General features: G+C 40.9%; 5 protein-coding genes across 7 annotated transcripts in view; 4 read left to right on the top strand and 1 right to left on the bottom strand.

The window, feature by feature from the left end:
- Nucleotides 1-41909, top strand: part of GLS2 (glutaminase 2) — a 46662-nt gene extending 4753 nt beyond the window's left edge. Inside the window, exons 2-18 of one of the 3 annotated variants that reach the window (XM_075265588.1) lie at nucleotides 6207-6303; nucleotides 9784-9905; nucleotides 11634-11763; nucleotides 18590-18669; nucleotides 20459-20622; nucleotides 25827-25885; nucleotides 27162-27194; nucleotides 28735-28793; nucleotides 31587-31653; nucleotides 32060-32110; nucleotides 32988-33164; nucleotides 34139-34270; nucleotides 34776-34868; nucleotides 35364-35425; nucleotides 36321-36397; nucleotides 36488-36551; nucleotides 38658-41909. In XM_075265588.1, the coding sequence (XP_075121689.1) occupies nucleotides 6207-6303; nucleotides 9784-9905; nucleotides 11634-11763; nucleotides 18590-18669; nucleotides 20459-20622; nucleotides 25827-25885; nucleotides 27162-27194; nucleotides 28735-28793; nucleotides 31587-31653; nucleotides 32060-32110; nucleotides 32988-33164; nucleotides 34139-34270; nucleotides 34776-34868; nucleotides 35364-35425; nucleotides 36321-36397; nucleotides 36488-36551; nucleotides 38658-38814 (1624 nt within the window). In that variant the 3' untranslated portion in view covers nucleotides 38815-41909. Of the gene's footprint in view, nucleotides 1-6206; nucleotides 6304-9783; nucleotides 9906-11633; nucleotides 11764-13800; nucleotides 14190-15974; nucleotides 16102-18589; nucleotides 18670-20458; nucleotides 20623-25826; nucleotides 25886-27161; nucleotides 27195-28734; nucleotides 28794-31586; nucleotides 31654-32059; nucleotides 32111-32987; nucleotides 33165-34138; nucleotides 34271-34775; nucleotides 34869-35363; nucleotides 35426-36320; nucleotides 36398-36487; nucleotides 36552-38657 lie in introns of those variants that run through there. The other 2 variants (XM_075265590.1, XM_075265589.1) reach the window with 2 other exon arrangements.
- Nucleotides 41910-47305: 5396 nt separating this feature from the next.
- On the bottom strand, nucleotides 47306-54258 carry SPRYD4 (SPRY domain containing 4). Its single transcript, XM_075265591.1, has 2 exons — nucleotides 53903-54258; nucleotides 47306-51035 (listed from the first exon to the last, which is right to left on the bottom strand). Exons 1-2 carry the CDS (start codon nucleotides 54003-54005, stop codon nucleotides 50497-50499), a joined length of 642 nt encoding a protein of 213 aa, XP_075121692.1. The 5' UTR covers nucleotides 54006-54258; the 3' UTR covers nucleotides 47306-50496.
- Nucleotides 54259-63814: 9556 nt separating this feature from the next.
- LOC142193849 (aquaporin-4-like) lies at nucleotides 63815-67664 on the top strand. Its single transcript, XM_075262860.1, has 5 exons — nucleotides 63815-63834; nucleotides 64212-64559; nucleotides 65573-65737; nucleotides 66360-66440; nucleotides 67350-67664. The coding sequence occupies exons 1-5, from the start codon at nucleotides 63820-63822 to the stop codon at nucleotides 67566-67568; spliced, it is 828 nt and encodes a 275-aa protein (XP_075118961.1). The 5' UTR covers nucleotides 63815-63819; the 3' UTR covers nucleotides 67569-67664.
- A 3612-nt stretch (nucleotides 67665-71276) lies between these two features.
- On the top strand, nucleotides 71277-84130 carry MIP (major intrinsic protein of lens fiber). Its single transcript, XM_075265587.1, has 4 exons — nucleotides 71277-71926; nucleotides 77011-77175; nucleotides 79754-79834; nucleotides 82477-84130. The coding sequence occupies exons 1-4, from the start codon at nucleotides 71567-71569 to the stop codon at nucleotides 82660-82662; spliced, it is 792 nt and encodes a 263-aa protein (XP_075121688.1). The 5' UTR covers nucleotides 71277-71566; the 3' UTR covers nucleotides 82663-84130.
- Nucleotides 84131-96447: 12317 nt separating this feature from the next.
- On the top strand, nucleotides 96448-141559 carry TIMELESS (timeless circadian regulator). Its single transcript, XM_075265600.1, has 34 exons — nucleotides 96448-96511; nucleotides 101425-101478; nucleotides 102370-102505; nucleotides 103234-103387; nucleotides 103477-103591; nucleotides 107632-107694; nucleotides 109634-109735; nucleotides 109916-110071; nucleotides 111272-111405; nucleotides 112286-112373; nucleotides 113096-113272; nucleotides 118103-118320; nucleotides 120402-120505; nucleotides 120647-120816; nucleotides 120991-121113; nucleotides 121194-121345; nucleotides 121426-121523; nucleotides 121707-121830; nucleotides 124296-124497; nucleotides 125524-125675; nucleotides 125753-125838; nucleotides 127034-127157; nucleotides 127452-127534; nucleotides 127781-127923; nucleotides 128005-128218; nucleotides 130410-130478; nucleotides 132452-132570; nucleotides 133565-133769; nucleotides 135382-135436; nucleotides 136674-136744; nucleotides 136911-136959; nucleotides 138310-138380; nucleotides 138461-138493; nucleotides 141237-141559. The coding sequence occupies exons 3-34, from the start codon at nucleotides 102409-102411 to the stop codon at nucleotides 141338-141340; spliced, it is 3855 nt and encodes a 1284-aa protein (XP_075121701.1). The 5' UTR covers nucleotides 96448-96511; nucleotides 101425-101478; nucleotides 102370-102408; the 3' UTR covers nucleotides 141341-141559.
- Nucleotides 141560-144179: the final 2620 nt, after the last annotated feature.

Raw genomic sequence — 144179 nt, 5'->3', positions numbered from 1 at the left:
TACAAAAACATACCTTGATCTGACTTTATGACACAATATGTAAAGGATCTGTAGACAATAGGGAAATCAAATCAATATTTGACCACAAAGACTCCCAATGACCCCATCGATCAGATAAATAAGGGGGCACGTTCTCTTCAATGTGCACTACGCAAGGCGGACTATGCTGCTATGAGCTGCAATACAGTCTCAGCCAGTGTATGGCACCATGATGACAACAATTATGATGTCTAGGTCTACATAAAAGAAAGGCCAAAAATTGGATCTGAGCATTCCTGCAAACACTCATTCAGCCAATTTTTAATTCTTGCAAAAGGTCCTTATTATGTTCCTATACCCTGAAAACCCCTTTAAGAATTGACTAATAATAACCTGTAATAGAACCTCCATAATAATATATAACTAAAAATAATATTTCCTGACTATTGGCCCCTTCAAAGTTTATATATTTTAAAACCAAACTTTAAAGTATTTATGGTCATTCTATAAATCCTTCCCACATAAGGGTTAAAGTTGAAAAATAGGGAAATATTTCCACTTAAAAGACGAGAAAAACCAGAACCAGTGAAGCTGTTTACTTTACACATTCCTTGAAGGATATGTCAGTATTCACCAGACAAATCATTGGCAGTGCAGTAAAAAGAAAAATGTACCTGTTGACCTATTGATTTATACAGTATGTACTAGTAGAGGGTACGCGCTATGTACGAAAGTATAAAAATGTACATTAAAAAATCATGAATATGGCGGCCAATAATTTCTAAAAAGCAAAATGTAAATTGATGACATGTATATTTTAAAGGGGTATTCCCATGTTGGAATTCACATACGAAATCTAGTAACCAAGCGATGTATTGATCCAATGACCTTATTACCTTGAATCATAGACCACAGCTATTCCTTTAGCCCCATTAGATGCAGGGCTTTTGGGATTTGTGTACCCTTGGTCTAAATCTAATGACTGACTATATACTAGCTATAACCTGCCATCTGGTTAGTCTGTAAGGCATAAACTAAGACTAGGGAAGCTTTTACTGTAAATAAAGAAAATTATTAACTATCTTTGGTGACATACGTGACTTAATAATTAACTTTTAGAGCCATATGGAGAGAAGAATGGATTATTGTGTAATATTCCCCAGGTACAGACATGACACAGTTAGGAGCACTAAAAACAGGATGTGAGATATATGCTCTACTGAACAAGTGAATACATTAGTAGTTGCCAAACCAAGATGCAGGGCTCTAAACTATTGTACTGGGTCGTAGAAAACCAGCGTGAATTCGCCTTCATTCCGGCGTATCTATAACAAATATTTGTCACAATTTGTCCATGTCGCTCTATCTCCTTGAGATAAAGATGCTGCGTGGGTTTCATTGAATCTTATCGTGCTTTGGTTTCAAATCAGGTTTTATTAAAAATTGTTTTGTCTTTTTATTCTGATAGTCTTCAGTTTTCACATTTGTCATTCGCGCACACAATAGGCTGACATTTCCTGTTTCTAGCCGCAGTTTTTTGAGGTTTTCTGTTCAGACTGGAACAGGGTCAATAGGGTCACGCTGGTATCATTAGAGGGGAGGGTTACAGAGATAGGATGACAGATTTATTGCAGTCCGAAAGAACTACAGTAGCTAGGCAGGATTGCACAATATGGAGTGTGAAAAATATAGATTTAAGCTTATACTACTATTTTGTTCCAAGTCTACTTATTCCTTAATGTTATTTTGGCATGGTCTAAAGTGTTTGTGTCACTTTATTTGGACCATACCATGAGAGTGGGACATTTCTGATATTGCACATACTGTATTTCATAGTAGACCATATTCTGTGAATGTAAGAATTTCCACATTGTCTTACTACCACCACCACTTGGTGGCAGCATAGCACCTACACATCATCGGCATATAAAGGCAGCAAACCCGGGTATCTTGCCAGATATAGAAATCATTGCTGGCTTTTTGTTGGATGCCTTAATGTTGGGTGCACACAGTGCAATGGGTACTACCAACAATTATGGAAAACTAGGAATGAGCCCCAAACAAGAAAATCATAAATATTTCTTTTAGGCTTTGTTCACATGGGGAACTTAAAAAAAAAAAAAAAAAGTTGAACATGGATCCAAAATAGAGGAGTAATGGTTTCTTCTTTCTAGAATCTACTCCTGTCTGGCTACAAAAGAAAATGTAATTTTTCTAGCTTTTTAGCATATGTACATCATGTAGATATAGTAATACTGTCTAATATTTAGACAGAGTAAGTTTTAAGGGGAATTTTTTAAGACCAGCATTTCATTTGCCAGTCGAATTTAATTCCCATTGGAATCAGCAGCACCATAATTATTAGGGTCCATTCACTCAGAGGAAAATGGTGAGGAATTTGAATTTCAGCGCTGAAAAAAAAGCCTCCCATTGACTTCAATGGGTTCCTTTTTCAGCTACAGGAAAAAGGAACCCATTGAAGTCAATGAGAGGCTTTTTTTTTTCAGCGCTGAAATTCCACATCAAATTCCTCACCATTTTCCTCCATGTGAATGGCCCCTTAAAGGGGTTATATGACAAAAAGAATGGGGGGGGGGGGTCCTTTTGCCCCACTGCACATTCAAACTGAACACAGCCCGGCTGAATGTAGGTTTTTGACAGCGTTCCCATTCACTTCAGTGGGAGCATTGTACAAAGTACAGCAGTCAGCTATTTCCCATACTCCCACTGAAGTAAATGGAAGTGCCATCTACCAGCAGACACGTCTACACGTCCAGGGGAATATGTTCCCGTTCTCAGTATTGATGGACATTTCAGCAGCCAAACCTCCACTATTCAGGTATTTGTCTTCTATCCCAGGTGCATGGGACCATAAAAACAACGCATTCAAATAAATGGGGATGAAAAAACAGATAAAGAGAGCACATAATGGGGGCCACACAGTGGCTCAGTGGTTAGCACTGCAGCCTTGCAGCGCTGGAGTCCTGGTGTTCAAATCCCGCCAAGGGCATGAAACCATCTGCAAGGAGTTTGTATGTTCTCCCCGTGTTTGCATGGATTTCCATCCCATATTCCAAAAAAGACATACTGATAGGGAAAAATGTACATTGTGAGCTCTATGTAGGGCTCACAATCTACATTAAAAAAAAAAAAAAAAAAAAAAGAGAGAGCACATAATGGAAACAGCAATGAGGAGGACACATAAGGGAGGGGGACTCAGGACAACCAGTAACCTCGTAGAGGAAGGGGAAAAAAGAATAGCAAGGAATTCTGAATCAGGAAAAGAAAGCGAAGAACTTCACCCAAGGACACCAGAGAGCATCAAATTTGGAAGGATCAGGGGAATCCTCCGCCACCAGAGCCTCCATTCTACTTATTAAGAGAAACTCCTGGAAAAATTCAACCAGGGAGGGCGCAATAGTGCAATAGTGCTCTGGGAATGACAGAATATGCATTTTTTTAGCTTGGAAATTTGCATAAAACACTTTACAAATTCCCCCATTAGACTAGATGGTGACCATGTGCTGGTTTTACCGCAGTGGCTCAGTGTGATACATGTGGCACATCTTTAGGCTAAGTTCACATGGTGAAAGATAAACAGAAATTCCTCGTCATTCTCGTATTCAGCTGTGGGATTGCCGTGATGGACTGCTGATGTAAGTCAGGGTATTGGCATTACATGGCGGCTTTCCCCTGCTGATTAGACCTGGATAAATGGGCCTGGTCAACATGGACTCCTGAGCCACGGAAACCACAGCAAAATAATTTTTTCTTTTTTCCACATCCAGCTGCAATCTCTTCCTAGGAGGCAGATTTGGGACAGATCTGCCCCCAAATCTGCAAGAAATTCTTGGATTCCTGTGTGTGAACGTACCCTTAGGGTACGTTCAGAATAAGCGGCGTCTAAAGCAGCTCCATTCATTTCTATGGGAGCGGGGATACGAGCGCTCCCCATAGAAATGAATGGGCTGCTTCTTTCACTCCGTGCAGTCCCATTGAAGTGAATGGGGAGTGCCAGCGTGTACGCTCCGGCATGAGCAGAGCTTGCCGTATACGCCGGCACTCCCCATTCACTTCAATGGGACTGCACGGAGTGAAAGAAGCAGCCCATTCATTTCTATGGGGAGCGCTCGTATCCCCGCTCCCATAGAAATGAATGGAGCTGCTTTAGACGCCGCTTATTCTGAACGTGTTTTACGTTCAGAATAAGCTAGCGTTTACTCAGTGTGAATGCACCCTTAGACACTTTTGTCTAACTTTACATCATGTTGGCCTACTTTGCTTCACTATTTTGGGCCCATAAGTTGGCACGATATAGGTGCACACTGTCACACTTCACTACACTTCTATGTGCCTTTGTCAGCAATGTAGAAAATAGTTTTATAAATTATTTATTCCTCCAACCTGCTTGTACAGTCTGAGAGTCGCCAACACTTCAGCCATAGAATGGATGGACCGGGAAGTCAATGACCCCAACGTAATGTCTGTACACAATTACTACAGCTCAGCTACCAATACGTCATCAATATTGAATGCCCAAGAAGCCATTGTAAGATACACTATGGCCCCGTAATCTTTTGTTGTTGCCATATTACATCCTGCACACTTGCAGCTTGTGTATAGCAGTAGTATAGTTAAGGCATGAGGCCTTAGGTCACCAATCCATAATTCTCATGACTAATGTGTACTCTCTGAACATCTACAGTGAACAGGTTGTTCTCCGTCATCTGTTATATTGCCCCCTCCCCTAGATGTAGACTCTCTATCCTGTACACCTGCCAACTAGAAAAATGTTTTTACAGTGAGTACAACATCCAAGGTAAAGTCTCTGTTGTGTTGTAAGTTATTGCAAAATAAAATAGTAAAATAGATCTAAGGCCGTAATAAATACAACAATAAAGTGCAGGGCAAATAAAAGACAAAGTCAAGGATCATTGTTGTGAGCACACAATGTCTCATGTAAACAGCCTATTATAAGATTTTGCTGCATATTGGAATAACAACGGAAACAACAACATTTTTGCCAATTTCCAGTTAGATAACATTTTGCATAAGGTGACATTTTCTGTTTGTAAAGCCATAGACATAAAATTCTTAAAGGGGTTGTCCCATCACAAGGATCCTATCTATACTGCTTGTTAATGTGAATGTAAGACTTTTCCTAAATACATTGCTTCAGCAAAACTGCTTTGTTTGTCCACTATATTACTTTATTCATTTTTTTGTGGCCACAGCCCTGACCTAGCTGCTCATGAGTCAAGTGATGTATCAGCCTGCTCTCGGGGAGGGAGGAGGGGCTAGATTACACTTTGGGGGGAAGGGGCCGCCAATACAGGGTTAGACGCCGGCACAGGTGAAGCCAGCAACATCGCTATGCTTCTGCCCTGCATGAAGCCAGCAGCGGCAGAAGCGATGCTGCTATTCCGGGGGGGGGGAGGGGGGAGCAATTAACAGCATCGCTTCTGCCGCTGCTGGCTTCAGGGCAGAAGCATAGCGTTGTTGCTGGCTTCACCTGTGCCGGCATTTAACACTCCCCGGCATCCGCTGTAATAGAGAGGCGGATGCTGGGGAGTTAGATGCCGGCACAGGTGAAGCTAGCAACATCGCTATGCATCTGCCCTGCATGAAGCCAGCAGCGGCAGAAGCGATGCTGTTATTCCTCTCCGCGGTCACATATGCAAAGCCAAGCGGCGAGATGCCGCCGGCCCTGCGTGCGCGCTCATAGCCCAGTCTAGCCTTGAAGGCTAGACTGGGCTATGAGCGCGCAGGTAGGGCCGGCGGCATCTCGCCGCTTGGCTTTGCATATGTGACCCCGCCCACCAATGACGCAACAAAGCCGGAAGACAGAAGATTTCACAGAAACGAAGACGAGTAAGTATGCGACGTGGGAATACCCCTTTAATAAAGGTTGATTTAGGACTTTATTGCCTGTAAGTATTTCTAGCTTTTGTATGCTTTATTGGAGATGTCATATTGTTATGTTTATATATTTATATGTGTATTTTATGTGTTTTTGTGTAACACTGCTATACAATGGGACAAGAACCCTGTGACCTGGTGTAAAATAGACGTTAACCTCCAATTTCACATAACACACATTGTTTTTAGAATAATAAAATGCAGACAATTTTTATGATGTGCAATGTCCTTGATCTAGAAGAGCGCTGGTGGATGTGTATAGTAAAATCAGCAAATAAGTTTGGTTTTTTTGGTCTTTTTTATTTCAGATCTGCAAGTAGCAATGTGGTACATCGCCTGACTGACCTTCTCTTCTACACAATTTCTGAAGGACAGGACCATCTTCCCGTAAACAAGTTTATCAATGTAAGATAAGACAAGAAACAGATTCTCATACCTCCAAGATCATGCAGGCTTCTAAAAGCAAGATGTGACCCTCTTATAGACCTACAAAACTCTTAACAAGTGTATAGTGAGTCTGTCGCCAGAAACCAGCACATCAACCTAACCTGAATATATAGGCCAATGCACAAATGAGCTCTTTGGTGCAACATTGTCATTGCCGCTTACCTCTTTGGAGCAATAGCCATATCTCAGCTGCTCCAAAGAACTCATTTATATATTGACAAAAACAACAAAACCATGACAACCGAGACATTGATTCACACAGAGAATACACATTGAGGTTACACTAACCTATATACCTGCAGGGCTGTGTTGATATGTTGGGTTTTGTTGGCAGACCCTTTTAGGAATGGTGCTTGTAGACTTGTTCACTGAGGGCTTTGACCCATTATGTCCATTATTGGTGATTATTGAATGTGAGGTCTCATAAGATTCCATCCTGACCTCTGCCAATATGTTTGGATAGGGCAGAATTGCTAATGGACATTCAGGAGACTCCACTTTTATCCATAGGGAATGCCATAGATGTTTGATTATTTTGGGTACTTACTATTAGAGCACCCAAATCATTAAAAAAGATGGACCCATGTCACCTGATGTGTATATTACTGCTGAGAGGAGGGTGAAGGAAAGAGCTAGATTCAGAAACATTGTACAGGGACTATTATAGGCTAAAATAGATTTTTAAAAATTCAGCTATTTTTTTTTTTTATCTAACCATGTTTGGCCAAATTTGCAGTCCTCTTCTATCAGTTGTAATGTATGTACTCCAAGACAAGGGACACATGTGATATTGGCCCTCACCGATGAAACATTTATGACAAGCTGTAATATTTATGGTTGAGTACCCCCATAAGAAAATGTAATGCTGTTAGTTGATATTAACAGGAGGTCCCATGCCTTCACGCAAATAGAGGCCGAGTATGCACAGTACTGACCCATTCATTCTCAGCGGCACTGCCAGAGGTGGTCAAGCAATGCTGAGTTTGGCTCAAAAAACTGCAGCAAAATCTGCAACAAAAAATGCCGTGTTTCTGTAATTTGGGGCCTTAGTCTTAGAGTTAGTTCTTTGCTAGGGATGTACTTAGCTAAATAGAATAAAGAATCATGTAGTACTATATAACAACCTTATTCATTGGATAGAAGTTTAGTAATATCTTACTCTTTAGTATCACTTATAAATTGGGTATGGCCACTTACATCTACTGCCTAAAGTGTTCTACATGGAAGTGATATATGTGTCAGTGTTTCTGATATGATATGCCAACTGTGGCCTCTGTGACAGGTGGTATCAAGAAAAACAGATGAGTATTGTACCAGATCACTGCTGGTACAATACTCATGGGAAAGGTTCAGATGCCTCTATTACAACATTCACCTTGTAAAAATGTATTCTGACATATTTCCAAAAAAGATCAGTGATCTGCCGACGGACTCCTGCCTCCTCCTGTTTAATGTGAAGTGCTTCAGCAAACTCCAGCACTGTGGCTCAGGGAGGTTTAGTATTTAGTCATTATTAGTTACTTCTTATTACTAGAATTGCTGTTTCGGCTGGAATCACAGTGTTGGCCAAAAGTATTGGCACTCCTGCAATTCTGTCAGATAATACAGAGGCAGCAAAGCAACCCCAAAACATCAGGGAACCTCCGCCATGTTTGACTGTAGGGACCGTGTTCTTTTCTTTCAAGGCCTCTTTTTTTTTTCCTGTAAACTCTTATGTCGATGCCTTTTTCCAAAAAGCTCTACTTTTGTCTCATCTGACCAGAGAACATTCTTCCAAAACGTTTTTGGCTTTCTCGGATAAGTTTTGGCAAACTCCAGCCTGGTTTTTTGTATGTCTCTGGGTAAGAAGCAGGGTCTTCCTGGGTATCCTACCATACAGTCCCTTTTCATTCAGACGCCGACGGATAGTACGGGTGGACACCGTTGTACTTGTTTGGATGTTAGTCGAGGTTCTTTATCCACCATCCGCAGAATCTGGCGTTGAAATCTCTCGTCAATTTTTCTTTTCCATCCACATCTAGGGAGGTTAGCCACAGTGCCATGGGCTTTAAACTTCTTGATGACACTGCGCACGGTAGACACAGGAACATTCAGGTCTTTGGAGATGGACTTGTAGCCTTGAGATTGCTCATGCTTCCTCACAATTTTGTTTCTCAAGTCCTCAGACAGTTCTTTGGTCTTCTTTCTTTTCTCCATGCTCAATGTGGTACACACAAGGACACATGACAGAGGTTGAGTCAACTTTAATCCATTTCAACTGGCTGCAAGTGTGATTTAGTTATTGCCACCACCTGTTAGGTGCCTCAGGTAAGTAACAGGTGCTGTTAATTACACAAATTAGAGAAGCATCACATGAGTTTTCAAACAGTGCCAATACTTTTGTCCATCCTTTTTTATGTTTGATGTGGAATTATATCCAATTTGGCTTTTTGACAATTCTTTTTTTGGTTTTCCATTGAAGACAAATTAAATGACGATAATAATACCAAAGAATTTGTGATTGCAATCATTTTCTGGAAGAAAATGAGTATTATCTGACAGAATTGCAGGGGTGCCAATACATTTGGCCAACACTATGCAATTTTTGTAGCATATTGGTACAGTTTTTAGAAGTCAAATTTTTCAGCCAAAACCAGGAGTGGAGTAAAAAAGAATGGGAAATATATAGGGGATATTTATTCTTCTCTTGCTTATTGGATCCACTTTAGGTGTGGGCTCATAGAACTGCATAAAACTGCACCCCAAACCACAGCAAACACTGCACTGTGCTTATAGACTTCCTAAAGATCAGTGCTCACTAAGTAGCAAAATCAAAGGGTAAATGTATCTAAAATGTTGTCATCTACAAGCCTAATGGTACAGCACAGACTATAGGGCTTTTTTCCCTACCATAATCCTTGATGTCCATCAATGAAAAAAAATTGCAAATGGGATAGATGCCTAAGAAAGTACAGGAGATATGAGGTTCAATACCAGACTAACAGGCCTGAGTATGATCAGCTCAGCTTAGGTACCTATGATCAGCTTAGGTGTCTAACAAACCTGACTATGATCAGCTTAGGTGCCTAACAGACCTGAGTATGATTAGCTTAGGTGCCTAACAGACCTGAGTATGATCAGCTTAGGTGCCTAACAGACCTGAGTATGATCAGCTTAGGTGCCTAACAGACCTGAGTATGATCAGCTTAGGTGCCTAACAGACCTGAGTATGGTCAGCTTAGGTGCCTAGGACAACAGCCATGTATTAGTTTTTGATTATTATTCACCTCTATTAACTATCAAGACCAATCACACATTGAGTTACCATTAAATAACAAAATGTTTCATGACAAGAGGCATAAACTTATCCTTTGCTGCAAAATATGAATGGCACAGGAATATTGAAACCATGATGTATAGTCTTCATGTAAATATCTGACTTGATGTTATTCTTTATAGACATTGAAAGCGAATGGCCTGCTTGCAACAGACCCCCGACTGAAGGACTGTATGGACATGTTGCACAATACAATACAGGAGTCAATGATAGGAGCAACGATGGACTTAGAAATCTTTCAAAAGTAATCTTCTTCTAATATTGCAATATTAACTAATATTCTTACATAGATTATATTATCTTACCCTTAAAAAAAAAATTGTATAAAGGGAATTCAAGAGCAAGCTATGAGACCTATGTTATACCAAGTTGGTGTCAGTTCAAAATAGCGAAATATAAAAGTAACGTAAAAGTTTTTCAAGCTTCTGTTATAATGTCTTCTTCTTTATATGGTCCTCAGAGGATTGTCCCCCCTCCCAGGATACAGCTTGTAGGCTATTTTGTGATTTTGGTCGCACATGCACAGTCAATTAAGTTCTCTTTGCCTTTCTGAGGATGCTGAGATATTAGATGGAGAAGGAGATATTAGATCATAAGTCTCTCCGCTCCCTACCAATTAGGGAAAGCAGACATAGAATAAGCAAAGCTCCGGGGGAACATGGGAAGTGTAGGCAACGGCGCTTAGCAGAGGTCATGTGAGATCTCTGACAGTGCCAAGATAATTGCTTTGGAAAGAAGATTGCTGCCTGAGGAATAAGGAGGAAAAATAGGAAGGAGGAGCCGAATAAACATGATATTGGAGTGAGAGCAATGCTCATAGGTATGTAAGGACAATAGTTGTTGGTGTTGAAACAAGCAACCAGAATACCCCTTTAAACTCTCCATAGACATAATTGTTGAAAATAATCTAAATGTAGCTGTTTCCATGTTGTCAGATGGATTTCTGCATGCTTGATTTTGATGAATTTGCAGAAATATGTGCAAAAAAATATGACATTAGTTCAAAACACAGAGTTTTTTGGTCAGGGAACTGACTCAATTTCCTCCTCCAAAAAAAACGCCTCACCATACAGTCCTATGGTGAGTTGTTTTTAGAGGAGGAATTTGAGTCAGTTTCTTGACCAAATTCCTGACCAAAAAACTCAGTGTGAACTCAGCCTATACTTCACACATCAACATTTGTCTTGGTCTTTAGCAGTAAGAACAGCTCTTAGTCATATGAGTGTCTGCAATGTAATACTACGTTACGTCCCTTGCAGCAGCTGTTGCCCGCCTGGCCTTGGATTTCAAAGAACTGATTTTTCTAGGGTGTAGAGAACTAGACCCAGAAGGAGACAACCTCATGAATGTCATCCCTTCCAAGGTGACAATGACAATAGCTATAAATGGGGCCTCACCCTCTGCTGAATGATTATGAGCTCTCATAAGGATTCGTGCACATGCCATATACTATTTACAGGGCTGTAACACAGCAGTCACAGCACTCTGGGGCCATACCGTAGTCTATCGGACATTGAATGATGTAGGTATTCTCCCCTAGGCACAATGGGCAAGATTTAATTAAAATTTAGGCAGCCTAAAGGTATATCAGATTTATCACTGATACTGGCTGATACTAGATAAAAGTCGGTATGTCTAGTATAAATTTATACAATTTAGTGGCTGAAGTCCTCTTGTTACACAAGACCAGTATTTGGCCCCAGATGCAATTTTCATGCTGACGACCTATCCGCAGTATAAGTCATCAATGCCTGGTCTGTAGGGATCTGACAAACAACCCCTGCACAGATCAACTGTTTCAGGTGCCTCCAGGTGCTTGACAATACTGCACAGAGGATGCAGAGCACATAAGGACTTGTACCTTGACGTCAGGTCAGCTTTTGATCATTTCTCCCCAATTTGTTCCATGTATAAATTACCAGTACATGGTTATATAAGACTAAAGTATTTCTCCTCTCTATTACTCCTACAGGTGTGTTCAGAGCAACATTGTTCTATTGACTCAGGTGGTGTGTAAGAAGTTTGTTATTCCAGACTTTGAGCAGTTCACATTAAACATAAACCAGCTGTATGACAATGCCAGAAATATAAAGGAAGGGGAGGTGAGCACTTATTATTCCAACAACAAAAGCAACAAAAATAAAATCTATAAAAGATAGAAATTGTAAAACTGCAAGTTGTGTGTTCTTACTTTTAACAGCCTTTCATAACTAACTTTCACAATCTTGGCAAGCCTGCACACGGGGTTATGCTCCGCTCATTCTGAACGTAAAACTTGTTCAGAATGAGCGCGCAAAAACCAGATCCCATTGATTTCTATGGGTGCCGGCATACACGAGTATCACATTGAAAGCAATAGGGAAAAAAGCCTCCCATTGATTTCAATGGGCAGCACACGTATGCCAGCACCCATGGAAATCAATGGGAGCTGGTTTTTACGGGCTCGTTCTGAACAAATTTTACGTTCAGAATGAGCGGAGCGTAACTCCATGTGCAGGCTCCCTTAGGCCGATTGCACATGACCATGTGCTAGCTGCCAGCCATGATGATGTCACCAGCGTGCTGTCCGTGCAGAGGCCGAGCTTCTGCAGCCCCCTTCATTTAATGAATAGGAGCCGCATAAGCTGGATAGGAAAAGTACCTGTCCTGAGTTTTGTGGCCTGGACTGTAGACCTACACACGGGACCATGTAATTCACAGTCGTGTGTGTAGGCCCACATAACTGAATGGAAAAACCCAGATAGCCCACTGATCCATGCACAATCGTCTGCAAGGGGCCTTAAACGGACTCTGTCACCAGAAATCAAATCAGCCACAGGGAAAATTATGACCACCATCATACCTTTTAGTCCAATGGATTCAATATTAACTTGAAAAGTTGTTTTTAGACATAAAAAAATAAGCTAAAGTGCAAATGGGGGCATGCCAAAGTTTCCAAGGACTTTGTATTAAAGGGGCTCTATCATTGGGAAAAGTAATTTTTAGATAAGCACATCCTTGCATAGCCTTTAGAAAGGCTATTTCACACATACCTTTTGTTTGTTTGTAAATTGCCTCAGTAGATTTTGAATAAGTCAGTTTTTATTTATATGCTAATGAGCTTCCACCATGCAGCGGAAGTGTCTCTGTGCACTGTCTGCTCTATGTGTATGTATAGCAGAGGCTGCTGTGCTGATGACTCATCTCTGCTGTACATACACATAGAGCAGACTGTGATCACAGACACTTCCGGTGCACGGTCGAAGCTGATTAACATATGAATAATAACGGACTTATTCCAAATCTACTGAGGCAATTTACATACAAAAGGTAGGTGTGAAATAGACTTTCTATAGGCTATGGAAGGATGTGCTTATCTAAAAATGACTTTTCCCAATGATAGAGCCCCTTTAAGGTATGAAAACCTGAGTTTATAGCACACCCATTGCACTTGCACCCTACATACATATATTAAGGCTAAGGTCCCAAAAAGCGCTGAGGGGAAAAAAACGGAGTGAAACACATCTTGGGTTTTCCTGCAGTGCTTTTCACAGAGAGTTCTCCTCAGCAGACTTGCTGCTCCAATTATACCTATAGAGAAAATGTCCTCTGTGAATATTTTTCTGCAATGTGTGGATGGGATTAGCTTATATCTAGAGATGAGCGAACACTGTTTGGATCAGCCGATCCGAACAGCACGCTCCCATAGAAATGAATGGAAGCACCTGTGACGCCAGCCGGCCGCCAGCAAAGTCAGCGTCACGGGTGCTTCCATTAATTTCTATGGGAGCGTGCTGTTCGGATCGGCTGATCCAAACAGTGTTCGCTCATATCTACTTATATCCCATCCACTTTGCAGAGACTATAAAACGCTTTTCAAGGAAATCGTGCCTACCCAAAGGTATGTTGGTGCTTAGCCTAACGTTCCCTACAATGCACTATGGCTGGTTTGATATTACGTTTTTTGGTGATAGACTTCCTTTAAACATTAGAACTTCTTAGAAACAAAAAAACTTGCATATATCTATGTATAATTCTAGATCTAATATGGAGAATATTTGAATGAATATCACAGTGCATATTACTTATTTTTCTAATTAAATGGTCAAAAGGAAATTATTAAAGGAATTTATTGATTCTTCCTACAATTAAAATGAGAACATATTTGCTTGTTGATTATATGGTGCCAAACATGGTTGTCAGCTGATAAGATTACATTCTTCTCCTACACGTGAACAACAATCCTGTGTGATACACAATCCTCATGTATTAATGCTCTATCACACAGCATGCATCAGTAAACCCAATAGTGCAAATGAATGCAAGACACTATGTAATGAGATAAAAGAGAAAATACATTCACCTACCCCACCCTAAAGTGACTTTCACTGAAATCTTGGCTGAATTATTTCTTGCGAGAGCAAGATGAATGGAAAATTGTGTCATGTTACAGCTCACAACAGAAGTCAATGGAGGGTATCAGGGGGAGGAGTAAGCAGGAGTGAGAGAGGCAAGAGAGACAAAGACACAGAGACTGCTGCAGATAACAGTAAGCTTTGTATCTTTATTCCAATGAATCCAGGTCAGTACTTCTCTATAATGTGCTACATGACCATACTGATGTTTCTGAGTGTGAGAGAGTTAGATAAGCAGATTCTCCTCTGCTTTCTGTTTGCAGTATATGGCAGATAATATTGCAGCTAGTCCACACCCGCCTCTCTGAGACATCTGGAAATTAGAGATAGCACTGCTAAATAAAAGTTATATAATGGCCGGCAATAGTGATACTTCTTATGTACACACACTCTACTACCGATTTCTACAAACTGTGTCATGTACACTTTAATAATCTGAGGCTCTGTATACATTGTGTTCCTCCCTGCATTCGGTATATTTGCCCATGACATATTTTCAATGAAGGCTTATGACCAATATTATAGAGCACCATTCTATAGTGTAACATTGTAAAAAAAAATAAAATTGTATATTGTAAAATGTGCTTTTTTGTGTTTTCCCTGTGTATGAGAAAGCGCGCTCTGCTGTACTATCTTATACAATAAAAAATGGTATGTTGATGGACACCAGCCAGACAGAGGACACTCTTCTGACCTCTGTCTAGTGAATGCAGGCCTATAGGAATGTCAAAGTAAATGCCGGAAGCTTTTACTACATATATATTAAACCGTGTGCAATGCATGGCATCACAAGCCTCCACCTGACATATATAGCTGATGGCAGACTTACTGCAATGCATACAGAGCCTTAGGGATAGCAAATACTTCTCTGGGCAGGACGCTGCCATATCATAGGCCAATATTTTTAATGAAAACGTATCCAGTAAGTGAGAGTTCACACTTGCGCCCATGTCCACCCGCCAGGTCTTTGTCCTATTCCCCAGAGAAACTAGATAGGGGTCCACTTCCCAGCGGTCAGTTTTAAAACCCATTAATTTGAATAGGTTTTAAAAGCAAACCACCGGTGTCCATATGCAGCCTCTCCGCAGAGAAACTGGGTTTTTTTGGCCGGACACAAAGTCCTACATGTCCGACTTTGTATCCGGACAAAAAAAATAGTTTCCCCGCAGAGAGGCTGCATATGGACACCGGCGGTTTGCTTTAAAAACTTATTCAAATGAATGGGTTTTAAAACTGACCGCAGGGAAGTCGTCTCCTGTCCAGTTTTCCCAGGGAATAGGATGGATACCAGATGGAATGACACATAGCGCACAGGCGTGCAAGTGTGAACACCCCCACACTAAACCTAAAAGTCTAATGCGTGGATGTAAAGTAGAGTTACTGTGTAGATAGCTTTGCTGGAAATGGATGATATGGCATGACCTTTACAAGACCAGCACTCTGGTAGGCGACAAGTACAGGACAACTAGGCCACATTAACCCTACCGTTTCTCTACTGAGAAGTTTATTATAACTCATACTGCAAATCCATGCCGGTTTCAGGAGTACTCCTACATTATTTAGAGGCAGGTGCAGGTAATGCCAGTCAGGGAATTCACAAAGACTGGAGTAAAGAGCACCAGTCTTTAATAAATTCCTCCTTTTGTGTAAAGAAAGTGATACTTTGCAGAATCCCAGTTCTTTCTATGGGATGTAAACCAATATAGTAAGAGGTAAAGTGATATGAAGTGTATTGGCTTACATGACATTGTATCACTACAGTGAGGATCTCTTTTACTGTAATTAGATTAGGTAACGCAAAAAGAGAAATTGACAAAATACAGACCAAGAACGTGCTCTTTGGCAATGTTTGTGTGTTTTTATTTGTATTCCTCTATAGGCCTCTTACATGGCTCCTGATTTTCCAATACCATAACAAATAAGCTTCTCGGTTTCTATCAAGCTTGTGGAGCACTGCAAACCTATCCTGGAACATGACATGAATAATAGATCACTTTTACTTCTGCTGGTCTCTGACCGTAGATAATGGCACAGGAGAGCGAAAAAGTGAGAGCAAGAGAAAGAGAGAAGACAAAAGCGTTGTCTTTGCTATTGTAAAAGCATTCCTATAGCACAGCTTTAAAGGGGTTATCCGCCTCTTAAAAACTGATGACCTAGCCTAAAGATAGGCTATCAATTTAAAATTGGCAGGGGTCCAGCAGTCAGGTCCCCACAGATCAGTAGTTACCAGGGGCATGCAGTTTCCAGCATTGTTAAAGGGATTCTATCATTGGCTTTAGTGATTTTTAACTAAGCATATATTTGTATATCCTTTAGAAAGGCTATTCCAGACATACCTTTTATTAATTAATCCTCACAGCCATTTTTAAAAATTAGCCCGCTTTTATTGATATGCTAATTAGCTACCATGGAGCACCAGAAGTCCCTGAAGTCTCTGTGATGCTCCCTGAGAACTCCTTGTGTGATATGTGTAAACAGGGGGAGGTTAGAGCAGCAAAGGCTGATGACGATGATGATGATGACTCATCAGCCTTCCTTGCTCTCTCCTTTCCCTTGTTTACACATATCACACAAGCAGTGCTCATGGAGCATCACAAAGACTTCAGAGACTTCTGGTGCTCCGTAGTGGATTATTAGCATGCCAATAAAAGCAGGCTAATTCAAAAACGGCTGAGAGGATTAATGAATGCAAGGTATGTCTAGAATAACTTTTCTAAAGGCTATGCAAATATATGATTAGTTAAAAGTCCCTAGAGCCAATGCTAGAATCCCTTTAACATGTTGGGCAATGTGCTGCTCACGCGCCATAGCAGAGATTATGGGTGCTGCGTCCTGTTAAAGTCTATGGGACACCACTGAAGTACCCAAAACTTCTAAAAGCATGGCAAGTGTGCAGATCAGCATAGGATAGGCTATCATTTTTTTTAAAGGCACATAAAACCTTTAAGGGGTGGAATAACCATAAAATGGCACCATTGTATAGGTAATAGGTAGTATCTTAATATAAAACACTCTGTAGTAAGTGCTACAATGTAAATGGTTATTTTGTATTGCATAAATTAGTTGCATTAATAATAAACTTTATTGAAGAATTGCCTGCTTTACTCATTTCCTGCTCATACAAAGTCTATTCAGCTTTAAAGAAGACATTTCACCACCCCAAGGCTGTGCAACATTCTGCACCATGTTATATGTGCTGCACAAACTCTGGGGCACTTTAAATTTTGTCTCTAGCCCCCCTTGTTGCGGAGTTCTGAGCCCCGTTATTTCTGGCGCCCTTTATGTTAATGAAGCCCTTCACTGTCAGAAGGGTGTTTCTGACAGTGAAAGGGAACAGCACTGTCCACTGCTAGTTGGACAGTGCAAGAGCAGCTTCAGCAGCGTGATCTCGCGACTTCTCTCTTCATGGAACTGAGAAGAAGAGCCAGAGGGGCGATGTCACTGTAGGGTGTCACTGTAGTGACATCGCTCCTCCGGCTCTTCTTCTCAGTCCCGTAAAGAAAGAAGTCGCGAGATCACGCTGCTGAAGCTGCTCTGACTCTGCTCTCTGCTAATTGGACAGTGTCATACTGACGAGAATGACGTCGCTGCTTCCTTCACTGTCAGAAATGCCCTTCTGACAGTGAAAGGTTTAATTAACATACAGGGCGGCAGAAATAACGGGGCTCAGAACTTCGCAACGAGGGGAGCTAGAGACAAAATTCAAAGTGCCCCAGAGTCTGTGCAGCAGCGCCTATAACATGGTGTAGAAAGATGCACAGGCTTGGGGTGGTGAAAGGTCCTCTTTAAAGGGAATTTGTCATCTCCAACAGTCCCCCTAAACCTATAATAGTGCCATGTAGGGGTCTTTTTAATGGCAACAAAAAACATACCCTTGTGGCCATAAACAGATGAAGCAATGCAGAGATCAACACCTTTTTATGGATATACAAATCAGTCTGCAAGTGCACCAGGGGCGGGGCCTGATTCCCAGGTTTGTCTACAGATAACTGTGATCCTCATAGAGGCTAAAAATGTCAATTCTCGCTAAAAAGAAAGACATTAAGCAGAGAATTTTTAACTGTCTATAGCAAATCTGACAAGCCAGTCCCTACCCCCGATGCACTTACGGGCAGACTTGTATATCCATAGAAAGATGATTGTCTCCTCATTGGTTTATTGGGTTTTGGCCACAAACATATGTTTCTACTGATATTAATGACCCCTACAATTTACTGTTATTGGTGGTGGTGGTGGGGGGGGGGGCATTTTGGACCAGAATTCCTTTAAGTTGCATGCAATAGCATTCTTTGGAGAAGGGAGGTGAAAGAGGAGAACTGACCCTGGAGGCAGAGAGATAGCAGACAGAGGATTGCCTGGGTACGCTCATGGTTGATTTTGTAGGTGTGGTCAGAATGGAAAGGGTGGGGTTTACCTTAAAAAATGTTGCATTCATGTGCACCTATGCTTCTATAACTGAAGCTTCCGCACAGCAGTCAGCTATTGCTATTAAATGTTCTTTAACTTTTCTTTTCTAATTCTGGCTTTTATTTAGGTTGCAAACTATATTCCACAACTTGCCAAAATGAGCCCTGACCACTGGGGTGTGTCTCTCTGCACAGTGGATGGACAGAGGTAAGAGGCCAACTATTTAATATTATTATTAATATCACACTATACAAAAGTAATATGTGAGTTGGAGCTATATGAATAATTTCTTATTACAGATACTTATATAGGCCCTTAAGTCACAATTTGAATCAGATTACAAAAATATTGTAGAACTCAAGATCTCAAATGAGAATTATCTGAGCGTAGGGTAAATTGCACACTAGAGGTAGAATAGCAATAGTCAAGGAGGCGGTCCTATCAGTGACTATGTCTGTATTCTCAGCTCCTCCTGCTCTAGGCTTTTAATAATTCAGATGTGTTCCCATGCTCCATAATGGAAATATACTGTACACAAGTCAAGAACCAGTGCAGATTTCCTATATAAATTGTGCCCGTTTTTTGGTTTGAGTTACAGTAAATTTGTTGGGCAAAGGTGTACCCACCCTTGCCTGCCTTGAATATTGCCCACTTTCATAAAAATGATGAACAGAGCGCTACTCAATTCTTACTGTATGTTTCACGACATGTGCTTAGGGTCTGTCGACTTTATAGCACTGTTCGACGTTTATTTAAGAATGATGGCCCTATGACTCCTATCTCGGGCAACCCAGACTTCCCCGCAGCCCTACGCTCTGCCTTCCTTTCTCACACCCCAGGCTCACTGCCACTCCGCTTCCATCAGGCACTTTCAACATTCTCTCTCCTTCCTCTTTCTGACCTGCTCCCTCCTTCAACCATCACTGCCGCCTCCCATTGGCAATATACTCAACTGACCCACTTCTACACCTCCATTAAGCAATCACACAACCTACATAAGGCTCTGTTACCATTTGACCATCTGTCTCTCCTCCGTATCTCCGTCACATGCTATTTCCCTGGTCTATGGCATGTTTTTGGAGGTGCCCTCTGACCAACTACCAGCTTATACGGGGGGTTTCATTCCCGACAGACGCGTGGTCATCTGCCTTTCGGGTGTGCCAAAAATTCTCCATCTGTTGTAGGGCACAAGACTCTAATTTTAAGATTCTCTCATGCTGGTACAGAGTGCCTTCTGTCCTCCACAGAATATATCCCTCCACCTTGGATCGATGTTGGAGATGTAATGCTCATCGAGGTACGATGGTGCACGTCTGGTGGGAGTGCTCTCTCTTGCGCCCGTTATGGACGGAGGTGAGACGTATAATTGAAGTGGTAACTGGTATTGCCATGGATGACCCGGCCCCTCTTCTCCTTTCCATCTTCCCCTGGAAGTTTAAGAGACTTACACATAGGATGTTTGGTTTTATGCTAGTTGCTGCTCGATCAGTCATTCCTAGATTGTGGAAATCATTGTCCCCACCCTCACTGATGTCCTGGCTGGAAGAACTTCTCCGCATCCACAGGATGGAAAGTCTGCTTGCTGAAAAGTGATGATAGAACACACTGACAAACGTGGCTCCTCTGGGACGCTTTCTATCACTCCACTGATTTCCAGTCCATTTTTGCTCCCCCAACCTCATGATACACTCGGCAGTCTTCCCTTTCTTCCCTCACATGCCTTTCTTCCCTACTCCTTCTGCTCCTCATTCCCATTGTTTCTTCCCTGTTTCCCCGCTGTCATCCTGGCTCTTGGGAGGGCGACTATGCCCTCTTTTCCTTTTCCCTTTTTTACCTAGTTGGGTTGTGCGCCCTTGGTTTGTTCTTTGTTTTGACCGTTAATTATTTCTCTTGGTGTAATGTTTACTCAGTCAACACAGAAGAGCTAACTTCAGTTTTAGACTGGTGTACAAAATGCCATCCTTAATAAATCTCCTCCGATGTGTTCTGCTTCTAGGTACTCAGTAGGAGACACGGATGTCCCATTATGTCTGCAGTCATGTGTAAAGCCACTAAAGTATGCCATAGCTGTGAATGACTTAGGAACAAGCTATGTCCATCAGTATGTGGGCAAAGAACCCAGTGGCCTTCGCTTTAACAAGATGTCACTGAACCTCCAAGGTAAGAGATCTGCCTTGTATGGAAATCATGATCAGTCTAGATAGTACGGATTTTGTAAGTGCTTTATAAAAAGATATTCCAAAAAACATTATAAATGGGTCCTGTCTTAAGTCACCAAACTGTTCAGAATTTTCCAGTCTGGTCAAGGAAAAGAGAGAAAAAGTGTTTTATAAATTGCTTCTGCAAGAATCACATACAGTCCTATGAAAAAGTTTGGGCACCCCTATTAATCTTAATCATTTTTAGTTCTAAATATTTTGGTGTTTGCAACAGCCATTTCAGTTTGATATATCTAATAACTGATGGACACAGTAATATTTCAGGATTGAAATGAGGTTTATTGTACTAACAGAAAATGCGCAATATGCATTAAACCAAAATTTGACCGGTGCAAAAATATGGGCACCTCAACAGAAAAGTGACATTAATATTTAGTACATTCTCCTTTTGCAAAGATAACAGCCTCTAGTTGCTTCCTGTAGCTTTTAATCAGTTCCTGGATCCTGGATGAAGGGATTTTGGACCATTTCTTTCTACAAAACAATTCAAGTTCAGTTAAGTTTGATGGTCGCCGAACATGGACAGCCCGCTCTCAAATGATCTGAAAACAAAGATTGTTCAACATAGTTGTTCAGGGGAAGGATACAAAACGTTGTCTCAAAGATTTAACCTGTCAGTTTCCACTGTGAGGAACATAGTAAGGAAATGGAAGACCACAGGGACAGTTCTTGTTAAGCCCAGAAGTGGCAGGCCAAGAAAAATATCAGAAAGGCAGAGAAGAAGAATGGTGAGAACAGTCAAGGACAATCCACAGACCACCTCCAAAGAGCTGCAGCATCATCTTGCTGCAGATGGTGTCACTGTGCATCAGTCAGCAATACAGCGCACTTTGCACAAGGAGAAGCTGTATGGGAGAGTGATGAGAAAGAAGCCGTTCTGCACGTACGCCACAAATAGAGTTGCCTGAGGTATGCAAAAGCACATTTGGAGAAGCCAACTTCATTTTGGAAACAAAGATTGAGTTGTTTGGTTATAAAAAAAGGCGTTATGCATGGCGTCCAAAAAGAAACAGCATTCCAAGAAAAACACTTGCTACCCACTGTAAAATTTGGTGGAGGTTCCATCATGCTTTGGGGCTGTGTGGCCAATGCCGGCATCGGGAATCTTGTTAAAGTTGAGGGTCGCATGGATTCCACTCAGTATCAGCAGATTCTTGAGAATAATGTTCAAGAATCAGTGACGAAGTTGAAGTTACGCCGGGGATGGATATTTCAGCAAGACAATGATCCAAAACACTGCTCCAAATCGACTCAGGCATTCATGCAGAGGAACAATTACAATGTTCTGGAATGGCCATCCCAGTCCCCAGACCTGAATATCATTGAACATCTGTGGGATGATTTGAAGCGGGCTGTCCATGCTCGGCGACCATCTAACTTAACTGAACTTGAATTGTTTGTCCAAAATACCTTTATCCAGGATCCAGGAACTGATTAAAAGCTACAGGAAGCGACTAGAGGCTGTTATCTTTGCAAAAGGAGGATCTACTAAATATTAATGTCACTTTTCTGTTGAGGTGCCCATACTTTTGCACCGGTCAAATTTTGGTTTAACGCATATTGCACATTTTCTGTTAGTACAATAAACCTCATTTCAATCCTGAAATATTACTGTGTCCATCAGTTATTAGATATATCAAATTGAAATGGCTGTTGCAAACACCAAAATATTTAGAACTAAAAATGATTAAGATTAATAGGGGTGCCCAAACTTTTTCATAGGACTGTAAGTGATAAAACCAAACTAGCCCTGCGATATGTGACTTAAATTGCCACTTTGACTCCATACAATATCTTGCACAAAGTTCAAATTTAAATCTATATATTTGGAGAAATATAAATTTTTAGAATATTTTAATTCTCTCCAAATGTACATCCAAAAAAACCTCTTCCATCAGAAGGGTCACATATTTTATTGCAAGTTGCTTTACTGAAATTGGCTACAAAGCCATGTGTAAAATTAAGAATGAAGACGGAGGTGAGCTATATTTGCTTGTCCCTTGAAATCTGAATGGGACACGTGACTCCTTTTTCTATGGCTGCCATGGCTTCTGCTGTGTATTTCTATAGCCCTGATATGGCCACTTTTGGAGGGTCTTGTGACCCATTCTGTCTATCAGCAGTATATCAGGACTATAGTGCTGTGTATATATGTGAGTATCTCGCAACCTGCCTGCATGTTGGGAAACTGAGTACTGAAGTATTGGAATAGATCATCCTACATCAGTGATTTATTTGGCACGTCAGCTTACACAAATAGTATTTTAGGAGAAATATTAGACATCTGTAATTACACGGCTATTAGAAGTAAAATGAGTGCATTCAGTAATGTCTGTACAACACATATTGTATACTTGTTATGGTAATGGCGCAGTGAATTTACATGGCTATCTTCCACTTAGGCACTCTATAGATGGTGCGTATCAGGGACGTAACTACCGTAGAGGCAGCAGAGGCGGCTGCCACAGGGCCCGGGCCATTAGGGGGCCTGGTGACAGCCACTACCGCTGCGTTTTTTTTTTTTTTTTAATAGGCCGTTACGGGCCCTATTCACTTGCCGATCCTGGCTGGGACGCGATTGGTAAGTGACACCGCGGGCCCCACAAATACTATCATTATACTGATACCGAATATAATGATCGGCGGACCGGGAGAGATAAGGGAACATAACAAACACTGTTACTTACGTCTCCACAATCCTTCCAGGCCTCCTTCCTGACGTCCTTTCTGATGTCTCTGACGTCACATGAACCCGGCCTGTGTCCCGGGTCATGTGATGTCTGATGTCCTTGCAGAAGGATGGCAGCGGAGAAGACAGCGTAGGAGCCGGGGGACAGGTAAGAAACAGTAATTTTTTATGTTTTTATTCCCCCGGGTCTCCGATTATTATACTCTGGGGTCTGAAAAGACCCCAGAGTATAATAATTGTTTATGGGTGTCCACTATGGGCTATAATACTGTGTGCAGGGGCCACTAGGGGATAATACTGTGTGCAGGGGCCACTAAGGGACATAATACTGTGTGTAGGGGCCACTATGGGCTATAATACTGTGTGCAGGGGCTACTATGGGACATAATACTGTGTACAGGGGACACTATGAGGGATAATACTGGGTGATAGGGCCACTATGGGGCATAATACTGTGTGCAGGGGCCACTATGGGGGATAATACTGTGTGCAGGGGCCACTATTGGGGATGATACTGTGTGCAGGGGCCAGTAAGGGACATAATACTGTGTGCAGGGCTTACTAAGGAACATAATAGAGTGCGGAGGAGGGGGTCGGTGGAGGTCTTCGACGTCGGTGTCGGATGAGGGGGGGGGCCCCGTGTCAAAAGTTCGCCACGGGGCCCCGCCATTCCTAGTTACGCTACTGGGTGCGTTGCACTTATTTTTACATAAAGAGTGAGTTGTCTGCTTTGCACCTAAACCTACAGGTTTTTGTCTTCATTATACTCTCTTACCCGGGCTCGTACTGGCCCACAGGCGAACAGTTGGGGCAATGTGTCCTGGAGGTTAAACACTGCCAGGAGGGAAGCATAAAAGACACAACCTTGTACATCATTGTACAAAGTTTAACCTTAAAAAGGCAGCGCGCCACTGACTGAAGAACGCATATATTGGGCAATGCTATCCTACACATCAATTAAAGCATTTTAATAGCTTAAACTAGCTGCAGGGAGCTCTAACCAAGAGAAGTTGTAGGAAAAATACCGACCTTGTCTGACCAAAACCGGCTCATTGTGCACGAGTGACAAGCTCAGAAATTTATGGTATATAGCACTTTCACATGACATGTTAGCTGACAAGGTGTATCCAGGTAATCCAGTTCATAACATTGGAGCATGACATGACTGGAAAATCTCTCTGCCGATTCACTATAGATCTTTGTAGCTACGGTTGCTTTATATGCTATTATTATGCTCTATTATTTAACTTTTACTCATGTCAAATATTCACTGGAATTCTTGCGAACTAAAGGGTAACATAAAATCCGTCAGATTATCTGCCCATAAACAAATAGTTCTACATCTAGATGTGAATGTTCGATCTTCAGAACAAATAAAAAAATCAAGTATTGGCAAAAAGAGAGACGCACACAGGGTAGCGAGAGGGAGGAAGGGTCCACAATTCCACAATGGTGGGACCTCAGAAAGAGAAGACTTTATTGCAGTGCAATGAAATATTCAAGGGACTCCATTAAGATCTTCTACAATTAAAACATGGAATCCACATTTGTTAAAGATATGTGGCATACTGAGGCAAAATTTAGACATAATTAATATATCTAAAGTAAGCCAAGCAGGTTATATAAACATGTCCAAATTTATCATACGACATGAGTCACTGTGATGAATGACGAGCATCTAGTCCTGTCCTAAGCTGTCTAAATGTAAGACACTATTAATAAATCTGCCCTATCAAGAGAAAAAAATTGCATTTTGTACTATTTAAAAATACTTTGGATTCAATCTGTAGAAGAAAAACAACAAAAACCAAGATGAAGTTTTCTGTTGTGTATTGATTGGAAGTTCATTAGAGAAGACGCAGCTGCTGCTCCTGTAGGACTGATGTGGGAAAACTAATTACACATTTATAACAGTCACTGAAAACAGCATATGAGGATATGTCATCGATATGAGATCAGCAGGGATCAGACCTCCGGCACCCCTCCCAGGGGTCAGACCTCCAGCATCGCTCCCAGGGGTCAGACTTCCAGCACCCCTCCCAGGGGTCAGACCTCTAGCACCCTTCCCAGGGGTCAGACCTCCTGCACCCCTCTCAGGGGTCAGACCTCCAGCACCCCTCCCAGGGGTCAGACCTCCAGCACCTCTCCCAGGTGTCAGACCTCCAGCACCCCTACCAGGGGTCAGACCTCCAGTACCGCTCCCAGGGTTCAGACCTCCAGCACCCCTCCCAGGGTTCAGACCTCCAGTACCCCACCCAGGGGTCAGCACTCCAGCACCTCTCCCTACCGATTAGCTGATATTATTGCATCTCGGCACTTATCCACATTGTAGTTTTAATTCATTTACAAAAAAAATGTAAAAATGACCAGTTATTAACTAAGATAAAGAACCTAAGATGATGGCCTAGTCTTCTGTTTACCTGTAATTAAAAACTAATATATATTCTTTTTATTAGGGAAACCACATAACCCAATGGTGAACGCAGGAGCGATTGTCAATTGTTCATTGATTAAAGTGAGTATGGAAGTTTCCCTTTCACAGCTTACATAATAGGGCATCAGCATAGTTTTCTGAGCCCGTCGGGCATTTTCAATTATTCACAGAATAGGTAATCAGACAGTCTAATGTTTAAGTGGTGGTCATGGCGCGGCCAACCAATATCTTGTAGGGGGCTGTTAATGACATAGTAAACATACCTTTCTTGCCGCAAATCAGCTCTTTGGTACATCTAGGATGTGGCCTCGTTGACTAGACCACTCATGTTTGCCGTGTCACCACTGCACATTGGGACCGTCAATATTTGCCAGGGGTGGAGCTTGGTGATGACCATAGGTTTTGGTTGCCAAGACCTTTGATAGGGCTCAGCACGCCAGATGTCCTTAGATGTGTATAGCCGCATCCAGTCCTTGGCAGCCAGTGCTTCAGCTGAAATTTGTCAGTGTTTTACTTACACAGATGTAAAAGCATTGGCGGCCTGGATACAGTATGTCTCCCCAACCTAAAGGTTGACTTGCTTAGCAGCAAGATTGCACCTGGTAGACTATAATACTTAGTTAAGTGTATAATGCATGTTACATATGTTTAAGTACATCTGTCACAAAATTTTAAGGGTATAATTAATACTAAATTACTATATACTTCTTTATTATATATTTTATGTTTTTTGTGTCTGATTGTTGCATTTTCAATAACTTTCACTTTCAAGTCAATGTGTCTAAAGGGTTAGCTTGCCAACTCTCCTGAAAGTGCGGGAGGCTCCCAGATCCACCAGACTGCTAGTCATAACATACATGACGTGGGTACTTTATGTGATGGTCACAATAAAGGGAAGTGACTAGTACATTTTGTGTCAATGTCATGAAAAAGGCATGTGGCAGGAAAAAAGGAGGTGTATCTCGCCCCCATCTGTGTCACGGCCACACCAAGACTTTTGTGTTTTGTATTGAGTCTCCCAAAGGCCATCATGTAATACTTGCCAGGTATGCCGATATTTGAACGAGTCTAAAGGCTGGAGCTGCAGTGAGGGCCCTGACCTATCAGATATAGCCATGTTTGTAAGGTCATATGACGGACACATGGATCATAGAGATACAAGTATGGGTTAATTCAGCTCATAGAAGAAAATAATGGTGACATTCAGCTGAATATATTCATCATATGAATTTGTAATGATTATTCCAAAAACAGTAAAAAACAGCATTGCGGCGACAGATGCCTTTTATTGCAGGTAGCATTGCTTGTCATACTTTGCTTTGATATACAGTAATGTATTTTTTATCGTCTTATTTAGCAAGGAGCTAACAAGGCTGAAAAGTTTGATTATGTAAGTATCTTGCATTATTCATCAGTCAGTATATTATGAGGATATTTTGTCATTTGCAGTTGCTACAGATACAGATGACTACACACATTCATATTATACTGGCAGAGCCAAGATATTGATTTCCACCTAGGAAGTATCCCTGACTGATTATATATCTTTAGTATACTCACTTGTCAATACACTCCAGGTTTTAGGAATACTCTCTCACTGTGGCCATGTTGTCCTATCAATGAGGAGTGTACAGTAAGTCAGTGGCAGATCCCGTGATCATGTTGTTTGTTTGTTTTTTTGAGATTTGCATTCCATTCACAAGGAGGCTTTAGGGGAACTTTCAGTCCTCCATATTCGTGAGCACTGGGAATTGGACACCTATTCCCTGTACTGTGTATATGGGCTAAGTTTCCATATCGACATATGCCTTTTAATTCCCAGCTGTACTGTTTTGTACCCAGCTCAAGGAGAAGAGTTCACTTGGCAGCTCCCCTCTAGCTTCACCTCCACCATCTGATGATTGACAGGTGTCTCTCTCTTTCCACATAGGAAAATACTTGTCAATTATATTGTGCCCCATAAATCCTTCCCACCTTTAAAGAGGATTTTCACCACATCAAACATTTCCAACTCTTTACATCAGTTAATAGGTGCTGCTCCACCGATTGGAACATTTTCTCTAGCCCCCACTGTTTCTGAGAAATCATTACTATTAGTTTTGTTGCCTTATATACTATTTAGACTCTGTACTGTCAGGAGGGCGGTGTCAGGCAGGAGCAGACAAGGGGTGTGATTCTGAGCTCTGACACTGGCTGCCTCTGATTGGAGCTCTGAGTCACACCCCCTGTCTGACACTGCCCTTCGGACATTACAGAGCTTAAATAATACATCAGACACCAAAATTAACTGTACTTGTTGCTCAGGAATGGCGGAGACAAGAGAGAAAATTCCAACTGTGCTGGAATCAGTGGAGCAGCAGCTATCCATAGATGCTAAGAACTAGAATTGGTGGATGTGGTGAAAGGTTCATGTTATTTCTACTTCAGCACGTTTGTTAGTGACATATTGAGTTGAGTTGTCCTATTGTTCTTGCTTTATGCACTGATCAGTTACGAGTCTGCTGCCTGACTTGTAACATCTCCATACAAGGAAAAGATGAATGTCCCCATCCATTATAATTACAAGACATGTAAACCTGTCCTTACAGCACCCAGTCTACATTATACCAGACAGCATCCAGCTCAGCACAACCACAATACAGAAGTTGACAATAGCCAGTTACTGGCTATTTTCTTAGTTGCTACAGACACAGGTTACTCCACACATTATTAAGATATTGGCAAAGCCAAGATATGAATTTTCACATTAGAAGTATCCATCATTGACTACACTCATTTGTCAAACCAGTCTATGTTTTATGTATACGATTAACTATAATCTTCATTGCTGTTACAGACATAATGCCGCACACCACTATTCTTCAGCAGCCTAAATAATAATAGTGTAGACTTTTGCAAATTCTTGAGTTTTCCTTCTTTTTGTTCCTAAGGTCATGCAGTTTTTGAAAAGGATGGCAGGAAACGAATTCATTGGCTTCAGCAATGCAACGTAAGGACAACTGATGTATCAGTCTGGGCGCCAAAGTCAAGTGTGGAGGGCTCGCATGTCCTACTGTAATTATCCTGTCGCAAATCTTAGTCTTACACAGACATATTGCCATGCTGTTGTTTTCTTATCTGTGTATCCTTCTGTGTGTTCTGTATAAGTTCCCTTTAAAGTGAATGTCCATATTTTAATGCCATGTCATTTTAGGTTCAAAATTCCAGGCTGAAAAGTTTCTTAACCCCTTAATAATCATTAATAAGCCTTTTTGTATTGATCATTTAGGAGTTTTATTCCACAGTGGCATGTCTATATGGCATTGCAGAGGGTGCTGTAGCGAGGTCCTGTCCCACACTAGAGCAGATGCTCGGGTGTTTAATGGCAGCTTAGGCTGTGACGAGACTGCCAGGCATTATACAGTAGCACTTTGCTTTACCAATGCACACAAGCTATCTCACAATAACACACCTCATAATGTGAAAACCAGTGGCCCTACTCATAGTATTACTGCTCTTTCACTGCTATTGGACTGTTCTTCTCTGGTCACCATACTAGAAAAAAAACTGATTCTGAATACAGATACTGAGGCACAATGATGACTAGTCACCATGCAAAAGCCTTGTGAATCACAGTAACATAGCAATATAATTGATAAGGTTGGAAATATAATCCATCAACTTCAACATATAAACCCTACTGTACCATTCTGATACAGAGGAAGGCAACTACAAACTATGCTATGGATGCCAATATCCCCAATGCAATCAGAATAAATCCCTGAACCAAAATCCCGTCCAAAAATACTAGTTCCCTTCACGTGCCGTGATATTTGAACTGTGAAGTATTACATTCAGTCCCCTCTTGAACTTGTATTTGTAAGTTATCAACTATCAGAAAATTCCATAGTTTCACGTCAAAGAACGTCCATGTATGACTATGGTAAATTCTGTTCCTCTGGGTGCAAATGATACCACCTTCTGATGGTGTAAGACCTAGCTGTGAAGCTTAGAAGCATATTGCATTGCAATTTTTTTAGGACCATCTCTCTAGAGGACTATTTTTCACAGTTTTACAATTGTCTGAAATAGGCTTCACTGTATTTCTCATTACCTCTCCTTCCCAATTCACACAGCAGAGTTAGATGTAGGCACACTCATTGTATTGTTACATGCCCTTATATCACCTTAAGGCAAAGGCCCCACATAGGGAAACACAGCAAAAAAAACCAAAAACATTCCGCACTGTTTCTCATTGCATTTTTTACACAGTTTTCCTCTGCAGAATTTCTGCACCTATCATATCTATATGGAAAACACCAGTGTTTCTGCAGGTATAATTGACATTCTGTGGTATTCGAAAACACAGCTTTTCCGCCGCAGATTTTTTCTGTAATGTGTGGATGGGATTAGACAGAACCCCATTTGAGAAAATGCATCGTAGAGTAGTACCTGCAAAGTGCAGCCCCAGCCTAAAGGACGTCTGGCTATTTCTTTGTGTGGTAAACTGTTGACAAGGCATAGGCCTTCTAGAGACCGAGTGTCTAAACTGCAACCCAAAACGCACTAAATTATCACAAAGTGCCAACACGGCTATTTAACATTAATACTGTGCGGATCCACAATCTTGGTCAATTACAGATGGTCTGTAATAATATGATTTGTCTGCTATAATACAGATACTGTGTGATAAAAGTAGTGAAGCCCCCCCCCCCACAGTACAATCTATCCTACTGTGGCCCTGACACAGTACTTTCTGTCCCACAGTGGCTTCCACATAGTACAATCTGCTCCATAGTGGCCCATACACAGTACAATTTGCTCCACAGTGGCCCATACACAATACAATTTGCTCCACAGTGGGCCATATACAGTACAATTTGGTCTACAGATGGGTGCGTACAGAGAGTGCTCTGAGTGCCACCACTGGCATGAATGCCATAGGTTCGCATCACAGGCATAGGCCATTGCCTGGAACTGGCATGATGTCACAAAATGCATGCCAATTTTCGACAGATCAACAACGACAGATTGTACTGAATCTATAACAATACACCACAGCCAGTGACATTCAGTCTATATCTCTTTATTTAGCCAACAAGATTACATGTATGGCACACTTCGGCTTACAAGCTGAAACCTTTTTCACTGCAGTGTATGTGAAGGGTAAACAGGCTTTCCATAGACTTAAAGTGTACCTAAACTTTCAAACAACATTTAGTTACCTTTTTTTGGCAGCATTTGTGATATTAATAAATATTGTAATATACTTTATTAATAAAATGTGGAGTATGAGTGTACTCTAGGAAAGCTGAAGCTGGGTGATCCCTTAAAATAGCTATATCTAGGGCACTATAAAATGCAGAACAATGCTTTTGGTGCCATATGAAAGAGGAGATTCTCTTGTTTCATATATATATATATATATATATATATATATATATATATATATATATATATATATATATATATAATATAAGTGATGATAGCAAGATGTCTTAAGATAGATAAAATTCTCATCTTTCATATGACACCATGACACCAGAATTACTATCCTACACTTCATAATGCCTGAGCTATAGCCCAGTTGCCCTACTATATCCATATAGATTTCAGCTGACAACATAGAAATGGGAAATAATAAAGATATTCAGGGTTTTATAGAAAGGAGCCAAATTCATTAATAAAGTATATTACAACATTTATTAATGACAAAACTTCTGCCTGAAAACCAAAATGTGTTTAAAAGTTTAGGTACATTCTGACAGGTTTTCTTAATGCTTTGTGTTTTTATCTTCTGCAGCTTTCAATCAGAAAAAGAGACCGGAGATCGGAACTATGCTATAGGATATTACCTCAAAGAGAAAAAGGTGAAAAATCAAAAAATAACATAATAGAAAACCATTCTGGTACAAAAAGAAGTTATAGCTTAGGGCGCATTCACACGGAGTAACGTGCCGTGTGACCTGGCACGTATACGCCGTGTGAGATTTTGAGCGCTGTATACGCTCCCATTGATTTCAATGGGAGTTAGTCTCGTATATGCAAAATCATGACCACAAAATAACGCGGCGTATACGATCCAGGCTCCCATTGAAATCAATGGGAGCATATACGGCGCTCAAAATCTCACACGGCGTATACGTGCCAGGTCACGCGGCACGTTACTCCATGTGAATGCACCCTCACATTGTAATCACTTTTTTTGTCAATACCTGTACATTCTTGTAGTAACTTATATGTTTTACAATGACTTCTCTGTTTTTACCCTTCTAGTGTTTTCCAGAAGGAGCGGACATGGTATCTGCGCTGGATCTTTACTTCCAGGTGAGAAAACATCATTCCTATTAGTAGCGGTGTTGTCACAGCTCACAAATAGGTTGTGGTTTAGATCATTGCAAATCTTTGTTCACATGGAAAATCACTTAAAGGCAGCCATACAATGTAGTGTAATGCTGCACAAAATGGATCAATTCAACCAAAACTATGGTTCATTGTGTAATATTTGCCAAACAATCATTCTAGCCGGCAGACATTCTAGACGTCTCCATCTGGAAAGAAATTTGTTGTCATTGTCTGATAGTCAATAGTCCACAAAAAATATCCCTGTGAAACAGCATTCCAAGAAAGACTGGTTGTCTTTTACCGGTGTTTCTGAAGATATACAACGAGCCTGAATGGCTACAGAGGCCATCATGGACTGAAGTGTGTATGTCGGCATTGACAGAAGGGTTGTGCAGCCATCAGCCTACATCTATGAAATGTGTATCAATGACTTTTTGTGTATGTCCTGACCTTAAGGGCTCGAAAAACATGGAGAAAGAGGGAGCGGATTTTGGCACTGAATCCTCCTCAAAATCCGCCCCCTCACAATAGAGGTCTATGCAGACCGCTAGCGTTCTGTTTTCCACTAGCGGTTTGTTCCCGCTAGCGGAAAAAAAGAAGCGAGCTGCCCTTTCTTCAGGTGGATTCCGTGGTTGATTCAGTCGCGCCGTCTGCCTCACGGCAGCACCCTCCGGACTAAGGCCATTCATTTGGGCCTACTCCAGAAGCCGCGACAGTCGCATTTTGGTCCTATTCTGAAGCGGCTTCCCGCGTCAAAATCAGGACCAAAATACGCCATCCTGTGCCCCATGTGAACAGGGTCTTACAGTATACTCCCTACCTGAAATATCTCCTGTATATATATTTTTTCTCTTTCTAGTTGTGCTCCATTGAGGTGACCTGCCAGTCGGGGAGTGTACTAGCTGCCACTCTGGCTAATGGTGGCATCTGTCCCATCACAGGAGAGCGGGTCCTGAGTGCAGAGGCAGTAAGAAACACTCTGAGTCTGATGCATTCGTGTGGCATGTATGACTTCTCCGGACAATTTGCCTTTCATGTGAGTATACAGATAGAACATTCAAAGTAACATACCGTATATCAAAAAAATAGTATTTTGTTGTCACTCACCATATGAAACCGAGAAGTCTTCAGGGTGTGCAATCCGTGCCCCGGGACTCATCGGAGCTTGGTAATATACATCAATACAATACTTTTTTGTATGTGTTTTCTATCTTTTTGCACATTATATTTTTTAAAAAATTCTATGGATTAAAAGTTAAATTTTAAAGAAGCCGGTTTGTGGAATACGTACTTCCTTTTGTATTAACATACCGTATATACTCAAGTATAAGCCGACCCGAATATAAGCCGAGGCCCCTAATTTTACCACAAAAAATCTGTAAAAATCTTTAATAAACTTTGATTAAACATAATGGAAGACATTCAGAAGGGAGATCTCACAGTTTGGCAGCCCTGGTGTCTGGAGAGTGACATCCAAACAGTGCAGATGCTGGCGGAGAGCAAAAAGCCATAAATAATAAATCTGTTCTTATAAATCTATCAACTAATAAATGAATACATGGTACACTACAGTACATCTCTGGTGACAGAACTGTTCTCCAATGAAAAAGAAAAAACTTTTTCTGAACAAGATATAGGAGAAAACAAAACAATAAAATAAAGCATTGCATTGCTGGTGAACAAGACAGTTGTCGGTTTATACTGTTACTCCCATCTAGTGGCCAGATGATGCAATTACAATAAATACTTTTCCAAAACTAAATTATACCATTACATTTGTATATCGGTCATTGTTCATATTATAAAGGATTAAAATATTGTCGAGAGCAGAAAAGTACTGAAGTTTGTGAATATGTAAAATCAGTGAATATTAAATACACTTGCAGTTAAACCTAGCATAGTACATATACCTGTAATCCAATAGGACCAGTCCATTGTATCCATATGTTCATGATGTTAGTATGTGTCTAGCTCTATCAGATGTTCAGTGAAGTTGTTTTTTTCTTCTAGGTTGGAATTCCAGCTAAGTCCGGTGTGTCTGGAGCCATATTACTGATCGTTCCTAACATTATGGGAGTTTTCTGCTGGTCCCCACCTCTTGACAGAATTGGGAATAGTGTACGAGGGATTCATTTTTGCCATGTAAGAGACTTTTTTTTCTGCAATTCTTAATAGTATTCACATGAACGATAACAATGATGCATATTACAGGGACTAACATAACATCCTTTTAAGGTAAAGTAAGTAATTCAGAGAAGAATAAATGAATGAATGAAAACCATGACAATAGAGCCAGATTCATGACTATACAAACACCAATGGCTCCAGAGGTTTTGGTGGCATGGGCAGCCGACTGGGCCCCATAGTCACCCAAGGGTTTAGCATCAGCCCCCTGTGATCAGTCTGGCATATTCTCTGACTGTCTGTCTAAATTTGCACTGTTTGACTATTTTTGGCCATTGAATTTAGATTAGACTGTAGTGGATACACCTATATCCTTACCTGTAATCTTATTTAGTCTGATAACTGCTTCATATCCAAGTAAAACCACACACTTCAAGCCCTTATCCACTGTAACGTATACTCAGCTCTTTGGATATGGCCATCCGGTGTATTAGTCAGTAACATAGAATTGCTCTCTTTGTAGGAACTGGTCTCGCTCTTCAATTTCCATCATTATGACGACTTGCGGCATTGTGCAAAGAAGCTGGATCCCCGCAAAGAAACAAGAGAAATCCAGGTATTCTATGCATATGCAGTAAATATACAGAAAGGCAAATGTTTAGCTATATGTGAGGTCTATAAAGGTTGTGATTCCAATGCTCTCAAATATTTTAGTGGGGTTTCCACGGTCCATGTAGTTGTACACAGTATAAATCACGCCAAGCAAAGTGACGAGACTTGTGGGAAAGTTAAGAATAGGCACAAAAGAAATCTACAGCATAAAGCATTCACAAAAGGAATAAGAAAAAAAAAGGGTCAAGTGGCTTGTATGGGATACAGGACAGGCATTATATCAGTGAAGGTCCCAGCTGTAGTGTCTGAAGTAATCAGATATTTAGGAACTGGAACACCCCCTTTAAGTAATCTCCTAATATATATATATATATATATATATATATATATATATATATATATATATATATATATATATATATAGTTGTGTTGTATTGCTTTGTAACAACCTTTTATGTCTGTCTGAAGCTTTGTTGCTACTGTTTGTCCTTCTCTGCAGCACAAGACTGTGGTGAACCTTCTGTTTGCAGCTTATAGTGGTGATGTTTCTGCTCTGAGAAGGTAAGATGTCCTCATAGTATGTTATATATACAGGAAGTCACTGGCATTATGAGTGTCAAGATACATAACACTCCATTCACATGGGGCATACAAGACACCCATTCTTGTGATCAGTATGAACCCCAGCAAACAGACCCCCAATGATCAGAAAAATGTAGAATCAAGAAATCAGAATATATGAACATTTCTCACAAATTGTACAAAGACAATGACCCAGATTTTCTATTGTGGTTACGACAATACTGGTGTAAATGTGATGCATCTAGGTTGAGACAGCATAACTAAGCTTACACTGTACAAAAATTAGTAAATCTGGGTCAATGAGAGAAATGGCAGAGCTAGATGTGAACTCGCTCACATATACAGAAGCAAACCAGGGGAATTATAGCAAAAAGCATCTAAATAAAGACCTCGGCATAAGACACCTTGAGCTGTCTGTATTTAGACTCAGCAAGTTCACAGATTTAATGGTGTATTCCTCCTTGTTATCTGATCAATTGATAGCACTTCAGTAATTGCCTGTATGACTTTATTATGGTTTGTTTATTTATATAGTACAATTAATTCCATGGTGCTGTACATTATTATATTAATTTCATGGTGCTGTACATTATTATATTAATTCCATGGTGCTGTACATTATTATATTAATTTCATGGTGCTGTACATTATTATATTAATTCCATGGTGCTGTACATTATTATATTAATTCCATGGTGCTGTATATTATTATATTAATTCCACGGTACTGTACATTATTATATTGGAGTGCCGAAGGTTGCTGACCCCTAGAATAGACAATCGCTTGTGATCACTGGACTACCCCTTCAAGTAAAACTATCTTGTTTTTGGATATACTGTATAACAGACAATAAATATTCCCTTTTTTTTCCAGATTTGCACTTTCTGCTATGAACATGGAGCAAAAAGACTATGACTCCAGAACAGCTCTACACGTCGCAGCAGCAGAAGGTTTGCTATCACATAATGGCAATTTAAAGCCGATTTCAAAGAAAACCCCACAAATCTCCATTAGTAATATTTTATTTTTATCTCTGGTAGGACATGTGGATGCGGTCAAATTCCTCATAGAAGGTTGTAAAGTTGACCCATTTGTAGAGGACAGGTAAGCCATTAGTGTTGTATGAGCTCAGTAAATGTAGCATACATATTATTTGTGAACTATGGACTAAGAGAAAATAAATACACATAGGACCTTCACAGTATGGTCAATGGCTGCATTCTGCAGACCTTTAAGAAGGAAGACCCACCAGATAACCCTCAAATTGCCCTAAACAACCTTGCAATAGAAGTGTAGCCTCCTTGTAGCTGATGGGACAAGTGATATCTAGCGAATGCACAAATTGCAATATTTGTAAACTGAATTTTCACTATTAAAGATATTACAAACCACAAACCTTGGTATGCAGACCTTCAAACACTTATAACAAACACTAAAGAATACTGGCTTCCAAAAGAGAATACAGACGATTATTCAGCAGTAACTATATCGGCATCCTATACTTCAGACCCAACTCTTAACATCTGTATTTTCCCCCGTGAGAGGACTCAGACCTCTATTACCTCAAGTTTATTGGTAATAGACCCAAGTTTCTTTAAGAGTTTCCATTTAATACCATTCAGTAAGCGCTAAAGAGGTCATTCAATGTGAAATCTCTGCCTTAGTCAGATATTGAATGATAATAGCTTTCCATTTAGTGAAGAACTTCTTGATGCCAGGATTTTTCATGTGCCCCATTACTAAGCACTCCAGATGTAAGCAGTATTTCATGTGAGCAATGGCTTATTATGGCATTTGTATATAGTACAGTGCTGCTGAAGTGGCCATGTGCTCCTCTCTGGGATCAGACAGCTTTGCTAGGAGCAAGTGTGCAGATGCTGGAGAATCTCCTGATTGATTTTACTTACATCCTCTAGATACTGTTATCTAATGGGGTCTAGCACAGTGACATATCTATTTTACAGTCTGACCAAGATAAGCAACTTTAAAACTGGAAGCTAAACTGTGAACCACATTAACATCAATCCACTATATGCCTGTTGACTCTAGAATAAAGGGGTTGTCTCAAGATAACTTCCATTGTCCATGTTCCCTATTTAAACATATCAGTGTCATTGAGGAAGGGATACAATTGTATGCAGCCTAGTCATTCATGACCAAGGACATAATTTAATATATCCACAATCCAATCTTAATTTCTTCAAAATATCTAATTTATTTCATATATATATATATATCTCGCATTTAAAAAAAAAAAAAACGCAGTAAAAATTGTGACGTGTTTTTTTGCGGCCCGTTCTCTTAAAGAATGGGAAAACTGCCTGGAAGCGTTTTTTACAAAAAAACGCTCCACAAAAAGCGTGCCAAGGTCAATAAAACGCTTCCTAATTGGGAAGCGTTTTTTTCCGGTGCCAAAATAGGACGTTATTTAAGTGTGAACTAAGCCTAAAGATAGTGGTTACTGTTATGTAAACTTGTTTAAAAATGTAATAAAAAATGTTGTTAAAATAATAATAATAATAATAATAATAATAATAATGATAATAATACAATTACCAATAGCTGCCATAAAATGATTCTCTGTGTTCCATAGGTGGGGTAATACTCCTCTGCAAGATGCCATTATATATATATATATAATTTCTCACTCTCTATATTCTATTGTAAAGTAAGGGCTAGTTCACACGGGGACATGGAAAAGGATTTTGACAGCAGAATCCACGTCATAATCCCCCTCCATACAATGTTAGTCTATGGAGACTGCTAGCTTTTTTTTCTGCTAGCAGAGAAAAGGAAGCGACATGACCTTCAGGCGTTTTCCACCTGACCAAAGCAATAGAAGTGAATGGGAAGCGTTTTTTACCATGCGTTTTTTTGCAAAAAAAAACGTGTCGCATTTTTTTTTTTTTTTTACAAAAAAACACGCAGTAAAAATTGTGACGTGTTTTTTGCGGCCCGTTCTCTTAAAGGATGGGAAAACTGCCGGGAAGCAAAGCGTGCCAAGGTCAATAAAACGCTATCTAATTGGGAAGCGTTTTTTCCGGTGCCAAAATAGGACGTTATTTAAGTGTGAACTAAGCCTAAAGATAGTGGTTACTATTATGTAAACTTGTTTAAAAATGTAATAAAAAATGTTGTTAAAATAATAATAATAATAATAATAATAATATGACCAATAGCTGCCATAAAATGATTGTCTATGTTCCATAGGTGGGGTAATACTCCTCTGCAAGATGCCATAAAGTTTGAGAGACATGATGTGGTGAAATTACTGACTGAATATCAAGAAACCTATGTGAAAAGACATATGGGGGTTGAAAGTTCAGAAGAACATTTGTCTTTGGAGAATTTGAAGAGTATGGTGTAGCTGATCTTCTTCATTGCAGACCTGCAGCACATCTGGTTACACAAGCCAGTACAATTAGCACTAAGCTTTTATACAAGGATCAGCAAAATCTACGCAGCATCATCGTACAGCGCTGAAACATCTGCAAGACCTTCGAAAAGTCCTATAGTACAACGTGAGAATCCCTCTACAAACACCCTCTGTGATCCATCTGCCACATCCTTAGATAGTCCAGGCTGTGAGCTATGAATTCTCTGTGACCCCAGGATGATTGTGTTCTAACTACACCAATACATTGTAGCAAATCCTCAGAATACAAGAGATTTGTGTTGCTGACATGTTTAGCTTAAATGGGTTTTCCAGGCTCAAAATTTTGATGCCCTATCTTATAGGCCACTAATACAAGATTGCTGAAGGACAGACACCCGGAACATCAATCGGCTTTCTCAGTAACTGATACACAGAGAATTGAGAAGGAAGCAGATAGTGCTGTTCTCTGTGTAGTGGTCAGACCAGGTACTGCAGATCAGCTCCTCTTTACTTGAATGGGGGCTCAGCTGCAGTAACTCAGTTCAGCCACTATACAGATAACAGAGCTGTCTGCTTCCAGCTCCATTCTGGGAGCAGCTGATTCATGGGGGTGTTGGGCTTTAGACCCCCACATATCTGATATTAGTGAACTATCTTCAGAATAGGCCATCAATAGTTTTAGCCAGGAATACCTCTCTAAAGGGCAAGAAGTTATCTTTAAAATATGACAATATAAAAACTATATACATTTCACAGTACATTGTTTAAAGGACTCCATCACAATGGCAGACCTCTCATTAATAAGAAGGAATGAAGAATGTAGAGAGCTAGTTTATTGGAAGCAACACAAACACTTGTCATAATAAAAAGGGGTTCTCCTGGAGGGTTTCAGTACTTAGATCCTCTGTCTTCTATTGCAGACCAGGTTGGTCCTAATCTTGGGTCACATGATTAAAACAGGCTCAGCATCAGAGCCAGCTTGGAAACCCTAATGTTCATCTGCAATGGAACCCAGAGAAACTAAGTACTGAAACCCTTTCTAGAGAACCTCTCGAAAAAATGCAAGAAATGAAAATTCACTGCAGTGCATTGTAAGGGTATGTTCACACGGCGGAAAATGAAGAGGAATTCATCTTCATTTTTGCCTTGGTCTAGCTGCAATGGGATACCGATGCAGTGCATCAGCATTCAGTCATGGCATCCCATTCCTGATTAGGCCCGGATGAATGGGTCTAATCAGGAGGACGTCTTGAGTCGCAGAATCAGTGGCAGGATCGACCAGGATGTTTCTTCTTTCCGCGTCCTGCTGCGTTCTTTGCCTCCCATTGAAAACAATGGGAGACGGCTTTGCTCTGGTTTCTAGGGCGAAATCTGCCCCCAAATCCATGGCAAATTCCAACATCTGAACACACCCAGAGCAAGGAAATTTGCAGGTTTTTGCAACAGGTTTTACACAATATATTGTTGATTGATTTCCAGGCTGGTTGCAGGGTATATTTTTATGCCATGTGTGAACTTAGCTGGAGGTTAGATTTATGTAAGGGAGCGTTCACACTACTGTCGGTGTCAAACAGCTAGTGTCCACTGCTAATGGCCATTCAAAATCTTGCGCGGACACTAGCTGTGTCTGTGATATCTTGCATTGATTTAATGGGACATTGGGTGCGTTCTTTTACAGTCCGTGCCTGTCCTTAACTGTCCGTTCCCAAAGATGTATGACTTTTCAAGCGGACAGCAAAAACGTACATGTCGGGTTTTGCTGTCCGCTTGAAAGGTCGGACATCTTTGGGAACGGACAGTTAAGGACAGACACGGACTGTAAAAGAACACTCCCCATGTCCATTTAAATGAATGCAAGATATCACGGACACAGTTAGTGTCCGCTGCTAATGTCCGCACAATATTTTGAACGGACATTAGCTGTCGGACACCGACGGTAGTGTGAACGCCCCCTAAGACTAGACAACCATGTTCATAAATACTAGAAGCATTGGTGACTGTAAATTTTCTTGATGCTTATTACAGTCTGATTGTATGTCACAATAAGATATATATGTATTATATATATAATTATATATTTATGTATGCATAATTATATATGAAAATATCATCTACAAAAGGCAAATTTTAGATATTATGTAACACTCTTTCCAGGTTAGAACTAGTCATGTTCGTAACATGTTCCATTGTGCAATGACTACTTATTGAACTTAGATTTGCCATGTATATGTGAAAGGGTTCATTTAATTAGGGGTTTTTTTTCTTGTTTTTTTTTTTTTTTGCTGTCTACCGGTGTTAACATTTCAGTGTGAACCCTACTAAATACTCATGTAATTGCAGATTCCTCAGAACCTTTGAAGGATCCTATACCAATGAATTGCTGTCCAGTCTACCTGCATCATGGTATAGAGTAGGAGAAACTAAGCAGATTTATACATAGTTTTGCGTAATAATGTATTGACATCTTTGTTGTGGATTTTAGAGTCCAGTGGGCGGAGTGTCTCAAGGACTGACAGCCTTCCCTGTATGAGCATACATACAAAGATAGCTGCCAGTCACTGACAGGACCATCCTGTGGACCCCCAGAGATATAAATGACAAGTTATAGGGAATCTTTACCTATAGAACTATCTATCATTCCGCCCAGCTGCTCCTGCTCTATAGCTTAAGGGTAAGTTCACACAGAGTTTTTGGTCAGGATTTTGAGGCCGTATCCACCTCAAAATCCTGACCAAAAAGACGGCTCCCATTGAAATCAATGGGAACCGGACAGTTCTTTTCTCTGGGAGCTGGAGCTGATTCTTTCAGGCGGATTCGCCTCATGACATCCGCCTGAAGACACTCCTTCCTCCCGACTAGGCTCATCCATTTGGGCCTAATCCAAACTGGAGTGCGCGACTGGATGCCAGTGCACTGCACTGGCATCCAGTCGCAGCAACCTGTATTTTGGACCGGTACCTGAGGCGATCTCTGCCTCAGGTTCTGGTCCAGAAAACCCTGTGTGAACTTGCCCTTATTCTTACAGATTAGACTGTTCAACATGACAGGATCCCTTTAAAGAGAATGTATCATCTAGATTTTTTGAACTAATTAGAACTAGATACAGATTCATTTTGTAACCTGCAATGTTTTTGTTTTCTGATGGTAGATTTTTTTTTTATAGTATTTTCTGTACATGATTATGGGAGCAGCCATCTTGTCTGAGCTTTTGTTGTACATTGTTAACAGCATTCAGAAATATGCTTTACAGGAACCACAAGGAACTGTATAATCCTAGCAGCATAACTCTTAACGTAAAGTAGGATGGGTGCATATTCAGAGGGGTGGACTGACCACTTTCCCATCCAATTGCAATACAATTTCTATATCACACACTTGTTTCTTACAGTTCCAAGCATAGTCACTAGATTCCTTCTGAATAGTACAATGTCAGGAGGGCCTTTATCCTCCACTGGATCTCCACCATAAGCCTGATGAAGGGTATTAACATGAACCACTGCATATGTAAAAATACCCAAGCGTGTCTTATGGATCTAACCATATAAAACTGTAGTCATGAGACGTGAATCTTTGGGAAAGATATATCATGGGAGAATTTTTAAATTCAGTTTTGCTCGATGTGCTGTCCCCATAACTTTCGCAAAATGGGGAATGTGTCGCATGTTTGGCATAAAAGAGGGATTTTTCCTCTTTTCAGAAAACTGGCATAGATGTGTTAATAAATTCAGCCCAACAATGTTAAGAGGTGTTATTGTCACAAGTTGCCCCATCTACAGTATATTTACTACAGTATATCTGGTCAAATGCTGATCAGTGGAGGTCTGAACACAGGGACCCCAGCAATAATGAGAAATGGTGTGTTTTGCACCCACAGTTTGAATTGAGTGGAGGATGAAAGGCGCACCGACGTTTCATTGCTTTCATTGGGAGCCACCAGAGATAACCGAGCGCTGTACTTTAGCTATCTCCAGTGGTTCCCCTGGCTGCTTTCTTTCAGAATGAACTCCATGTCCTCATCTTAGGCAGTGACGTTACGCCTGTTGGTCACATGACTATGCTGCAACACTGCAGTACGGCCATATGGCCAACGGATAGGATGTCACTTCTTGAAAACAGGAAGCGGAGCCCTTTCTGAAATAGGGCAGCCGTGTTTTCTTTTCCTGGATAACCCCTTTTACATAAATGCTTGATTTAAACAATAGGTCATAAAACAACTTATCAATTGGAATCACTTTAACAAATCTTCCTGTCTAGAGTTTGCTGTTACATTCTTGCTGTTCTTTGGAGCAAACATGATTCCCTCTCAAAATGTGCATCCAAAACGTCCAATAGTTAAACATGAAGTGAAGAATGCTGGACCATTCACCCATTCCATCTTCAACCCTAGTGCAGGAGTGGTGAATTCATTTCAATGGGAACCCCAAAGATAGCCGAAGTACAATACTCTATCTTTTATCAGTCCTGGCCATAGTCAAGCTGACTGTGATGAGGTTGAATGCGAGGTGGGAGAAAGGTCCTGCAATCTTCACTTCGTTGGACAACCCCTTTAAGTCCCACTGTCTAAGTATTGTACACCTCTTCTTGCTGTTGTATAGACCAGCCGATAAGGGCTAATTCACACGACCAGATTTTCGATCCATGCGCTGTCCTTGTCTATAACATATGAAACCTGGACAGCACACGCACCAATAGTAATCTGTATTAAAGTTACATGACCATGGAAAAGAAAGAAGAAAAAAAAACAACGCAGCATGCACCATTTCAGTGTGTGGTGGGAACAGACCTAGAGACAGTTGTCTCCAGCAGTCTCAAAGTCCGATTCCTCTGTAGGCATTCGGTCACACTTACAGATGCAAAGCAGTCAATGTCACATGGGTAGGGAATCAAAAGAACATTAGGAGGAGCCATAACAGGTCCGTAACAGCAATATCTAGACAAGGGAGCAAAGAGCAGAGAGATGGAATATCGATCTGTGGAACAAACATTTCAATTGCACATAAAGGTTAGTTCACACTGGAGATAAGCTCATACAAAACAAAAAAAAAGTGTTCACATTCTGTCTGGTAAAAACATATGCTATCTGTATACTTCAGTGTAAGCCTAGTATGAGCATGGATCCACTGCTGCAGAATGCTAAATACTAAGGAGGAATTTATTTCATGTAACAAAGGACCACTGTGTCTACATTAGGCCTCATTCACACCTCAGTATTTCATCAGTATTTTTTTTTTTTGTTAAAGCCAATCAGTAATGGATTCAAGAAAGAAAACAATAACTCTTTCTTTACATATGTTCCGTACCCATGCTGGTTTTGGCTTTAAAAAAAACCCTCTGTAAAATATTGATCCCGTACTGAAGTGTGAATGAGGGTTAGCAGACATAGAGCACAAGTGCATCTTTCATGGAATAGTCTACTGAGATTAGACAAATAGGTCATGTTCTCTTTTTATTAAGGATCTTTGTGAGATGTTGTCTTGCTTTACTTCCAAAGCTTCACCAGCAAGGTGACCGACCGTTAGAGACAGAATGAATGTACTTGATATCTGACAAGTGCAGCTTCTCTGCATTGCTGCTATGAAATATTGGCCAAAAATATCCAGATTTGTGTGGTGTGGTTTTATAAAGTGTATTGAATATGGTTGTGCTCATTTTGTATGCTTATTAAAATCTTTATAACTGAAAATACGCCTAGAATTGTATTTATGTATTCACATTTTCTAATAAAGTGCTAGAATACTCACCTGTATTGTTACAGTGAAATCTGAATGCTTTTCTATGATTGATGTGACTGTATAACTGCATGGAGCAAGCTCCTTCCCTCCCCCTAGTGGTGGCTGCGGGCAGTACATTATAAAGCAAGAGAAGCTGAGAAGTTGATACGCATTTGTGGGAAAATATCCAGTAGAACTTTTAATGTATTCATATAAACTTGTCTTCATTCTGGGCGTAGGAGTCCAGTAGGTGGCTTATTCTGTAACTGATAGCTGTCCCTCTGAGGGCTTGTTCACACGGGGCAAGAGGGGGCGGATTTTGGCGCTGAATCCACGTCAAAATCCACTCCCTCACAATAGAGGTCTATGTAGACCGCTAGCTTACTTTTTCCCATGAGCGGCATCACAGAAAAAAGAAGCGAGCTGCCCTTTCTTCAGGCGGATTCCCCGGCTGATTCAGCCCCGGCATCTGCCTCGCGACAGCACCCTCCGGACTAGGCTCATTCCCTTGAGCCTACTCCGGAGGGGGAAGCTGCGACAGTTGTGGCAGGTGCATTTTGGTCCAATTCTGATGCGGCTTCCTGCATCAGAATCAGGACCAAAATACGCCATCCCGCTCCCCGAGTGAACTAGCCCTGAGAGTGCATACAGAAAGCCACGTGAATTCAATGCATGGTCTGTTTTGTAGTCCATTTCTGAGGACATGAGAGGTCCTCTTTAAAGTGTTTATCCAGAGATGGGATAAATACTTACATCCCCTATTTAATCTGTACTTTGGTTTTCTGAACTCTTTCCGACCCTGTGTCATGTGATTGGAACCAGCACTCAAGTTGATCCTCCTCTCACCTTCCTGGCTTTACTATTATAATGATCTACTAGCCCGTCCTCATTATACAAGTACAACAAAACCTCTCCAGAAGATGCCCCTTCTTAAACCCAGATTTTATACAGTGACCTAATGTTCTTCCATTATACTCTAGAGAAGCTGTCTCTTTATAAGCAAACCAGTTATAAAAGCAAAATGTTCATTAGTAACCCCTTTGAAAAAAGCACATATTGAATTTACCTACATTGTGAAATCAATATGGGGAAAGGCATACAGTTTACATGCTGATGAGGTCCTTCATCATACTACATTAGGAAAGTACCCAACATGAAATGCCCAGAAGTGAAATCCAACAAGGTCTACTCACACAAAATATTGAAAAGCAATGCAAAAATTTCAAGATATGGCATGAAAGCCAATGCATGCTTCACCCACAGTGATATACAGTAGCTGATAAGACTACAAATCTCATCCACGTGCTGCACTAAACCAAGGTCAACTGCTGTTCACAAAATGGTGAAAGCAATGGGATACTTGCAACAAAATACCTCTCCAAAAACCATCCTGTAACAGATGGACAAAAAAAATCAGTAGTGGAGACATCCAATGTGAATGTACCCTTAAAGTATACGATTACTAAGTAACACTAGACATGTATACTTATTGCACAATATCTAGCGTTCAGCGGCATGTGACCAGATAAGAGATTAAAATAGTGCAAAGGTTTCTGGAGAGGTCCTGGCAGAAAATATAAAAGTGAAGTATCACTTAACCTGAATGAAGGTTAAAAATGAACCTGTAATGGATTATTGGGACACATAGCTACCCTTATGGACCATTGTCTAAGGCAGGGGTGGGCAATTAATTTTCCCATGGGGCTGCATAAGAAATTTAAACTATGCTAGAGGGCCATGGCACGGCAAATTTAGCTCCACCCACTTCTACGTTGACTCTGCCCATTCCCAATCATCTTTCCATGTGCCCCCACAAAGTATAATCCTCCTACAGTCACCCATACATTATATGCCCCCACATTATAATGTTCCCTTCCAACTGCCCCACAGTATTAGGTCCCTCTCCTGGTGCCCCAGTTTAAACTGGTGGAAACTAGAGGGGACATGAAGCTGGGACAGCTGGAGGGTGACATTAAACAGCTGGGGTAGTTGGAGGGGGCAATAAATTGACAGCTGGAGCGGGACATGAAACTGGGGGCAACTAGAGGGGGACATTAAAATTGGGAAGCTGGAAGCAGACATTAAACCGTAGGGGTAGCTGGAGGGTGACATTAAACTTGGGGCAACTAGAGGCAGACAGGTCCCCCTACAGCTTCCTCCACGGTTTAATGCCCCCTCCAGTTGTCCCCACTTTAATGTCCCCCCAGTTTAAGTGCCTCTTCATCTACCCCCAGCTTCATGTCCCCCCCTCCCCCTCCATCTCTGCCCCTAGGTTACTGAGACACAGACACATACAGACACACACACACATACAGACACACACACAGAAAGACACACACATATAGACACACACACTTTCCACCTTCACATCTCACCTTACATCTCTCAATACCTTATGACACACACCACATGTCTCCATCTTCCTGCCGGCACTAAGACACGCCCCCCCCAGACACGCCTCCCTAGTCAAGTTGTGCGGGCTGGACTGAATCAGTCAGAGGGCCGGATATGGGCCGGGCTTTGCCCAGGTCTGGTCTAAGGGCTAGTTCACACTGGGGTAAGGAGGCGGATTTTGACAGCAGATTTCGCCTCAAAAACCGCCTCCATACAATGGTAGTCTATGGAGACCACTAGCGTTCTTTTTTCCGCTAGCGGCATGTGGTCCAGTTGTTTGGTCGCACATAGAGAACAGACAGACAGGCAAGAATTCATTTTTATAATATAGAGATAGGTAACAGTCAAATAACTCCATTGTATCAGCAACATCTGTTCAAAATATTTATTTTATACAATCATTATTGCAAATGTTTACATACATCTTTTATGTAAAAGTCAGCACTGAAATCAAGGCAGAGGACTACACATCCATTACTACTACCTACAAGGTCACTGCCATTTCTCACATGTCAGAAGTTTATGTCAGGTGGGCTCTGGGTGTGGAGACCCTCACCTTTATAAGGGATGCAAATCTTCATCTGAGCATTGCTTCTCTTTAGCACATTTCATTTTATTGGTTTATCGACAGCCTAGCGTTGGCCGTACACATTAGATTTTTGCCATACATAATGGCTGATTCGCCCACTTTGGCCAAAATCTTACATGTACATATTGTGAACGGTCATTCACATCTGGCTGATAGCAGACTTTAGTGTGCCAAAAACAGATTGGCCATGTTGGAAATTTTCAGCTAGGCCAAAAATACTAGTGTTTTGCATGACCGTCTGCTTTTTGTCAATCATCATCTAACTTTCTCACTGTTTCTTCTTTTTTCTACTACACACAAACTGTCCCCCTTGCGGGGCAGTTCATGAACGATCTCATCATCAGTTAGCTGTCCAAAATGTGTATGACCAGCTTAAGACAGGATTCACAGGCGGGGCTCAGCTCATTGACTGGCGAGACACAGGTCCCTGCCAGCGGGGTCTCTAAACCAGGAACTACACTGATAATGCCAGTCTTGCAGTGCGTCAGTACAGACTCTATGGCTAGACAGGCTGAAGGAGCAGTGATCACATCATCAAGAGTCCACAGGTCCTTCCTGAATACTCTAGTCTGGAGACAAGGGCCTCATAGACTTGTACTGGAGGTAGGATGCTCTTTTCTTATCTCCTCTCTCTGATATGGATATGGAGATACTCCTTACAGTGTCGGAGCTGTGGAAAGGTTTGCTGCATGTTTGGAAGGGTTAGTTTGGGGAGAATGCTGCTGCCAATGGGCTAGAGCTGTACAATGGTATGTGACTGGCACTGCTATGGTGAGATACTGTATTGCACTGTCGTGTTTTGCTCTTCTGGGAGGTATTTTATGCTGGACACTTATCCAGCACAGCAATGCAGTATTTTCTGTCACTACAGGTATTATGTGTGCTCTGCTGTGGTATCTGGTTGCCATTGGTGGGGGTATTACTTAAAGCTATGGCAATATCTCCTTGTTGTCTTTTAAAGGAAAGGAAGAACACAAAGATATCGCTGTCAGACAATAAATAGCGCCCATGTCCTGCTGACAAGTGCAGGACACATCACCAAGACCATTACTGAAATAAACTACTGACCTGAAATGACTGAGACCAAAGGACACAACTGAGACAAGGACACAAATACATTTAAAGGGGTCTTCCCCCTTATACCTACTGCCATGTCACTTCACATTACTGAACATATCTATCTACTTTTTCCTTAAGACTGGACAACCCAGATCCTAAGCCAAAAACTCTGTAACCTCTCAAGGCTTGAATGTAAATGACAACACCATTTGCGATGCTTACACTTTACAATTGTGTCATAGTATGTGACCAGAAAAGAGTCCACAAGTTATTGCTTCAGACCAAATCTAGTATAAACAGTGGAAGCAGGCCACTGGGGCAAAAGATTCATTATTAATCTGAATTGTTTCTTTGATCCATATCCTTCAAAAGTAAATAACCAGGCAGTCTGGTAATGATACTGTGAATACATAGCCATACACCAAAAGAAGAAAAAGTCATTTATTCTCCATTTGTTTAAATGCAGGAAAATAAAGTTCTGGTAATGATGCTGCACAAAAAGCAAGACATTTCTTTGCTATAGCTGCCATTTTAAAGAGGACGTGTCCCATCTGCTGACATAATCGATTTAGTAACAATCGTTTTTATAACAATTCTGGCACATCTTTTCTTATACCACTCCTGTGTCATTCCTCATAGCAATGTATAAATAAACTGAGAACTGGGTTGTATCAGCGGTGTACGTCCATCTCACTATAGTGTTAGGTGTGTTACAGGTGAACGTACCTGGGATTTGATATTCGCTGTTAGAGCTTGGTATCTCTATCCTGTCAGTGGTCAGTATGTCAGGGAAGGTTTTGCATCTTTTCTGTCCGCATGGAAATGCTCCTGTGTTAGTTGGAGGTGACAGTGAGCTGCTCACAACCATATTCCTGAGGTTTGGTGGCTGTCTGTAGCACAGCAGAGGGGGATCTGGAAATATGGATTTTAGACAGTGGTCTTTTTGCAGTAGTGGATGTAATTTGCGTGTGATTCCTCTCAGCATCTCCAGGTGGGGGTTATATGTGACAACCAGGGGCACCCGATTGTTTTCCTGTGACTGTCTATGGACACATCCCTTTAAGAAGGGAAGTGGTAGGAACCAGTTATCAGTTCATTCATAAAGGTCTAGGAGGAACAGCAGAAGTACCGCACATTGCACAGTGATAGGGAAAGATACTCCATAATTTGTTATTTCATTGGGATACATACACTTGCTAAAACAGACATGTCAGGAGTAATAAAGATTCTCTTTAAAGTCTACCTGTCGTTTCATTTGTTCTTTTTGTAAATAAATGTAGCAAACAATGCAATATATCTTATCAGAGGAAAACAGTTCTATCTCCTGCACTCCTGCTGAGCTGCTCAATTCACTGCCAGATCTATCTAGAAGTCTATGGAGAGGGGAGAAGGAGGCGTCCAGTGAGTGATAAAGACGATGCAACAGAAAAAGGGTAAGAAGTACAGATGTGAGCAAAGCTCTGCTGAGATACAAACATTGCTGTATCTGCCCTAGTAGGTTTGTTTCCTTCTGCCTCTTCCTCCTCTAATCTTTCTATACATTTTGAAGAGCTGCAAACCTGTATGAATATGGCAGTGAACTGAGTAGTTTAGCAGGCCGTGGAGCAGCTGAGAGTTTTGTCAGTGAAGACACAATACAAAGTTTGTTATTTCTAAGCAAATACTCTTCAAATTTGGAACCAGCATATTCTCCTCTTTGACACATCAGGATATGACATTGCACTTCACCGATAAGAAAGTATATGAGCAATTTTTGTATTGATAGCTGCTTATAACTAAAATACTGCAGAACTCAAAGCAAAGCCTAAATAAAACATTATATTGTTTATCATGTAATACCAATAACAATGTTATAGCGCTTTTGATGCCGGGTATGGATTTTGCTGACGAGGCACTTTTATTATAACACTTTATAGGAATTTATAGACTGGCAGGGACATCTAAGCCAGAGTGGGTAAGAAGTTCTCCATCCCACAAGGCAAATGCTGGCACAATTGGGCCTCGAAAGTCTGCATTAAGTGTATGGATGAGAGAGCCTTTTTCAGGGTCCACAAGGCTGAGTTTTCTACCTTCGTAGTCCACCAGGATACCCACTTTGCTTGGATGGCCAATGTTGGTGATAGGAATAATTTTATTTACAACCATCCCATTCCATTTTCTATGACTATATGCAAAGACCCATGAACGGCTGCTTACACCAATGCATTCATCTCTGGACATGTCAGAATCTGCCACACCTATTCGGAACTCATTGGACTTCTTCACAGTCACCTCCCAATAATGACGGCCGCTCACGATCGGGGTGTCTCCAAACACAACTGCCCATTCACGGAAACGCTCAAGATTCTGAGGGACCTTGGAGGGATCGATACCTAATATACGATAGATGACCCCTGTGTCCTTCTTGAACAGGTCCAGGCTACTATGGGCAGTTTTCTCATCTAGCTTGAAAGATATTTCTGCAAAAATGGTAAAGAAAAGCAACTATTAATGTCCAGTAATTAAAACTTACAGTTATGACTTGTTGAAACCAAACCAATATTAATGTCACAAAGAGGTCTACAATACAAGCAAAAACAGTCCCTTGTGACCAGAAACCAATGAAGCAATTCAGAGATATTCCACTTTTAATCAATATACAAATCAGACTGCAATTGCTCAGAGCCCTGACCCCCCCTCCCCCCAACTAGAGGTTACCCTGTACTCTGTGCACTTAGTATCTGTATATTCAGAGATACTGGCTGGTGTTTGGCCTCATAGCTTCAGTTGTATGAGCATATCTATTAATAGATGGCTGGACCATCACACCAAATAAGCCCTCTCGTCTCGTGTCCCCATATTTCCTCATAGATTGTTGCGAGCAGGGCCCTTATTCCTATTGTTAGATATTTAAATTTTTTAGTCACATTGTAATGTCATATATTTTCTGTTCACGTACCCTCTAATTTGTAAGATGCTGCAGAACATCGTGGCACTATATAAAATGAATAATAGCAATAATAATAATAATAATATTATATTCTCCGCTTGACCCTACCTCTTAACACATTCAATCCAATCCTTACTATCTTTCCTTTCATTGGGACAACCACTGAGCTAGGATCATAGTAATCATGCACAGCAGAACCCATAAATGGTGCCCAGTAAGTTCTGTGAGGTTTGTGGTACTTGCTATGGTATAATAAAATCAGCTGGCACTGCGTTCACACCAGCGTTCGGCCTCCGTACTCAGGTTTCCGTCTTCTGCTGGCAGAAACCGGGTCCGGTCGTGAGCGTCAGTGAGCGGTTTATGCTCTCTGCAGCGAAACCGTTTTTTGTTTTTTTTTAAACCGGACATAAAGTCCTGCATGTCCGACTTTGTGTCCGGTTAAAAAAAAAAAAAAACGGTTTCGCCACAGAGAGCATAAAACACTCACGGCCGGACACTTTTCAAAGCCATTCAAATGAATGGGTTTGAAAAATGCCTGCAGGTCTCCGTTTCCTGCCCAGTTTCAGGCAGGAAACGGAAACCTGTATAAACAAAGACCCCAGGCGCAGATGTGAACGAGCCCTAAAACAGATATTTTTGCCATTTAAACCACTAACAGAAATGTAAAACTCCAAGTGATAACATTCACAAAATGGGGAGCTCTAAAACATTAGGTGGGGCAGGAGACAGTGTCCCTGAGGCCCCTGTGTCAGGCTATTGGGGCAGGTGACAGTACCTGTGTTGTCTGTCCTTTGGGGCAGGTGACAGTGCCTGTGGTGTCAGTCCTTTGAGGCAGGTGACAGTGTCTCTGGTGTCAGTCTATTGGGGCAGGGGACTGTGTCTCTGGTGTCAGTCCTTTGGGGCAGGTGACTGTGTCTCTGGTGTCAGTCCTTTGGGGCAGGTGACTGTGTCTCTGGTGTCAGTCCTTTGGGGCAGGTGACTGTGTCTCTGGTGTCAGTCTATTGGGGCAGGTGACGGTGTCTCTGGTGTCAGTCTATTGGGGCAGGTGACTGTGTCTCTGGTGTCAGTCCATTGGGGCAGGTGACTGTGTCTTTGGTGTAAGTCCATTGGGGCAGGTGACTGTGTCTCGTCTCTGGTGTCAGTCCATTGGGGCAGGTGACGGTGTCTCTGGTGTCAGTCTATTGGGGCAGGTGACGGTGTCTCTGGTGTCAGTCTATTGGGGCAGGTGACTGTGTCTCTGGTGTCAGTCCTTTGGGGCAGGTGACTGTGTCTCTGGTGTCAGTCCTTTGGGGCAGGTGACTGTGTCTCTGGTGTCAGTCCTTTGGGGCAGGTGACTGTCTCTGGTGTCAGTCCTTTGGGGCAGGTGACTGTGTCTCTGGTGTCAGTCCTTTGGGGCAGGTGACTGTCTCTGGTGTCAGTCCTTTGGGGCAGGTGACTGTGTCTCTGGTGTCAGTCCTTTGGGGCAGGTGACTGTCTCTGGTGTCAGTCCTTTGGGGCTGTGACTGTGTCTCTGGTGTCAGTCTTTTGGGGCAGGTGACTGTGTCTCTGGTGTCAGTCCTTTGGGGCAGGTGACTGTGTCTCTGGTGTCAGTCCTTTGGGGCAGGTGACGGTGTCTCTGGTGTCAGTCCTTTGGGGCAGGTGACGGTGTCTCTGGTGTCAGTCCTTTGGGGCAGGTGACGGTGTCTCTGGTGTCAGTCCTTTGGAGCAGGTGACTGTGTCTCTGGTGTCAGTCCTTTGGGGCAGGTGACTGTGTCTCTGGTGTCAGTCCTTTGGGGCAGGTGACTGTGTCTCTGGTGTCAGTCCTTTGGGGCAGGTGACTGTGTCTCTGGTGTCAGTCCTTTGGGGCAGGTGACTGTGTCTCTGGTGTCAGTCCTTTGGGGCAGGTGACGGTGTCTCTGGTGTCAGTCCTTTGGGGCAGGTGTTGGTGTCTCTGGTGTCAGTCCTTTGGGGCAGGTGTTGGTGTCTCTGGTGTCAGTCCTTTGGGGCAGGTGTTGGTGTCTCTGGTGTCAGTCCTTTGGGGCAGGTGTTGGTGTCTCTGGTGTCAGTCCTTTGGGGCAGGTGTTGGTGTCTCTGGTGTCAGTCCTTTGGGGCAGGTGTTGGTGTCTCTGGTGTCAGTCCTTTGGGGCTGACCTACATGACCTGTTGTAGCAGAGGTGACTGCAGTAATGGCAGTGACGTCAGTCTCTCCCCACAGGACGCTCCACGGCCCCGTCACTGACAGCACAAGGACATTGTCATGACACGTCAGTGACGTCAGACACATCCACATCTGCCACAACCATTTACTACAGACGTACAGCCTCTACCAGGCATGCTGGGACTTGTAGTCCCTCGGACACCGCGCGATACTGGCCGGCTTTATCCTCCCTCGCTTCCCCCCTGTCTTGTTTTCCTCACCTCTCCGGGAGCTGAGAGCTGCAAAATTCCTCTGCAGACTGGTAAGACGCAGGCACCTCAGGACACGGCTCCCCGAGATCACGGCCCTCATGGGCGACGCCATCTTGGAATAAGGCGGGCTGTGTCTCTCCCCGTCATGTGATGTTGATTTCAGGGAGGAAAAGCTCCCGTGGTTGTGGAAGGGACCGGAGTCCACGTAATGATGGGTGGTGACAGGGAGTCCCTGTGGCTGTGAGAGGGGCACCCAGGCCGGGCATACACTGAGCTGTGTGCCCTGCTCGCCACATATGTGTGTGTGTATGCCAGCACGTCATGTAGTGGTCACGCTCCCCTCACACCCTGTACACACTGTACAGTCAGCAATCCGACACGTATACAGTCTATTGACTATTCACTTTCCATTGACTTGTCATTTTTCATTGTAGATATGGGGAGCTGTTACCTCTACAGGGGCACATGGCCCCTCTGCTACAGACTTGGCTACCTCGAGCTACGCTGGACTCACGGCTGTGCCATGCGTTGTCCTGTGCGGATCCATCAGAAACTGGTGAACAATAAAGAACTGCAAGCCCAACTTTATCAGCAGATGTTTACATATAATGAACACCCGATGGACCCCATTATTATAGTCTGCGTGTCTGCTGGTTTTGTGCTCCGTTGCTTCTTACCTCACCCTACTTGGACTTATCCAAGGTCAAGGCGAACAGAATTCTTGCTTGTAAGGAGCCTTCACACGGAGTAAATGCTCCGCTCATTCTAAACGTAAAACTCGTTCAGAGTGAGCGGCGTTAAAACAGATCCCATTGATTTCTATGGGTGCCGGCATACGTGCACTCCCCATTGAAATCAATGGCATGCTTTTATACCTATTGCTTTCAATGTGATACGCGTGTATGCCGGCACCCATAGAAATCAATGGGATCTGTTTTAACGCCGCTCACTCTGAATGAGTTTTATGTTTAGAATGAGCGGAGCGTTTACTCCGTGTGAAAGTTCCCTAACAGTCAATGCACACAGAGTTTTTTAGCGAGGATTTTGACGCTGAATCCACCTCAAAATCAGCCTCCAAAAAAAGCTTCCCAATTAGAGATGAGCGAATACTGTTCGGATCAGCCGATCTGAACAGCACGCTCGCATAGAAATGAATGGATGCACCTGGTACTTCCGCTTTGACGTCGGCTGGCCGCTTAACCCCCGCGTGCCGGCTACATCCATTCATTTCTATGCGAGCATGCTGTTCGGATCGGCTGATCCGAACAGTATTCGCTCATCTCTAATTGGGAGGCTTTTTTTGGAGGCAGATTTGAGGTGGATTCAGCGTCAAAATCCTCGCTAAAAAACTCTGTGTGCATTGACCCTAAAACAGAAAACAAAATGATGTTAAAGCCAACTAATACACTATACTCAGACAGGTACATTGTCACCAGTGGCTACGCTAGGGCTACATAACGTCTTTGGTTGCAACTCCCATTGCATGACCAAAGAACCGGCTGGTCACTCAATGGCTGGTTCACTAGTATTGGTGAATGGAGTCGCACTATAACCCCTAGAGAGTTAATGTCTAGCAATCTTCAACCCAGTAGTCTTGGTTAGGTGCAATGTAGTTCTGTTCACTAAGTTTAGATGTCACAGGGTGGCACAGTTATCATTAGTTGTGTGACAGGAGTTGTGCCCAAAGTTGCCTATCCTTAATACAGCTATAATTTTTTTATTTTTTTTTTTTCACCACCCCCGGCCTAATATAAAAATAAAATTTTAGCCTGGACAACTTTTTTAAGTATCAAACTAGGATATGTCGTTAAGGGGTTAACTAAAATTAAGCTAAAATGGAAACGCTATGTGTGAAATCGTGCACCTCAGGAATCAATAGCTCGTAGAATCAACTTTAGCAGTAATAACCTGAAGTAATAGTTTTCTATTTGAATTTTTCCATTTCTGACATTGTTCTGGAGGCGTTATGGCCCACTCTTCTTTACATCATTGGTTCATTGAGGTTTTGGGTAATTGTTTATGCACAGCTCTCTGAAGGTCCCACCATAACATTTCAATTGTGTTGAAGTCTGGACTTTGGGTTATTGCAGCACTACACCTTGATTCTTTTCTTTCTGGGCCATTCTGTTGTATCTTTGCTGGTGTGTTTGGAAACATCGTCCTGTTACATGACCCAGTTTCAGTCAGACTTTAGTTGTTAAGACAATGGCCTCACATTTGACTCTAAAATACTTAGCATACAAAGGAGTTCATGGTTTACTCAATGACTTGTCCTGTGACTGCAAAACAAACCCAAATCGTCAACCCTCCAAGTCTGACAGTATGTGGTGTTTGTGCTGACATATTGTTTTTTCAAATGTGGTACTCTCCGGAATCTTCACTTTGGTCTGGTCTTTCCAAAGGACATTGTTCCAGAAGTTTTGTGGTTTGTCCAGATGTGACTTTGCAAGCTTTTTTTTTTTATATAAACTGCAGTTTTTACTGAAATATTTTTCGAGCAATTTAACATGCTGGCTGAGGCCTGTAGAGTCATAGATGTAGTTTTTTGGTGTTTTTTTTTTTCCAATTCCTCTGACCATTGCATGGTCAGACCTTGGAGTGATTTTTTTGGAATGTCCACTCCAACTATCTTACTGTTTTCCACTTGGGAATAATCTTTCTAACTATAGAATGATGGTCTTCAAAACGTCTGGATTCTCAAACTAATGGGCACAAATAATTGCTTCTCTAAGATCATTGCTGATGTCTTTCCTCCGAGGCATTGTATTAATAACGACTCTTCTAGGCCAGCAAGTTGCCTAGACTTCTATATTTCATTAGCAGCGCCTGCTATGGAAGGGTGTATTTATTTTTCACACCCGCTTCTGCATTTTGGCCTAGTTTTTGTTATATAAATAATGACATGGTGTAATTGTTCATATGTTGTTCATCTGATGTTTTATGTGCCTAACTTTATGACTAGGGACCAGATTGTTTTTTATTATTATTCTCATGGCTATATATCACTTAATTAATATATATAGTGTGGGGAAGTTAGCTTGGTAGAAGCAGTGGTGTGGACCCAAACAGTCAATACAGCGACAGAAAATGCGCAGAAAACTGGTTTATTTAGAAAAAAACAGGAAAATAAACCTTAAATTGAGGCACAAAATGAGCAAAACAAAATACAGCTTTAATGTCAGGTGAAAACAAAATAAAAACCTGCTCGTCTGAGCGATTAACTAAACAGAACTGATAACCTAACTATACGTGTGGCTTACTTCCAGCCACACAAACAAAACAGGAGCAATATTATCTCACCGCACTCAGGGTTACAGAACAAAACCATACACCTCCTTTCACCTCATGGAACTATCCTGGAATGGAGGATCTGCAGCGTTTTTCTGGCCCAATAATGAGACAAGGATCTACACATGGGCTGAGGCCTACTCCAGATCTGCCCTGGACCACACATATGTCAGAAACCTGGGGCCGACATATCTGGACTCCAGCATTCTGCCTGTGACCTTCTCACAATAGTCATTCAGAATTTTATGCATACTACTAGCTTGTGTATCACTCACGCATGTACCATTATTATTAAATGTGCCTAGTTTTACCTCCACACTGCCCACATATAGTGTTGCTGATATCTTATGTGATGTAGCATCATGGTCTATGGACATCCAGGACTAGAGACCTAGTTGTCACTGTTACCTCTGGACTGCCATACTCAGTATTTTCTTGTTTCATGCTGCTAATATGTGACTTTATATTAGATGCTTCATTAGAGAATTCCACAGGTAAATTTACAGAACTGAGCAGAAAACAAGCCTCAATTTTAACAGAGTCTGACACATCACTAAATAGGTGGAGTGTTTGCGAACAAATGCGTTCACAATTGTAGACTGATGGGGATTTTTAGATAAGTTTAATGCTTATAGCAGTTTTCTGATTGTTCTGGCTGTTTTCTATTAAAGAACCTAATGCATCAGCATTATGAATACAGAGGACTACTGGAATACAATTAGGACCCCTTCCACCCCCCAGCTCTGGTCACACTCCCTCCCTTGCATTTACTCTCTATGCCAGAACTGAATAATGGGCCACATGACAATAGCTTTTCTCGCTGTATGGTTCATCCTAATGCTGGACCTGTGTTGTTTTGCTGATGTCTGTTGTTTAGCTTAAATCTGCATTCAGTTCTGTGACAGGCTCTGCATGAAAAACAGTGGCAAATAACACTAGGACATAGGATAAGGCGTACTGCTATAATCTGCACACCCTGTCTTCAGATATACTGTAGAGAGTCCAGTTACTGTCAATAGAATTTACACTATTAATAGAGATATAATAGATAGAGGACACTATATAATATTCCAGCCAGCTTCCGACCTGCTGACCAGAACCCTCCACAGACCTGGAGATGTAGTCTAGTCATGTCAAAAGAAAAACTACCAGATGCTCTTATATATCGGATCTGAAGTTTACTAATCTTGATTGTAGATAGGCAGGGTAAGTGATCAACACACAACCAGCTCTACAGGACACTGAGATTATTCCTGCTCCTACAAGCAATGCTATCTACAAGGCTCAAGAATTAGGCCTCCAGTTTTTCTAGATGCAATATTAGACCTATTTCCATCAGGAACTCCCTTTCACCAAGATCCTGGCCCCCAGATTCAACACTTTCCTTACCTTCCTGGCCCATAAAGATCAGGATGACTTTATTCCCTGCCGCCAAAGTGGGGATAAAATTAGAAGGACACTCAACCCCATAACGGTTGCAGATAGTTCTCGGGAGACCATTCTTTTGTTGAGCTTAGATGTGAAGAAGACCTTTGATCACCTTTGCTACACTCTCCAAGCTGGGTGTTGTGAAGCTCATTCGTATCCGCCTATATTCTATGCCCTGTGCGACTATTAAATTACGTCATGCCTCCTCTCATCTCTTTCCTATATTTAGTGGCATCTGTCAGTGCCACCAGGATGTGAGGAATGTTAGGGTGCGCAAAAGAGAATTGCAGCTTATGTTATTTACAGATGATATTCTGCTCACCTTCCAACTCCCTGACATGCCTTAAATCCAATTTCCCTTATCCTTTGAATGACGTTTCACTGGGTTATTTGGGCATCAACCTGACTTCCTTGAATAGTTCCATTTATAAACACAACTTTCTTGCCCTTTACACTCGTATTAAAATACTGCTTGCCAAGTAGTCCAGCCTTGCCCTGTCTTTCTTTGACTGCGTCTCAGCAATTAAAATGAATATTTTGCCCAAACTGTTATATTAATTCAAGGCACTACTGATCTCAGTCCCTTTGGGCTCCTTACGCTGTTTTATATGGGCACCACATTGCTAGCTAAGTACTAATGGTGCCTAAACACAAAGGAGGCTTGATGGTCCCTAACATTACTGCACAACTATACAGCATCCTGGCCTGGTCTTACACTCTCCACTTAGACCAAGTGGATGGGGACTGAGAAATTGTGGCTAGTTCCAGTGCACCCAAACTCACTGTTATGGTGCAACCCCCAATCATCGCCTTCTGTGGAACTTCTTGGACCCATGGTCCTGACTTGAAATGTTTGGCAAACTTGTATTGAAAGCTGCCTACCCAGGTCTCCACCGTACTCCATTTTGATTACTATGTAAGCTTGCCCTGTCCGCTACAAGCCTCATTCCTACAGGATTGTCATTGACTCCAAAATGCACCCGAAAGACGCCTATATGACTAAATGGGAGGGATACCTTGGGAAGTCTATGACTGTGATGACTTGGAGACCAGTCCAATAAAACCTCTCTCTGTAATACTAATAAGGATAACCAGTGTAAACTACATATGATCTGGTAGTATACCCCAGCATAGGTTCACACCTTGAACCATGCTATACCCAATGTCTGTTGGTGATGTCAGACATTGGGTATAGCATTGGGTATAGTCCTATGGTAAATCTCTTTCATCTGTTCTGGAAATTCCTACTCATAAAGTAGAACTCCTAAAATGTACTTGCTCAGTCTCCTGCCCTTGAATTTAGGCAAGAACTCTTTCTGGCTTCATGTATTTAACAGCATGAAATGTCTGATTTGTAGACATTGGCAATAACCACCTCCTTCATTGCAATGTGAATTATATGCTTGTATTAGAGAAGTTAGAGCTCTAGAGCACCTTACAGCTCTATCACATAACATGGAAGACACATTTAAAATGGTTTAGTATCCTTTAGATACTTTTTGAGTCACACACGACCTTTAGTAATCTTTATGGATAGACCTACCATCCTCTTCCCACCTCCCCCATGGCCCTTTTTGTGTCTGTTCCTGTCTGTTTTGTCATTGATGTTTATTTCTGATATATTGTTTTTGTATAAGTTTAAGAAGTTGGTGTGTGATCACCCTGTCTGCATGCATTGTAGGGGAGGGTCACACCCATCCAGGAGAGCCTGCGTATCCACTGGGGCTCTTCTAAGATAGACAATGACAGTGGCACCACAGTCGCAAGGAATCCTATGTCTACTCCTGAGATGAGGGTCCCAGCAAAGATTCTCCTGACTCCACTAAGGCCTCATTCACATCTGTGTTGGTATTCCGTTCGGGGGAGTCCGTATGGGGACCTCCCTTCCCAAACGGAATACAATTTGCATTTGCAAGCAGTGTGCAGTGAAAGCTGGACCCCATAGACTATAATGGGGTCTGTGTACTTGCCGCGAGATCTCCGCAGGGAATATGTGGACTGGAAAGTACTTCACAAACTACTTTTCTGTCCGTATGATTTGTGCGGGCAGCACGCGGCTTACATTGCACACCGCTTGCAAATGCGTTCGGTAGACCGTTCGGGGGGTCCCCATGTGGACTCCCCGAACGGATTACCAAACACAGATGTGAACCAAGTGTAAGCTGGCAAACTTTTGTCCTGCCCATATTTGGAGTTTTGTGTAAAATGATCAATGATTTGACTTTTTTTTTCATTCTCTTTTGTGTTTTTTCATTGCAAGCAAAATAAATGAAGATCATAATACCAAAGAGTTTGTGCTTGCAATCATTTTCTGGAAGAAACTGAGTATAATCTGACAGAATTGTAGGGGTGCCAATACTTTTGGCCAACACTGTAGATATAGCCAGTCTAATTCCCCTAACCAACATTGTAAAAAATAAAATGATGCCACTATTACCAAGACGAGCCATCCACATATCATAGTCAATTTACAACAGTAAAGTACATTTTCACATCCCAGTTTTTTTCAAAGATAACTAGTCAGAATTTATGTAATTTTCCATGTGCTACTGCTGAACAAAATGACAATATTGATATTTTATAGTTTTTATTGTGTGAATGGCACTTGTAAGGCTAAGGCCCCACGTTGCGGAAATGCGGCTTTTTTTGTTGAGGTTTTTTGAGCCAAAGCCAGGACTAGACTGAGCAGAAGTTAGAAGTATAAGAGCTTTCTATATATTACCATTTCCATTTGTAGCCATTCTTGGCTTTGGCTCAAAAAAACGCAACAAGATCTGCAACAACAAAAAAGCTGCGTTTCCGCAACGTGGGGCCTTAGCGTAAATCTCTGTTCACTATAATAGATTGTCTGGCAGCAACAATAAATTTTGACAAAAGCCAAAAAGCTTAAAACTTGTGAATATAAATGTACCCCTAATTTGGACCTGTTTGGCCATGAACATTGATCAGATTTACAAATCTGGAATACAACGTTCCAAAACTGCAATGTAAAGAGCTGTAATATGGCAGCACAAAGATTCCTGTATGTAATTACCACTAATGGACTTGTTTCAGCTAGTAAAGGGCAAGTAAGGCAATAAGTAACTGCACATGGCTGAATTGCAGATCACACATGGGCCTCAGACCACCCTCAGGGTACCCATAAAAATGTGTCATTACAAGTTTTTTTTTAGGATCAGTATCTATTTATTTTTTTATGGCACTGAACATCCGTTACCCTCCATTGTCATTTTTTTAATTGCTCAGTTAATACTGCAGTTCATATTCTTACAAGGTAAATAAATGCAGTCGCGCACCATTAATACTGTTCAACAATCTCCAGCTATTACCTGAACGCTGTTCACAATACTGTCATTCAGTGTTTTACCACCACCAAAATCTCTTCGAAACCAATTATGTTTTAGGATCTGTTAGTGACAGTGTCTTTTTTTGTGTCAAAATGCAATCTTGCTGTCAAGTACATTCACTTTTAATCCTGTTCAGCTGGTTGGTGCCCCCACTGCATGGCCGCATCTGCCACTGCACCTGTTCTCACTTGTGGTTTCTGGCTTGTGGTCCCAATGTTCAGCAACCACAGGCACAAACAGGTTTTCTGACAGGCACGGCCATGCTTAGCATAGACCATATAGCTCATTTGCAAATAGATTAATAGTTGATTTTCTCAGTGTCAAGAATGCACTTTGATACAAAAAAGGTATGTTCACTCTGTCACCAACCACCCCTACAACAGCATAGAAATGGTCCAGAGTGATTTCTCTTTACCAGACTCTGTTACATTGGTGCAGCTGCCAGTCACTTCAAGGGGTGCAGAACTGAAATAATATCATATGGCCTCTCTACAATGTATGGAGCCATCTGCTTCCAGCTCCATTCACTGTACAGTACTGCTGGCAGCAGTCCAAACAGGCTATTCTTAGAAGACACCATAAAAAAAGGCCGGAAAACCTGAAAATATGTGCAGTGGAAATGCTGTGATTTCCAAAACCTTTCCGTCAATTATATCTACAGAAACACTGGCGGTTTCCCTATAGGTACAGTGAAAGCAGAAAGTCCGCAGAGGAAAACGCTACATATTTTCTGTGAAAAGCGCAGTGGTAAAAACCACAATGCATTTCCGCCTAAAAGGGAGTTGTTGTTTTTCCCACGTTGTGCTAAATGCTACTTTATTCCAAACATAGTGAAGGCACAGATAATTTTTCCCAAAATGGACAGGGGTACACTGGATGGTTAGTAATCATTACCTGACCTACTACACAGACTTGGAGTCATAATACAGGGTAAATAGGGGAAGGGATCCAATGGTCATACCAGCAGAGTACCTTGCGTTCTGGTTGTCTCGCAGTGGACTGTTCCTGGGTCTGTTGCACCCCTGTCTGTTTAGGGTATTATTGCTGTAGCTTATTTGTTATTTAGAAAAAAGTAGTATATTATTGCAGAGTTTAGGCATTTTCTTTTTTAATACATATTTAAAAGTCTATGCATTAGGTGACTACATATTGACTTTAGATTTCTCTATACAAGATGGAAACACTCACTCAAATGCAACAATGTACAATGCAATAAAGCCTTAGTATAACTTGTGGTAATCCTTGACTAAATATAAGTATATATAATTTTGTTGCAGTAGAATAGTGGCATCGGATTATTTGTCTGTACAGTTGCTCGCAATTTCATTTCTTTCTTTGATGTTATTGCATATTTGTCCCATTTTTATTTCTGAAGATAAAAGAAATCCATTATAAATGTCACAATAGTCACCAAGGGAACAGAAGAGACCGGGCCTGGTCCAAACAGCTGCAGTGCTCACCTTGCCATTCACATTTTAATAGTGGTTTGATCACCACAGCAACTATGGCTTCAGCTAATGATATTCAGCCGCACACACTTCATAATGCAGAGGATCCAACAGAATTTGTCCCATTTAATGAACTTGTAGGTTATCGTTCTGTATAGAATACTATTATAGTTCTAGTTTACAGAACAGCCATTTTTTTCTTTACTATAGTTTCAGTTTTCTGGTTTTACAACAGATATTTGGGCAGAGTAAAAGTATAGGGAAAGATAAAAGGAAAGAAGACAATGTTCTGCATAATAGAGGAGTCTTTAGGAGGAGTTCCGTTCATAGGGGTGGGCTATATTTAGAAGAGGATGATATAAAATAAAAGACTCCGGTTGTATATATTCCAAATCTCCATTTACATTGAAAGAGGATGGTTATCAAAGAGGTAGGAAAGCAGCTTTTCATTCATACTAATGTTAGGCCATCTTCATGGCTACAATTTGACCTGTCTTCATTATATCGCCATAGATGTTCTCTGTAACCTTCTACTACTATATGATACTTGGCGATGGTCTTGCACCTTTTGTTGCCTATACCTGAATATATTTGTGTAGATTGAAGATATATTATGTGTTTGTATGAAAGACCTCACCATGCTAAAGAGCATTTACAGAATCAGCAGAATCATACAATTTACCCTATACAAAAAAGGATATCCAGCACCACTCCTATGAAGCCGTGTGTGAACAGTGTTATTGCTTTTGCTTGTGTTGTTCATGAAAGGAATTCAGATTAATTTAGAATCTACCTTTGATTTTGCAGGAATTGAGACAACACCGTTTTTGGCGCTCAGTTTTAGCAGAATTTTTGGGCACTTTTATGCTGTTAACAGTGGTGCTAGGATCATCTTGTTTTGGAATTAGAACTTCCCAATCTCTGGCTCCACCAATAGCTGCTGGTCTGTCAGTTGTTAGTCTGGTGCAGAGTTTTGGTGGAATAAGTGGAGCCCAATTAAATCCCGCTATCACATCTGCCCTGGTATGTGCACGGAAATTGGATATTCTTCATGGTCTGGCTTTTGCTGTAGCTCAGTGTCTTGGTGGAATATGTGCCTCTGCATTTTTTTACATCTCTATCCCTACCTTGGTCTTCAATCAGCTTGTTACCAGGGTAAGTTTACTGGGGCATACTGTACAATGTTAAATTTACATACTGCTTTATATCATAATTTGTATGTGTTCTACACCCCTGCCTATACATAAGCAATAAATGTACTGCAAGACAGAAGTCTATCCATACATGCTAAAAACACTAGAAATTGTACTTTGAATGCAGACTAGAACATTAAGAGACACTTTGGACATGATCTTTGTCTCAACTTATGTTTTAAAATAGCCACCAAGCAGCTAATTTATGGATTAATATTAAAAACATAGTTATATTTCCAGAAAACAAAGGCTATATACTTGTATCGTAGTCATTGCAGCTTTGTTAGTTTGCAGTGTTTGACCCTCTGTTCTTGAGCTTTCACTACCCTGTTTGTTGTACTTTTGCTTACCTGGATAGCTTGGTAAAAGGACTGAACTGGGCCCTGGGAAAGCAAGAACCATGAAAGCAGGGAATGTATCTTTGAACACATTAGATTGTAACTCAACTTTCCGACAACTTTTGATTTTCTGCAAGTAGTTGTATCTTTAATAAATTTTGTAATATATTTTATTATTGAAAACACAGGTTGGGTCTGTGCCGTTGCTGCTACTGAGCTACCTTCCCCACAATATATATAAAGGTGCAAGAGCTCCGCAAATGAGAGTAAGAAGTTTAAATTGTAGTCTGAAATGGACAGGCAATTAGTGAAATGACAGCTCAGGGTCACTTGTAGAGACATTGGAGTGGATGGACAGCAAGATGAGCCTGACCACTGCATTTAGGGTGGAGGGTAGACCGTTTAGAAGTGAGTTACAGTAGTCAAGACAAAAATGAATCAGGACAACAAAAAGTTTGTTTGCAGCTTCAACAGCGAGGAAAAGATAGATTCCAGAGATGGAAGATGTAATGGAGTTAAGAGAAGCAAATGAAACTATTTTTATCTGGATTTATAAGGCAGAATATATTGAATTGTTCACATTCTTATATATAAAGTATTGTTACATATTTATTACCTGTCATTTGTCTTTTCACAGGTGAGTAGTGAGGGAAATGCAGGACAAGCAATGGGCATGGAAATTATCTCTACCTTCCAGCTGGCTTTTACAGTTTTTGCCGTGGATGATCGACGACGCAGAGATATTGCGGAGCCGGGAAGCCTTGCCATTGGTTTTTCTCTTACAGCAGGAGCTTTAGCAGCGGTATGAGGCATAATTGGCTGTATATCTGCCATTGCAATTAGTTAAGAAAACAATTAATGAGATAAGTGATGTTCATGTATTATCTATTGATACAGCAAACGTTACATTTTACACTAGGTTCACACTAGCGTTTGCTCGTCTCCGTCCAGGATGCCGCTTAAATCAGCAGAGAGAAAAGTCTTGCTTTAATGGAGTCAGCCAGGTTCCCTTAGGATAGGTCGTCAGTTGAAGATCGACAGGAGTCTCACCCTGGGACCACCCACCAAACAACTGTCTAAATATGGCAAACCACCAATTTCGACTCTGAATCCTTTAAAAAAAAAAAAAACGGGCCCACAACTCAAACTCAACAGCCCTGATAATTATACAGAATGTCAATCTTACATTGATTTTGACAATCATTAACAGAATATTTCACTATCACATACATGCAGTATGTTCAATATAGTAGAAAATGTATCAAATTGGGATGCAACAGGAGCTCCAGTTTTAGGAGTTTGGTTTTGTTAAACAACACCAGAAAGAAGTTTAAATATTCTCTTTACTACAGCCCCTCTCATCTTCTTTGTACTATCGCTAAGTAATTGTGAATGTGCTCAGTCAATTTTTCATTTATACCCAGGGACACTTTTCAGGAGGAAGTTTGAACCCAGCTAGATCCCTTGGTCCAGCTTTGCTCTCCGGCATTTGGGAGTACCACTGGGTAAGTTAATCCTGTACTAACTGCATAAAAGAAAATGATAGAGTATATTGTATCTAGTTTTACAGTTTCTAAACTTCGTTTTGATTATAGCTTAATCACAATTTTAAGAATATCTGAATATATTAGAATATTCTTTATGCTAATTAATTACAGATATTAGTTATTTACTTGTCAATGACACATTTAATTAATGTGAATTATCACAATCTGCAGTTCTATAAATTTTGTATACTTCTATGCTCACCTAGAGTTTTACATGTGTCGATCAAGGGGTGACGTTGTTGCATGATGTCACCTACAGCCATAATGTTAAATAGGACTTTTCACCAATTCCACCATCCTTTAATAGGTGCTGCTTTAGCCATTCTGGTGCAGTTGAAATTTTTTTTGTCTAGACTCCACCCATACTTGAGCAATCAGTGCTGCTGGTTTCAGCACCCAATATGCTAATTAATCTCACTACTGTCAGGTGGGTGGTCCTGGGATTGGAGAAGATAGATAAGGTCTTCTCACCTGACAATAAAGAGCCTAAGTAGCATATTAGATTCTGAAATTACCAGTAATGATTGCTCGAGAACTGTGGGGGGCTAGAGAAAAAAATTCCAAGTGTGCCAGAATTAATGTAGAGGAGTCCTATTAAATAATATAAAGTGTTATAGTTGGTGGAGGTCCTCTATCCTCTTTAATCAGGATACCAAGCAGCAGATTTTTTATTTTGTAACAAAACATCAACCTCATGTAACTTTTGTATTCCTAATTAAGAAATCATCATTTTGTTTTCCTGTAAACCCTATTCTTAGCACTTTACAGAATAACTGCTGTATGCCTCATGTTGCGAGTACAGATGCAGATTTTCCACCTACTAATGTTTAAAACTCCCCTGATTCCTGATATTTTGATGTTCTACAGGTGTACTGGATTGGTCCCATTTTGGGTGCTTTCCTTGCAGGAGCTTCCTATGAATTTTTCTTTGCATCCAGTGCATCAAGAGAAAAATTGGTTGCCTGTCTCACTTGTAAGGATATAGAAATAGTAGAGGCAGCAAGTATCTCTCGCTCTTCTCTTTCCATGGCCACACAGACCGCAGCACGGACAAGACAATCTGACCAAAAACATGAGCAAAATTAAGAGAAAAAAATACATCAGAAAAACTTGTTTTTATGTGCTGTATACAAATAACAAAGTCTGAGCAAAGATTATTGATTTACAGTACAGACCAACAGAATTCTATTGTACTATATTTTGTACTTGGGGTATTTTTCTGGATCATTAAGTATAAATGTTTATATGTTTACAGTTTTAGCAATCAAAGATTTTTTGTTAGTTACAAAGGTGGACACTGGCACAAAAAGCCCCCATACAAGAATTATATATGGATAAGGCGATATATATGGCGTTTTTTTGCTGCTGCTGAAAACTTCAAGGATGTACCGGTATGTCCTTGCAGAACAAGAGAGGGACCGCCTGGGCGTAAATAGGCTATGGGTGGTCTGGAAGAGGTTAACGAAGCAGAAACAAGTGACTTATTTAGATCTGTAAATCCATTCAGCTTGTCCAATAAAGAGAGCTCCTCTGGTTTTTCTGTCTTTGAGCAAACTTTGGCCACCAAACTGAAAAAGAATTTCTTAAAAGAATAGTGTGGCCAGGTCCTCTGCACCCTCTGCCCCCCGCTAGCTACACCTCTGCTCTGTATTCTTGATGCAGCCATGCAATTATGCACTTGAGCTGACAATGCATTTTAGGATTTGACACAAATAATTTAATTTGATTTATAAAATTGATGTCAATGTTAAGTCTGCTAACTTTGCATAGTTTTGTGTGTGTCTTATGCTTCTTCAATTGTGTTCTGTAGTTTGCATTGCTTTTTACATGACTCCCTGAGTGGAATGATTTTGCAAAAAATAATAGTTCTGGTGAACATACTTTCGCACTGGCAGCCATGCCTACTTTTATCGCCAAAATCACAAAGTGGTGGATAGCGAATTCTCACATCTAAAAAGGGTGCAAACACTTCATAAATCCGGCAAAGGGGGCACAAGAAGGGCACAGCTCACAGCTCACGCCAAAATCAAGCACAAACACATTGGTTAATATGCCCCAATGAGTGGAGTGACTCTTGCTGCCAATTCAGCAGCTGAATAATTGCAATATCTACAGCAATATTGAGTGGGATGCTCTGCCTCAAAATCGGCACCAAATTCTACTATGTGAACGTACCCTAAAGGGTCTGGTCACTTTCTAGTGAAATATATAAAATGTCATAAACTATAAGTGTTCCTTATTGCAGCTCTTCCCTTTAACCTCCCTTCTGCCCATTGATACCATGTTTAAACACTGGATGTGGGGTTTGCGCATCCATAACTGTCAAGATGTTGGCTGTATACTCTTCTGCACAGGCAATGAATGCATTCAGCACACGCGCAGGTACACAAGATTTGTTGTTTTATCTGTGCATGTGATGAATGCATTCAGAGTCTGCACAGGAGAGGATGCAGCTGCACAAATCACATAAACATCATTATATTGAGAGCTGTGAACACGGAGACCACAGTGTTTACATATTACATCCATGGACAGCAAAGAGATCTGAAATTAAAGAGTGGCAGTAAGAAATGAGGTGAATTCACACATGGCAGATCTGTTGCTGAAATTTCATCTAAATGGGACTTTGAGAAAACCAAGTTCTTTCCGCCCTGTTCAGATGAATAGAATGGATATTCAGTTGTATTTATTTTACACCAAATTAACATCATATAAATTTATAGAACTCTAGTAATTTCACCAGAAAGTGGCCAACCCCTCTAAAAGCAGCCAGTAGCTTTCTATTATATATTAGACTGCAAATGTAGCACTGAGCTAATGAAATTTAGCAGTGGGGTAGAAAGACTATAAAGGTGTTTGGACCTTTTACAAGTGTAAATCATTACATACTTTCATTTCTATACCCTTGCCTGTTCCACCACTCTTTATTTTTTGACATTTGCTTGTGTAACATGATTATTCTCATTATAAGATTTATTGCATGTAATGAGTCTCTTACATAAGTTTCTGCTTTATTATGTATTTAGATATCATGTTATTGTAGGTCCATTGACAGCTAAAATACACATAATGCAAAGTAAAATAAATGGTGCAGTCACAGATTTAAGAGAAAAACTTATGTGTCTGTTGTTACAAGTCATTTTCTTAAAGAGAGTCTGCAACCAGAACCTAGTATATGAAACCAGCCCCACAGATAGGCTAGGATCTACTGATTCAAATGGTGTGTTCCCCTTGTGAATGGCTGTTTACCCTGCCCCTTACCTCCTTGGAGCAATGGCAACATCCTTATATTGACACAACAGTCATTTCAGCGATAAGTGCAATGCAACACTGGGCCTAAAACAGAACATGAGGGGCTTACACCATGTTTTTGCATCCTGTTAAAGGTATTGACTTTTGCTGTTGGACAAATTCACCATTTAAAGAGGATACAACAGGATTTAACACTTGATACTGGTAACTTTCTTTCCAATCTTGAAAATAGCTACATAAAAATCTACCTTTTAATAGGATAAAAAACATGCTGTGAACTCAGCTTAGCTTCTCTAACCACAATATATAAAAACACTCTAGAGCTCCACCTAGTGGAAAATGTAAAAGTTTGAGTAAATAATGCAGATTGTTATCACTATGTGCCAAGATGACAGTTTTATAGAAATCATGACTTATATAGAGTCACCTATATATTTTGCTATTTATATTTTAGATGTCTGAAATGCTGAGTGTGCAGGACACAGAAAGTGAGAGGGATCTGAGTTGAATGAAACATCACACACAGCAAGTGCCTTTGTTCACGAGGATGCTCGCACAGCGCTTTGCAAACAATCCCAACTGCACATGGGATAATCCCATAGGGGAGCTGTGGATTTAGGATGCCTCCCCCAGACTGAAAGGAGCCAGATAATTGTACATAGTGGCAAAACCCAGCAGAGATACAAAGTGCCAGTGCAACAAAATCAGCTGAGAGGCTGCCAGATAGAAAGGATGACATTAATACAAACAAACATCTCTATTCCAGCACCGGATTAGCTGACTGGTATCAGCTATATCCTTCCTATATGTGTATAACAGCTACTATATGGATGTTCACTGATTCTGCAAATATGGCTAACACAACTAGTGTATGCATGCTGAGGAAAGCTTGACATCATAGTAACACAGTCCTTACAAGGGAAAGAAAACATTGTAATAGAATTAAAATATAAGCCTTAATAAACTTAGAAATGGAGGAATGGTGATGGCTAAAGACTCTTGTACAAAATTGGGTTAATATGAGCAATAATAATAAAAATCCATTCAGTTTATGAAAGCTTAGACTGAAAGACTAGATTATTAGTGACTACATAGTGTCAAATACATTGGAAAACATTGAGACAATAATTAGTTTGCGTTACACATTTCACTCATAAATGGAACAATTTTACTGTCCTGATTTTTTGCATTAAATGTTATATATGTTATATATATATATATATATATATATATATATATATATATATATATTTTTATTAAACTACCTATGTATTATAACAGGTTATGAGCAAATATAGATGAAGCAGGTAAATGTAAGAATGACTAGTTATTGTCAGTGTTGTACACAAGTGAAAAGCCAGCAGAACAATGACTGTAATATCTGAGCATATAATGTGCTGTGGCCTTATATCAAGTGCTTGCCTGAGGGAGGAGACAGCACACAGAGAAGAGTTAAAACCCCAGCTCTGTGACGTTACCCCTCCTGCCAGGGGGTGGTGTGTATCTGTATAGGGGGATTAAATATGTCACTGCCTCTGCCCCTTATAAATCCCCCCGCCACTCTATAAACAGGTTGGGGGGGAAGTATCCACAGCAGTTGGGAGTTTGGAGCAGTCACTCTGTCCGTTGCTTTTTTGGGTTGTTTTTTAACGTTTAGTTTTTCTTCGTAAGTTTAAATTTTTTGTTAACTTTTTTGTATTGTTTAAAGAGACATTTGAATTTTTGTACAGTTTTGGGGGGTCTTCCATACAAGGTTGGGGCACCTCCTACCATCTCTGAATTTTCCCTTGCCCCATTTCTCTCTCCAAGCTCCTTACACACCACCCGCAATCATGTGGGAATTCCGCTCCTTCTCCTTTTGGAGAGCGGTGTTTGCAGAATTCTTTGCTACCATGTTCTATGTTTTCTTTGGCTTGGGTGCATCTCTAAAGTGGGCTGCTGGGCCAGCTAATGTTTTACTTATAGCATTAGCATTTGGTCTCATTCTGGCCACTATGGTCCAATCTGTTGGCCATGTCAGCGGTGCTCATATTAACCCAGCTGTCACCTTTGCCTTCCTCATCGGCTCACAGATGTCCCTCTTCCGTGCCATTTTTTACATTGCGGCACAACTGCTGGGAGCGGTGGCTGGAGCTGCTGTTCTCTATGGTGTCACTCCAACTGCAATCCGTGGCAACTTGGCTCTTAATACGGTAAATATTTCTAACAAGGGTCTGGCAGAGAGTGCTGAATTTCTGTTGTGTGTTTATTTGCAATACTTTATGACTATTTCTTACAGGAGTAAGGGTTCTGCTATACATGCTGTCTTTACTGCTTATCATACACAGATGAAAAGGACTAACACTGATCAAAAAATGCAAAACACACGTGTAGTTCCAAAACCCACATGTGTAAAAATGCAGATGTGTAATAGCACCCTTAGATTTTACACAAGCTGGACATGTGTGTGAATTTCAGTGAGAAGCTTCTTGTTTTCTTTCAGGCTTTCTTGTATTTTTAAGTGCAAGAACAGCGCAGTCTGCAGTGTTATTCTTGCTACCAAAAGTACTGTAAACCCAATACTCCCTATTCAAGTGTGAAAATGGACACAACATACCTAGTATGCTTCACTATAAATAAGACATAAAACTAGTGTGAACAGAGCCTAACTGCATATCAGCAATTTATTTGGGAAAATTAAAGCTATCCAGCTTAGAGTCCATGCCAAAGAAACTCTTACTGCGTAACATGGGGAATTGTGTAGTAAAACTTATACAATGTAGTCACAACTAAAATGAGTTGGCTTCATAATATATAGCCACTAAGCAGGGAGTCTATAACTATGTCTGTATGAGCGCCTGTAATGATGAACATATATACCGTATATACTTAGTTTCTAGCATAGACATGACTGGAGGCTTTTTGCTTACAGTCTCCGCACAACTACTACTGTATAGCAGCTCTCGTTCTAAAATGTTAATTTTCTATACTAGGTCTGAGCACTGAATATACACATCACAATTGTTTTTATATCATGTAAACTTGTTATTACTGCTGCTTATCTGACATAAACTATGCAGTTTTATATCGTGTATATCAGTTTTGTGAACACTTGAGGGGTTGTCTAGTCAGATAAAACATGCTAAGAAGTGTCTGAAATGATAATTGAATAAACTTGCTATCACTACAATATCTGCCCCACTTGCAGGTTTGTTCTGACACAGAAAGGAGCCCCTTCATTCCTCTCTGTATTGGCAAGGGGGGCCTGGTTGTTAGTCTCACGGCACCAGCTAAACCAGCCTTAGCTATGCTTGGAGTCACACAGCCGGCCCTCGTACAGTGCAGACCCATAGAGAGGGGTCCCTTTCTCTTTTGGAATGAACTTGGAAATGCAGACAATGTTGAAATAGGGACACAAGAGCAGCTATCATAATAAAGGAATATTAATTGGTTGGTATCAGACCCTCAAGGTTTTTTTCAAACAAGTTTTTATTTGGCTGGTCAACCCCTTTTTAAGGGTTCACTCTTATATGCTCTTCAAACAGGCCTTTTTAGGGTGAACTCAGACGGGCATTTGTAGCCAAGAAAATACGGCCCTCGTGATGGGTGTATAACCAAACTCTACATATCGTAGTGACCTGTGATGCTCTGAGTTCCAGCCAAACCAGCAACTTTATTTTCACGTATTGAAATGGTGCTGTAGAATTGTGGTCGATCTAAAACTTAGAGCACTATAGACCACTATAATATAGTGAGTTTGGTTTAGTGCTGTCCTTGGATTATTTCTGGTTCGCCCATTGAAGTGAATGGAACTGGGACCTACATTCTTCATCCTCCTCTACATTCACAGTTGGGCTAAAAGTCCACTGTTCTCAGAATCTATGAGGGTCTCAGCACACCCCCACCAATCAGCAATTTTTTTCCCTATCTAATGCATAGGAGCTGAATAATTTTCAGGCATTGCCCCTTTAAATTACACTAGAAGGCCTATTTTTTACAGGAAATCTCTAAAAAGGAGGATGTTGTTCAGTTTTTAAAGGGATGAATAACACATATGTCCAGTTTACATGTATATTTGTGAATTTTTAGCTCCTTTTATAAATAAATTTAGTTTGTACTTTAGGTTTAGTAATGTTTAAGAAAAATATGCAAGCAGCATTCATAGCAACAGTGACACACATAATATAACACATAACTAGAAATCCAAGTGCTATACTGTACGTTAGTGGTGAAACGCAATACTAAATACAGTATGTAGTGTTTGATATTACAAATGTGATCACCAAGTCTCTGTTTTTGGCTGCTTTTTGAGTGTTGACCGTTAAAGGGAACTTGTCACCAGGATGCAGCACTGTCAGGTAGCATATTAAATATCTTTTATAGATTTCCCTCTGTTATATTAAAAATCACCCATTTACCTATAAAATCACCTCTGAAGTCTGTAAATGCTCTGAGCAGATTCATACTGGCCTATTTTCTGAGAAGAGTCATGCTGAGAGGCTGGAGTGGGGGATAACTGCACATGCAGATATATTGGGATCTGTAGCACCAAGAATCCTGGGTCTGATGTCGTTCTAAAGCTGAGAATCTGTTCTTTAAAACGGCACCTATATTCTACAGAAGTCAAGATACAGATAGGTAAAGACATAGTTAGGAATGGAACCTACATCTGCAAATTCCATTTTCAACTGCGTCTTTAACCGCTGACGGCTCTGCTTCTGTAACACACAGAACCGTATGTCTGGTGCAGTGTAAAAGCTGAGATTCTCAGGTTTAAGACAACTTCAGAGCCAAGGTGCTAGAGAGCCCAATATATCTGTATCTGAATTTATTCAGACGTAATTTTTTTTTTTTACTGATGCATCAAGTATGAATATCAATGCATTTCTGTTGTGATTTTTTTTTTTTTTTTTAAGGAAACTGGGAGAATTTTAATATAATAGTGGGAAATATTTCATACCCTACCTGGCAGTGCTGTCGGTTTGGTGGTGAAAGTCCTGGTGACAAGTTCCCTTTAAGTGCAAAGCAGCTGATCTGCAATTATTATAAATTTTTAATAATAATCGACTAATGGAAACTGATAATTCTCATACATTCAGTCATTCTGAATCAAGCAATGCTGTAAACTACACTATTTGCAAAGAATTGTATGTAGATATTACGACTGTCTTTAATCTGAATTTCAAAAATCCACGTGTTTGCTACCAAAACAACTCATCATTATGAAGGAAACCATTCTGAAGTTGTAGACATTTGTGCAACAGATCTGTCATATGGATATATGCCCTTTAAAAAAAAGTTTTGAAATTTACAAATAGAAATACAGCTAATATTCCACATCTATTGTATTTGCAGTCATATACTTTTTGGTTTCAATTGGAGTGATGGAAAATAGTTTGGAGGTGCAGAAATCTCTGAGTTGGAGGAATGCCACAGCTCCTTCATCTAAGTGATCAGATACATAAAGATAAGGCCAGGGCAACTCAGCAAATTGTTTTAGGACTTTATTTTAACTACTGAGGCCTGGTTCACATCTGTGTTCAGTATTCCGTTCGGTGAGCTTATGAAAGCACACGGACCTCATAGACTATGATGGAGTCCGTGTGTTTTCCACACGGAACATGCGGACAGAAAAGTACTTCATGAACCACTTTCCTGTCTGTATGACTCGTGTGGACGCCATTATAGTCTATGGGGTCCGTTTGCTTTCAGTGCTCACCACTTGTCAATACGTTCAGTATTCCATTTGGGGGTCCCCATGAGGACTCCCAGAACGGAATACCAAACGCAGATGTGAACTGGGACTGAGCTACAGCTACAGTCCGATTTTTGTTTAACCTCTTCTGCTCCATACTGTTAAGTCACGCTGAAGGTAATAGTACAGCGCAGTTCTTTAGCCAGTACAATTGCTGTGCTTGCTACATAGTTCTAGATAATACAGTTAATACCTTGGAATATGCAGGAGTTAGACAATGGCAGCTTAACTTCCCAGATGCTGTGATCAATAACAATCACAGTATCTGGGTGGACAGCAGCTCCCTCGGTTAGATTGTGAGCAGACACTGGCCCACAGGTGAATCCCCTGGTGAGGCTAGTAGGCCCTTAGTCCCTCCAACCCTGCCTGAGTGGTGCAAGCCATAGTACAATCACTGCACTAAATAGAGGTAGGCAACATACAACATGTCACACAGCTTATGTGCCCATATAATAAACTGGGTAGACAATTTAACAAACTTTCCAGTTTACTATATATAGATGTATTGGGTGCACAACCAGCATTATCCTCCCACCTGTCCTTATCTCCTTACTGTCACTGTGAGGCTCCCGTCACAGAGCTAAGGGAGCCCTAATATTGAAAAAAAATAGCAAAAAGGTAATAATAGCATTTAGCAAGTGGTCCCCCAGAATTAATTCTACTAATGAACCCTAGGAACCCCAATCCGACACTGATAGTGAGGTTCCAAGAGTTTGCCATGAGGCCAATCAACGGCCCCTTGGCTGATTTGCTTTATCAAGCATAGGAAGACTATGTACAATGTACTACAATATAGATGTATTGCAGCATATTGTAACGGTGATTAAGCAATTCCAGGTTAAAGTCTCTTTGTGGCACAAAAAATAAAAAAGAATGTAAAAACGCAAGAAGCATAGTTAGTTTTGGTAACTGATAAGTACTTGGTACTATAAGCTTTGTTATGAGGGCAGTGTCACGGCTCAGAATCACACCCTGATACTTCCCTCCTGACAGTACAGAGCCTAAATAGCCTCCAGGCACCAAATGTAAGAGCATTGATTGTACTTGGGGGGTATTTCTTATGAAAATATTCCAACTTCATGAGAATCAGTGGAGCAGCAGCTTTTAAATGATGCAAACACTTGTTAGAAATGGTAAAGGGTCCACTCTAATGTATTTAACGTGCAAAAAATCATTTTGCATCCTACCATCAAGTAGCGGCCATCATGACATGTAGTTTTCATGAAAATTGGTGCTGCTTTCACAGTTACGCGTAAATGTTTGCATTTCACTAGGTCTTGGTTGTGGCAAGGTGTACATCTGCACCTTATATACAGAAACACATATCACATATTGGGAATCATTATGCAAAAGATACCACCTCTGAACTGTCCCCATTGACTTACAAGGTCTGTCGTAGTATCCATTGTTTTGATAGGAAAAATAGGGTCAATGCAAATGTGAACAGTTGAATAAAAAAAATGTATGGTTAAGGTCTCCTTTGTACAGTGAAGTTACACCCAATGAAATAACCATATTGTGTTTTTGTTGCCTTCTACTTAGCTTCATCCTGGAGTGAGCCTTGGTCAGGCAACAACAGTGGAGATTTTCCTCACCCTGCAGTTTGTGCTTTGTATTTTTGCCACCTATGATGAAAGGAGAAATGGACGTCTGGGCTCTGTATCTTTGGCTATTGGATTCTCCCTCACCTTGGGACACCTCTTTGGGGTAAGTGGTTGTACTGAACGTTACCATATAATACCTTGTTATTATAAGTGTCATAGCCCCACTAATCTCGGTTAACCTGAACTTCTGCAAATGCTGAAGCATATTATCTTATCACAGAAGACCCCCAAAAAACTATGAAAAAAATGTTTTCCATTGACTTTTCACAGATATTATACTGCAACAGTTTAACCAATCGTAGAAGTTTAGGTTAATTCTGCTACATTGGTATTTGATGTTTAGTTACCTGACTATGATGTATATCCCCTCAGCCTAAATAATTAACTTTATTAAAAGCAACTGCTGTATTTTTCAACAAACCTGTGAGAAAACTGTCACGTGAACCCCAAAAGACATAGCAAAAGCATGTACCGTATATACTCGAGTATAAGCCGAATTTTTCAGCCCAGTTTTTGTGCTGAAAAAGCCCCCCTCGGCTTATACTCGAGTCAGCAAAAAAAAAAATTTTTTTTTTTTTTTTTTAGGAGGGTGAGGGTACTCTATGACCAGCCACAATATCAATGTATAGAATCTCCCATAAAATAGTGCAAAAAATAAAAAAGATTTAAAAAAAAATAAAAGTTCTAAATCCCTCCTTTCTGTAGAATACATACAAAAGTAGAGAATGACTGTGAAACACATACACATTAGGTATCCCTGTGTCTGACAGTGCCCGGTCTACTGAATATAGGGGATCTGCAGTGCTCCTGTTCCATCGGGAAGGGGTTAATAGGAGTACTGCAGATCCCCTATATTCAGCCAGGCTGAATTCCACGTGGGGGAAAAAAAACTCAGTCCTCAATCTCAGGGAAGGGGCAGACAGACAACAAAAACACCCCCTCCCCTTCCCCAGCAACTACTGCACCCAAAAACTCCGACCATTTTAATTTTTGAAATTTTCCAGTAGCTGCTGCATTTCCCCCCTAGGCTTATACTCGAGTCAATAAGTTTTCCCATTTTTTTGTGGTAAAATTAGGGGGGTCGGCTTATATTCGGGTCGGCTTATACTCGAGTATATACGGTAAATAGCCACAAAAACAGTGATAGAAACCACAACTGTCCTGGAAGTAAAAATTATGACAACATATGTTGTAACCCTCATTGTAATTGTATTTATTTATTTATTTATTTATTACAAATTGGACCCTATTAATAATGCAATAGGATAATAATGCAGAAACAGTATTAACCCGGGTCTCCATCCACACATTGCAGAATATAATCTGCAGCAGAAAAACTGTGTTGAGAAACACTCACGTTTTTGAAAGTCGCAGCTTGTGAATTATATCTATGGAATAGCATTTACCATATAGGTATAATAAAAGCAGAAAGTCCACAGAGAAAAACTCTGCAAACTTTCTGTAAAAAACTCTGCGGAAAATCATATGCAGCCTTATATTTAAAGGGGTTTTCACAGGAACATAACTGTATTTAAATTTCTAGACAACTAAAACGTAGCTATTTTTGCATATATACCGGTATAAAAAAATTTGCTTTCTCTAATGACCTCACCAATGAAAGTCTAATGCCTTAATCAATTGCAATATAGAACCTTTCTACGATCTTGCACTTGTCAAAAACTCAGCCAGGATTTCCTTAGGCCGGGTTTACACAGGGTTTTTTGGACTGGAATTTGAGGCGGAGGCCCCCTCAGAATTCAGTTGAAAAAATGACTAGCTGAGACTGGATGCCGGTGCTGTGCATCCAGTACACCAGCATCCAGTCGTGGCATTCCGCTCCGGATTAGGCCGAACTGAATAGGCTTAGACGGGAGGGAGTGTCGCGAGGCGGACGTCCGCGGTAAAAAAATGCTTGCGGAAAAAGGAAATGACCGGCTCCCATTGATTTCAATGGGAGGCAGTTTTTTGAGCCAGATTCTGACACAGATTCTACCTCAAAATGAGGCCCAAAAAACTCTGTGTGAACCCGGCCTTATTTTGGAGAGATTATCTTTTCATGCAGAGTCCATGCCTGATAACCAGTCCACAATTACAAAATTAATTTGGGCTTAATCCAGAGCGGAATGCCACGACTGGATGCCGGTCCACTGCACCAGCATCCAGTCACGGCTAGCATTTTTTTGGTAAACTTACCCTTAGATCGCCACCACTAAGATGATTAGAGAAAAAACTATAAAACTCTGAAAGATTTTTAATTGAATATTTGCAAAAATGTTTAACTTTTAATTGTCTACAAATTTAAATATGGTTATGTTCGTGGGAAAACCCATTTAATTTATCATTGAGTCAAAAGGGGTACTATGTCTCATTAGAGACATACAGCACAGGGGCTGGGAAAGGGGTATGTAAATAAGATCCCCTTGGTGGAAGTGGATGGGTCCCTGTATGAGTTATTTTGGCTAAGCTATTACGCCCAGATTATGCTTTTGTTTTTGAAAAACATGCATCGATCTATAGGGAGCTACATTCCAAAAGGGGGTGCTAGGAGCAAATTCCTCTATTTCCACCAGGGAGCTCTTATTTGCATACACCTAATTCAGCAGTGGCATTCCAGTTGCTGGGCTTTGCTTGCAATTTGCAGGGGATATATTCATATCTTAACTCTTCTTGTGTCTCTACAGCTTTACTATACTGGAGCCGGTATGAATCCTGCAAGATCATTTGCCCCAGCTGTACTCACTAGAAACTTCACCAACCACTGGGTAAGGCCAAGATTTGCTTTGTTCACATGTTTGTTTTAGGGTATGAAAAAAAAGAACAAATAGAACACAAGCTAACCCAGCTGTGCCCTTGATATTATAACTCTAAGTCTGTACTGGTTCTGAAATTATTTGCTTCCACAGATCATAGGACAGAAGACAGCCTTAGGTTTTCTATAGCTTCTATTTTTCTAAGAGGTGTCTGACAAAGAGTAGCATAATGTTTAAGGGGTTGTCAGATATCATAAAAACTAAATGCAAAGGCAGGTAGGCAGTGGTATATAATAACAATATAAATATTGCTTACCTGTAGAATTTGAATTTCCTGTTGCTCCGAAGCGTGTCACACCCCTTTGTACACCTCTTACACCATTAACTGACTGCAGTGATCAAATAGTGCAGCCCGACTGTTTGGGAGCACCACCGTGACCGCGTCTTTGCCCAAATTTTTATGGTTTCAGGCAAACACTGTGATGTGTCAAAAGTGTATAGAATGTTAATAGCAAAAAACCCCAAAACATTTTATTATAATATAAAAATGAGAGACAGGCAAATGACAAATAGTAAGAGCAAAAGTAAGCTTGTTTTGGTGCTGATAGTTGTAACCACATTTTGCAATTATTTTGTTAGCAAAGCATGCAGTAACATGGCATGCAGGTAATGTTATTAGGTAATGACCCTTACTACACAATTTCCTGTATGCCATGCTATTGCATGTCTTGCTACATAACTATATTATCCCTGAAGAACAGTACAAATGGTGAAACTTAAAAGAGAGCTTGCATACAGTATACTGTGACTATCTGTAACAGCCTTAGGGGGCGTTCACACTTGTACCCCTGTATCATTCTGACAGGTTTCTGTCCTAAGCCCTAGAGAAACTGGACAGGGGACGGCTTCCCGGCAGTCAGTTTTAAAACCCATTCATTTGAATGGATCTCAAAAGTAAACCGCCGGTGTCAGCTTGCACCCGTTCCGCGGGAAAACCGTTTTTTTTTTTTTTTTTTTGGCAGGACACAAAATCCTGCATGTGTGACCAAAAAAAATGGTTTCCCTGCTGAGAGGCTGCAGGCGGACACCGGCGGTTTGCTTTTAAAATCCATTCAAATGAATGGGTTTTAAAACAGATGGCTTGGAAGCCTTTCCCTGTCCAGTTTCCCTGGGGCTTAGGACAGAAACCTGGTGGAATAACACAGGGGCACAAATGTGAATGCCTTCTAATTCAGCCTTGGGATGCCCTTTTTAGGGTACATTTCCTTCCTTAGGCTGCATAAGGTCACACTTATAGGCCGTGGATACTTTTCCACAGTGTGTGTGTGGAGAGAAACTGATAGGAGAATAAAAATTAAAGTTCCCCACTGCTATCCTTTTTTATGTCTGAATGAAAACATGGCCATCAGTTCTCTCTATTTCTCAGTGACACTGCTTCACAAAAAAAAATCACTTATCGACTATTTATGTTTTATTGCATATTCAATAAAGGGGGTTCCTTTAGAGGGCAGTCACACGGACTAATGCGGCGCTGATTCTTGCGTGATAACTCGCGTAAGAATCCGTGCTGCAAAACAGAATCCCACTGGGGTCAATTGGTTCCGTTTAACGCGCGTAACGCATTGAACTCAATGGGATTCTCTTTTGCAGCGCTGATTCTTACATGAGTTATCATGCAAGAATCAGCGCCGCGTTACTCCGAGTGAATGTCCCCTTAGCGGTTTAGGGGTTCCTTCCTCCTACTGGTATTTTGGTAGCCAGAAAGCATTGATAAACTGGTATTGCAGTTAAACAAATCTCTTTATAGCATAGCTAAACTTTTGAACAACTTTTGATTTTCACAGTATTTGTGTCAGTAATACATTTTCTAACATATTTTATTAACAATATAGAGAGTTGTACCCTGCTTCTCACTGTGTACAGGCTAGCATGAAATGCAGGGAATATAAGGATGGGGGGGGGGGGTCACTTCAAACAGCTATAGTCAGACATTATATAACATACAAAGATGCTGTTGGTCTCGTATGAAAGAAGATATATATATATATATATATATATATATATATATACATATATATATATATATTAGTTGAAAACCATCAGTTTTGGCTGCAGTTGTATATAAATGTGTTTCTAAATCATGATATCTATAGACATAATACAGGTAGAATGGCAACCTTAGTGTCAAACATGGCATCAAAGATCAGAATCCCCTCGTTCACACCAGAAGAATGTTTCTAAATTTTATAATGCCAGAGATACAACTGCTTGAATTTCCCCCCACTCTTACTTTCCCTGCATTACACACTGTACACAATGAGAAGAAGGTTATAGCTCTCAATAGAGAATCAAGGGAAAAAATAAAGGAATGCAGGAGTTGACTGCCAATATTTGATAATAAAGTATATTACAAAATACTGCCAGAAAAAGAAATGTTGTTTGAAAGTTTAGTTATACAAAAAACAAAACCTATTCAGTAATGCAAAAAAGTTACAAGACAAAAAGTTATCATTACTGTCATAATTAGAAATAACATTGGTCGGCACTTAATGATACTCACTATAGATAACATGATAAACCACAGAAAGTCATGTGTGTACAGATATCTATGACCTTACTCTGCATAATTTCGCATTGCCTTTTACCTGTTGCAGGTCTACTGGGTCGGTCCTATCATCGGTGGAGCACTTGGAGGTCTAGTGTACGACTTTATTCTGTTTCCAAGAATGAGAGGGCTTTCTGAGAGACTTTCAATTCTTAAAGGAGCAAGGCCTGCTGAGCCTGAAGGCCAGCAAGAAGCAACGGGCGAGCCAATAGAGTTAAAAACACAATCCCTATAAATAAAAACTGCACAGTTACATAGCAGCACACAAGCATCACACATGCACACAATTTGGGCATAGTTAGCGTAATATCCGTCATGGAAAGTGTGTTGGGGGGTCGGGTTAAACTTTGAAAGATGTTTCTTTTCTTACCAGGCTGTGGGTATTGTGTTGAAGTAGAAACAGGAAGGAACAGTTAATGTGCTTGACTTTCTCATCGAAGTGGAGATGGAGGCAAAGAAAGTGGGGTTGTTTGAAGGGACCATACAACTCAGGGGCAATTTATACAGCATTTATATCCCACAGAAGGATGTTTATTGCTTGAACCATAGGGATTATTACTCCCGGTCTGAAAAAAAATGTAGGATTTAGGCAGACATTGTACAGTAATTTATCCCCTAAGTGCCAACTATTGGTAACTATTCAACCGCAGAAAAGGTCCCCATCAAACTTCTCACCCACCTTCCTAGCTACGCCTCTGATGCTGCTGTACATCTCAGACAAATTACTTTCTTTATACTGCGTTTTACTTTTTGCTGGTTTAAGGAACTGTTTTCTTTTTGTGTTTTTTTTAAGAGGATGGAGGAAAAATATGGGCCAAAACCTCTTTTATTCACAATGAGTTCCATTTAAACATTCTGTAGACATCTTGTAACAGTGGAGGAGTTTCCCACTTAACTTATTATTATCCCTCTGTGTGGAATTGTTTTTCCCCTAAACTTAAAGAAAACCTTAATGCTTTCCAGGCAGAATGCCATTATTAGCAAGCAGGTTTATTTCTTCCCTTTCAATTATTTTTGGAACACACTGGGTTAACAAGCAAAGATTTGGCAGAAAGGAAGATGCATTACTTTGTATTTCCAAATCCTCATGTTTAATAGCAATCTTCCCTTTGTCAAAATAAACGTTCTGTGGATTGTCCCAGTTTCCATAGATCCCTCAAACTTCTGTCTTTCTGATATACGGTAGTCATCTTTTAAGCTATTTCGCTGTGCTGCTATTTTCAGCATAGAGAATTTAGCTTTATGAGGACTTTTATGAGTTAACAACGTGTTTAATTATACTTGATTAATACACTTAATATACTTGGTTTGATTATAAACACAAATCTTTGGGTAAGTAGGTGTGTCTTTTAAAACTGAATTTCATTCTAAATATATCTATTATTAAGCTAGATTTTGTTCCGGTCTGATCCCATCACTGCACAACCTTTTCTAGCAATGAATTCTATTTTGTGGTATATATCTCTTCATCTTAAACACCAAGACCATCGTCTACATCTCTGTAAATGTTTAGTGCATGTAAAAATACCAATGGTACTCCTGTTTTAAAGATTATATGACTGGGACTCCATGTCACTGAATGGGAATCTTGCCAAAATATTGGCACTCATGGAATTTGGTATGGTGCAAAAGATGTTTCATTTCATGTTACTATTTCAGTCCCAACACCACTCTAATAGTAATAAAACAATTATTAAGGGCGATTGTGGGTGAGAATCCTTCATACTTTTTGATTTGGAACATGCAATATTAAAATATTAAATGCTGGTAAGGTATGTATTGATGCAGTCAACTTATAAGTCCTTCGCAAAGGGCATCAAAATCACGTGGTTCCTCACAAAGTATATAAAAAACATCATTTCAGTACTGCTTTAGTTAAATACTAGAGTTTTTTCTTGCATTTTATCAAGAACAAATAAAAAGGGATATATATTTCAGTACACTCCGCCATAAATAGAAAAGAACTATAGCTAGAGATTATGTTACAAATTGTAACCAAGCATTCATGATGAAAATGTTTTCAACAGTGGCAACGTGTTCACCGAGTATATACTCGTATAGAGAGGAGGGCAGGCCATAGAATAGACATTGTACCTCTTACTAGTTGTTAGAACAAGCTCATTTTAGTAATATCGTATTATTGTTCCCATGACAAATTCATCATTTATATGAAAACATGATAGTGATGGAGGGCTAAGGGGTAAATAAATTGCCATTCTGGTTCATTGTGGCGCTGTCTGATGTACTGTATATTAGGGATTACAGTCCTGGATAGGTATTGGACATCAAACACATGGGTTCTATGGTAATGATTGGTTCTTCTACAACAATTGGTTATTCTACAGCATGTTTGGTTACAAAAGCATTTATTGCTTACATGAAAAAGAACGTTCTAGTAATATATGCTTAGTGTAGACAAAGAGGTGCAAAGACCAGTTGATAAATCATGCAATGCATTCTTATTCACAATACCCCAGCACTTCTACACTGTGTTGCTGTGACATCATTTAACACAACACTATGGAATGATTTTTCATGTTAAGTTATTTTAGGCCATTTCAACATATTGCCTTTAAGGGGCTGCATACTTCAGTTGCGAAGGGAGTGAAACATAAATGAGAAAACCATATTAATATGCATATGGAAATATTAATATCTAACCATAACCTATATATGTGAGTAATTATGGTTATGATTTAACTTTAAGATAAAATGCAATGTTTACAAAGTTAAATATGTATATATATAAGTATAGTTAAGTCATTCAGTCTTTCGCTGTCAGTAGGGTGGACATTTGTTCTAGAATATCTATTCAAAATAACCTGTGGCATTTTATTAGTAATATCAGGAAATAAATATTGAAATCAGTGGAGCTTGAAGGAATCCATACTTGATATTGGTCGTTACTGACCTCAACACACAGTATGTTAAAGAAACAATAAAAGGTATTATATGTATCAGTATGAATCATATAAGTTCCCTTTTGTTTCCTGTGACTAAATTATATAAATATGTAAATATAAAAACATATGCCTATATGAGTGTGTATCCGCATGTGCATATATATGCATTCATATAAACATATGCAGACTTTAACTATGACTGTAGTAATATGCTAAGCACAGGACACAGGGACTTGTCATTGTTCATCTAAATGAACTGATCATTTCCTTGGTAACCCCATCAATAAACGCTTGAATAGCTAAAAGTTTCTTAGAAGTTTCTTGTATACTTTATTTTCATGCCATATGCTTGTTTCTCATTGTACCTCATATTGTTTGGAAAATATACGGTCCATACGGTCCGTGCAAACACAGGGAGAATATACAAACTCCTTTCAGATGCAGCCTTTGGTCATCCTATTAATATTATAAATGTGAAAGTTTGTGTGTTTGGATGTTTGTTCCTCAATCACGGCTAAACCGATGAAAGGATTTCAATGAAATTTGACACATAGCTAGAATGTCACCGGAATTGAACATAGGCGCCTTACTATCTCCGCATATTACTGGGCTTGGCAATCTCGAGCACCAAAATTATGTTCGGTGTAGGCTGAAGGACCTGAGATGACGAGAGATGAGCGAGTAGTTTCGATCAAATACCTCCCCTGCCGTTATTGGTGTAAAAAAAGCGCCAGGGAAGGTGGTGGTGGTGGGAATTGAATTTTTACCGCGTGGTATTCAACCGAGTACACCAGTAACTATGCAAAGGGAGGTATGACATCATCTCAGGCCCTTCAGCCATTACCCGATTGGGTCGCGCGATTAAGGTTGCGGCGCTATAGACACTGCAGCCGGGCCCACAGCAAGATGAAGAACATGGCATTGCATATGCAGGCAGCCGACTGCCGAACATGCCGCCAGCGTGGAGTGGTGAGTACGCAGGGTGCACGGCGGTGAAGGGGCCGCTATGTTGGGGGTGGAGCCCTCAAGAAAAGAGGCATGAGGGAGACAGGGTACCGCGCTTCTGGTGAGTCGTGCAGGGAGGGGGGCCGCGGATGAAGTCGTGGGAAATTATAGTAGACTATAATGGGGTGCGTGTGGTTTCCACACGAAACATGCAAACAGCATTCTTCTCTCTGTATGTTTCGTGTGGAAACCGAACAGAAACCTCACAGACCCCATTATAGATAATGGGGTCAACGGGTTTCCTTAGGCAACTGCTTTTTAATGGTTTACACTCGGAAACCCAAATGCAGATGTGAACCAGGCCTAAGGTTGATGAAGCTCCTTAGCACCAGTAACCAGCACTATCAAGAATTTGCTGTAGTGATCAGATAGGGGGCTCAGACAAAAGATTGTACCCGGCCCACAAGACTTTAGCTACTCCACTGTTGGCAATGAAACTCCATTCACTAACCTGGCCAAAGTCACCATATAGCCATAGCTGAATACAACAAGTTGGGGGTAAATTACACACTTTTGGTGAAAGAAAAATCACAAAATGTAGCTTTGCTGCAGAGTCAGACAGTGCGGTTGTAACAGCACTATTTTGCATCCTGTGTGGGGATCGAGAATACTTCAGTAGGTGGATCTGTCTGTGTTGCGGCAGGTAACGGTAGAGCAGTGGTCACACATATACACACATTCCCCCGTCTCCTCAGGTCACTCACACAGAACGAATTACCCGCCAAATGTGCGCAGACGCTTCCACCAGCCGGCCGAGCTATCACTATGTTCGGGAAGGGGGGGGGGGACGCATATTAAAGATAATATTTAACGAAAAATCATCGGGACATTTCCATCATTCTCTGAATTGACGTCGTGTAAAATGTCTGAAATGTGGATTGAACGTTCAAAGAAGTAAACCGCTTCAAGAACTGAATTTTGTTCCCCCTCTTTTCCTGCATGAGTTGGTACAGTCCAGCACAGCTCTGACCCTGCTGGGGAAAGTGACTAAGTTTCCCGCGCTGTGTGAGAAGCTGCTGAGGAAAAACAGAGCCCGAGCAGATATCGGGGTGAGCGGCGTCTGTGAGGCCCTGGCGGGCGGGGGTCTCGTTCATTTCTCCTCAGGCCCCTCCATAGGACAATCATCATGCAGGTCAGTAATTGTATGAGCAGTTCTACAATCTGTAGGTCGTGGTCAGACTGCCTGGTCTCCTGTATGTCACGGCTGTGGGAAATAAAGCTGCTCTAGTTGTTCCTGTGCAGCTGACTAGAGTTGTAAGATGTCTGCTAGACAGGAGTCTGATCTTACAGTGCTGAGAAGTTTCAAGCTATCTGGAATTCTCTTTGTAGGGAAAAAAAAAAATCAGTTCTCTTATTTACGAGCTTTCACACGGAGTAAACACGCGTGTATTTTTGCAAAATACATGTTTAAAAATACACGTGTTTAAATAAGACTCCCATTGACTTCATTGACATTATTTACACGTGTAACAATACGCCTGTAAAATGTCATTGAAGTCAATGGGAGTCTTATTTTTACACGTGTATTTTGCAAAAATACACACGCGTTTACTCCGTGTGAGTCCATAGGAGACTTTGCTTACAATTGGCGGAGAGTAAAGTCCTGCTAATGCTAGGTTCACACTAGCGTTCTCCTGTCCGTTCTGTGGTTTCCGTCTTCTGCATGGCAGAAGACGGAAACCACAGACCGGGTGCGGCGGTGAGCGTTTTAGGCTCTCCGCCACGAAACCGGATTTTTTTATCTGGACACAGAGTACTGCATGTCCGACTCTGTGTCCGGATTATAAAACCCGGTTTCGCGGCGGAGAGTCTAAAACGCTCACCGCCGCTCACGGCCGGACATCTCTCTCACCCATTCAAATGAATGTGTGAGAGAGACTCCTGCAGGTTTCCGTATCCTGCCTCTGTTTTAGGCAGGAAACGGAAACCTGAAGTACGGAGTTCACAACGCTGATGTGAACGAGCCGTAAGAAGACTTTTCTCTCTGCTGGTTTCAGTATATAAATGGGGGAAACCTGTCAGACCCCATTATTATAGTCTATAAGGCCCACATGTTACCACGTGGAAACCGCTTTTTAAGTGAAAGGGTCTCTGTCTTTTGGATCCCCATGTGGACCTGAACGCTATTGTCAAGCTATGTTCACTAGAGATGAGCGAGTAGTATTCGAAATGGCAGTTTCGAATAGCACGCACCCATGGGAATGAATGGACGCAACTGGTACGCAGGGGGTTAAGCGCAGGACACCAGCCCCGTCTGCGTGACGGCCGGCTCCATTCATTGCTATGGGTGCGTGCTATTCGAAACTGCCGTTTCGAATACTACTTGCTCATCTCTAATGTTCACATCTACATTGGGCTCCGTTCCAGTGTAATCGGTTCTTCTATCCTTTCCTCCAACACTTTCAGCTTGAAAACAATGGGCACCTGAAGGACTCCATTATAGGCAACGGGTGTGTATGTAACTGCTATTTTAGTGGTTTGACGGACCAAAACAACGTACTGCCCGGCACAGATGTGAACTTTGCCGTATCAATATTTGTGTATAATTCACTAAAAAGCCTCACTCGTGTCATAAATCTTTGACAAACTTCACCGCTGAGATTCCAGTTCAGTCTGATATGTCAGGTTTTCTTACACTGTCCATGCAGCTTTTTAAATTGGCGCTTTTTGGAAATTTGTCAAAAATCACAAAATAAACCATGTCCCCTTTTTCTATCAAAATGACGAGGATAGTGATTTTGCTGAGAAAAATGCACAACCAAATAGTAAATCTTGTGCAAGTCCCAAAATCCAAGACAAACAGTCGGAGGTAGACCAAACAAAAGATGGATGTGTCTTGATAAATGTGCCCTAATGTTGTTTTGATGGCAGGAATAGTGCAGCCAAAGCCAATATTCTTGCTGGTAAAAACAAAGTTATAAATCACTGGGTACTACTGGAATTTGTATATTTTTCAGTAGTTTTTTTTTTTATTTTTTTTATTTCTGGCTTCATTGACATTTATATGATTACTATCAATTATAGCAGACAAAATATATATATATGACCACACCAGTATAAGCATAGGGTGCTCACCAATGGGGAAAGGGTCTATCCTGTTCAATATAACTCCAAAAAAGCAGGCGGGGGACACCAAGAATTATGTGGTAAAAAAAAAAAAAAAAAAAAAAAAGTGAAGGAGGTTTATTAATAATTCTCCTTAACTTTTTTTTTTTTACCACATACTTCTTGGTGTGCCGCCTGCTTTTTTGGAGTTATCGAATATAACACCTACGTCACATACATGTACTTTATGTATTTTGGTTCCTTTCTGTAAAATCCTGTGCTACATTTTCTGTCTCCCTTTGTAGTTTTCCTGTTTCAGGCAGCAGAAATCCTCCCTCTCTGCATCTGGCTGAATACAGGGTAGTATGGATGTTAGGATATGTTCACACAGTGGAAATTTTCCCAGCTGAGAAATTTTTCTGCTTGCCCAAATTTTTCACCTGCCAGACAGAATTTTCTGTCTCCCACTTTCTTCAATGGGAGTTATCAGCAGAATTCGCTTGAAGATTGAGAACGCTTTTTTTCTGACAGCTGATGGGCATAATATTAAAACCTCTGTTCATCCCGGACATCCCCTTTGATTAGGAAATACTGTAAACTTTTTTTTTTTTTTTAATGTAGATTGTGAGCCCCACATAGAGCTCACAATGTACATTTTTCGCTATCAGTATGTCTTTGAGGTATGGGATGGAAATCCATGCAGACACAGGGAGAACATACAATCTCCTTGCAGATGTTTTTTTGCCCTTGGCAGGATTCGAACCAAGTACTTCAGCGCTGCAAGGCTGCAGTACTAACCACTGAGCCACCGTGTGGCCCCTCTCGTAAACTTCTTCTGTTAGTATAAAATTGTAGTGTAATTTATATAGTCAGCCAAGCATACAAATCAATGTCACATGGCAGAAATACATGGAGAGTGACCTGTAGTGTTCAGACGGAGATGAACGTCCATGTGGTAAGAGCATTTGCTTTGTTCTTAGAGGTTATTCTTAGTGTCCTCTCAGATGAATCACGTGTGTCAGGCAGCTAAATTTATTCTTCTTGGTTAGGATTAAGATATTGTATATAGCTTTGCCACTCATGTTACTTCCAGTTTGTTTTGGTTTTTGTTACCAATATATAAATTTGACACAAGCACTGTATATTTCAAGTCTATCCCAGAAGTATGTCATAGAGAAGAGAAAAAGGCTAACTACCAAATAAATGGTTTGACATTTATTTCTCACATTGTAGTATTCCTTAGGCTGGGGCCCCCACTGGACAGAAACTCTGCGATTTGCCCGCGACATAAACATTGTGGGAAAAATCACAGCGTTTTTCAGTAAGGGCAAAGTGGATGAGATTCTAGTGAACCCCATGCCCACTTTGTGATAAAAACCGCAGTGCGGGCACACCGCGCTTTCCAAAATCGGCGCAGTTTTGGAAATCGCAGCATGTCAATTATAACCTACGGAATCGCCAGCTTTTTTTCCCCAATAGGTATAATTGTAACAGTCCGTGAAGCAAAACTCAGCAAACTTTCTGTCTAAAGCGCTGCGGGAAGAACTGTGATGCGTTGACGCCGTGGTTTTTCCCGCAGTCCTTTTTTGCAGGTCTTAGCCTGCTACAAATAGAAAGGGAACAATATAGCAAATTCTTATAGTTTTTCTTTCTGCTCAGTCCATTCCTGGCTTTGGCTCAAAAAACCACAACAAAATCTGCAACAAGAAAAGCTGCATTTCCGCAATGTAGGGCTTTAGCCTTGTCCTACAAAGTAAACTGAAAAGACCTTTTTCCATGTTCATTATTTGATTCTCCCATTCACTTTAATGGGAGTGCTGAAGTACAGTACTCTCTTATCTCCAGTTCTCCAATTGAAGTGAATGGGAGTCACTAGTCCTTAATCCAACCTACATTTACTTACCAAATGAAATGTTTTCTTTTGTACCCACCTGTGAGAAAAACTGATATCCCAACAGGGACAGATCGTTATACGAGCAAACAAACATATTTCATCCAACAAATGTAACTTTTTTTTTTTCCCCCTCTTAACACAAAAAAACAATGCAAACAGATCAGCAGATCAGGTTTTTATGGGGGGGGGGGGGGGGGGGTGTTTCTGCTTCCACCAAAAAGAAACGGTCTGCTTGCAACAAAAGTATCCTTACACTGTTACACCTGCACATGTCTTCAGTAACTGGTTGTTCTGCTTTCTATTTTGTGAGCACCTGATTACTTTAGTTAATGGCAGAGGTAAAATTTCTAGAGCTACCTTATGTCAGTGGTCTCTAGGATCTAATTTTCTTCTCACGTGTGTCAAAACTAAGGCTATTATGCTATCTTTCTCTGGGCAAGTGCACTATTTTCAGTGTGCCTAGTGGCTGACCTATTTCCTTAACAACCCCCCTCCACTGGACACACAGCCAATGACTTTTTAGTTCATTTTTATTCAAGTGAACCTGCATGTGAAAATGACACATCTCAAGACGTCAGGCACAATGTCTTTGATAACTGATGAAAACGTGACTGTGAGAAAGGATTTCAGGAATAACAGTGAAGGTGCAGGCTTTAATGCTTCTTTATCTTGCCATGTGACAAAGCACAAACCTGGCTGAGACTTTGCTCAAGTGCCAAGATGTGGTTTGCAAACACTGGGACTGATTTATCAAAGGGAGTCTGTCACTAGCTATTCGAGCCAGTGCTGCAGATTGGTTTATGGCCAGTCCGCAGGCCTGGGTTTATATGCCGGATCTGATTAGACTCCCCTTAAGACTGGCGTAGAGAATGCCACACCAGAGTTAGAAGCACTGAGATTAAGACGCATGCTCCAGCTATTAGTTACATAAGCGGTCTATCACAGATGTTAAATGTGTAGGGCATTTTTTAGGAATGTAAAAACACCAAAGATGAAAAATCTTTCTTGTTAGGGAATGTCAATTAGCAATACAGTCATTGTAGAACAGTCCACCAAGCGAACACCTGAACGCAGATGTGAACCTCGCCTTATGCATTCTAAGGTAGTCTGGGTGTGTACTGTAAGGCTAGGTTCACATCTGTGCCCAGTCTCTGCCTGGGGCTTCCGTTCTCCTTCCGCCGGAATGGTTTGGGTGGAAACCTGGTGGACCCATTACAGTCTATGGGGTCTGTGGGTTTCTGAAGGTAACCACTTTTTTAAGCAGATTAAGTTTCCTGAAAATCGAATGCAGGTTTGAACCTAGCGTAAGCGAGAATATATTGTGGGAGCCCCTGATTTGGAGATATTGACTGTGTACCTGGACTGAGAGATTAAAGGTCTTCCTTACAAATACTCAAAAATGTGAATGGTAAATGTGCAGTGATCAATGATATCTGTGGCCTTCCATATACTATACAGTATATATATATATATATATATATATATATATATATATATATATTACACTCACCGGCCACTTTATTAGGTACACCTGTCCAACTGCTCGTTAACACTTAATTTCTAATCAGCCAATCACATGGCGGCAACTCAGTGCATTTAGGCATGTAGACATGGTCAAGACAATCTCCTGCTGTTCAAACCGAGCATCAGTATGGGGAAGAAAGGTGATTTGAGTGCCTTTGAACGTGGCATGGTTGTTGGTGCCAGAAGGGCTGGTCTGAGTATTTCAGAAACTGCTGATCTACTGGGATTTTCACGCACAACCATCTCTAGGGTTTACAGAGAATGGTCCGAAAAAGAAAAAACATCCAGTGAGCGGCAGTTCTGTGGGCGGAAATGCGTTGTTGCTGCCAGAGGTCAGAGGAGAATGGCCAGACTGGTTCGAGCTGATAGAAAGGCAACAGTGACTCAAATAGCCACCCGTTACAACCAAGGTAGCCAGAAGAGCATCTCTGAACGCACAGTACGTCGAACTTTGAGGCAGATGGGCTACAGCAGCAGAAGACCACACCGGGTGCCACTCCTTTCAGCTAAGAACAGGAAACTGAGGCTACAATTTGCACAAGCTCATCGAAATTGGACAATTGAAGATTGGAAAAACGTTGCCTGGTCTGATGAGTCTCGATTTCTGCTGCGACATTCGGATAGTAGGGTCAGAATTTGGCGTCAACAACATTAAAGTATGGATCCATCCTGCCTTGTATCAACGGTTCAGGCTGGTGGTGGTGGTGTCATGGTGTGGGGAATATTTTCTCGGCACTCTTTGGGCCCCTTGGTACCAATTGAGCATCGTTGCAACGCCAAAGCCTACCTGAGTATTGTTGCTGACCATGTCCATCCCTTTATGACCACAATGTACCCAACATCTGATGGCTACTTTCAGCAGGATAATGCGCCATGTCATAAAGCTGGAATCATCTCAGACTGGTTTCTTGAACATGACAATGAGTTCACTGTACTCCAATGGCCTCCACAGTCACCAGATCTCAATCCAATAGAGCATCTTTGGGATGTGGTGGAACGGGAGATTCGCATCATGGATGTGCAGCCGACAAATCTGCGGCAACTGTGTGATGCCATCATGTCAATATGGACCAAAATCTCTGAGGAATGCTTCCAGCACCTTGTTGAATCTATGCCACCAAGAATTGAGGCAGTTCTGAAGGCAAAAGAGGGTCCAACCCGTTACTAGCATGGTGTACCTAATAAAGTGGCCGGTGAGTGTATATATCCAATTCTGTTATCAGCTATTTGAATTACAGTATCTGTACACACTGGACATGTTTTCTGAATTTACATGAGTGATGATTTTATATTGGCATTGATAAAAGTAGAAAAGGAACTGCAGAGACTGCTTCATGACCATACATGGCCAGGTAGATCTCTCCTTTGTATTGTGTGTGTGACCCAGAAGATTGTGTTCATCCCTTCTGAATATTATTTACTGTCCTGTGGGAGTTTATTCTGTGTATTGTTTAAGATGTGAACAAGAGGTAAATTGTAATTGACTCCTGCAGACCCCTTATCCCTCAGCAAAAACACCATTCAAAATATATCAAAAGTTAAGTGCACCCAAGTCATATACCCCAGGGGATTTGTTTGCTAGTGAGTTTTGTATGTTGTAAATGCACACAGCACATAATTAATTAGAAATGGAATAACAAAATGCTTGCCTGGACTGAGGACATTAGAAACGATTAATACCTTTAGTAGTGTTTTAAGTGATTTCTGAGTTTTTATGGGAGCTCTTGGCATCTTCTGCATTTGTTTACAGGTGTAACTTCCTACTGTCTTGGCCTACAACTACCATGATGCATTGCACTTCAGTCAGATCTCCCTCTGATTCCTCCCCCTCCCTCTCACACCCCTTCCCTGTTTCCCTAGCTAGCCTGTGGGCTACTAACCCTACCTACCTATCTAACTCAGATCATCCCCCTTCTCCCCGCCCCATCATACTTATTGTCTTACTGTCTGGAGATCAGTTTCTTCTGTCCTACCAACTCCTTCTACTGTGGACTTCTTGTACATTCATGGGAGGCAGGATCTTTCTGCTCTTCACTTCTGCCGACGATTGCATAATAGAGCTGGAATCACTCCGACTCTCACGCAAGCGCCCGCAGAAATGAAGGAAGGGACGTTTCGTGCCCAGAAGAATGAAGACAGGTAAATATGATGGGGAGCCCTATGATGGTGATATCAGGAACGTCCTTCTGACAGTGGGGAGACTTCGGTGCCAAAATTCACATTGTATCAAATCGGGTTTCACGCAAAACTTTTGGGATTTTTTTTGGCCATTGGCTGGTTTATGTCATGCATTGACCATAAATGATAGAAACTCCTTTCTGAAATTCCATTCTCCATAATGTGCTACAATGTGGCACATCTCAGAGACTCCATGTGCAGAAACTTCTCCTATTGAAGGGGTACAGTGCGCAAGGGGTTAATCATCTGCCTTAAAAGACGGCGGTTAACCCCTGCTTGAACAATTGGTGATTCTATAAACATAGGTGAATGCAGCTCACCATTGCTCTATGGGCAAATGTGATAGTATGGACAGGATATGGTGCACAGCAACCCTAACAGACATTTGTTATATCTGCTATACAGATACAGTGCCGTCCCCTGTATGAACGTTGTAAAGAACATACTTTAGGGATGCTATACTGTATATTTATATAGAAGCCCTATTGAACTTTATAGCTGCTATAACGTTCATTTGAAACACATGTATATGGACTGAACCGGTTAAAATGAGACTTGTCATGAAACATGAGGTCGCTGCAGGTTATTCTAGCAGGAAGGATCAGGGTCAGTGCACACAGAGTTTTTCGATGCTGAATCTGCCTCAAAATCAGTCTCCAAAAAATGCCTTCCAATAGAGTTCTATTAGGAGGCCTTTTTTGAAGGCTGAATTTCAGGCGGATTCAGCATCAAAATCAGTGCCAAAAAACTCATTCCCTTCATTTGTCTAGAAGTATAAACCCCAAAATATGTTGCATATAGAACTGTTCTACATAAAATATTCTAGTTTATGGTCCGGTTATTTTCATTTCTTAGGGCCCGTTCACACGGGCACAGAGGGGGCAGATTATGACACGTAATCCACGTCATAATCCGCCCCCTCACAATGGTGGTCTATGAAGACCGCTGCTCGTTGAGCCGTGGTGTCCGCCTGGTGGCAGCAACCTCCGGAATCGGCCCATTCATTTGAGCCGACTCCGGAGGGGGAAATCGCGACTGTCGTGGCAGGTGGGTTTTGACTTGAGTGACGCAGCTCCCCTGCCAAAATCTGCCCTCCCCCCTGTGTGAACTAAGCCTAATGGTAGAAGTCGCTGTGAATTTCAGCTTATTGTTTCTTTTGCATAAAATGCCTACATTTATTGTTAATGTATAAAGCCCCGTATAACTTTTATTAAAACTTTACTTGTATCCCAGTTTTACATTTGTGACCTGAATTTTTGTCAGCAGCTTGGCCTTGCTGACATGATGAGCTGCTTCTACTTGAGTGGGTAAGAATGTAGGTTAGTTCAGTGGTGGCCTCTGGGTAAATAGACCGCTTGTGTAACCTGGGTTATGTGATGTGCCCTCCCTCTATTCTCCCCTCCTACTCCCAGCCCTTGTCAGCTCCTCACTACTTCCCAGAGCAGCTGCTGTTGTGAATAGTTGGATATCTGACGACTTCCAGATAAAAGGCAACTATTTTCTATAAGTCCCTGGTTGCATTTTCTGATGAGCAGGTATGTATGACTTGTCTTCTACATTTAATGATGGTGTGTGCAGGATATAGGCTTACATGATATCACTTAGTATTGAATGATTCTCTTTATGTGATGGTGATTTGTGTTCTTGTGACTGACTGGTTTATAGTGGAAGTTACTCTGCATCAAACCCAAGTTCATGTAGCTTACTGGTGGAGGGGGAAAGTTTTTGAAGAATATAGGTTGAATTATAGCCAGAGGGCATTAAAATGTGTTCCTTTAAATAACCATTTATGTGCAGATCTGCAAATAAAATCAATGGCATTTCTATCTCACAGTCTAACAATAAAGCTATGGTACCATGTATAATCCACACCATGCGGATTGACCAGTTGTGCAGATTCGTCTTGGGATATGTTCACACAGAGTTTATTTGCTGGTGGATCTTGAGCTGAAATCTGCTTAAAAAAAATTGTTTGCATCTTGGGGATTTGAATTTCTGTTGTGAAATTTCACCCCCTTTAGTGTAGAGGGGTTCAAGCCAAATTTTACAGTTTACATGGTCTTTTGCTGCATACTTTACCAGAGATTTATGGTCCCAGACTCAATGTTTTTGGAAGAGGACCTCTCGCCAACGCCAGCTTTTCACATCCTTCAATAGGCGTTACTCCACAGATTCTGAGCAAAGAGTTTAGTTTCCGCACCCAATATGCAGATTAAGTTTATCTACTGCAAGTTGGGTGGTCCCTGTCTTCTGCAGCCTAGGGCCACCCACCTGACAGTAGAGAAACTAGTTAGTATATTGAGTGTTGAAACTAACTGCATGGATTGTTCACGAAACTTCAGTTCTTGAGGAAAAAAATGCAGCAGATCAACAGTGCTGTATGTGGATTGATGAATTGTTCATTCCTATACAGTCTGCCTTGTTTAGAGGGCACAATGCTGTTTTGTATAGTTTATGTAAATGATATGACCACGAACAAACAAGCACTTGCCTGTTTTTTGCTTAAAGAGACTTTGGCACAGGTGTGACCTTACCCTAAGTGACTGCATGTTCAGGTCTCCTTGTGAGAGTGTTCTCACAAAAAAATGGGGGAGCGAACAGGGTAAGGACATCACATGTCAGGCCCACAGTAGAAGGACCTGAGGTTACCTTAAGTTTTCTTAAGGATAGGTCTTAAATTTGAAATTAGTGGTGATCTGACGTGCTAATCACTGATCCCCATTTACCCCTTGCCCTTTCCACCCCCAAACTGTTTTGAGCATATTGCATGGAGCTGGAAGAAGACTCCATACGCTCTGCATGGACTAATCTATGATATTACCACTCCCAGTAATAGCGCTCTAGGCCACTACTAGTAAGTTTATGTCTCAGTATACTGTACAAACTGCTATGCGGGGCCAGATGTCACCCCCATACACATTAATCCTATCCTATTCCTATTAATATTATAAGTTTGGATGTTTGTGTGTCAGTCACGCAAAAATGGCTGAACGGATTTGGATGAAATTCGACACATAGATTGTAACCTCGGTTAAAATATAGGCTACTTTTTATCCTGGTAAATGACATGGATTCACGACTGTTATGAATTTTTGTTCACATACTATATTACACTGCTCTTATCTCAGCTTCTGAGAAAGCCAAGTCTATTATCTCTCTGTATAAACACACACTAACCCTCAGTGTACATGCATTTGCATATTATCTGATCTGCTCCAGGCAGTGCTGAAAAACTGACATGGGCAAACACCTTTAATCCAATTTGGCAGTTTGCCAATTTTCAACATGCCTGGAAAAAGAAATCCAATTTGTTGCAAACCACGAGAGCTATGAAGGAGCCAGAAGTCACAGAGTTCTCCTCAATCAGAGCTGAGGGGGATCATCAGTGCCAACAACACGCTCATTATATGGTGTCCCAGCGAGCTACTGAGATACTAGAACAATCACAGGCATAGCTCGAGGATTGAGTTCAGCGGCAGGCCAGCTTGACAGCTGTAGAAACACCGGAGCAGGCAGATCATCAACGCCAACAACACGCTCATTATATGGCGTCCCAGCGAGCTGCTGAGATGCCTGAACAATCACAGGCACTGTGTGAGGAACAAGGTCAGCAGCAGGACAGCTTGAGAGCTGCCGAAATGCTGAGGTAGGCAAACCATCGATGGCAGCAGTTTGCTGAATATAGGCGGATCATCAACGCCAACAACCTACAGATGAAGCCGCGGGCAGAGGCTATTTTGAAAATAAAGGCCTTTCTTAACGACTTGTTAAGTCTTTAACGTCCTAATTAGACGTATTGAGTCATTCATTTAACCCTTAAGTACTATCATGGTGTCTATCATAATGATATGTGTATGATAGACACCATGATAGTACTTAAGGGTTATAAAGGGGGTTGTCTAGTTTCAGACCAATATTAAGAAACACATTTTATTACTTGTACAATGAAAAGTTATACAGTTTTCTAATATACTTGCTGTATATATTCCTCTCGGTTTTCAAGATCTCTGCTTGCTGTAATTTATAAAAGCAGTCCATGATCATGTGATGTGCAGTCCAGTCCGTGGTCATGTGACACACAGGTGCACAGTTTGCAGACAAATGTCTGATTACTATAACGAGCTGTACACCTGTGTCCATCACATGACCATGGGCTGATTTATTTATTTATTTTATAATGTAGATTGTGAGCCCCTTAATAGGGCTTACAATCTACATTTTTCCCTATCAGTATGTCTTTGGAGAATGGGAGGAAATCCAAGCAAGCACTGGAAAAACATACAATCTCCTTGTAGATGTACTTGGCAGGATTCGAACCATGGACTCCAGCTGTGCAAGGCTGCAGTGCTAAACACTGAGCCACCATGGACTGGTTTTATCAAATGGAAGTAAGCAAAATGAATGACAGCAAGCAGAGATCTAGAAAACTGAAGAATTGTATAACTTTTCTTCATAGAAACAATAACATTTGTCTCTTAAAGGGGTTGTCCAGGATAACTTTTTTTTTTTCTTTTTTTTTTTTTTTAATAAATAGAACAAAATTTATATAGAGAGCGAGAGACTGGGGTTAGGTGAAGGGAAAAAAAAACAAAACTCTCACCTGTCCCCAGGTCTTTGTGGATAAATGAGTGTTTTGTTTTGGGTTTTTTTTTCACTGTCCTTGGCCTCCTATAACAAAAAAAAAAAAATTAAAAAAAAATTAAAAGACAAACTGTTATCCTGGACAACCCCTTTTAAAATTGGTCCGAAACTGGACAACCCCTTTTAAAAAATTTTTAATGTGCATACTAAGAAACTTTTCTGCATTCAGCAGACATCTGTCTGTTGATGTTTGACAGTGAACATGCTGAAGTGTGATCACAAGGACTTGTTAGCTAAGGAAATGTGAGCTCCGGATAGGGGTACTTGCCCATTTGAGAGTAATTGGACATGGAGCTGCGTACCCTTGTTGGTTCAATGATACCCTTTTCAAAGCTCAGCCTTTTCTTTTAGCTGAATGAGTAAAGTATATACGGTACCTTTTTACGTAGCATTCTTTTCAGGCAGGTAAATCTTTGATTTTCAAAACACCTACTGAACATTTTACACAAATATGGATTGTTTTGTGTAAAATTTTGACTTTGCAGTCACCATGTAACAAGAAACCGCAGAGCATGTTTAGCAATGCTGTTTACTGTCAGTGTGAGCTGCGCTTTGCTGTTCTTGTAGCTTCTATTTACCTCTGCCTAAACATGGTAAACCTAATGACTCAATGTGATGGCTACATAAAACTGTGACTGTTCTAAGGAAGGGAATTGTTTCTATTTTACAGGAGTTGTCCAGCAGAAATAACAATTACTTCTAGAGATTTGTTGTGTATTCTGCTGTCTCTAGCCCAGGCGTCTTCACTGTCCGCTTCGGAGAAGGAGAGTGTTCGCTGTGTTAGCCTATGACCAGTGCTGTGTGTGATGGAGTCCAGTTGGAGTCCAGTTCAATAGCTAAGGGGGCATTCACACTACCGTTGGTGTCCGATTGCAGTGTCCGTTGCTACTGTCCGTTCAAGATTTTAGCAACGGACACTAGCTGTGTCCGTTACAATTTCCATTCATTTCAATGGGATTTCATCTGTTGTCAGTTTGTGTCCGTTTGTGTCCTTAAGGGTCCGTTAACAACCATGTCCATTTTTTCAAGCGGACAGAGAAATCACACATGCAGGATTTTTTTGTCCGTTTGAAAAAACGGACAGAAAGTGTCCGTTTTTTTTTTTTTAACATTGAGGTCTATGGGCAACGGACATATAATGGACAGTAACTGATGGCCATCAGTTACAGTCCGTTATTTTCTATCCATTTATTTTCTGCACATGCTCAGAAAGCATAAACAGCAAAAAAGAAAAAACGGACAGTATAAAAAACGGACACTAACTGATGCTAACGCTGGGTTCACACCTGCGTTCAGGGTCTCCGTACTATGGTTTCCGTCTTCTGCATGGCAGAAGACGGAAACCATAGACCGGGTCCGGCCGTGCGCGGCGGTGACCGTTTTAGCATCCGTTAATGTCCGTTATGATAGGTGTCCGTTTTTTTTCTTTTAAACGGACACCTTCATAACGGACACCAACAGTAGTGTGAGCGCCCCCTAAGTCTCTTCTCTATTTATGTGCTGGCTGTGTGGAGAAATTCCCTGAGTTTCCAGCCAGTCATCTACACACACAGAACAGGTCACATGCTGCCATCTCAAAATCAAGCCCAGAATGGGGTGCCAGGAGCCAAGACCACGAAATATTGTGTGTTGTTTTTTTTTTGTGTGTGTGATCAATAAAGTATATTGGTTTTACTTTTCAGACGCAATGGAAAATGTTTGTTTTTTTTCCCCTGCTGATCAGCTACTCACTTTAACTCTTTTTTTTTAATTTATTTATTTTTTATTTTTATGGTTAACACATTTCCATTCTCTTATTAAATTCCAGGGCGTACTGGTGCATAAGCATAGTACGTTTTACCCATGAGCTGCTCGCGATCAGGTTAGTATGTTTTTGCAATTGCACACAGACAAATGCGGTGTTTTAAAGTGTGTTTATACGTCTTTCTTCCAATCCACTCCTGGCTTTGACCAAAAAAAGCCGTTTTTCCTGCAATGTGTGGCCTTGGCCTTAATCAGTTTTTGGTGCAAAACTGGAACCAGGTACAACAGCAGAAAGGGATAGAGAAATTTCTTATATCTCCCAATGTGCTATTTCATTCTAGCCAACTACTCGGGGCAGACTTAAAGGGGTTGTCCAGGATTAAATCTGATTTTTTTTTAATTAGGCCAGGGGAGGTGAAAAAAAGCAACAAAAAACATACTTGCTTGTTACCAGTGCTTCCCAGAGTGGTCCGGTTCTGCAGCTCCATTGTTTTCTGCCAGCAAAAGTTCCCACCGCACATGACCACTGAGGCCAATCAGCGGCCACAGCAAAGAACACTGAACGGCACAGCTAGCAAGGTATTCCACTACAAGAAGACAGCCAAGCAGCAGAACCGAACCGTACTGGGAGGACAACTACCCCTGCCTGTGCAATTTAAAGGCTCGTTCCCACGATGTAACGCACCGTGCATTCAGACACGTATACATGTGTCAGAGTGTGAGCGCTCAAAACAGATGCCATTCATTTCAATGTGTGCCAGCTCACGTGCGCTACACATTGAAATCAATGGGTTAAAAAGCCTCCCATTGATTTCAATGTGTAGCGCACGTGAGCTGGCACACATTGAAATGAATGTGATATGTTTTGAGCGCTCACACTCTGACACCTGTATATGTGTCTAAATGCATGGCGCGTTACATCGTGGGAACGAGCCCTAAGCCTGTACAATCTTTTTAATTACTTGAGAAATCAATCGAATAGGTGGTAACATTTTCTTCTAATTTCCAGGTGAAGAACTCCATTATTCCTTAAAGTGGAAAGAGATATATGGACTTATACATGATGAACTGTGAGTTATTGGCAACGTGTAGTGCCTTGGGGTACCTAGAGGGTGATACCTACCACAAAGAACCTGATTGCCTTGGTGAGTGTTAGTGACATATTTTCTTTTGAAATACTTGTAAAGCATTTGTAGAGTGTGTATGTATATATAGTCTCTACCATTATGTATGTGTATATATACTATACCAGGATGAACAGAGTATCACATAGCATAAATAATCATTGAAGAAAAACACTCTTCAAAAATGTATTAATTATTTTCAGTTTATAGGGTATTACCACTTAGACATTACTTTCATAACTGGGTGTGCCATAAATGGTGCCTCCTTCCTCTGGTACCCGCACCTGTCTCCAGAATGGAGGTCCCCATGTCTTGTGTTCTGTTGCAAGTGGCTGCCTCAACCAGGTATGACAGGGGCCTGGGCACCCTATTCAGAAATACGTTTGGCTCCCTGAGGTAGAACCTGCACTTGTTGGCCACTTATGGCATATCCTGTCGATATACCGTAAATGTCTAAAGTTGTTATACCCCTTTAACAAATCCCCATCTGATTTATTATTGTGTGAATTATTTAATTTTAAGATGTTGTTTCATCATGAAATGTTCCTGTTTGATATGCTGTTGCTGTTCCATTTTGGCTCTGCGAAGAAAGTCCATACATTTATTGTTACTTATTGTCCTTTGGAAGGAAAAACTCTTGACAAGAACTGTCACTAAAATTGTACAACTTTGCCTTCTTGCTGCTAGTGGGTATAAAATCCACCTGTGAGAATGAGTCTTAAGTCGTTGCTTTTCATATTCTGTTCTAGAGAGTGTGAAGGACTTGATCCGTTACCTCCGTTACGAGGATGAAACCAGAGATATCAGACAACAGCTGGGCGCTGCACAAATCCTTCAGAATGATCTTGTACCTTTAGTCATTCAGCACCACAATGACAAGCAACTCTTTGATGCTGTCATCAGGTAAGTTGTATGTTAATGTTGGTATGGGTGCTGGTAGGAGATGATTTCGATTAATATAAGTTTCATAATCTGAGCACACTGTATTACAGGTTAATGGTAAACTTAACACAGCCAGCGTTTCTGTGCTTTGGAAAAGTTCCACAAGACCCTACTTTTCGCCATCATTTTCTACAGGTTGTGTCCTACCTACAGGCTTATAAAGAGGTGAGGTAACATTTCTATTCCATTTGATAGAGTAGTTTTTACAGCATAAATGAGTATAAAAAGATTAAAAATTTTAATTAATTTTATACTGACCATTGCCTAATTTTACACAGCTCCTCCTTCCTCTGCACATGTTGTTGGCCATCTTCTGTTCTGTCATTCTGTTATCAGTTGTGATTGGAAGCAACTCTTAAAAGCATTATTCCAATTGAATGGATCCTAGCTGAATTGTAAGGGCCCGTTCACACGGGCACAGAGGGGGCGGATTATGGTGCGTAATCCACGTCATATTCCGCCCCCTCACAATTGTGGTCTATGGAGACCGCCAGGCTTCTTTTTTCCGTGAGCGGATTCTTCAGGCGGATTCCGCAGCTCGTTAAGCTGCAGCATCCGCCTCGCGGCAGCAACCTCCGGCGTCGCCCCATTCATTTGAGACGACTCTGGAGGGGGAAGCTGTGGCAGGCGGGTTTTGACCCCAGACTATCGCGGCTTCCCGCATCACTCTCAGTGCCAAAATCCACCCCACCGTCCCCCGTGTGAACTAGCCCTAAGGCCTGATGTTATAAAATAAAATATTGCTGTGAAGTCTTTATGAAAGATTTTACACATGCCACAAGTTGTGCATTTTCTTAGCCAGTCAGCTGGTATTTGGCATAAGGGAACTTAAGAATTGGAAATTCACAGTCAATAAGTTGAAATTCCTAGTTTGGGCACCACAACACAGTCTTGATTCTAGAACCCTTTCTGATGATAAAGGAACAAAACTTAAAACTTTAAGGCTTTGGGGGGTTTTTTAGCCTAAGTCAGGAGTGGATTTAGCAGTGCTTCCTTTTTATTTGCCACTCTTCTTAAAGCCATGGCTCAAAAATCCGCAGTGAAATCTGCAAAAGAAAATCCTCAACATGTGGGATTTGTCTTTCTCATTTTTGTGAGGCAGACGACTGACTTCCAGATAGCCGTCAACTCTTTTCTGCCAGGACAGTTTTCACACTTTTCCAAACTAATACAAGCTAAATTATAAACTAAATTCCAAATCCATTTCTTTTCTGAAAGTTGGCAACTGAAATATGAAAATGCTGTCTAAGGCCCGATTCACATCTACGTTCAGGTCTTCGTTCGGCGATTCTGCTTGAGGACCCTCTGAACGGAAACCTAATCCACATAAAAAGCGATTACCTTAGGAAACCCGCGGACCTCATAGACTATAATGGGATCTGTGTGAAAAATACGGAGAGAAAAGTGCTGCTTGCGCTCATATTTTTCATGTGAAGAGGACACCATGGATGTCCTCCGGCATTTGGAGGGCATCCATGCTCCATCTGGGGCGGCCCTTGCGACCTTGGATGTAGAGGCGCTCTACAGCTCCATACCTCACGAATTGGGATGTGGAGCTGTGGAGCATTATCTTGGGACCCGAACGCAGATGTGAACCGAGCCTAACACTTTACGATCATGGATGCCTTTTATGCAGTGCTGCATTGAACTTTTTGTAAAATCATGTTTTTGGCTAAAAGTCTAAATAAAGCAGAGCCTGACCGAGAAAATCACTTTGGTCTGGTGCTATAAATATTAGTTAAAATTATCTGAATGATTCAAGGAGTATTCTGATAATTGCTTTTATTTTTAAGTGTCAAGTTCACAGCAAAGTGTTTTGGAGTTGCAAGCCCTTTTTCAAGCCAAACATGGGATTGTAACCCCAAAACTTGCTGATGTATATCTGAGACTTAAAATAAAAGTAACTATTGCAATGTTCCTACCAAATTCATCTGATTCCTTTTAACTGAGAGAGATAGCGGCAGACCAAGGTCTTTTTCTTTATCTGTCTACTTAACGTTCAGTGGGACTCTTGGTCCTGTTGAATTACCCAATACCATGCAGCTAAAAGAAGGCATTGTGGTCATTATGTTCTATGCACAACTATCTAAAGTGAGCAAAGTACTACTTGCCTATGTTTATTTCTCCTGACCTACCACAGCGTATTAGCTTATGAGGTGCTCTGCCTTCTTTTTTCCTGTTTAATGTCAATAAGTAGAGCCTGAGACAGACCTCGCCTACTAAAAATAAGTTCCAGATGTAATGACCAAAACTAAAGAAGCCAGATAACTCTCTGCTCTAGATCCCAGTAGACAAGTAAACAAATGGTGCCCTCTAGTAGGAAAGAAGAAGCCCTTATGAAAGTAGCGGCACCCACCACAAGGGTCCCGCGAACTGCGGTTTTGACAGCACACTGATATCTAGGTGTTAGGTTCCGAGCCTGTTAGGCAGGACTAGACAATAGTCTCCTGATGAGTACATACGAAATGCGTAGAGACTAAAAAAGCGTTAACTGACATCCGGGGCAGCGAGCGACTGTCAGATATCGATACAGCCGCCTGTCCATATGGTCAGGTACCCATTACAGCATACTAGCTGGATGCACGCCGTATAAAATAGAGTTGCTAATCGGCTAAACAAAAGTTTTCACATTTTGGAATAGCAACGATCGTGTTCTCCAGCAGTTGCTGACTAGCTGCCCATCATCGGAGTTAGCTTAACACACCCCCACACCAATGTAGCTGTTTTAATAGCGGTTACGTGATATTGACAGTAGTCCCCAATGCTGAATACCATCAGGGATAGCATGTAATGGACTTAGCTTCATTTATTATCATATTATGAATGAAGTTTCAGGGACTTTCACTTTATATCTTGCATATCACACCCGGCTTTTATTGAGGGTTAATCTATGCCCCACAGCTCTCTTGTGATTGGAGATGTAGATAGATGCTCACTTTCTTAACTTTGTAGGGAGTGTAGGGAGTTTTCACATTTTAAAATTATCTAATAAAAGTTACATTTTATTATCCTTTTTTTTTTTTTTTTGGGGGGGGGGGTTACTCCTTTTGCCTATAATGTTTAAATGTGGTCGCCCTTGATCCTTGTTAGTTTAGAAAAAAGAAACCCTACATTAATGCTAAGGTCCCATTTTGCAGAAAAGCTGCTTTTTTGTTGCAGATTTAGCTGCGGTTTTTGAGCCATAGCCAGGCATGGATGAGTGGAATGGAAAAGTTTAAATTCTTTTCAGCTATTTCCAAATCCTTCTGTAGTCACTACTTGGTTTGGCTCAAAAAGATGCAGCAAAACCTGTAACAAAAAAAAAAAAAAGCAGCGTTTCCGCAAAGTTAGCCTAAAGCCGGGGCCCCATGTTGTGAAGCAGCACTTTGGCCCCGTTGGAAATGCTGCAGCAAAAAAATGCTACGTTTTTCATTATCTGCAAATTGGATGGGATTCTGGCTAATTTCATCCACACATTGCAGAAAATCTGTAGTGCAATTGTGTTTTTGTAAATTACCAGCAAGTTTTCCGTATGGGTATAATGCAGGCAGAAAGTCCGCAGAGGAGAACTCTGCAGACTTTCTGTGAAAAACGTTGCAGAAATAAACCTGTGGTTTCGTTTTCGCTGCAGTCTTAAGTGTTGTTTTGTTTTTGGGTTTTTTTTTGCAGCTATTCACTGCCTTGGGACTTAGCTTAAAGGGGTTTTCTGGTCCTTAATACAGGTTTAAAACTGATGACCTGTATACAGGATTACCTCCTCTCTCCTTTCAGGATCACTGGAGGCTATTCTGAGTGGAGACATGACATTAACTGGCCAATCTGTCTTCCTACTGTATCTTTCAACTTCCCCCTCGCGCACACAGAATCCATACACTGAACATTGACTTTTAGAGCTTTATGTACAATAAGTGTTGCTTATTTGGCACATATCTGGTTAGAAAATAATGCATAGGAATTTAAGCAGGACTTCATAGTCCAACTTCAGTATAACTTATTTTAGTAGCTGAAAGGATTGGGACTGATCACGCCTCTATACCAAATTATTTTAGTAAATGTGGTAACACCAATGTATGCAAAACTGACCTTTTTTTTCCCTACTATTACTGTAAATTGTGTCACAATCATTTGTTACATTTGCAGTTTGGGACCTATGTCTAGGTTTCTTCTTAGTTAGCAGTTGATACCTAACTGATATGATTAACTGTATGTCTTCATATTGTTTCCAGGCCTTTGCAAATGAAAGACTCTTTGTGGTCTTAAGTGAGAAGCTATATGATTTGCTGCAGATGGTGAGTGCCGTGTATTCTCGTGTTTCTATACCTTTCATGTTAGAATGTTTATGTAGTTCCTTTTTGTCTTATCATTCGTGTTGGTTTTATCTGGAATTGCACAACTTATGTTGTGGCGTTTGCATTTCCATAGAACTGCATAAAGTTATTAAGGTTTTTAGAAGAAAGACTTTAATTGCACATTACTTGATATTTTTACTTAAAGAGGACCTGTCACCAAGTAGAAATTGCTAAATAACATATATTACTTAATTCTTACCATTCTCTTGAACAATGTGGAGTTTTTCTTTTTGAAAACTGGCCACCCTTTCAATATAAATGGCCCCTGGAAGATTATATGTAAACTAGCTCTGCTTCTTTGTGGACAGGAACCTTTTATTTTCTCAGAGAAAAACATAAGGTCACCGCTCACTTGGCGAATCAGAGCTAATTTGCAGCTAATCTTCCAGGGACCATAACTTTTTAATGTGAGAATGGGTTATTAAAAAGAAAGGCACCAAATAGATCAGGGGAACGGCGAGAATCAAGTTATTTATTTAGCATCTTCTACTTGACCCTTCAGGTCCTCTTTCACATTATCGGGGTTGGCCAGGCTAAACTTTTAAAGTTTAAATACATTGGCAGCAGTTAAAAAAAAATACATACCGTATTTTTCGGACTATAAGACGCACTTTTTTCCCCAAAAATTTTTGGGGAAAAGAAGGGTGCGTCTTATAGTCTGAAGGTGGCGCCTGGCATCCGCTGTAATAGAGAGGCGGAAGCCGGCAAGTGATAGACGCCATTACAGGGGCCGGGGCCTGAGACATCGCTGCGCTCCTCTGCCCTGCATGAAGCCAGCAGCGGCAGGGGCTCCTCCGTCCCCCCGCCGCTGGCTTCATGAAGGGCAGAGGATCGTAGCGATGTCTCAGGCCCCGGCGTCTATCCCTCCCCGGCATCCGCCTCTCTAGTACAGCGGATGCCGGGTCAGTATCCGTGGCCCCTTCTCCCCCGGGGCCGGTCCCCACCGGCCCCGTACCTGTAAAGTTGCAGGCCGGCTCCTGCGCGGCGATATCGCAGGAGCCGACCTGTCCGGGTGACAGCCGGGAGCCTAATGAGGCTCCCCGGCCTGTCACTGCTGTATTAGTATTGCGGCTGCCGTATTACCAGCCGCCGTAATACTAATATACAGAATGTCCCATAGACGGCAATACAGTTGTATTGCCGTCTATGGGACTTGCGATCAAGTGACCGCAGGTTCAAGCCCCCGGGGGGGGGAATAAAATAGTAAAAAAAAAAAAAAAAGCTTTAAAAATATGAAATAAATAAAAGTTCTAAATCACCTCCTGTTTTTTTTTCAATACAAGGTGATCTAAGCAATAGATATCCCCCAAAATGGTATAACTAAAAAGTACAGCTGGCCCCGCAAAAAAAAACGCTCTATGCATCCCCGTACAGCTGCAGGGTCACCTGTCAATGTGGCCTTGCAGCTGTTGCAAAACTACAACTCCCATATATTAAATATTTTACCAGTTTTTGCTTCAAAATTTTTTTTCCCTATTTTCCTCCTCTAAAACCTAGGTCTTATAGTCCAGTGCGTCTTATAGTCCGAAAAATACGGTACTCCCCTGTCCCATTTGCTCCATTGTCGGCCCGTGCCTCCCAGTTTGTTTGCTCTCCTGGGGTCTCTTCTGGCGTTGTGCTGAAGCTGATGTTTGGCCTCATCAGGCCACAGGTAGTGACATTCAGGCCCTTCATTGATTGGCACAACGCCGAAAGATGCCGCAGGAGCAGATGACATGGGAGGCGTGGGAGGACACCAGAGCAACGGGCACAGGTGAGTATGCATTTATTTTTATTTTTTTCACTGCCCCCAGCTTATTTAAACTTTCAAAGGGTTGTCCAGTTTTCATGGACAACCCCTTTAAATTGTAACTTCTTATATTATCTGTTTTTATAATAGGACTGGGAGCAGCGAGAAGAGGAACATAACTTGCTAATTGAAAGGATTCTTTTGCTAGTGCGAAATATCCTTCATGTACCCGCTGATCCGGATGAAGAGAAGGTATTTCACTATTCTTTGTTACGCCAGTGAGTGTCTGATGCTATGGAATTTTGCAGGAGTAGTGCCATATTTTAAGATGGTTATGCCACAGTGAATACTTTTATATTGAACTGTAAAATGATTTTAAAAAAATGTGCATATTTTGTGGTCTGGTCTTGCTTATTAAATTTTGTCTTTCAGAACGTGGATGATGATGCTAGCATTCATGACAGGGTATTATGGGCAATCCACATGAGTGGTATGGATGACCTTGTGAAGTTTTTGGCTAGTTCGGAGACAGAACAGCAGTGGAGCATGCACATTCTAGAAACAGTGTCTCTTATGTTCCGAGATCAGGTGAGTGACTGCCAAACTTCCGCTATAAATTAAATTGTTATATCTTTCTTGTATTAAAGAGGACCTTTCATATCCTTGGTCACATGAATTCAGCGCACTGTCGGCTTTCCCAGTTATTTGCTCCGGGGCAAGAAATATCAGTTCCGTTACCGATATCTCTTCACTGTCAGAAGGGCGTTCCTGACAATTTAGCTGGCCTGTGAGGAACGCCCCTCCTGGCAGTACTGTCCATAGCCCTGTACTGTCAGAGGGGGCATTCTTTACCGCCCAGCCGTGACAGTTTAGCATCATGGCTGGGCGGTGGTAAGAAACGCCCCCACTCTGACAGTACAGGGCAATGGACGACATTACTTGCTGCCGTGGGTGCGCAGTGGGACCAGCGTAAGGTAGAAAAACACCTGTCTGGCTCCCTTTTAACTTTTAAATGATAACTCACAACAAAAAAACATTTTTAAAAAGCCGTTTCCTGTAACTGTTTATGCAAATCAAGTGTCAAGTTAAATCTATAAATGAAAATCTATGGATGTCTGCTTGGGCCAGCTGATCCTAGGACAAATTGCTTATGCGACCACTACAACCAAATACTACTAAAGCACAGGTGGTGTGAATTTTTGCTGGAATTTTGAAAGATCTCTATATGAAAATAAATTTCAAAGGAGGGTGTTAATGAGTATAGTTGTTTTTTGTTTTTTTTTATAAATATTATTGATCTCCCTAGTGGTGGTCTTCAGTAAAAGTGTGTGTGTGTGTGTGTGTGTATATATATGTATATATATATATGTATATATATATATATATATGTATATATATATATATATATATATATATATATATATATATATATATATATATATATATATAAGCACTGTCCTGTCCCAAGTGACATGTTAACTGTATTTTTTAGGGCTGTACGATTCTGGCAGTACCAAATGTATGTAGGGTTTTTTTTTTTTTTTTTTTTTTGCTATGGTCACTATTAATCTCTGCATCTCTCCCAATTGTGGCTTCTTTTTTTTTTTTTTTTTTTTTTTTTGGGGGGGGGGGGGTTGTTGGCTGTAAAACGCCTCCCCCATATTAGATATTGAACAGGCCTTGACCCTGAGCTGCATCCATACTCCTGCAATTCTCACATGCATCCACTTGTGAAAACCTTTAAATATTAATATTCCATGTTTGTCATCTCCATTAATTATTTTACAGAAAGCGGAGCAATTGGCTGCAACTGGTCAAGGGCGATTTTCAGCTGAAAGAGCAACAGATCTTAAAGACTTGGAAATCCTTCGACAAAGGGAAATGGCAGAAAAAAAAAGCAGAGTCTTTCAGCGTGGTACCAGGTGTGTTTTGAGTATGCAGGACGTTGTGTCCGGCTAGAAAAAAAGGTTTTACCGCGGAGAGGCACAAGACTCTCACAGGTGGACACTTTGCAAACCCATTCAAGTGAATGGGTTTGAAAACTGACTGCTGGGTTTACGTTTCCTGTCCAGTTTCTTGGGCAGGAGATGGAAACCTGCAAAGCGGAGACTGGGCGCAGGTGTGAACCCGCCCTAACGCTCCATAAAGTAGCATAAGCATGGGACCAAAGTGCCTAAGTTGCAACCATACAGTTATAAAAGACAAGGAAATACAAAGGTAATACACAGGTAAATATTGCCACCTCAGCATCCCCTTAGCAGTGAGTGGAATGTCGGTCATACAATCACACTGGCACTCCATTCACAAGGAGGGTTCATGTGTGACTTTCGGTACCAATTCTCCTCATCTGACACTTATTTCCAGTCCCTTAAGTAGAGGATAAGTGTACTTAGTAGTATAACCCCTTTTAAAGAGGACTTTTCACCACCTCTACCTATTCAAGAATCTGTAAATAGGTGTAGCACCACTGATTCTAGCACAGATGGAATTTTCTCTCCAGTCTCCTCTGTTCCCAAGCAACAACCTCAGTTAGTTTTGGTGCCTGATGTGTTATTTGAGATCTGCAGTGTCAGATGGGCAGTGTCAGGCAGAGAGTGTAACTCAGAGCTCAGAGTCACACCCTTTGTCTGCCTTTACCTGACACCGCCCTCCTGACAGTACGGAGACTAAATGGCATAAGAAGCACCTAAATGTCCACTAAATTGACTTTTGTATGTCGACTGTGTCACTAGACAAATTTACATTTGTTCTGGCCTAGTACACATCAGCTAAATATACTGAGCTGCCTTTCTCTTGTCCTAGGCATTCCCGGTTTGGTGGCTCTTATATAATTCAGGGTCTAAAGTCTATTGGAGATAAAGATATAATTTACCACAAGGGGCTTCATAATGTAAGTATTTTTATTTAGAAATCATTGTATTTTGGAATATATGGCATTATACAAAATTATTTCTGTTTGTGTTTTCTAAGGCAATTGAAAACACATGGTATACGTTTTGGAAGAAACATCTGGCTTACATATTGGATAAATATGTGGCAGATGGAAATTATTTTGAACATATGGAGATATACACACACACAGAGAAATACATATTATATATAGTCTCAAAGCCTTCAAACCTTCAACTTAGTCTTAATAATAGGCAGTGTTCACACAGAAAGTGTGTGTAGCATTGATGCATTTTAGTTTAGTACTTGTGTTTTTTTTCTTTTCTTTTTTTTGTTCATTTTAGTTGTGTTTTTCTGCACTCCCTTCCAACTGTTGAGAAGAGAACAGCATGCTTAGTTTGGACACCATAAATAGTACTTATACCAAGTATTCAGCACTCAGTCGGCTTTGCCCATATGCACCCCGGTGCCAGAGATATCGATGCTAATAGTTTCAGCACAGATATTCCTGCACTATCAGAAAGGCCGACTTTACAGATCAGCATTAACCCTGGGTTGTGAGGAACTGACAGTACAGTACTGTACCTGTAATTTGTAAGAAAGTCGAACTGTTCAGAGCAACAGTGACAGGAAATGAGCTATGCTTAGTATTTTGTATTTGGTGACAGGTCCATTTTTAGAGAAGTTTATTGACAGATTTTTAACTTATTTTGTAAATAACAGTTTCAGAATTACACCCATGACCTTGGAAAAGAATTAAAGAGAGTTCCAAAGAGGAAGCAACAAGCCAAAGATACAGAGAAACACCATCGTTCTGCTTTAAATGTCCGTCTCTTCCTGAAGGAATTCTGTATAGACTTCCTGGAGAACTGCTATAATCGACTCATGTACATTGTTAAGGTAAATGATGTAGTGACAAGTTAAAAGGTTGTTTATACGCTAAAATGATTTATAACTTATTCTAAAGATAAATCATCAATCTCAGATCACTGAAGGCCCAACATCTGCCACCTTCACTGATCTGTTCTCGACAGCTAAAGTACAGAATGAAACAGGAAATGGGCAGCTCTGTTCTTTGTGTAGTGGCTGAGCAGAGTCGTTGCAGCTTTGCTCTCTTTCTTTTAAATGGTTTTTATTAATTTTTTCATAGTAGCTTTGCACTCTTTCAATGAATTATCTGTAATACGCAGGTCTGGCCACTACACAAAGAACAACGCTATCAGCGTCATTTTCCATTCTCTGCGTATCAGCTGCTGTTTCATGGGGATTTCAGATGTCTGACCCTAATTATTTAAATATTTACGACCTATCCTTTAGAATATGTTGTCTATCTTTTTATTCAGGAAAATATGTTAATTATTTAAGGAACACTAAACATGGAATTTAGTGATAAAAATATATTTGAAGAAGTTGTTGCTCACAGTGTATATGTCACTGCAAACATTCTCCTGAAAAAAACACCTGCGTTTCTGCAAGATTTCTACACTCTGCTTTTCTCCCAATCTCTTCTATATGTCTGATAGATGTATAGTGGCTTTCGAGCGTTCAAATAGCCGGTTCTGAACGCATCTCTATACTTTTTGCCGCGGTTATCCTTCTGGGGATTAAGTTAATGCACTTGAGAAAGGGCGAAGCCCGAAACGCTTTGGTGTTGTACTAGCATTGTGCCTGTTACCTTCCAATAAAGATCATCCATTTTTGACCAGAGCGCGCCGTCAACACTCAATATTTTTTTCCTCCTTGTGACTCCCGGATTCCTATTGGCTAACCGGTAGATGTAAGACGTGCTGCTCCCTCCACCTGCTTTGTCTGCCCGGTGTGACAAAAACTCTACACGGTGAGAGGCCATTTGGTTTATGAACTACCTCTTTTTTATGTACCAAACTGTCACCAAAAATTGCTACACTATCATTGGTCTGCTCGGTGTGACCTTGTTTTGTTTTGATAGATGTATAGTGGAACTTAACCAAGGGGATTTGGCTTAGATAGAGGGTATTTTTACTTTTGATCCACTAATGCGGAGATTGAGGATTCAACACTAGTTAAAGAACAGCTGCCACAGGCTGTTTTGTTATTCTCCACATAATTCCTGGTTTGGAAGTGTTTCTAAAAAGCCTTGATATTGAATTACAGCAAAAGGATATCTTGAGGATTGTGGAACTTACAAAATGTATATTCATTTCATAATATACAGTGAATTACCCCATTTGCTGACACCTGGCTACACTTTCAAGCTCCAAACTTTTGCCTGTTGAAGAGATCAGAATCTCAGGAGTTAGGGACGTGTACATTGTAATTAAATCACTTCAGTGTCTTTAACCCTTTCACTGCCAAGGGTCTATGGAAATTTTGCACCTCCAGTAGCCAGAGCAATTTTCACAGTTTTGAGACTGACAAATCAAAGCTAAATTGCAACATTAAAAAAGCATCCAACCCCCCCTCCCCCATACCTACCGTATTTTTCAGACTATAATGTCCGAATGTGGAGGGGGAGGAGCGGATTTGCAGCATGGCCGCGCTACTGCCACCGCTGGTTTTCTTCAGCGGCAGGAGCGTGACAATCTGCAGGCCCCGGCAGCTAAGACACTCCCCGGCATCCGCCGGTCTATTACAGCAGATGCCGGGGACTGTCTTAGCTGCCAGGGCCTGCAGATTGCCACGCTCCTGCCGCTGAAGAAAACCAGCGGTGGCAGTAGCGCGGCCATGCTGCAAATCCGCTCCTCCTCCACAGGTCCCGGCAGTCAGTTAGCCCCGGGGCCGGTCCCCACCGGCCCCATACCTTTAGTGATGCAGGCCGGCTCCTGCACGGCGAGGCCGCATGAGCCGACCTGTTCCGATGACAGCCGGGAGCCTAATGAAGGCTCAGAGACTTGTCATAGATATATATTACTATCGCGGCTGGTCTATGACACTCCGCGATAGTAATGTATAGAATCTCCCATAGACGGCAATACACTTGTATTGCCGTCTATGGGACTTGCAATCAAATGATTGCAGGTTCAAGCCCCCTAGGCGGGGGATAATAAAATAGTAAAAAAAAAAAAAAACACTTAAAAAAAATATAATAAAAAATAAAATGTTCACCTCCTTTCCCTAGAATACATATGAAAGTATAACATTACTGTGAAACATACACATTTAGGTATCCCTGTGTCTGAAAATGCCCGGTCTACTAATATTTTTATGTACAGTGAACGTCAAAAGTGCTAAACCGCCGGGTTTTTCTCTCTGTTTTGCCTCTGAATTAAATAAAAGGTGATCTAAGCAATAAACATTTCCCAAAATGGTATATCTAAAAAGTACACCTGGCCCCACAAAAAAACGCCCTATACATCCCCATACAGCTGCAGGGTCACCTGTCAATGTGGCCTTGCAGCTGTTCCAAAACTACAACTCCCATATATTAAATATTTTACCATTTTTTGCCTGAAATTTTTTTTTCCCTATTTTTCTCCTCCGGTATATATTTTCTTAAAGTAGACACCTGCAGCATTGTCAGAATGTCACTTGGTTCTTTATGTGAACAGGCACCTTCATGCAATTTTGATTTAAACTGAAGGTTTTATGAAAAAATGCAAATAAATGTATATTAGTTGCTAAAAATGGAAACCAAACAAAAAATTATATGTTAAAAAAGTATCATCCTATAAAATGTAGGGATTACACACTGTGAAAAGCAAGTGAACCCCTAAATCCTATATATTTTTTGAAAGTAGACAACCTGAAGGTTACATATGTCTTAATGGGTCATCAATAGCCACATCCACCTTCATGCAACTTTGTGACGAACACAAAACATTTTTTGAAAAAATGCACTAAAACACATATTTGCACCTAAAACTCATGTTCAATCTCAGATTCATATACAAAATACATTTAAAATAATAGCTTAAAGTGTAAACAATATGTATATATACTATACGTACCGCAAACATCAACAAGAGCTCTGACTCCCAAAAACCCTAATACAGAAGACAAGCAGGATTTTGCTGTTATTCACTAATATGTTAAAAAGCTACACTGAACCTACCAAATTGTGACTGTGATACCAAAATCTAACTTTCCTCACGGTTTTCTAGATTTTGGCTTGCTGTCACTCATTCTGTTACTTCTAGAGGATAAAAGTCTGACCATGATCATGTGATATACGGTCCATTGTCATGTGATGAGCACACAGGTGCCGCTCGTTAGTCACAGCACAATAATCAGACAGCTGCCTGGTAATCAGCTGTGCACCTGTGTGTCCATCACATGACCATGGTCAGAGTTCTATCCTCTAGAAGTAACAGAATGAATGACAGCGAGCAGAGATCTAGAAAACTGTGAGGAATTGATACAGAAAGTATATTGGAAAATTGTATATCTTTTTATTGTACATTTGTTTGTCAATATTGGTCTGAAAGTGGACTACTGCTTTAAAGAGGACCTTTCATCAGATCGGGCACATGCAGTTTTATATACTGCTGGAAAGCTGACAGTGCGCTGAATTCAGCGCACTGCCGGCTTTCCCGATCTGTGCCCGGTGTAAAGCGCTATCGGTCCCGGGACCGTAGTGCTTTACAGTCAGAAGGGCGTTTCTGACACTTAGCCAGGGACGTCCTTCTGCCCAGCAGCGCCTATCGTGCTGTGCTGTGGAGCGGGGAGGAACGCCCCCTCCCTCTGCTCACACAGCTCGTCCATAGACGAGTGTTATCAGGAGAGGGAGGGGGAGAGTTCCTCCCCGCTCCACAGTACAGTGCGATAGGCGCTGCTGAGCAGAAGGGCGTTCCTGGCGAAGTGTCAGAAACACCCTTCTGACTGTAAAGCGCTACGGTCCCGGGACCGATAGCGCTTTACACCGGGCACAGATCGGGAAAGCCGACAGTGCTCTGAATTCAGCTGAAGTCAGCTTTCCAGCAGTATATAAAACTGCATGTGCCCGATCTGATGAAAGGTCCTCTTTAAGTGATCTGTTTCCTTTACCACTATTTAAGCTATTCTCCTGCTCCTTATCTGTTAATCTGACTGACATCTGACATGGAGCTTTTTCTCCATGTTCAGTCTCACACATACAACTCTATGGAGAAATTAGAGACTGAATAAGATTTCTTACTGACTGGTTAATTGATTTATTTTCTCATTTTTTGTTCCAGCAACCTCTTACCTACAAGCTAGCAATGTTAGAATTGTTCAGAAGTGCACCATGAAAAAACAACAATTATGAGTTGCCTTTCTATCCTCCTTCATTTCTTCATAGACTAATATGGAGAAACTAACTCTCCCTGAAAAGTGGAGGAGAAAACTTTTCTCTTTAATAAGATATATTACAAAGTTTCATAGATTAACCTCTTCCATACATCCGCCGTATGAAGCACATAGGAAAGTCACACAAATGCATTTTTTCTTCAAATCCACCCAATTCTGATTTTTTTTCCAGCTTTCCAGTATATTGTACAGAGTAATTAATAGTACTATCATGAAGAAGAATTTGTCCCGCAAACATTAAGACTTGATATGGCTCTGAGAGCAGAAACAAAAATGTTATGGGCTTTGGAAGGGAGGGGGGAAATCAAAAAACAGAAAACCAAAATCGAAAAATGCTCGCGGCGGGAAGGGGTTAACCTGTATTATTAATTTATGAGAAGTTGTTTATAGCTGGAGGTATGCTTTAATCTTCTCTACTGTATTTATGAAGTCTATCACTTTTTTTTGACCCTTCAGTAAATTTTCTTCATAATTTATATTCTTTAGGATCATTTGATTCGTGAGAAGGCGCAGCAACATGATGAGACTTACTACCTCTGGTCTATAGCTTTTTTCATGGCCTTCAATCGTGTGCATAAGTTTCGCCCAGAACTTGTGTCTGAAACGGCCAGTATAAGGACTTTCCATTTTATAGAGCAAAACCTCACCAATTATTATGAGATGATGCTGACAGACAAGAGAGAAGCTACCTCCTGGGCTCGCAGGTAGGGCTTTTATAGAGTGAGTTTGGTGTGTTTTTTTATATTTTACCACATTCAGTAAGTGTTGGGTAAAAATCCTGCGTTATAGCAGTTTGATAATTGCTTCTTAAATTATATTTTGGTGAGATTTTTAAAGTTAAAGTGGTTGTCCAGATACTCTGCTGCCTAATCTGACGGCACAGATGGAAATTCCTGCTGGGTGTCTAAACTTCCAAGGCAAATGCCCAAGTATTGCACAAGGGTCCCGTTCATTCAGTCCCGCTAATGCCCTTTACCCACTGCTGTCAGTTGCATTTTTGCATGCCTAATGTCACAAAAAGCAATAGGTGTGTTTGGACAACCCCTCTTAGGCTAAGGCCCCACGGGCTGTATCCGCAGCACTAAAGCGCTGCAGGAAGAACCGCTGCGTGAACGCATTGCAGTTCTTTCCACAGCGCTTTTAAGAGAAAGTTCACAGTTTTCCTCTGTTTTCCAGAGTTTTCAGTAGATATAATTTACATGCTGCGATTACTGCTTTGCAAATCGCAGCGTGTCTACGCTGCGATCTTTTACGCAAAGTGCGGAAGGGATTCGCATGAATCCCATCCACTTTGCCTGCACTGTACAATGCCGTGATTTTTCCCACAGCGGAAATAGCGGCGTTTGCGTCCTGTGGGGCCCAGGCCTTAAAGAGGTTTCCTAGATTTGATAATGAACCTATTCTCTCCTCAGTATTCTGCCACAATTGCTGTTCTAATTGTATTTGCTGGTTTCCACTCCCTTCTACCATCTTGGCATGACTGGAAATGGTAAAAATTTGTCCACTCAGCCAAAATCTTACTTTGGTAAGGAAGTTGAGACCAGCAGTGGCCCATGCTTCTTCAGAACAGAATCAGTGGAGAACCTGTCATCACCTCTCCCAACTTCGGTTCCTAGTATCTTTTAATAGGCACAGCTGCATTGCTTTTGGCTCGGTTGGCATATGTTCTCTAGCTCCCAGTGTTCCTGAGCAATAAGTGCAGTTAGTGCATTCCTTCCTTGTGCCTTCCCAGTGTATGGAATTCTTGGGAATGGTCCTTGACCCTCAGGTGGGCCAGGTTCTCCTTCCGAGATTCGTGCTCTTCAGTCCAACCTATCTTCCTGTCTCCACCTCCTCTGTCAGAACTTCTCTTGCTTGATTCGGCTGTGCATGGAGGTTTTGGGCACGGTGATGTTGATCTTTGAGGCCTATTCCTTATGCCCAGTTCCACTTCCATCCTCTGCAAATGGCGCAATGGGACAAGTCTCCATCCAGCCTCAACCTCCTGAACTTCTTTGGTGGCTGTCCTCTTCAGTTATCTCTCAGGGGAAGTTTTTTTTTTTTTTTTTTTTTCTACCTCTCCATTGGCAAATGATCTCCACCGTTGCCATTGCGGATGGGAAGCAGTCTTCGGTGCACTTGACCTTTAAGGGACTATTGTACAAGTCGGAGACATCCCTCCAGATCAATCTTGTGGAACTGAGGCCCTTTTTCCTTGCTCTGTCCCACAGGATGTCTCTCCTCCAGGACCTCCCAGTCAGAGTCCTGACCAACAACTTCAGAACGGTTGTCTGCTTGAACCACCAGAGCGGCACCAGGAGCCAAGCTGCTATGCAGGAATACTCCCAGTCCCTTCCACTACTACAACGCTATCCCATTAAAGTCTATGGGGCTGCACTGCAGTACCTACACTCACTGCTACAGTTTATACAGCGAGTGAGCAGCACAGTTCACAGTATGCAGACATTACAAAGAGTGGCATTGACTCAGTACAGGTGATCTGTGGAAGACCCGGTTATTGCTTGACTCAAACCCCCCCCCCCCCCCCACACACACACACAGATCTAAGGTTAGGCTATTAATACTGGAAAATTGATAACCCTTTTAAGCATCTGCCATTGTTATCATCCTCGGGGTCATACAGTGTGGGTTGACCTTACTGTGCTGTTTGTAAATATGTGCTGCTGTAAGATGTATAAGTGATAATGACAGATTCCAAATATTGGACTATACCTTAAGATGCTAGCTTGCTTGTTTTTCACTCAGTTTGTTTCCCCTGTAACATATATACATATTTTTGCTACAGAATGCATCTTGCACTAAAATCCTATCAAGAACTTCTTATGACTGTTAATGAAATGGATCATTCAAAAGACCCATCTGTGCGAGAAAGTAGCAAAGTCATTAAAAGTAAGTTATCTGGTGCTTTTAGCAGTCTATTCATTTTGTGAGGGTTTGTGGGTTTTATTTGTTTGGTTTGTTTTTTTTTTGTTCACACATACTTGGCTTTCTGACCAGGTATATGATTCTGATTGTGTTTTCCTTGTCCAGATAACATATTTTATATGATGGAGTATCGGGAGCTGTTTCTGGCACTCTTTCGTAAATTTGATGAGACCAAACAACCACGAACTTTCTTAAAGGATCTGGTAGAAACAACACATTTGTTCCTTAAAATGCTGGAAAAGTTTTGTTCAGGGAAGAGCACAGTTATGGTGCAGGTAAGCTTTTAAAATTGTATGTGACAATTTTAATGTGAAAAATCACAACTATCATTGCTTGGCTGCCTTTTGCCACATTGCTGAAATGTTGATAATTAAATGTAGTAGCCTAAATATAAATTTTGGTTAAGGAAAAGTCCCACAAAAAACTTCATAGTGTTTTCTTTCATAAAGACCCGCAAGGTGAAAAAAAAAAAGAAGAAGAAACCAAGTCAAAGTGCAGAGCAGCCTAGAAGTTCTGAAGAGCTGGATGAAATCTGGAAATCCATTTCAGAAAAGCTAAATAGTTGTGCAATGGTAGTATTTGTCATTTTTCCTAGTCTACGTTATATTCCATTGTGATTTCCTATTGTCATGTAACTCTGCAATTGTCCCAGGGCTCAGAAAGTCTGCCCGAAGAAATCGTGCCTTTTGATGCTGCTTCTGAGATACCTGTGGAGGAGCAAAGAACTGAAGCTTTGGTCCGAATACAGAACGGTCTTCTAAGTGGCCAGCCTGAAGAATCTCTTGTTCTGCTTCGTTCAGCAAGGTAGAATTTATGTGATATTCATTACACAGCCTAACCACTAATTTTAAGATGAATCTCACCTAGATTTAACTTTTCTACAGAGAAGTATGGCCAGAGGGGGATGTGTTTGGATCTTCAGAATCTACCCCACAAGAAGAGGTTGAGCTTCTTCGGCAAATTATTTTTGCTGATCTACCTAGTAAGTCATAAAATGCGGTCTAACTTGATTCACACAGCTGAATATCTAGGTTCATACGTTTTTGCCACAAAATTTTAAACTTCATGGAGAACTGATTTTCTACCTTAACTGGGCTGAATAATATCTTAAACAGACTAAAAATATTTGTGGTAGATTATATACAGTTATTTTTATTAACTACAGGATCTTCTCAAGTAGAAGCAGATCTAGGTGAAGAAGAGGAAGTTGAGGAAGAAGTAGAGGAGGAGGAACTTACTTCTGTACAAGTGTCTGAACGGGAATTTAACTTCTTAGACTACATGAAACGGTAATTTGTGTTAAGATGTTTTTAAATGATTATTTTAGTATTAGTGTGCATACTTCATTAATTGCATAAGAGCATGCAATAAATACTACTATTTTATTTTTGTTTTTTACTGTGAATTTCTAGGCATTGTCTGTGTTGGGGGCCATTTTTAGTACTAATGAGTAGAGATGGGTGAACGCCGTTCGATCGAATATCAGGCCGTTCGGGAGATTCGATTACAATCGAATACAAGGCCACAAACGCAGTAAAAATTTGTATCCCCTCCCACCTTCCCTGGTGTGTTTTTTGCACCAATAACAGCGCAGAGGAGGTGGGACAGGAACTACGACAACGGAGGCAATGAAAAAAAATCGGGAAAAGTAATTGGCGGCCTGAAACGGATAACCTCCAATTTAGACGGATGGTGGATTTACCATTCGACTAATTTGGGACTGTGAAGTATGTGACTGTGAGACAGTGACAGATCTACAGGCAGAGTTAGCTAGGGATTACCTTTATTTAGGGGGGAATGTTACTCACGCAACTCTTTGGGGCTCCATCTCGTCGGGATCCCTGTCAGCTTGCGATATGCGCGAGCTGACTTTTTCCCATAGGAATGCATTGAGCAGCGTTGATTGGCCGAATGCCATACAGAAGTACGGCATTCGGCCAATCAACGCTGGTCAATGCATTCCTATGCCGAGATGAAGCAGAGCTGAAGCTGCTACACACTCAGCTGTACCGATGTAGGAATCCAATGCAGTAGCGCTGTGTGTGTAGCAGGTCCAGCTCTGCTACATTGGACATTGCTATATCGCCAGCACTTGGGGTTGAGCCGATCTTGACATTTCAGGATCGTTTTTAAAATCCAATTTCCGATCATTCGGAGATTGGATTTTAAAAACGATCCTATTCACTACACAGCATGTAGTCCAAAAATTGTTGGACCCCACGCTGTGTAGTGATTAACCTCCCCCACCGTTGTCCACTTACCTGCATAGCTGCAGTTCCCAGCTCTTCTTGGTCTGGTCCTCTGTCCACTTGTCTTCAGAGTCTTCTGACGCCTCCCCGCCCACACTCTCCAGCCGCACTAAGCCCCTGTCCTCTTCAGAGCGCCCTGCACCCCGCCTCCCTAGACTAGTATTGCAGAGATGCAGGGAGAAGGCAGGGCATGACTCATGTCTCCCCTCCCAGTACCCACCCTTACTCTCCTAAGCCACGCCCCTTCCCAGCTAGTATTATAGAGAAGGCGGGGCTTGGGAGAGTGTGGGAGGGTACTGGGCGGAGAGACTGCCCACATTCTCCTAAGCCCCACCTTCTCTATAATACTAGTTGGGGGAGAGGGGGCAGGGCGCTCTGAAGACTGGACAGAGGACCGCACCGGACCAAGAAACGGAGCTGGGAGCTGCAGGTAAGTGGACAACGGTGGGGGGGAGGGGGTTAATCCGATACTGCACACTCAGCTCAACTACTCCAGAGTTGAGCTGAGCACACGGCCCGATGTAGCAAGCTGGCAGATGTAGCAGTCTGATGCAGCAGACTAACACACTCAGCTCTGCTGCATCAGACTGCTAACATCGGCCAGCTCTGCTACATCTCGCCATAGGAATGCATTGACCAGCGTTGATTGGCCAGTGTACAGCATTCGGCCAATCAACACTGGTTCTGCTGGAGGAGGCAGAGTCTAAAATCGGACCAGAATGGAAACTGCTGTGGACCGATTTTAGACTCCGCCTCCTCCGGCAGAACCAGTGTTGATTGGCCGAATGCAGTACACTGGCCAATCAACGCTGGTCAATGCATTCCTATGGGAAAAAGTCAACTCCGGCATATCGCAAGCTGACAGGGGATCCCAACATAATAAAGGTACTTGATGCCCCCAGGCATGCTTCCCCTGCTGTCCCAGTTGCTTTCCAGGGTGTTGGCATAATTTCCTGGGGTGTGATAGTGGACTTGGTGACCCTCCTGAGTCGAATGGTTGGTTCCCCTGTAGCAAAGCATTTTCTCCCATAGACTATAATGGGGTTCGATATTCGTTCGAATAGTCGAATATTGAGTGGCTATTCGAAACGAATATCGAACATTTTACTGTTCGCTCATCTCTACTAATGAGCTATCCTTGGAATAGGCTATCACTATTGGATTGGTGAATTTCTGACATTTGGACCATGAACCAATCAACTTTTCCAGGCAGCCTCCAGTGCTGGTACTCATACAAGAGACAGGGCTGGTAGCAATGGGCTGCTGCGGTTCCATTCAGATGAATAAGCAGCAGAATAGGCAGTACTTTAGCACCACCAGGAAACCGTGACCAAAGCCTTTTGTACAGGTAGACCCCTACTGATCTGATATGGATGACCTGTTCTTTTGGATAGATCATCAGTATGAAAACTGTCCTCCAGCCCAGAACACGCTTTTGAGAGCAGGGGAAATAATGCAAGTTTTGAAGTTATACTGAATGATGTTTCTTTTATATTTTATTTCAGGTTTGCAAACGCCAATGTGGTAAAGACTTATGTTATACTTTTAAAGAACTATGAGCATAATAGTGCTCACACTAACCACTGTGTGGCAAAAATGTTGCATCGAATTGCATATGATTTGAAAATGGAAGTGTTTCTTTTTCAACTCTCAGTTTTTTGTGTTTTTAATCGTATACTCAGTGATCCAGTTGCTAGTGCCTACAAGGTAAGGAAAGTTATTGTATAGTCCTTCTCAATGTGTTAAATTTGACTCCCCACCGTAGTTCATCAATATCTTTCATGCAGACTTTAAAGCTGGTCATAGTTAATATTCATCTGCAGACATTTTGCTGATTCAGCTAAAATTGGGGAGATCTACTGAGCTTTGTGGTGCTCCCCTGATTTATGTTGCCCCCTGGTCTCTAATGTGTATCAGGATGTGCTAACTCTCCATTGATGGCAAATGTTAGGGAAGGGAATAGTGTATGTTGGATTTCAACCTTTGACATTCTTTGTTACCACTGGAGATAAGTTGGTGCCAGAACTGTGTATATATCAGTAGATCATGTAAAGCTTTTATGCATCTTTATCAGCTACCACGTAGCAGAACGTTGAATCGCTGTATTTTCAGTAATAAAGCTCTTCAGATATGAGATGGCAGTGTGAGCTTGTTTAAATTCAAGAATCTTATGTATAATTACAAATTGTGTGCTCTTTGCTTTTGTTGTAGCTCCATTAACCTACTTACAGGCTGCATACTTCTCACATTCCAGTAGAAAATTGCTTGAACTACTGCAACCCTTTAGTTTCTCTGAAATATAGTGAGAGTTGTCTAAAATAACAAATACACATAAGTTTGCATGTGAGAATGTAAGTGAACTAGGGAGTTTGTTTTTCAAAGAAGTAACTAGTTAAGGCTAGGTTCACACTTGTGCCTGCATTCTGTTCAGGGTTTCTGTCCCCAAACCCGCAGGACTTTTCTTTCCACATTTTTGGGGCGGAAATCTGACGGACCCTATTATGCTCTATGAGGTATGCAGGTAACCACTTTTTAAGCGGGTTAGTTTTCCATTCTTTGGGTCCCCAAGTGGACCCAAAGAACTGAAACTCAGGCACAGGTGTGAGCCTAGCATAAGTTGATTTCATCTGTAAAATATCAAGTTTATGATGAACATACTGAGAGATATATGTTGATACTTCATGCAGTTTTCATCACAGCAGAGCAGTAAGTGGTCTAATTGTTTTTTTTCAGGAGTTGGTAGCTTTTTCAAAGTACATTCTTAATAAATTCTTTGCACTTGCTGCTACAAACAACAAAGTCTACGTGGAGCTGCTTTTCTGGAAAAATACTAACTTAATCAGAGAAATCACAGAGGGGTACCGAAAAACTGACGATGAAGAAAGGTGAGAAATTGGTTTAATTATTCGAAAGAGAATGGTGGAGATCATGCCATTATTTAATGATGATTATTTTCTTTCAGTGATACAAACCGTAAGCGGATAAAATGGACACCGCAGGAGGAAGAGGAGTTACAGAATCTCTACTTGCAGTATAAAGAAGTTGAAGGTGAACATTTCAAAGAGGCTTTTGTTAATGGAAGATTTGATTTGAACTTTCAATGACTATTTTTATTTAATTTTCATTATCTTTAGGATAGCTGTCAGTTTTTAGGTTGCTTTCCCCTATAGCATGTACACCTGCCTAAACTTGTGTTTGATAAATCATGGATGTTTTCTGTAAAGTTTGTACAATGATTTGCATGGCTCTATGGCAACCCAAAACTACTAATTTATCGCAAAGTGCCAAAGTTCCAATACTGAGGATTTATCTTTAGAAAAAACAACTCTTGCATTAACATCTTTTGTCTTAAAAGATAAACACAAGGCTCTATTCACAAGACCATAGGCATGTTTATGGGCTGTATTTGCAGATCTGTGAATGTGCTTCGTATAAGTGACATATCCTATTTTTTTTCTGGTCTGAAACTTCAAACCGGGGGAGGGGGGGGTGAAGGATGAAATGAATGTCCCAATGAAATAAATGAGTCCAAAACTGTCCACAATTGTAGTCGGTTTCGAATAGGGCCTTACAAATCCATCCAATATATAAACTACAGTGGCCCCCACACAGTACAATATGCTCTACAGTGGCCCCTACACTGTACAGTATGCTCCACAGTGGCCTTCACACAGTATAATGTGCTCCCATGAGTCCCCCCAGAGCCACTTCAGATGAACCTGTTGAAATTCAACAACTATTTGTGAGGTTTGGACCTCTATTTCGGGTATGCTATTCTATTAGACCCCGGAATTTAATAAGTGGACTCCCAGGGGATGTGAGCAAAAATAACAAATATTTGCCTCTCCTCTACTGGGCATCCTCACTCCGGCTCTCTCCAGCATCCTCTTTGGTCCTCTTCTCCTTGTAACTGAGGCAGTGCACCTCAGAGGTCACCCATTTGGCCTGTGATTGAGACTGCTGAAGTCCAATGATCCAACAATAGACTCCTCTGTACAAGGCACTGAAGGGGTTTTTGGCACAGGCTGCAAGGAGTTAAACATTTCCAGAAGACTGACCACTTCACAAGTCTATCACTTAGCCATAACACCCAAATTCTAAGGATACAGGATGTGAAGAAATATATTTTTATATATGCTTACAGATTAAACTAAACCAAATTCCATTAGCATAGTTGGACTAATTTCTGTTTGTTATTGGCAGTATAATACATGCATTGTTAAACAATATAAATATTTTTCAGGTGTTGATGTGATCGATAATATCTTGGCAAACCTGAAGCCTGGAACACGGACTCGGAAACAAGTTATTGGCCATCTTGTGCAAATGGGTCTTGCTGAAAGTGTCAAGGATTTTAAAAAAGAAGTGTGAGTTTATTACATGGGCCAGACAGGTTTCAGTGGCCTTTTGCAGTCTATCTTTATATACTCCTGAGTAGACTGTACTGCTGTTTGCAGTTTTACAAATGCAGTAAATAGACTGTCCTTCAATGAGGAAGGAATGACTAGTGACTACTTTTTTTTTTTTTTTTTTGTAAGCTGTAAGGGAATAGTTCAACCATCATTAGCAGAAATGACAATTTGTTGGAACATTTTGGGAAGTTGTCTGCTCATTATTGTGTTGCTTCAATATTTATTTTTTTCTTTTTGCAAATCTTTCAGTAAAGGAACTCGAATTGTGCTTTGGACTGAAGACCAAGAGATGGAACTTCAGCGGCTCTTTGAGGAGTTTCAAGAGACTGATGGTACAGATGAGACTTTTTTCCTTTTTCAAACGTTTTGCCATGTTATAAAGTGGTGGCATATTACCGATTAGTATTGTATCGCCCTAAGTGTTCTATGCCGAGCAGTACACCAATGCCTCACCTATCTCTGCAGAGAGCTGCAGTCAGACCTATTCTCTGAAATAGAGCTGAGCTGCAGCGCCACAAAGAGCTCACATTTTGTCAGTTCCATCAGTTGTTTATATTAATATTCTTTGCCATTTGCAGATATATTAGGCAATATAATGAAGCAAATCACAGCCAAACGCTCCAAAGCTAGAATCGTAGAAAAACTAATAAGCATGGGATTGGTGTCAGAGCGGAAGGAGCTTTATAAAAAGAGGAGGAAAAAAGGAAAATCTTCAGGCATAGTATGTGGAGTTATCATTTATTTAAACAGACTCTTCATTGTAAACTCTTGTGGTAAGGTTTTTGTTTTGTATGGATTTTAGTCAGAAGAGGATTTCCTCCGTGATCTTGGTGTTGATGGAAGGGATGAAGATATTGAAGATGATGAAGAAGATGATGATGATGATGTTGAAAGTGAGGAGGATGAGGAAGAGCAAACCAAGTCGGAAAATATTCCAAAACAGAAGCTGGGCAAGAATAGTGAATTACTTGTGGATAAGAAGATACAAACCATTTTACAGAGTTTAGATGAAGAAGGTAATCTCTATTCTGTTACAAAATTTGATTAGGAGCAGTTACTAGAAGATGTTGAAAAAATACAAGAAATTATTATCCTTATATAAATTACCATTAAATGTCCTATTTTGGAACAATTATGCAAGATCTAATACAAGATTACTTCAAATGCATTAACCCCTTAGTGACTTACCAATAGACTTTTCACATTGGTCAATAATGGGCCTTTCTATATCCTATTCATCGGAACATATTGGGATCTCCTGCCCTGTGTCAAACAGTTCTGCACTTTCTACTCACAGCTGTGTACGCCTTTCTATTGCCCAGAATAGGAAAACATCAGGGTGTCTAACCACTTGCTCAACATCAACAGGTGGAATGAAATAGTTTTGAAGGGATAGAGCTCTCTATCGGGCATCGGTACCCCCATGAATACAGATGTGGAGTACAGATGCTGTTGTATAACAGCTGGACTCTGACATGGCCTAACAGACTTTTGGTCAACTTTAGACAGACAGCATAATACGTTTCACTACATGTGTAAAGATCGGATGTTCAGATCTGCAAGGGAACCTAAAAAAAAAAAAAAAATGGCGTAAAAAAAATTATTTTACAAAATGTAATAATGGCTTGAGCAATACAACTGAAATGTTTTTTCTCCCATGGTTGACAGCATTAAAAAAAAAAGAAAAAAAGAACATTGACAGAATTGCAATGTTTTGGTTTTTTTATCCGGATTATTAAAAGTTAAATCAGTGAGATATATGTACCCCAAAATTGTGCCCTTTAAACATTACAACTTGTACCCCCCAAACAGCCCTCGTTCCTATGATGGAAAAATAAAAAATTAAGGTGTTTATGTGATGGAGGAAAAAAAAAAATGGTTTGGTTATTTACCCTTTCCTGACATCCACCATAATAGTACAGTGGATGCCGGTTCTGAAGAAGAGCAGCCTCCGTGGCCCCCAGGTCTCTGCTCTGCTGTATTGCACTTCGGAGAATTGGTCAGAATTCATTGTTCTGTTTCATAGGCTGTATTACAGTCTATGGGACATGCAATCGAGATTGCGGGTTCAATCAAAGCTAATAAAATAGTTTAAAAAAACTTTTGTTTAAAGTTAAAAAAAAAAAAAAAATTAAAAACAAAAATAAATATAAAATTTGATATCACCCCCTTTTTTTCTTTAATTTAAAAATATAAATAAAACAAACAAATTATACATCCTCTGTGTCTGGAAAAGCTTGGTCTACAACCATATAAAAAGAAAATTTTTAAAAAAATCCCATAACAGGAAGAAAACTAAACAGTCAAGCCACCATTTTTTTGCCATTTGACCTCCCATAAAAATTTGAATCAACTCTTCAGACATTCTTCAAAATGGTCTAAAAAAAAAAAAAAAAAAAGAGCATGACTTAAGAAAATCACAAACAGTTTTTCTCCAATTCCAACCCATTCTAATTTTTTTTTCCAGGGTCCAGTACATTGCACAGAATATTAAATGGTAGAACACAATGGAGTACAATTTGGCTCGCAAACATTAAGCCCTCAGTGAATGGCTCGTTGAATTGAAAAATAAAAAATTTAAGGAGTTTTGAAGGCAGGGAGTCAAAAAAAAAAAAAAATGCCTACAACAGGAAGGGGTTAACGGTAATCCTAGACCACATCCTAGCATGAACAGTGAATAGACTGCAGCCATATTGGGCGTAATCAAGTTTTATTGAAATTTTATATAAAACAAATTCAAAGCATAAAATACAAAAGTGAGCATAAACAATGCCATTAGCCAGTGCATGGGTAAAAAACCATCATGTCTGAGAACAGGCATGTCAAGGGGAAAACAGGTATAGGAAAGAAAAAAAAATGCAACCACCTGTAAGGCAGCCAAACAAGACCCTGCCCATGGTACCCAAGCCAGTACGGATCAAAGAATCCAACAAGAACTGTAAAAGTAGAACAGAAAAAAAACTAGAAAAACAGACACCAGGCGGAACGAAAACAAAGGAGGGGGAGACGGGAACAACTGCAGCCATATTGAATCACTTGGAAACCCAGCAAAAGAAAATGTCCCAAGTGTTGTTTATTTTAATATTTACAATACAGGATTTTTTATGTATTTTCATTCTTTTATAACCATTATGCCTTTTATTAATTGTCACTGTCCAGCCGTGACAAAAATAAGAATTTATTAAGAATGTGTCATGTGATCAACAGGCTTGTCCTCTCCTGTGGTGTGGCTTCAGAATTGTTTAAACCGGACTGCTGATGACCGTGAAGAGGATGGTGAGTATATGAGCAGCTCGGGATACTTCCATTTACTTTTTGTTTTCTGGCACCTTACAGTATTGCTTTTTTTACCATTCAAAAATTGTATTTCATAGGCTTTTCCTATTTGTAGTCTAATAATAATAATGTACTCGGTCTGTAAATTTTTCCAGCACACTAATTCTGTTATACTACCCTGTATAGCCATGTGTAGACAGTTAATAGTTTGTTAACTGGAACTTTAAAGGTAGTCTATCATTGGTGATTTTTCACTAAACACTTGTAGGAATAGCCTTTAGAAAGCCTATTCTAGCTCTACCTCTGGTTTTGTCCTGCTCGCTGCCATTTTTTTTTTAAATAAATAGTTTTTTCATATATGTTATTGAATCTCAGGGGGCATCACCCTTGTGCTCTGAGCACAGCATAATCATACACCCGAATATCACCTTCTGTGCCATGGCATCACATGCCCTTCATGCAGATGAGTTGTCCAGGTCACTGTCTTCGCTGCATAAGCAGCCAGCACTGTCTTCAGTGGGATCCAAATCCCCTGCATGCGCTGTCGGCTTGGCCACTTTGGCTTTGGGCCGAGCCTATAACACATGCTCCTCTGGCTATCTGCTCTACCCAGGATCAGAACCAGAATTTCTTGCTCTTATTTTGTCATAGGTCACAATTACCAATCATGAAAAACAGTAGTATTCTGCTCTAGGACAGCAGCCATGTTTGTCTCCTCTTCCTTCTCTAATACTAGTGCACATGAGCCAAGAAGTTTAGGAGGATAGAGTTGGGTTTGGGTTGTACACTTTTTGTCTATAAATCCCCCCAAGTAACTGATAGTATGAAATCAATATGGTAATAGTGCAACATTTGTACCAATAGTACCAACAGTACCTGTAGTAGTAATGGTGTCATCAATGGTAGTAATAATAATAGCAGTAAACACACTGATACCAGCCAGTTGTAGCTTACTTAGTCCCAGTGACAACATTGTAACCCATTACAGCTCCACCGGGAAAGTTATCCAACTTTCCCAAACTGCTTAATGGCAAAACTGTGTAGTTTCCCCTTCCCTATTGTATATCCCTTCAATATTAGGCTGATTTATGATCAGTAGACAAACAATTGTTTGCCATAATTGCACAGGGTAATGAACCGGAGGCAACCAATATCTTCACCCGAACATGTAGTGATTTACTCATATTCCAATAAAATTGCAGTTGTCTGCACACATGGCACAGAGTCAAGGAACCAAAGTCTAGATGGTGTTTAATTTACTAAGAACATGGACTGTCTACAGTTACACACAGTGGTTTGCAGCTCATATGAAATGTGATTGTCAATCTGGTATGCTAATTAAAATTTTCAATCATAATTTCAGCTTTTTAAAAGCAGTTGCCTTTGAGTATTTACACTTGGAGAAGATTTGAATTTGGTGAAATCCTAAATATTCATTGGGGCCTGTTCAGACTGCGGTAAATGAAAAGGAATTAAGTCTTCAGCTTCAGATTCCTCTTCATTTTCTAGCTGGCTTTTATTCATTCATCTGCCCCAGATGAAGGAGCTGATCAGCTCAGTGTTAGGATTCTCATAAAACAGCAAAGTCGTGCAGGACACTCATTTCCTTAGCATCCTGCTTCAGTCCATTGAATACATTGGAAGGCAGGTTCAGGGCAGGATGTTATCACCAGATTCCTACAGTTGAACATGCCCTTACTGTGACAACACAATCTTGGTGATGATTATGCACAATTAAGTGTTAAGCATCGTCGTACCCAACATTTTTTTATATTTCCCTGTAATGTTGAAAAATTTTGAAATATTGGTTACTTTTTTTTTTTTTTTTTTGAGTGCACTAAAAATGTAGTTTTTGGAATAACCCTGATATACACTTTTAGTCTCCATTGCTTTGTTTTAGTACTCTTTTTGGAAACGGAAAAAATGAATAAAAGTTATGTCAATGAGATTATATGCCATTGTCTGTATTACAGGCTCCTCTCAATCGGTTCCTCTTGTTCCTTTAACTGAAGACAATGAGGATGCCATGGAACATAAAACATTTCAAAAGCTTTTGAAAATAGTGGGAGTCCGTCCGCCAGCAAATGAGCAGGCAAGGCTTGTGGTTTACTTTTTTTTTTTGCTGAAGTATTTACCAAGATAATATAGATGAATATTTGCTTTTTAATGTAGAAGATATTGTCTTGCGCTATTTTATTCATTGTAATCTACAGTAATATACGCTATATACGCTACAGTAATATAGGCTATATTACAATGTATAGTTAAAGGCCTTGTCTACTTCCCACGTGAATCCTTTTTTTAACTAAATACATGTCGGAATAGCCTTAAGAAAGTCGGCCCTTGTGCTGTCCGAAAACTCTCCAGCGACTTCTGTGTGTTCTTCACTGGGTCATCAGCCGCATCTTCAGCCAAAAGTACCGACTGCACATGTCCGTTGGCCATTTTTCTGTGGTCGAAAGGGCGCTCGTGTAAAAGGGCACAGGAAAATGGCAGACGGACATGCGCAGTTAGCACTTTTTTAAATTTATTCTAAATTCCGACCCCCTTCCGTAATTCTGAATCTTTCTGCTTCCCAGTGTATCATATGGAATATTAAATGGTATCACTATGACGTACAATATGTCCCGAAAAAAAAAATCCTTCATATAACTTTGTGAATGGAAATTATTATATGGCTTTTGGTATTTGGTGAGTGAAAAAACGAAAGGCCAAAATGTCTGTGGCAGGAAAGAGTTAATAAACATATTTTTTAAAAGCAGCAGAGCATTGGGAGATTTGTATTGGTTGGTACCTGAAGTGGACACACCAATTATTAAGTATTAATAGAATAGATAATCTATTCATAAATTTCAAAAAGAATGGCACAACAGAGTTCTAAGAATCGATGCTCCAGAGTTATTATATTTTGGGGAATGTCTCCTCTGTTCTGTGTTTCAGATGCTCAGAATCCACAACAGGATCATCAATATTTTAGCCCAGAAAACCAATTTGAACTGCAACATTGTACAATTTCTTTAGTTTAAAGTTTTCCTATAAGTTTTTTTTTTTTTTTTTTTTCCTTTCCCCCCTGTTTTTACATGCAGGAATCTTTCTGGCGCATTCCAGCAAAATTGAGCCCTGAGCAGCTGCGTAGGTTAGCCTCTTCTCTTGTTCTGTCAAGTCCTGAAGAGGTAGTTGAGACACCCACAGAATCTGATGACCATGGCTCAAATTTAGAACAGAGAGCAGAGGCATTGCGTGCACTTTTGCTTGCTCGCAAAAAGAAGGCTCCAACAACAGTTCCTATAGGTAAGTTGAAGGGAAATTAGAATAAATTATGCTGCATGAGTAGTTAAAGGGCTTTTCAGGGTTGTATATATTGATAAACTACAGTTGAGGCCAAAAGTTTTAGAGGGGACCTTTCATATCCTCATAGATGTGCAGTATTATATACCACTAGAAAGCGTTATGTGCCCTGGTACTGAAGATAATGGTGCCATTATTTTCAGCACAAATATCTCCTAACTGTCAGAAAGGCTCGTCTTACAGCTTACCGTCATCGCTGGGCTGTGAGAAATACTTCTCTGATGGTACTCTTCCATACACATGTACTGTTGGGCGTGGTGAAAATTAACAGCACCGATATCGCCAGCATTGGGCGCATATGGTGAAAGCCTTTATAGTGGTATATAATACCACACATCTATGCGGATCTGAAGGTCCTCTTTAAGACTGCCACAAATTTTGGTTTTCACAAAGTTTGCTACTTCAGTGTTAGATGTTTCTATGGTTACTGAAGTACAGTTCTTAACATTTCATAAGTTTTTAACATTTTGACAGTACATCAAGTTTATACAGAGACTCAGTATTTACCGTGTTGACCCGTATTATTAAATACTTTTGAAATTCGTCCTGGTATTTTGGCTATCCACTGCTCGGTCAAATCCCAACTAATGACAACCTATTTTTAACTAAATGGTTCTTGTAGTTCATCACAATTCCTGTTGGGGCTGTTACCTGCTGGAGTAATCAGCAAGTACAGGTATTTCTCGACTTACGACGTTGATCCGTTCTTGCGCGGCGGCGTAAACCGAATTTCGACGTAAGTCGGAAACCTACCATACCGACGCCGCGTAGGAACGGATCAACGTGATTTAGTGTGCAGCGGCTCGGAACACCTATGAGAAAAAGTAAGCTCACTTGTAACAGCAAGCTGCCAGCTCTCTTCCGATGAGCAAGGACGAGCCTGCTACAGAACCTGCATTGATTTGCCGCAGGCTAGTCCTTGCTAGTCGGGAGTGCTGGCAGTTTTCTGTTACAAGGGAGCTCTCGTCTCTAGTCGTAACCACGAAACGTCGTAACCCGAGACCGTCGTAACCAGAGGACTACCTGTAAATGCCTATTTAAAAAAAAAAAAAAAACCTGGGACAACTGGGCCACTTAAAATCACGGTCCTCTTTGCTATGACGGCAGTTCCAATGCTCCTATGTATACAGATCATTTCCTCCCAGGATGCTTTTACGCCTCCCATCAGACAGGTGAAAGCCTATGGTGTAATTGAGAAGTCCTAGGTTTTCCTTCCATTAGTCTAAGTGCAGCAAAGGAGCTTTCTATATTTGTATTCTATTGCAAAAAAAAGTGCTCACATTGAGTGCTGTGTATAGCGTACTTTGTGACCAGTTGCTGATAATTTTAGCTTTGTCACTTTTTTTTTTTTTTTTGTTACAATGTCTACCCAAGCTCTTTATTGTTAGTGTCCTATACAGTAGGCTCTGATATTTCATCATCTGCAAGAGACATCAGCAACTGGAATGTAAATATAAGTATTGCAGACATATTGGAGCTCACTCTTTTTGCCACCTTACTACTTGACACAACCCTAATCATTTCATTGTATTTTCTCCACACTCCTGAATTTTAGAGCCAGAGGAAATAAAACCGCAGCCTGATGAATTGTCTGACATGCCAAGTAAAAGGTAAAGATGAAATGAGTGATTGTAAGACACAATAATTCAGCCAAATGCTTATTTTTCCTGACCCTGATGGGGAGAGGCAAGAGTCTTATCTCCTGACAGACTTAGGCTAATTGCACACAACAGTTAATTCGGACAGGAATAGGATCTGTCCTCATTTTTGCGATCTAGATAGTCTGCCCATACACTGATCTGTGTAATGCACGGTCATGTGCATGAGACGTCAGAAGTGAAATTGTCGGTGTGCTATCCGGGAAAAAAATGGATAGCACACTGAACTCGCAGTTGTGTGCAAGGGGTTTAAATAAATTATATCTGATCCTAGTTCTAGTGGAATTGTGGAGATACAAAGCCTCCATAGAGTGTCCATGAGAACAGAATTTTCCATACCTCTCATGAAGCTTCTGCTAACTTATAGCCAGCAGGACTACCTTTTTTTTTGTTTTTCATGCTTCAGTATGTGAAAGTAAGAATATTGCTAGGTATGAAACTACAACTACCAAGTGACTATAATGTTGGGGATAGACAAGTGAGAATGTCTGTCCTTTCTACAACAGCAACATGGGTGACAGCAGTTCTTTGCTCATAAAAAAAAAAAGATATAAAAATGCAGAGCAGGCCTGTGTCTGCCCCCCCCCATGGATGTAGAACTAAACATCGGTAATAGAAGAACTTTCACCAACTCCAGTTCTTAAAATGTCTTAATAGATGCTGCTCCACTGATTCTAGCGCAGTTGCAATTTTTTTCTAGCTCAGACCATTACCGAGCAATTAATGCAGTTGGTTTTGGCGCCTGTTTTTTTTTTTTGTTTTTTTTTATTATATATATATTTTTTTTTTTTTTAGGCTCTGTACTGTAAGATGGGTAGTGCCAGGCATTACACTCCTTGCCTGCTTCTGCCTGACATTGCCCTCCTGATGGTACAGAGCCTAAAGAGCATATCAGGTACCAATTTATTTAATTAATTTAAAAAAAAAAAAAAAAAAACAACAACGCACTATTTGCTCAACTCATTCCAGTAAAGTTGGAATTTTTTCTCTGCTTCCCACCATTCCCAAGCAAAGAACTGGATTTGGTGGAGATTGTAAAAGGTTCCTGAAGATGGTTGATATTCTGGATCAATGTTGGGGGGCTTTTTGAGTTAGTTTTTTTTTTTTTTTCTGCTGTTGTAAAAGATTTCACATTCAGATTTTGCAAAGGTGGTTGTATTTTTTTTAATTTTTTTTCTTTACTGTAAAGGAAAACGAAGCAAGCAAAAAAGAGCCGGTTTGTTGACCGTGATGATGAAGAACTGGAACAGAAGGAAGGAGGTTTGTATCTAGTTCTTTTCACAATACAATTAATTTGATATAAATTTTAATTCTTAATTTTCATAATATGTAAATGAAGCTACAACAAATCTACCTGGAAGATAACTAGCATGTACTGCTGTGTTTCTGGCTCTATTACATTTTCTTTCTATTTTTGGTGTTCTAGAAACCGAGGAGCAGAATCCAGACATTTCCTCAGAAATTAGCAGTGACAGGTATGGGTTTCTTATTCCTACAATGTTTTTATGTAAAGTATTCCTTTTTTTTTTTTCCTCCAAAGTTTGGGAATGCCATTACTGCTAAGAAACCTTATGGTATGTTCACACGGAGTTTTTTGCAGGCAGATTTTTGCCTCGGAATCTGACTCAAAAACCGCCTGCAAAAATGACTCCCAGTTATTTCAATGGGAGTCCCTTGCTCTTTTTCCTGCTAGTGATTTCTTTCAGCTAGCAGGAAAAAGAAGTGACATGCCCTATCTTCCTGCAGATTCCACGGCTGAGTCAGCCAGGGTGTCCGCTGCTCGAGACTCTCACCTGATTCAGGCCTAATCGGGAGCGGTATGCCAATGCACTTCAAATACAATACAAGCAAGGCCCAGGGTTACCCCTCCCACCGACATCTGAGCAATGAATGCACTTAGGGCAGAGTGAAAAGATGGGGCTGTATACAGAGTCAAGGGAGAATCACACCAAGGGCCCCAAACCTTATAAAATTTTTGAGTGAAGCCCCTGCCTTTATATACTATTTTATTATATGAGACAATGGAGTTTGCCAGTTTCCTCCACATTGATTGGGGGGGTCGGGGAGCCATCCATCGCAGGGCAATAGCCTTTCTAGCTAGGAAAAGAGATTCCCGCAAAAAGATACAAGAGTGGTGTGGCCACATCTCCTCATCCAGAATACCAGCAAAACATATTTGGGGTGAGAGTGGAATTGAGGTGTTTAGTAGACCTGATAACAGGTTTACAACCTCGGATGAAAGACCTTTAATTATTGGGCACTCCCAGACCATATGCCAAAAATGTGAATACTCAACAGTACATCGCAAACACCCAGGATGTCATAACCTTCCTATTTTGTGCAGACGTGCAGGAGTCAAATAACGTTGATGCAGAATATACACCTGTATCAGCTTATTGTTAGCAGCTGGGGGGACAGTGTGTGCTGACTCCAGGAGGTCAGAAAATGTCCTCATAGATCAGGAATAAGAGTGCGCCAGCGCAGTAAAGCAGGGGCTTCCAGACGAGCCAATTTCACCCATATGAGATGATCATACAGTGCCGAAATGAGGCCCTGGAGACCCTGAGAATGAAGCACCCCTATAAGAGGATATGCTGAAATGAGACACTGGTGTTTAAACTAAAAGCATAACTAAGATGCTCCCAAACAAGTCTGCAAACAAGTCTTGATCACTTGAAGAGCCTTGTCAGTCATTGACTTTAGTCAGCATATATTGGAGCATTTATTTTATGTTGATATACCTTTCAGTTCTACTTACTGTTTATTGTTAGAAAATATTCATTTGGTGTATAAATCTTAAAAACCGTTATTAATTCCCTGTGTAGACCAAAAATAACCACAAAAAGAAGCCGGCTAGCAGACAGTGATGATGAGGAGCCACTAAAAAGCGACCAAGGTTTGTGAAGTCCATATTCAAACATCATATATTTAACAATCACTGTTGTACTGACCAATTTTACCTTTCCTTTAAACCAGACTTAGAGGATCAGTCTTCAGCCATGGATAAAGGTAATACTGAATTTCCTCTTCTGGAGATACATCCAACATGTACAGATGTGTTACAGTTAACAACTTCTGCAGTTGGATCAACTACTTCAGCGTGATATCTTACCATGGAAGGCAACAAAACACAATGAAAAGATATCACACTGCAAAACTTTAACCAATTGCAGAAGTTCAGGTTAACTCTGGTACAACTGCTGCAATGGGGGGGGGGGGTTCACTGTTTTTTGTTGCCTTCTGTGATAAGATATCATGCTGCAGTAGCTGATCCACCTGCAGATGTTCGTGTGAACTTCAGTACATCTGTGAGTGTCCCAGATATCCTTTGACTGCAGTTGGTGAGGTGGAAAGGGAAGACATATTGATATTTTGGACTTCAACATACAAAATCCAGTGTTTTCACAGGCTGTTGCCTGAGGCTTATTTTTTTTTTTTCTTGCTTCTCCCTTCTGAGAAGACATCACAGTCGCATGAGCAAATGCCTATGTGAAGCTCAGAGGGGATATCTAAGGTGCATGACCACCTTTGGAGAAAAGACCTTTCTCACTATAATTTTGAGTTTTAGATGTCTGAGCCCATACTGTAAATCCTCATACCTTCACGAAGATGCATGCATAGGTTTCTTCTTGCAGATTTATAATGTTCATAATACAGCTGTAATATAGTGCCATAAAGAAATGCCACATTGGACTCCATTGTTAAGGACTTGGAACGCTACAGGCTTTTTACAGTGTTTTTATCTAGACTTCACGTGGCCTCCATTATTCTTAATACGTACATCCAAACTTACTTTAAACCATCACCCCAATGGGGCTTTTCATTTTTCTATTTTATCCCCCACCTTTCTAAAGCCGTAACTTTTTTTTTTTTTTTTTTGTATATATTCCCAGAACTGAATGAGGGCTTGTGTGGTTTTTTGTTTTTCTTTTTGTCTTTTTTTTGCCAAATCGTATTAACTGTTGGTACCATTTTATTATTCCATGAAATTCAAAATGGGATAGAGTTAGAGAAAGGAAAAAAAAAACACAATTATGTAATGGGTTTTGTGTTTATGGTGTTCTCTGTGCAGTAAAAATGACATTCACTATTTTCAGTGGTTCAGTGCGATCACTGCAATATTTACATAGGTATTATATTCTTTTTCAACTTTTCAAATGTTTCCAAAGTTTGAGATATTTGGTAAATATGAGTGTTTATTACATTTCCTTGTGAGGAACTTTGTATGGCTTTTTTTCCCTTCTTCCTTGGTTAGTTGCAGTTTTTATTTGAACCATTTGCAATGTCTGATTTCTTCACACTTCAATTATTTGGGGAGGGCCTTTTCACCCATACAATTTATTGCAATATGCTGTAAAATTCCTTCAATCCAATTAAGGGTATGTTCACACTGAGTTTTTTGTACGCTGATTTTGAGGCGGTATATGCCCCATAAAAAAAAATACCTCCCATTCATTTCAGTGGGAGTCAGAAGCAGTTTTATTTCCTCGGTACCATATTTTTCGGACTATAAGACGCACCTAGGTTTTAGAGGAGGAATATAGGGAAAAAAAAATTTGAAGCAAAAACTGGTAAAATATTTAATATATGGGAGTTGTAGTTTTGCAACAGCTGCAAGGCCACATTGACAGGTGACCCTGCAGCGGTACGGGGACGCATAGAGCGTTTTTTTTTGCAGGGCCAGCTGTACTTTTTAGTTATACCATTTTGGGGGATATCTATTGCTTAGATCACCTTGTATTGAAAAAAAAACAGGAGGTGATTTAGAACTTTTATTTATTTCATATTTTTAAAGCTTTTTTTTTTTTTTTTACTATTTTATTCCCCCCCGGGGGCTTGAACCTGCGGTCACTTGATCGCAAGTCCCATAGATGGCAATACAACTGTATTGCCGTCTATGGGACATTCTGTATATTAGTATTACGGCGGCTGGTCATAGAGACCAGCCGCAATACTAATACAGCAGTGACAGGCCGGGGAGCCTCATTAGGCTCCCGGCTGTCACCCGGACAGGTCGGCTCCTGCAATATCGCCGCGCAGGAGCCGGCCTGCAACTTTACAGGTACGGGGCCGGTGGGGACCGGCCCCGGGGGAGAAGGGGCCACCGATACTGACCCGGCATCCGCTGTACTAGAGAGGCGGATGCCGGGGAGGGATAGACGCCGGGGCCTGAGACATCGCTACGATCCTCTGCCCTTCATGAAGCCAGCGGCGGGGGGACGGAGGAGCCCCTGCCGCTGCTGGCTTCATGTAGGGCAGAGGAGCGCAGCGATGTCGCAGGCCCCGGCACCTGTAATGGCGTCTATCACTTGCCGGCTTCCGCCTCTCTATTACAGCGGATGCCAGGCGCCACCTTCAGACTATAAGACGCACCCTTCTTTTCCCCAAAAATTTTGGGAAAAAAAGTGCGTCTTATAGTCCGAAAAATACGGTAACTGATTTTTTTTTTTAGCTAGAGGGCGAAAAAAAAGACCAATCTTCAGGCAGATTCCACCTTGAAAAACAGCATCAAAAACTGCAAGTGTTGTTTTTAAAGGCAAGTTTCCAGGTCCATACAGTTTGCTGGAGCAAAAAACCGTAATGAAAAATGCAACCAAAAACGCATCATTTAAAAACGTCAAATGAAACTTCCTAATTCAAGAAAACGATTTTTTCAGTCTGCAAGAAAACTCACTTTGAACACATCCTAATTTTATTGAAGACATTCTGTCCTTGTGTAAAAATGTATTTTATTTATTTTTAATTGCTGCAGATGAACAGCCAAGGACATCTGGGACAGTTATTGATTCAGAAGATGAAGAATTTCAACCAACTAAGAAAAAACGTCTTCGCATTGAAGATGATGATGAAGACTAATTTCTGAAGCTAGTTCCACACCCTAAATTTTAAATCCATGATAATAGCTGTAGGCCCCGGCCTCCGGTCTTATATTATCTGGATGTTTTTCATATATTCAAATCACCATAATGTGTAAAGGGAACTGATACCTGTGAACACAAAGTGGGATGTGTGTATAAAAATAAATTATGGTTTTTAAAATATTTTCTCTAAATGGCTGGAATATCAGAACCATTGAAGTGTTTCTGAATTAGCATAAAACAATGTTATTATGTGTGTTTAAAGTTGCGTTTTCTCAACCAGGTTAACTGTTTAATGGATATGACAATAAAATTGTGTTTGTCATTACTTACAGATCAGTTATCTTATTCACATATATTTTTGTTTAAAGAAGCAGTTCCACATCTCGACATTTCCACTGGGGGACACAGATCCCACTCTCGTTATTACATTTGTTCCTGTCTGATCGGTTCTTTTTTTTGGGGGTTCAGGACGTTATTTGCTGTTGGTTCCATGTTCGTTTTTTTCCTTATTTTGTGTGTCTCTCTCCTACTGCTGCTGTACAACTTATTAGCTCAGTGTCTGTGATAGGGGTAATGCTCGAAGGCAGAGCCTGGCCAGGCTAATACCCACACTGTCCTCCAGTGAAAACGTTGAGAAAAGGATTTTACGGTGAGTACAAAAATCCCTCTTTTCCATCGTGGCAACTATGACATGATTATCTATCACAGTCCTTGCTTCTTTCCGTTAAACATGAAGCCAAAAATTTAAGAACAGCACTGGGGCTACCATGTAAATAACAGTAGCACATGCAGCACTATTATGTCTTCGACTGTGCTCAATCACAATAAATGAGCCATCCACAATATTTCCAGAAGTTATAAAGTAAAGCAAGAGGGGGCAGTTACCAAATTAAGTAAAACCATCCAGCTTTATTCATTGTATAGGCATTTTACTTTTTTGTATAGTACAGTTAAAGACTGTACTATATTTACATTCTAAGTTTATGATTTATAATTGTATGAGAGGAATTGTCTACTCATCAATAGTTTGTAGTAGTTCCCCTACGGAGAGCCTGTATGGAATAGTTCAGTATACAAGAAGGGATCTGTTATTTATTCAGTGTAGATTTTATATGGTAAGAGTGAAAGTCACAGGACCTAGCAGAAGACAAGGAGTGTTACAGAATGGAATACAGTGGCTTGCAAAAGTGCTCATACCCTTTAAACTTTTTCACGTTTTGTTTAGTTAAAACTAGAGATGAGCGACTAGTATTTGAAACTCTAGTTTCGAATACATTGCTCCATAGGAATGAATGGAATCAGACGGCGCTTTACCCCTTGGTGTTCGGCTGCTTCCATTCATTCCTATGGGAGAGTTTCGAATACTATTTGCTGATCTCTAGTTAAAACCACAAATTTAAATGTATTTTATTGAGATTTTAAGTGATAACCAAAACAAAGTAGCAGATGGGAAGTAGAACAAAAATGATACATGGTTTCCAAAATTTTAATCCAATAGATATCTGAGATGTGTGACATGCAAAAGTATTCAGCCCCCCTATATCATTACTTTGTAGTGTCACCTTTTGCTGCAATTATAGCTATGTCATTTGGGGTATGTCTCTTCCAGCTTTACACTTCTAGAGACTGAGATTTTTGCCCATTCTTCTTTGCAAAATAGCTCAAGACAGAGATCGTAGCTAAGTAGTAGTGGCGGCCGCTTGGGACCGCTAGACCTCCCTGGGCTTTAGATCGGAATAGGGTGGTCCTGACAATCCTGGATGGCATGGAGGCCAATACAAATCTAGTGAACATAAACAAGAACATTTAGGAGACTGAAGTGGGGAAGTGAATGGATATGAAATGGATACAAGAGCCCAGGCAGGACGCTCTTTTTTAGGATATTAATAAAGCCCAGTTATGAAAATCACTTGGAGTACCACTGGCCCAGGTCTGCTCGAATATTATAGAGTAGGGGAAGAAGGTTCAGGGTGTAAGCATCATAGGGATTGCAGAAAGGAGAATACCTAGATATTTTATAGAGGAGCGGATGACTCAAGTGGTGTTAGTATCTAGTGAGATGTTCAGAGCTACGCTTTTGAGAGATTAATTTTGCAGTCGCTGAAATAGCTCTATATTGCACTGTCAGAAGGAAAGGCAGGGAGGTGAGGGGTTGTGTGACATTGAAGTATGTTATCAGCTAAGGTGGAGAGTTTGAAATGGAGATTACCTGATTCAAAGCCACAGGAGTTCATTTTTAACAAGATGCACACAAATTATGTCCATTTAATGCCACTGTACATTGTGCACCTGCATTAAAACCATCTGAAGGCTGGAGCTTAGACCACTCAATAATAATTGATTTTTTTCCTTAAATTTAATTTTAGTCTGCACAAATAGCAACGCATTAAAAAATAATATAAATGAGGTATTGCCGTAACCGTACCGACCCGCAGAATAAAGGTAACATGTTACTTATGCTGTACGCTGCACGGGGAAAAAAAATGCTAAAAAGCAATGCCAGCATTGATGTTTTCTTTTACATCCCACCCAGAAGTTACAGGCACCCCAAAATGGTGGCATTGAAAAGCACATCTAATACTGCAAACAACAAGCCCTCATATGGCCAGATTGCCAAAATATATATATATATATATATATATATATTATATATAGCTTGTACAAAAAAAAAAAATAAATCGCCAAATCATTAGGACATAAGTGGCTGCGACTAGAAGTAAATGTATAAGCTGTGCGAGCGTTTTCAGGGGACCCCCCATATTTAGAGCTTATGAGAGATAATACACCAGCGCTGATCCCCCAGAATGCTCCTCTTCCCCATCCGTGTCATAGGA

This window comes from Leptodactylus fuscus, chromosome 2 (assembly GCF_031893055.1).
Source record: "Leptodactylus fuscus isolate aLepFus1 chromosome 2, aLepFus1.hap2, whole genome shotgun sequence".
Lineage (NCBI taxonomy): Eukaryota > Metazoa > Chordata > Amphibia > Anura > Leptodactylidae > Leptodactylus > Leptodactylus fuscus.
The sequence above is the reverse complement of the archived record's forward strand: the minus strand, read 5'-3'. Positions and strand labels throughout refer to the sequence as shown.

Coding starts and splice junctions, on each gene's coding strand:
- SPRYD4 (XM_075265591.1), bottom strand. CDS start 54,005: ATGGCGTCGCCCATGAGGGCCGTGATCTCGGGGAGCCGTGTCCTGAGG. Junction 51,036..53,902: donor AGCTCTCAGCTCCCGGAGAG/GTGAGGAAAACA, acceptor CCATTTTTGCAG/AAATATCTTTCAAGCTAGAT.
- LOC142193849 (XM_075262860.1), top strand. Junction 65,738..66,359: donor CAGCAGGAGCTTTAGCAGCG/GTATGAGGCATA, acceptor ATTTATACCCAG/GGACACTTTTCAGGAGGAAG. Junction 66,441..67,349: donor GCATTTGGGAGTACCACTGG/GTAAGTTAATCC, acceptor GATGTTCTACAG/GTGTACTGGATTGGTCCCAT.
- MIP (XM_075265587.1), top strand. CDS start 71,567: ATGTGGGAATTCCGCTCCTTCTCCTTTTGGAGAGCGGTGTTTGCAGAA. Junction 71,927..77,010: donor GCAACTTGGCTCTTAATACG/GTAAATATTTCT, acceptor CCTTCTACTTAG/CTTCATCCTGGAGTGAGCCT. Junction 79,835..82,476: donor GAAACTTCACCAACCACTGG/GTAAGGCCAAGA, acceptor TACCTGTTGCAG/GTCTACTGGGTCGGTCCTAT.
- TIMELESS (XM_075265600.1), top strand. CDS start 102,409: ATGGACTTATACATGATGAACTGTGAGTTATTGGCAACGTGTAGTGCC. Junction 138,381..138,460: donor GCCACTAAAAAGCGACCAAG/GTTTGTGAAGTC, acceptor CCTTTAAACCAG/ACTTAGAGGATCAGTCTTCA. Junction 138,494..141,236: donor GTCTTCAGCCATGGATAAAG/GTAATACTGAAT, acceptor TAATTGCTGCAG/ATGAACAGCCAAGGACATCT.